The 144,179-nt window shown below is 35.9% G+C and overlaps 5 protein-coding genes across 7 annotated transcripts in view; 2 read left to right on the plus strand and 3 right to left on the minus strand.

Annotated features, from left to right (window-relative positions):
- Positions 1-29,559: 29,559 nt before the first annotated feature.
- On the plus strand, positions 29,560-32,543 carry LOC149819519 (uncharacterized). 2 transcript variants are annotated; one of them, XM_089985917.1, is made up of 3 exons: positions 29,560-29,667; positions 29,744-29,873; positions 31,955-32,543. In XM_089985917.1, exons 1-3 carry the CDS (start codon positions 29,589-29,591, stop codon positions 32,052-32,054), a joined length of 309 nt encoding a protein of 102 aa, XP_089842043.1. In that variant the 5' UTR covers positions 29,560-29,588; the 3' UTR covers positions 32,055-32,543. The 2 variants fall into 2 exon arrangements, 1 of the variants encoding a protein (XP_089842043.1); XR_016427427.1 differs by lacking the exons at positions 29,560-29,667; positions 29,744-29,873 and adding an exon at positions 30,993-31,132.
- Positions 32,544-40,176: 7,633 nt separating this feature from the next.
- LOC149819520 (putative E3 ubiquitin-protein ligase XBOS34) lies at positions 40,177-67,272 on the minus strand. The gene is made up of 10 exons (XM_089985793.1): positions 66,904-67,272; positions 50,475-51,032; positions 48,899-49,013; positions 46,334-46,414; positions 46,120-46,208; positions 42,979-43,070; positions 42,674-42,755; positions 42,406-42,508; positions 41,591-41,676; positions 40,177-41,328 (listed from the first exon to the last, which is right to left on the minus strand). Exons 2-10 carry the CDS (start codon positions 50,574-50,576, stop codon positions 40,591-40,593), a joined length of 1,488 nt encoding a protein of 495 aa, XP_089841919.1. The 5' UTR covers positions 50,577-51,032; positions 66,904-67,272; the 3' UTR covers positions 40,177-40,590.
- Positions 67,273-69,785: 2,513 nt separating this feature from the next.
- CJD1 (Chloroplast J-like domain 1) lies at positions 69,786-86,771 on the minus strand. The gene is made up of 10 exons (XM_089986470.1): positions 86,540-86,771; positions 75,999-76,095; positions 75,801-75,905; positions 75,216-75,293; positions 73,991-74,046; positions 72,357-72,414; positions 70,789-70,914; positions 70,491-70,586; positions 70,040-70,111; positions 69,786-69,947 (listed from the first exon to the last, which is right to left on the minus strand). Exons 1-10 carry the CDS (start codon positions 86,647-86,649, stop codon positions 69,885-69,887), a joined length of 861 nt encoding a protein of 286 aa, XP_089842596.1. The 5' UTR covers positions 86,650-86,771; the 3' UTR covers positions 69,786-69,884.
- Positions 86,772-89,855: 3,084 nt separating this feature from the next.
- Positions 89,856-112,733, minus strand: LOC149819522 (NAD(P)-linked oxidoreductase superfamily protein). Of its 2 annotated transcripts, XM_089985794.1 has the most exons (8): positions 112,479-112,733; positions 111,905-112,000; positions 111,467-111,550; positions 109,935-110,095; positions 109,414-109,531; positions 91,051-91,186; positions 90,457-90,638; positions 89,856-90,271 (listed from the first exon to the last, which is right to left on the minus strand). In XM_089985794.1, the coding sequence occupies exons 1-8, from the start codon at positions 112,689-112,691 to the stop codon at positions 90,035-90,037; spliced, it is 1,227 nt and encodes a 408-aa protein (XP_089841920.1). In that variant the 5' UTR covers positions 112,692-112,733; the 3' UTR covers positions 89,856-90,034. The 2 variants fall into 2 exon arrangements, with proteins under 2 accessions (XP_089841920.1, XP_089841921.1); XM_089985795.1 differs by lacking the exons at positions 111,467-111,550; positions 111,905-112,000 and having other exon boundaries at positions 112,479-112,718.
- A 30,396-nt stretch (positions 112,734-143,129) lies between these two features.
- Positions 143,130-144,179, plus strand: part of LOC149819523 (malate dehydrogenase) — a 3,978-nt gene continuing 2,928 nt past the window's right edge. The window contains exon 1 of the mRNA XM_089985335.1: positions 143,130-143,280. Within this exon, the coding sequence (XP_089841461.1) occupies positions 143,238-143,280 (43 nt within the window). The 5' untranslated portion in view covers positions 143,130-143,237. The remainder of the gene's footprint in view (positions 143,281-144,179) is intronic.

Genomic DNA, 144,179 nt, shown 5'->3' on the forward strand with positions numbered 1-144,179 from the left:
ATACGCACATTCGTGCATCACTAATAACTAAATAAATAAATATATATGTGTGATATGAGAGAGAGAGAGAGAGGTTGGCAGCGGAAACTTCCACCGGACACTGGTTATCATGCCACAAATTGTGGCTTAATCCAAAGTTGTAAATCTGCCTGAGATGTTAGTGCGTTGAGGTGTCCAAAAAAAAAAGGGCTGGTATTTTGCCATCACAAGTGTGGCATGGACTAAGACATTTGGCAGCACTTGGACCAGTTCAAGACTTCGTGGGGTCGTCGGGACAGAATCCCCTCCACTGGTTTAGAGAGAGAGAGCTGGAAATCATAGGTTCAGGTTTATATATATATATATATATATATATATATATATATATATATATATATATATATATATATATATATATATATATATATATGTCTGTCTTCAGGATGGTTTGTTTGCTAAGGATTAATCCTTGCATCATGTTATTTCTGTCAAAAAAATATAATTTTTTGAGTCATGAAATTTTAATGCAATGTGAACCCTTAATTTTTGAAGTCCTTAAAAACCTGCTTATTCAAAACTCATTTCTCACTAAACAAAACTTGTAGATCATGTCAATAAGATTATAAAAAAAAAAAATCTAAGACCTATGATTTTCATCTCAATATTTCTGTATAATTTTGCGCCTTCAATAGCACTAAATATATATATATATATATATAGATAGATAGAGAGAGAGAGAGAGCAGAAACCGAATTTCAAGATAGCCACAAAAAGGGTTAACAGAGTTGAACCCAAAAAAAACAAAAGCAAAAAAACAAAAATAAAGCAGAAACAAGCAGGAGCTAAACAAACGAAAAAATGGCTCACGCAAGAGCCGCAAACCCAATACAGTTCAGAGGGAGCGGAGCGACAACAAAAAGAAACATTAGATCGAGAAGATGAATACGCAGAATCGCGTAAACGTCCACTGGGATTTTTTGAGCAAGATGATTAATGTCGACCGGAGATTCCCGAAAGATTGCATTGTTGCGCACTATCCAAACTAACCACCAAGTGGTAAACAACCACGACCTCAAGATTAACCGCCACCGCTTACTGCGCTGAAGGCAAACCGGACCCAAGATGAGGTCTAGCGCAAAGGACTCCTCCATAACCAGGACCTCGGGTGCCTCCAAGTCCTAAAGATCTCCACAAAGGAAGGGCAAGACTAGAAAAGGTGGAACGAAGAGAGAGAGTCATGCCATTTAAGAAGACATTCGAGGCATTAATGCGAGAAGCCAAAACTGTTTCTCGAGTTTCTTTCCTTTCACCAGCATGGGTTTAAAATAACCTGCTATTTTTTGGGTGAGTTAATTAACTAGACTATGCAAATTAACGGATTGCATTTGCTTTCAAGTTTTTTTTTAAAGAAGATAAGCATTATATTAAGTAAAAGAAGGATACAAATCGCGTGCCGTGATGAGATATCCCAGCACGCGACATGCATAATAATGAAACAGAACAAGGACTTAACCAGTTAGATATCACCAATTTGACCTGTGATTCGAACCATCCCTGAAAATTAATCTTGCCGTTCCTTTCTAACCAAAACTGCCCTCCAAGTCAAAAACACCCAACATCTCCACACAAAGACCCACTTCGTTTCCTTGCACTGATTATGTTTTGCAATTACCATTTCCCTTAGAGATTGAATGCATTCAAAATCCTCCCAATGACCATCGAAGGAGCATTTTCTTTCAAGTTGCAATAACTCAGAACGATCTGGTGGGACATACTATGGTCACTATCAAATTTTTAGAGATCTTATAATTTGTATAGCAGATTGCTCTATCAATTATCATTCATGCTGTTAATTCATAGGAATCGAGCTAGAAACTTTGCACATTGAACGGTGTGGCATCCAAGTGTCAGTTAGATTAGTGAATATTTCCCATGAATCCGCCTTGCATTCCTCTACATGCATCCAAGGTTTACGGCATAAGCTACTCTCTCTCTCTCTCTCAATTTTTTAATGACAAGAAACCTTCATAGGGACACAAGTTAATGAGTCTGCCGCCCTACCAAGTGAACTCCGGGTGAGTCAACCGCTCCCCCAACCTTACCAATTGGGATCAGGTGCAATGTAATTGCACACTTATAGTGTGCTGTTATACCTGATCACCCACCATCTGCTGATAGGCTGTATTCCAGAGTTGGTGGTGATCAGGTGCAGCAGTACACTAAAAGTGTGCAATTACATTGCACCTGATCCTCCCTCCAACCTTACGGGGACCTACATGATAAAGCAACGAGAGACTCGATCTTGGGCCTTCCTTTTACTTGGACACCTTTCACAAGACCCCGTTCGCCAGGCTTCCTCAGCCCGCAGGCGCCGTCTGCTACAAGTCTAGATGCATGCATTTCTTAGCTGTCGCCAGATTTACAGAAATTGATAATGCCCCAAGTTTGATTGGCATGTTAAAGCAATTAGAGGGGCATATATTACATGAAAATTGAATTGGTAACCTAAGGTGGTCTAATCGACTTATCTTGCACTGCAACTCTGGGAAATGGACACGATCTGTTATTGTGCTAGTTGTTCCAGAATTAGTATTATAATGATTAATTCCCTTGTTGGCACATAGTAAAACTATGTACTATGGAAAACCAATAATTGTATGCATCAAATAGTTGCTTTCCTAAACCTGGATCTTCTTAGTACAAGTCTAGTCTATTCTTGAGTGACATTTACAAGGGTATAATTGCAGTTGTCTTTGTGATCATATAGGCTTGAATACGTTCCTCTTGTGGGACTGAGCTACGACTCTTGTGCCTGCTGTCTTTGCTCTAATCTGTTTGTTCTATTTTCTCTTTGATCAACAAGTTAGAAAGCAAATGAGTTTGGAACGATATAACATTCTAGATCTCGTGGAAAACAAACAAAATAAAATGAATAATGGTGGTTCTCTGTGAAGATGGCATGTCAATATTCATCTAGACGTGAAGAAGAATGAAGAAAAGAATTTTTTCATCATGCCAAGGTCATAATCCGGTGAAAACCAAATTATTTAACCATTGATTATCTTATGTTTTATTTTTTCACGAATCAATTATCAATATCATTCTTGCTTTTTCTTCATATTGAGAATTAATCTTATTCTTGATTGTTAAGAAAAGATAAGAATGGGTACCTGAGAAATGTCAATTATCCAATTCATGGCTCAAGTATAGCTTGAGGGATTACTGGAGGAATTTCCCTGTCGTGTCATAACATTCTGATTCCAGAAAATTCCAAACTATGCATTTTAAATTAACAGTGCAACAGTTCAACTACTATAGGTGGGTGGTATGCAACTACTGGAGTTCCTAGCTTGACAAGCTCATTGACGGTACTAAAGTTCAAAAATATATATAGAGAGAATCTAACTCTATTACCAGAAGTCTTGATTTAAAAGAAAAAAATGGAAAGAAACACTTTTATTACTATTTTTATATAAACTAACAATTAAGTGGGAAATACTTGAAGAAAAATCTTATCCCTAGGAGCATTTATGAAATTAATGGAAATTAGAGGAGATCGTTAAAGATGAATGATGTATAGTTAACCATGTATTGGATAGATATTGCTAAAAAGTACCCATTTATCCAATATCCATGACCTAAACAACTGTATGTGTAGCATATCATGATAAGTTGCCTATAACAGATCTGTTTGTGTTGCAGATGTCTTTTTTACATCAGTACCAAATTTGAATTCCCTAATGCTCTCTGTCTCTAACAGGCACACACACACAGAGGCCGTCGCAGACAGAAAATTAGCATAGTGGGATTCCATCACATCATTACCAAAATATTTGGAATATATAAAAAGCCAATAATTTTTTCATTTAGTTTTTTTCCTGATACAGTAGACGTCATTTAGGAAATGAATATAAATGCCAGAGGAGAAAAGGAGCAAACCTAGCTCACATGAAAAACTATTCATTGTCCTTAAAAAAAAACTTCCAATATTATTATTTCTATGCGCACCAGTCAAACGTGTCCATATGATGAAATACTGTAAGATAATGATCAACTTCCAATAGTTCTGCCATCAGAAATGATCCTTGGCTAACAAAATGATAACTAAAGCTTCCAAGAGTAGAAACCAAGTATTGGCACCTTCGATCACAGTCTCTTCTTTTTTTATGGGAATTATATAAAATTTATATAGGATCCAACCAATGATGGAAGATACAAGAATCAAGGCATGTATTTAAATTCTCACAGAAAATCTTCTGAAGAAAGAACATGTCACGAAATGAGCAGAAACCAAAAAGCAAATGTTTTATTTTCTCCATGTACAATAAAAATATGAGGTAGTTCGAAAAGAAAAACCCAGTGTTACCCAATCATGGGCATCTAAAATGATGGCATAGCGTGCACTGTCGGCCAGAAAGAATAGTGAAAAGGCTCTCGTACTCCTCATTCCACCTTTGAGATCCCTAACAACATAGTATTATGACAAATTGGACATGTTACAGTGGTGCAATATAATGCTGATGATATTCTCAACAGAACATAGATTTGCTTCATTTTTTTTTCTCTTGAAAATCTAGCTCAATGTAGACTCAGAGATATATAATTTAAAGTAGAAACTGGGTCGAGGATTGAAAAAAAAGAAGATAATTTTCATTCTAGTTCCATCCTTTTTCTCATTTTTGTCTCACGTAAATAACCTGACATTTGCTAATCTGGGTCTCAACTGGTTACCTTGGAAAATCATCACTTTGGTTTTCTGCTCAAACTTTGCACCTTCCTAGTGGTAAGGAAACGGAGCTCAATCCGAAACAGCATAAATCAGTTTCTTGTGTATTTCCAGTAAATGCAACAGCACGGATTTGAAAAGGAAAGAGACTTCAGTGATCTTCCATTGAAACTATTTCCCTCAAACACAACACTTGCACATTGTTGGTTGGACATATCACAACCAAGAAGAAGAAGGAAACCCCAAATAACTCAATGTTGTCAGGTAACACTACAAAGAAGAAAAACAAAAAATGATAGGCCCGCTAAGATGCTGGTAGTTGCAGAGACCATCCAAAATTTTGGATTAGAGCCAAGTCTTTTGTAAGAATTTTCCTTATAAGTGCCAATTTAATATCCATAACATCAATACAAGACTGTAAAATCTAAAATAACTAACAAACAGACTTGAGGGTTCAACACCAAAATATCTATTTTTCTTAAATAATGGCACCAAATAGTCTATTTGGAATTATGGCTAATCTACTTAAATTTTCTGCACCAAAAGAAAGAGCAAGAAGAAGATAGTAAATTGCTTCACAACCACAAATCTACAAACTGTCAATATTTGCATACATGAAAGGAGCACCACATTAAAACGACCACTCGATATCCTGTACCAAATAAGAGAAAGAAAAAGCCAACGGAGGAAAGAAGAAACATTCTTTTTCCCACGAGCAATCATCAGGATCATCATGACCATTTCCTTCTCCTCCAACTCCTCCTACTATTATTATAGGTACTGACACTATAACTACTACTACAACTGCGACTGCCTTTACTTACTACTGCTACTACCAACATATCATGACTGCCAACAACACTTTTATAATTGGTGCTAATCCTAACAACTCCTTATACAAGCATGAGACTAAAGTGAACAAAAAGGAAAACCTAACAGTAGTCTAGGTAGTATATAGATGATCAATTCAAAGTTAGTGAAAACGTGGTGCACCGCCATCTTGGTGCTGCTGACATCTGACGGTGCTCAAGTTGGCAGCTCTAGTGGGACTTCCGGTTTGCCCCATTAGGCCGGCCCTCTTTTCATCATGGTCATCCCGGCCATCAAACCTCCGCTGCCACTGCCGGACTCCGGTATCCCGAGCTGCCCTTCTTTGTCGGCGATCACCCCGGTTGCCTTTGCCATCTCCGGCTGCTGTGTCAGTGGTGGACGCTTTCTCTTCTTCTTCTCGTAGGCGATTCCTCGTGCCTTGGATTGCAATTCCCTCACCTCTCTAAGGTAGAGGCGTACTGCTCGGGCGCCAAACGGGTTGGCCTCCGGCTTTCCGCCGTTCTCTTCGTAGGCAGCGCGGAGACGGCCGATGAGAGCGTCTAGGCTGCCCCAGGCCTGGCGGAGCGGGCACGGGCACGGACAAGGTGGGTTGGGGTGGCCAAAGAAAGGGCAGATCTGGGTGTGCACCTTGGTCTTGCCAAACTGGTCCAGGTAGCGCAAGAACTCTAGCACATGTGCACCACTACACTTTGATAGTGAGAGTGGTGGCCTGTGATTCCTGAGGTACTGGCCAAAGGTGTTCCAGTCTCTCCTTTTTTGGGACTCATATCTGCTAGGGGTTGTTGGGCTTGTTGTTGTTGTGGTGGGGATGGTGGTGGTGATGGTGCTGCCGTTGGTGGTGGTGGTGGATGATTGAGATTCATCTGCAACATTTATGGTAGCCATGTAAACGAAATTTTGGTATTGTGTTTACCTGTTTATCTTTGCTGATGATGGCTCCCTTCTCACCTCCCTCCTCTTGCTTCTCCTTCTTCCTCCCCTTCAAGTGCTTGTTTGCAGGAATTGGATGATGGGTTTGGCCTAGGACTCTCTCTGGGATGGGTGGATAACTAAGGTTTTTTATTCAATGATTAATTGTTCATTTATATTTATGTATTTAGTCATTTATGAGCGAGATTGATGGGCTGTTTTATTCGATTTTTTTTCTTTCTTATTGATGGATGGTACACCAATGGAATCCTTTTTTTTCTTCACTTTTGGAGTAAATGAACAGTAGTTGCTGAGTGAACTGTTTATCATGAGTGCACCGAATTACCCTCTTAAAAAGCAAGGTGGTGATTTGTTGTTTAGAGTTGGTATTTGTTTGTGTTTTTTTTTCGTTGTCTCACTTTTTCATTTATGTCTTCGGTCATTTATGTCTGTAAGAGTGGGTGGGATTGTTGGATTTCAAACGTTTTATTGATGGTTGAAATGTAGTAATGCTTTCCTATTTTGGTGCAAACCAACAGTTGATGGGATGAACTCTAGGAGCCACTCAAGTTGGCTCTGCTTTTTTGTGTCACTCGGCTACTTTCCCTCACAATCTTGGTATGAGCTATTTTATCCAAGGAGCTTAACATTGATTGGATGGTTATCTTTGTTTTAGTGTGCCTGTTATTTAATTCCATACTAATATATGATGTGGTATTAGATCATTATCATGTACGCGGTTGATTGAATAGCATTCAATGTAGCGGTGATCATCCGGCCGGCCGGTGCCTTACGGGTTTTCAGGTACGACTCAGCCCGAATCGGGCCGGTCGTGTTTGGGCTGCAATTTTCCGGGCAAGGGTGAGCCCGGTCCGATTAGATTCTAGTCGGGCCAAACCTTATGTAAAATACATAGGGTCTGATAGGCCCGACCAGTTAACTGGGTTAATGGCACTAAAGGGTTCAGCCTGAGCCTGAGCCTGAGCCTGAGCCTGAGCATGACTGAATCGGGTTGGGCTCGGGCCAAGACATGAGTCGGGTCTCTCGGGCGCTTGTCGGACCTTAATCGGCCCTGGCAGCCCGGCTCAATGGCCACCCCTAATTAAATGGCTTTTCTTTGTTGACAAATTCATTAAGGGTTATAAATCATGTAAACTTACCGAGTCATTGATCACGTTTTCATTATGGTATTAACAATACCAACCAGTATCTCTTTTTTTTTTTTTCCTTTTTCCTTTTTCTTTCTCATATAATATAAACTCAAGAGATTTATTTTTAGTCAAGTCCATCCGTATTGATTACTCTCATGCATTATTGAATGTGAAATTGGTCTGCAACGTGTAGAATTGGTGAAGCTACGAGCTGAGATTTGACGGTTTTACCTCGTGGAGTTACTGAGGGGGGGGGAATATTTAATTGACGAAGTTACCCCCAAGCAAGTTGCTCGAGTACATTCTTTGGAGGGCAACATTGGTACTTGGAATTTCAACGGCATCATTAATTTCACTAAACTCTGAATGCGTATTTAGTCATGTGAGTGTACAATTTGTTTATTTATTATTGTTTTTTTCCTCTTTTGGGGGTAAATAATGAGAAGAATCTGGTGCGTGATGGGTTTTTACCACAAACTCTGTTCACCATCTTTTGTGGACGAAATTACCCTTGGACTCACCTGCCGCACTTGTTTGTAATTAGAAAGTTTCACGAGAGGGTTCTTGGTATCCAAGCAGAAGCACAGAGTTGAGTACGTGCGTACGCGCACACGTGTGGTCAATGGTCAAGCGTCGTTATTGGAATTTTATTCGCTACTCAGAGTTCGATGCACGTTGACCGATAGTACAAATAGCACTGTCTGGAGACGTGAAATGACAAAAGTAGCCTCTTCTTTGGGAATGGGCACCCTCGGGATTGACTCACAGGTCCCAAGAATGGACCGTTTGTTTTGGCATTTTAGGCTGGGATAATTCCGAGGGAATTGGTGGTTCCCAAGTTTCCCTTCCCTCATTTGTTCCTTGGGAGTTGACAATTCCTCGCTGGGAGTTTTTCCTTTCCCCTCCTGCCTGTGTTTGGACTTGGAATCCAATGAAAATGAGTTCCACGAAACACCTACATGGCACACCGCTGTTTGGACTTGGCAGTGAACGAATCCGATGGAAATCGTTTGCCATTGAGTTGGTGATACACAAGCACACAAGTAAGTACTTGTCGCGATTCCACTAATTGTTTTCCAGTAGAATTTATTTTCACCAAATCCAAACAGCTAGACAAGCCATGCCTAGTCACAAATTCTCTAGGTAAGAGCAAGTAATTATAAATTCCCTTAATTTCACCATTTTTAGTGTTTTCTAATTCGTCATTATTTCCCAGGTCATCCAATTCCATAGGATGCCCAAAAACAAAGATGGAATTGGAGAGAAATATATCTTGATGGGGGTGTAAAGCCCATGCCCTTTGGATTACCAAGGGGAGGAAGAAACAAGATTATCAAATTGTTGATGTTGACCAAGAACAGAAATAAAATTAATTATGATTTATTAGGTGGCCAATTAAGACTACATTGGCTCTTCAATTATTTGATTTTAAAGTTTAATGTGATTATTTCTTGCTAACTAAAATTGCTCAAAGTAGGTGGAAGAGAGAATATGAAGAAGCAATTTATTTATTAATTTGTACGTAATACTATTTGGTAAGTATATTTCAAGGCTGCGCGCAATTATATGGATCTCCAGATAGATTTGATCTGAATTAAGTACTTTGCTTATAAATCCAGATCATGGCCCACTTTAAATCCTGGTGAATAGTTTGCCAATCTGGATCCAGTGTAAACCTCTTCAATAGTGTTCGGAGTAGTTGGGCGCAGATTTGTAATCCAAATCACATAGTGGCTATGTTCCATATCCATCTCCATTATGATCCATTAATTTCTTGGATCCAAGATCTGATTATTTGCTTCCTGTATCTAGGATTGAGTCTAGGTTTCTACGGAGCTCAACTGAGTTCGAGTCTATTCTACCTTGAGCTTGACAAGTAGTTGAGTCGTTTAACATCTTTGCTGCTCGGATTGAGTGACGTATGATATATATAAATGGTCTGACCCAGTTGGATACCGTTGTAGTAGAAGATTGTATATGGTGCATTTATTTGTATCTAGACCTAAATGTCTTCTGCGAAATCTGATCCAAACCATGTCAACATCTGATTGAGAAGATCCGGATCTGACAAAAGATTTAGTCTAGTTCATTGAATAGGAGTTCATATCAGGTCAGAGATTACCTGATGTGTTCATCAATGCGATGAACGGTCTAGAATGCCATGAATGAACTTATCTTTTCAGCTGTTTATTTTGCAAACTGTAGATGCCGTTCATCTAAGGCATCCACGGCTCTGAAAAAAATGTGACCCATCTAAGAGATACAGAGTCCATCCCTGCCATTTTGGATGCTGACGTTCATCATCGCTTTGATGAACAGCATCAAGGTGAGGTCTGATAGCTATCCATCAGAGCCCACTCTGACCTGATACGCACTCATTGGATATTAAGACCTGAGACCACATAACACCTTTTTGTTTCCTTATTTGGACATGGAACAGTATATATTTGATTGCTAGATCCACATCCATACTATTCCTGATCTGCAACATGGGTTCAAGGCTTTAATATGCACCCCCACTTGTTTTCTATTCATCCCTCGTCAGCAGAAGTGGAAGCAAATAAATGGGGTTATACAGATGCTTCCACTTAGACCAAACGGATTCTTGCTTGCGAGATTATTTGGTCTCTTTCTTGCGAGATTATTTGGTCTCTTTCTTGCGAGATTATGCTTTGGCATTAAAAAAATGAAAATGAACATTTTTTAATTAAAAAAAAAAACAACTTTCACTGTTATTTTGTCAAGAGGGAATGAACCTAAACAGAATAATTATTGCACCTGAGCTAGTTTGATCGTGTTGGTCCCATGGAGTTGATGTTAGTCCTTATTTGATGGATCTTTTGAGTTGGTTATAGAGCTATCCTTGATTATTGATTACCCATGAAGGAGTTTCCAAAGGAAAAGGCTCTCTAGAGTTGGGACTCTTGTAAGACAGCTGCATTGACCACCTTAGTTCCTTCATGTGGGCTTCAGCAGTTCACCTTGTGGTTGCAATCAACTTGTGAGATGTCATCTCCGCAGTAGGTTTCAGACACAAAATATTTTCAGATCGAATCGGATCCAGAATTAGAAGCACCTACAAAACAGGCTCAAAGTGGCTTCTAGCAAGCTCCCATGCAAAAATCTGACCCTTGAGCAAACGCTGGATCTCATGTTTAAAATCCCTAAAATCCACGATTTTTTGGTTTCATAGGGAAGAGGGGATGGACCATAAAACTAAGGATATGAGATCATAAGATCTCGTGTCCAGAACCTCTGATCTTAGATCTCAAGCAATTCAAATACACCCTAAGCAACTGGGTGGTAGAGGCAAGAATTTGTGCATTCCAAATGACTGAATCAGATCCAAACAGATTAAAAACATATGAAATCTTCCTCTATCAAATTCTTGAAGCACGTTTCATTTAATGAGATCAACGGTTACGACCAGCTTAATTGGCAATGCCAATGCTATCTTATCTTGTTTAGTATTCAGTGTCAAAATCTTTGGTATAAATCTATATCATATTCCCTAAAAGGGAAATTCGCAGTACCAATAATATGTGTATATTTCTACAATGGAATTTCAGTAATTAATCTTAACAGCAATTATTGGTGCTGTCTTTTCAGCGTCATTTTTACCTATTCATGAACAAATCTTCGGCATTAATTAATCCATTTCAGATATGATAAATTATTTCAACATTTCCCTCAGTGGCAAAGCTGTCAAATTACCAGCGGCTCCGCGTGACTGGTTGGTAGGAGCTGTCAGTGTACGTCTCCTTGTGGTGCAACGTTGCAGGTTCAAACCCAAGTGATACGTTGAAAAATAACTGGTGGGGTTCTGCCTAACCCCAGCTTGCCTTTCCAAAAAAAAAAGCTGTCAGATTTTGCTAGTAACTTGCATTGGACGTGTCACCATATGATTCAACGCGATTGGAGGAGTCCAAACATCAAAAATTAAAAATTGTTATAATTTTTTTATTATTAAGGAGTGAGACTTGATTGACCTACAAAAGCTCTTCACATTAGGTGGGTTGGCTTAAGGCATTCAAGTTGATCATGTCACTTGGTTACTAATAGCATTCAACTTGATCGTCACATTTGATTACTAAGGGTGTGCGCCACTTGACTTTAGGCAAAACAACAAACTCGCTAGGGCAACCAATTGGAGTTTTAAATATTTGGGAGTGGGCCATACAGAAGCCCCACCACCAAAACTAGGGCTCCCCCCCCCCCCCCCCCCCCTGATAAATATCAGACAAAAAGGGATGAGACCGAATTCATAATTCTTCATTGAATGTGGAATAGTAAGTTTTTACTGTTCAAATTAAATGTATGGATTTTATAGTCTTGGCATTTTGGGTACGTTTGCTACACCCCTCTTCACAATGGATCGGACTCACATTCACATTGGAATGGGATTTATGCATGGCATGGCCCATGTGAGCAAAACATTCGCATTTGGATGAGGTTTACGCATAAACCAATGTGAATCCGGCCCGTTCCACGGAATGAGAGGTGTGAATAAGATTCACATGCTTCAAATTCACACGTAAATCCAATGCATGCGAGAAGGACCAAGCCAAACGTGCCCTTGATGTGGACAATAATTGCTTCATTTCAACGTATTTCCACATCTCCGTTATTCTCTCTTGAAGGATTCATGGTGAACTTATGGACATGGAACTTGCTTTGTTCTTTATTGGTGAATCTCTGGTTTAACTATTCCTAGCGATTATTAGAAGACTTGTTAAAAAGGTTGTGAGATGAGAGAGAGTGAGAGGAGAGGGGAGAAGTAACATTATATGCTAGGTGGTTCGGTCATTGATGGCCTACATCCACGAAGAAAGAGACCGTCTACTCTGATTTATTCCGAAAGGCACCCTTTATAACAGGTTCATGGGGATATATATATATATATATATATATATATATATAGCTGGTGGTATACACATGTAGAAGATCCGAAATAACGAGAATCCCATGAATGTAAGGCACACGAGATTGAGAGGAAATGATCAAAGGGAGATGACAATGAGGCTGGCTGCCAGCCTCATCGTTATCCTGAGTGGATGCTGCAAGGTTGAAACTGGTTGTACTTCCCGGTGGGCAGAGGGGACCTCAAGGGTTTTACCAACCGGAGGCCAGTCAATGTGCAGTCAATGATTGGAGGATCCCTTGGATTATAAAAAAAAAAAAGGCTTTTATGACCATGGAAAACCCTCACAGAGAATCGGGTCACTTAATGAGCCTACCTCTCTGCGAGGTAAAACTCTGGGTTGAGAACACAAGTATGAAAGGCATTTTTTGAATCCCCGCTTTTGTTTCTCGCTTCATGTATCGCTCAGGTCATCGAGGATCCCAATCTTTAACGCTCTCCCTCGAGTTAAAGTAAAGATGTTTATCAAGCCGAACTTGCCAAGAATCTCCTAAAGCTGATCTTTGAGAATGCCTTTGGTGGAATTATCTACCAATTGATTAGAGCTTTTGGTATATGGTGTGCATATCTCTTTTGACTAGACCTTTTCCCTTATGTAATGGCAGTCTATTTCTATGTACTTTGTCCTCTCATGAAATACATAATTTGTTGCTATATGGATGGCTACCTTATTATCGCATAACATTTTCATGGGTGTAGTAACTTGAAATCCCATTTTTATTAGTGCTTTTAATCAGACAATTTCACAATCGATATAAGTTATTCCTTTGTATTCAACCATAGTGTTGGATCAGGACATGACATTTTGTTTTTTGCTTCTCCAAGACATGAGATTACCCCTTAGGGTGCAAAAACTAGTAGTTGACTTCTAGTCCAAGGAACTTTCAACCAAATCTGAGTCATAGTATCCCACAATTTCAATGTGTTCATTTCTTTTATCCAAATTTTCTACCCTGGAGATCTTTTGATATATTTGAGGATTTTGTCTATGGCTTCCAAGTAATGTTATTGTGGTGCGTGTATGAATTGCATATGCGATGTTAGGTATGGTTAAAATGAGATATATCAATTTGCCTACAAGTCATTGATGTCTCTCGATGTCTTTGGGAGACTCCCTCTCGGTAGGGTTAGTCTTACGATTGTCTTCGATAGGGTGTCGATGGGTTTAACTCCTAGCTTTTCAATCTCTTTTAAGAGATTTAGAGGGTATTTACTTTGGGACAAGAATATCCATTTTTGTGCATGGGAGACTTCTATCCCTAAAATGTATCTTAATTTTTTGAGGGTCCTTATGTCGAAGACTTTATGTAGGTATTATTTGTCCTGGTTGTTGTTTCCTGTAATAAAAATATCATCCACATATATCAGCATCATTAGCGCGTACGCGTTTGTTCTTTATAGGAATAGAGATGTATCTACATTCAACTTCTAAAATCTATTATCAAGGAGAACTTAACTCAACTTAGTATACCACGCCTTGGGAGAATGTTTTAGGCCATAAATGTTTTTTCTCAATTTACATACTATAGTCTGATTACCTAAATTTGGATGGGTAATTACATGTACACTTCTTCTTCTAAGTTTCTTTGGTGGAAGGCATTTTTAACGTCTAGTTGTAGTTGCATGCAACAAAAAGTAATACTCTTAGTTTATTCATCTTGGCTATGGGAGCAATGTGTTTGGGTAAATCCTTTGGTGGCTAGTTGGGCCTTGTGCATTTCTATCAACGTTCTTAGATTTGGTGGGATTCATGACTCTATGTTTGGATTCTTCTCTCATAATGGTGGAACAAATGAAATTTAGAGATGGTAAGTTTCAGATCATTAAGATCTGGCTTCTGATATTTTCATGTTAGGTCTAAGACTAGCCAACATTTGTAATATCTTTTCTTGTTCTCTTTGTTTTTTTTTAAATTTTCATGGGGTTGGAAGTCTTGGGGGTGTACGAGTCAAACTCATCTCACATTTCATGAAGTATTTTCAGGTACTAACTAAAGGTGTTGTCTATCTTTTTAAGGTCTTAAATTTCTCATGAAAGATGACACATACGTGCAATGTTGTATTCCTTGTTGTGTAGTTCACTGGCCGCATTTCATATGGCCACGACAGTCAAGAGAAAAAGAAAGTTTTTGGCAATATAGGGATCCATAGACTTGAGTAACCACGACATAACCAAATGGTTATTTGACTCCCATTCTTTATAGGTGGGATTAGTGAGTTCAGTAACACATCCAAGTTTTGCCTCTGCTTCTCAAATATAACTTCATGACCTTGGACCAAGATAGATAATTAGTCCCATTTCAAGGGACAATTGTGATTTTGAGGTCGAGATTAGATTGATCATGAACCATCACCTTGGTAAGTTTGGATTTAGGTAAAGAAGATCCAAATTCGTAGGCCATATAGACCACACAGGAGGGGAGAGAGGATAATTGAAATTAGGATAGAGAGGTTGGCAGCAGTAGTAGTGGTGATCGTGATGGGCGATGATGCAATGGAAGGGAAGGCAAATCATGGGGTCACGAACAACCCTCAGGGTAGAAGAATGTAGATTCAGATGATCAATTAACTCTTTCTGCATGGAATGAGAGCGAAGGGGTTGGAGCAATATATAGGTCTGCAACAATGCAGAAGGTGACTATAGGGTTGTAGCCACACCCAAAGAGACCAGTGGGTGGGAACGATGAAACAAATCCCAAATGGTTTGTTGGTCACGAAATGAGGAACCAGTGCTATGGTTGTACATGAGTGGATAAGAGGAGTTGGACACAGGAACGTCTCAGAGGTCCCAAGCTATCACAGATCAAGTAAGAAGAGTTGAACATGAATAGTGAGCCACAACAGGGATCCAATAATCTGTCATGGTGGATCACAACAAGGTTGAGCGACCTACTCTGATACCATGTCAAAAAGGTTGTGAGATAAAGAGTGTGATAGAAAAGGGGAGAAGTAATTAACACCATATGTTACACAGTTCGATCATTGATGGCCTATATCCACGAAGAAGGAGATGGTCTGCTCTGGTTTATTTCGAAAGACACCCCTCTTAAAACAAGTTCACAAGGTATATATATATATATATAGCTGGTGATATCCTCATATATGAAAGGTATGAAAATAACAAGAATCCCATGAATAGAAGGCACAAGAGATTGAGGGGAAAGGATCTGAGGTAGATAACGCTGAGGCTGGTTGCCAACCTCGTCATTATCCTAAGTGAACGACGATGAAGCTGGCAACAAGTCATCAAGGATCCCTATCTTCAACAAGACTTTTGAGAAAACTTTTCCTATTGGACTTCCTCTACTTGTTGGATTTTAGAGATTAAGCTTGAATTTTTTTTTGCTATGTCAAGGTAAATCTACCATTAGTGATCACACATTAGCAGGCCTTTGTCAATAGCAGTGACTCATTAACGGCAACACAAAAAGTCATCGCTATTGCTAGAGTTGAATTGTCGTAATAAAAGTGACTTTGTATATTGTTGTTATAAATATATCTATAACAACAACTTTATATATCGTCATTAAAGATATGTCTCTAATGGAAATTAATAAATGTCACCATTATAGATTGTCTTTAACGGCGACATATGTGACCGTTAAAGCACTTTTGACGTCAATATTTAACGACCATTAAATATCACCGTTATTGATCAATAACGATGACATTACGACATCATCATTATAGGGTTTTACTCTATAACGACAACCGTGTACGTCACCATTATTGATGTATCATTAACGACGATATGTGTTACTGTTAAACATATATACAAGGATTAGGGTCAATAGCGGTGACACTTTAATGGTGACATTTATGCCGTTAAGTCTATAATTAGAGCTCAACAAACCCTTCTATTTTTTTTCTCTCTCTATCTCTCTCTGGCCTCCCTCCACCATGCTCGGGTGACGCCATTAGACCCCAACCTCCCTTCTACCTGCTCGACTGTCCCCCCCCCCCCCCCCTTCTCTCTTTCTTCTTCTTCTTCTCCCCTCATTGTCGCCTCTGTCAAACCCAGTCTGGGCTGAGTACGATCGACTGGGTTTGGCCTTATCGAACCCAGCCTCGACCCCCTCCTTAAAGTTCTCTCTCTCTTCTTCCTCCTCTTCTCTTTCTTTTTTTTCTTCTCTTTCTCCCCTTGTTGTCGCCTCTATTGAACCTAGCCTCAGCTGGGTTCGGCTCTGTCGAACCCATTAAGGTTTTTTTAGGGACTTTCTATGTTTATTCATGTTATTTGCTCTCCTCCATGTGAATGCTCATGATTGTGAGATATTTCATTATGGTCGACCCTAATCAATCTAAGGTTATTTAAAAATAATCAGATTTTAAGGGTTTTTTTTATAAAGTTTGTGTTTATTCATTTTTTTCTTCCTTTCACTGAAACATTTCATTGTGGTTGACTTTAGGCAACATAAGCTTTTTTAAAAATAATCATATTTTAGGGTTTTTTAGTGATTTTGTGTGCACACACCACTTAGTTATAATTATGTTTAAACTCTTTTATATGCACACACCACTTAGTGGTGGATATCTAGGGTTGTTATGGTTGCTTATATTGATTGAATCAAAAAATGTACACACACCACTTAGTTGTAGATTTCTAGGGTTTTTATGGTTGCTTATATTGATTGAATTGAAAATTATGCATACACCACTTAATTACGGATATCTAAGGTTGTTGTATACTTGACTATGAGTTTATGTGATTTGCTACGTAGGTTAAGCAAATGCAATACTTAATGCTAAGTATCCAAATAATGAGGCAAAAAGCCTAAGCGCATTACAAAAATGCAATACTAATAAAAATAGGCAAAAGGCCTTAGGTAAGTACTAAATTTTGAAAAGAGTAAGAAGATCCTTTATATATATATATATATATATTATGTAGCCAGACTGAGCCTGAGGGTGGTAGGACTGGAGAAAAGAAGTGTGTGTGATGCAGGTACCCTTAGGTCAAGTTCTTTGTTGTGATCATATATTTTTAATGTGTAGTTTATAATATAACTATTAGTTTATGCTTATACAAATGAGCAATAATAGCTAGACATAACATCATCTCAAAGGCACATAATATTTTAGTTGCAAATTGTTTCTGAGGGATTTGTGAGGTGGCATTTGAGGTATATGAATTGGGAATTGAGAATTTAGAGGAGATGACTTGGTGACTCAATTTACATGTTATTTTTGTGCTGACTGTAAATTTTCAATATGTAGTAAAATATTATTTTCAATTTTACATCTTTCTCAAATTATTAATTAGAGGCATTTTTTTTCAATAGTGCATTTGTGCCCACCCTAGTTTAGATTTCTGCCTCCGCCACTGTTAAAAGATTCTCTTGTTGAATATAGTGGGGTCACTATCTATGAATATGGATCAATCATGGATACATGTTCATGATAGAAGTTCTGAACCATATACATTTAAAATTGATCAATTTCTAGAAGCGACACATGTTCATGTTGATGAAACTTGTACAATGTGATGCCCATGTCAGGACTGCAAGAATACAAAATATAGACTTTAGATCACATTAAAATCCACTTGATTGCATGTGGTTCTACCATTGAATATATTCAGTCCCATGTGAGTGTGACCCAAACTCACATAGATGCAGTGCATGTACATGTGCATCATGATGAGAGCGAGGATACGGTAGAGGATCATGATTGGGTCGATAAATTGTTGGACAAAGTTATTATGGGACAACATTGGATGCAGATCCAGATGATGATGGTGAACACATGATGCCCAGAGCGATCTATATCCAGGTTGTACAAAGTTAATAAAACTAGCTTTCAATCTTAAGTTGTTACATATCAAAACATTTAACAATTGGAGTAAAAGATAGTTTGCCATGCTTATTAATTTGTTGAAGGAGGCGTTGCTCGAGTGAAAAAAATTGTCAAACTCTCATCGCAAGGTAAATAAATTTATGAATCACATCAGCTTTGATTACATGAAGATAGATGCATGTGTGAATGACTGTGTGTTTTTCTAAGAGGAGCATGAGAAAAATAAAACGTGCTCAAAGTGCAATGCTTCAAGATAAAAACCACACAAAGACAAAAGAATTAAAGTTTATAAAAAAGTATCATGATATTTTCCTGTAAAGCCGAGGTTGCAGTGCTTGTTCATGACAATAGAAACAATATTAGATATGACATGGTACAAAACCATATGTGCAAGCGATGAAAACATACTAAGTCATTTATCAAATTCTGCAGTGAGGAAGGTGTTTGATAGATAATATATATTGTTCACGGTAGAATCTTGCAATGTTCGTCTTAGCTTGGCAAGCGACAATTTTAATCCATTCGGAAATATGAGACTGTCATACATCACATGGCCCATACTATTATTACGGTGAAACCTCACAATGTTCGTCTCGGCTTGGCAAGTGACAGTTTCAATCCATTCAGAAATATGAGTCCATCATACAATATATGGCCCATACTATATAATTTTAACAAATAAAATATTCATGATAGAACCAACTGTCTAAAATTTGAGACAAAAAACTATCCTAGGTACCTTTGATGTTCATTATCCAGATGAACAATACTTAAATGCTATAAAAAACATCATATGTTTTGAATGAATTTTAGACATCTATTTTTCAACTGGAAATTATACTTTCATATTCAAAACATGTGACAGCTTATCGGTATGTACAGAACAACTGCATTGAATATGAGATGTATCTAATGGAACACAAACAAATAATTTACAGCTTGTGCAACAATGTTCAACAAGCTACAATATGACATGAACGTGAGTTCGCAAGTTAGTTTCTACAGAATCACGATGATGCATCTCTAGAATTATGAAGTATGTAAGAGCACCTGAGCTCAAATCACAATCCTATCAAACTTGTGATATGAAGGAATTTAGGCTTCATATACAGTCTCGAGGTCAAGACTAGTTCTCAGAACGGTGGGGTGATGGTCTCATGTGAAGGCGATGTAGGGGAGCCTGATGTAGATTATTATGATGTTTTAAAAGATATTATCGAAATGAAATATAGCACACGAAATTAGGTGTATATGTTTAGATATAATTGATTTTATAATAGGTACATGCGTAAGGACAAATACTTTCCATGCGTCAATATGTCTCACTCAACATACGTGGATGATTTCTTTATTTTAGCTTTTCAAGCTAAGCACATATTTTATATTAGAGATCCCATATTTACATAAATGCATATAGTTCAATAGATAATACCAAGAAATGCGTATAAAATTCTACCATCTTCAGTTGAATGGAATAAAGAACAAGACAATAATGCATATCAGGAGGACGATTTTAGAGGGGTTCATTCATTACTCCCCTACACCATTGATGAAGATCCCATGTCGTTACAACGAGATGATTAAGAGAATGATTGAAAAAATATTATTTATGCGTACAATTTATCATGACAATATTTATGTTATAAAAAAATCTTATTTATCATTTAGTTATGGTATGTTTTGATATTGTAGGGCATATCAGAAATTACAGTATGTCTCCATCACAAGAGGAGAAGAAAGATCTTGTGTTGTCAGATTGTCTTAATTGGTTAGTGGACTCATGACTAGACCCATAATTTGATATAAGTGCAGTTGAACATCTACCTATTGAAGTGTTCACAAAGTATTTAGGGTTACAATATAAGTACAATGTAAGTGCATACGTTATTGCTCTGTTTATATTTCATAATTGTGTGCAATATGGCCAGTACAATATCAAATTTAATGTTATTCTTTTATGATAATGAATATTATTGTATAATTAAATTTAATATATTATAGTCTGATCTAATATTGTTTGCATGAAATTAATAGATGTTGTCATCTGCACGATGAGGACGTGTGCGTTCTTCCTCCTTCAGGATCGCTTCACCACCTAACGAGAATGAACATAGATCACACTTAGGTGATACTTCATTGGAGGAAGAGGATCTCTCCCAACACCACAGTTCACTGCAACTCTAGAGTCTTCCACTGTGGTCTAAGGTAAATATTAATCCAATATTTCTTTAGTACAATTCAAATTTTATTTATGTTATTGCTATTAATATTTATAAGTAAATACAAATTATCAACTACAGGTTCTTCCCAACATAACCGTGGAAAGAACAAATGCATAGCCCAACTGAAGCAACTCAAGCAAGAAAAGACTTCAGTAACTATCAAGCATGGGTCGTGTGGAGTCATGGGCGAGGTCACCTCATAGTTCTCTAGGAGGCTTACATGCATCGTTAAGGAGAAGACCAAACTTACTCATCAATCATGGATAAAGCTCTTAGAAGCTGGAAAAATATTGTTGTGTGAGACTGTTTTTGTAAGTATATTGCCTAACTATATTTTGATAAATATATTAATCCATAAAAAAAATGTTACTAACTATTTTTTGATAATTTGGTACAAGTAGCATTTACTTTAGATAAGAATATAGTTGATCATCATGCTGTCATGGATAAGTAGCTTCAGCTAGAAACATCCTATAAGTATTACAAGATGTTTCAAAATTGCATCGAAGCATAAGGACATCCTTCTGAGGGAATCAACTATGAAGCATAAAAAGTTCTTTGCAACTTTTTCACTGGAATCTATTGGACAATAAATATTGGATATATATGTATAAGTAAATAAACATTCAAATTTTTATATTGTTGTCTACTAATTGATCTTTGATTGGTTAACAAGAGATGTTCAAGAAAAATTCGACGAACAGAGCCCAACAAATGGTCTAACATACCACTAGACCGTCTTCGTACCTCTAAAAGTTTCATACGAGTGTAAGTTTCTTATTGCCTAAGTTTATTTTTTTCATTGAATAGTATAGTATTAAATATGTTTGATGTAATAAATTCTAAATTTGTTATTTGTAGACTCTTGAAATAGATGAGAAAGAACCAACGATGAGTGAGTTATACTTAGATATGCACACCCATTCAGATCGCAAGACATTCATCTGCAGCGAAGCATCAGAGAACTATGTAACTCACATGTTGTAGTGTCACATTTATTCATTATATTTTATATATTACCATTAGTTATTGATAGCCAATTATATATCATCAACATTCATAACAAATTGAGATATATGGAGATTAAAGATGATGAAACATGTTCTTCATAAGGAGGCACGTCGATGCCATAACGAGAAGTCTTTGCGAAGGTCCTCAAAGAGTAGTCTGGATACGTAGGAGGGATGAGTGCATTTGTCATTTTATCCAAAGGAAAAACCTGAGTTTTAGAACTATCTTCTTAGTTGGAGGCAAGGTAAACCGAGCTCGAATGAGTTGAACAACAACTGGAGTGAGAGAAAAGAACAAACAAACCAATTGTGACTGGAACAATAATTAGAGCGAGCGATAGAAGAAAATAAAAAGTTCAGAGAAGACATGCTGAATATAGTGGTATCATTGAGATTAAACCCCCCATCCTAGATCTCTCCATGGTTTTGGTATGCCCCATTTTCTCATCTCTCTCTCTCTCTCTCTCTCTCTCTCTATATATATATATATATATATATATATATATATATATATATATATATATATATATATATATACAACAACAACAACAACTACGCCTTCATCCCAAAACAATTGGGGTCAGCGATATGAACCAAAAAAGAAAATCATTCTGGGTCTTCCACATGAATCCTTCTCCTCCAATCATTTCTATCCAATGCCATGTCCTCGGTGAGGTTCAAAGCATTCATAACCTTTTCTATCACCTACATCCATGTCTTCCTAGGCCTACCCCGACCTCTTTTAACTAATATATTTTCTCATTTCTCCATCCTTCTAACTGGCGCATCATTAAGCCTTCGCCGAATATGTCCAAACCACCGTAAATGATTCTCTCTCATCTTATTTTCAATGGGTGCAATGCCTACCTTCTTACGTATCTCCTCATTCTGAATCTTATCTTTTATTGTATTTCCACACATCCATCTTAGCATATGCATCTCAGCTACACTCATTTTTTGAATATGATGTCTCTTGGCAGCCCAACATTCCGTAATATATAGTAAAGCTGGCCTAATAGTCGTCCTATAAAACTTTCCCTTCAACCGCAATGGCATTCTACGATCACACAACACTCCAGTTGCACTTTTCCATTTCATTCACCCAACCTTTATCCTATGATGTACATCTCCATCAATTTCTCCATACTTTTGAATGATAGATCCCAAATATTTGAAACAATCATCCACCGGTATTTCTTGCTCACCAAGCTTCACTACACTCCCATCACTACTTCGTTGCTTACTAAACCGACATTCCATGTATTATGTCTTACTCTTACTCAATATATATATATATATATATATATATAAAGGGGGACCTTTCAAGCAAAAGAAGACCAAAAATCTGCAACTATATATAGATTAATGGGTCTGTGCTAAATGAAATATGCTTTCATATTTATATTTACCATCATGTTAAGTTGCTTGTCTTCTCGAAAAATATATGAACCCACCACCTGTTACTTTTGTCAAGAGAGATGACCCTCTTTGATGGTGGTGAGGATGACCCACATCATCTCTCTCTCTCTCTCTCTCTCTCTCTCTCTCTCTCTATATATATATATATATATATATATATATATATATATATATATATATATATATATGTATGTATGTATGTATGTATATATATATAATAATGGGTCTATGCTAAATCAAATGTGCTTTCATATTTATATTTGCCATCATGTTAAGTTGTTTGTCTTCTTAAAAAATAATTAAGTATGAAATAATGTTACCTAATTTGAGAATAAAATTGTTTTTTAAAATACTCTTATTTACTTATTTATTTTTTGTAGCATCGTTGTGCAGTTATTAAATGGGCCATATTTCTCTTAGGGCATATTCAACTTCGACTACAAGGTAAGCCTCTATCAAGTGCTTTGTTGGTATATCTTAAATTCTTATTAATGTATAGCAAGTGGATAAGATTTTGATGTGTTTTTCACATTTACTTGAGTGTTTGTGATTTTGAGCATTATGTTCTTAATGGTTATCATAGGTACTAACATGTTTTATTTTTTTTATGGCAGGAAAGCAAAGAAGTAGGATTAGTTCATTGGCACATGAAGCTGATTGGTTGATTAATTCACTATTGAGTGATTCTATTAGGCCAGTGATGAGAGAGATTCTAGCCAATCATGCCAATTGGTTGGATTTTTTTCTCATGTATTATAATATGGTCATCCTATGGTAGTGAACTTTCATATTATAAGAATCTCAAGGACTTGATTAAGCTCAATTGGTTGGATTTTTGTCTCATGTATTATATATTTTAGTTATACACATTTTTGGTTTGAGAGGATGAAATTTTTACTTTGGTCAGGATTGGTAAGTCCTGTTATAGAGGGAATAACTTTACACCCTAAGCTTAAAATTGACTAGCTTGGTAGGTCTGGGAATTACAAGGCTCAGCTCACTCGTTCAAACTCATAAAATAGGCTCAAGAATTTGAACATAAACAATAGGTGCTTGGCTCGGCTAGACTCAAATGAGCTCATTAAGTAGTAAAAATATATGCTTTAGATATATTTTACATTTAGTAAATGTATGATTGAACTATTTGTTTGCGAAAAAATAGGTTTAGTGGCAAAGTCTTACTACTTCACTACAAAAAAATAGTTGATTAGCGACGGAATTTAGCGACGGAGTTATATCGTCGCTACTTAGCGACAGATTAACGAGAGAAATGAATCCATCGCTATATTTGTAGAATTTTACGAAACTAGCGACAGATTATATTCCCTCGCAAAATCCGTCGCTACTTAGCGACGGATTGTGCGAGAGAATATTTTGTCGCAATAAATACGACAGTTAGCGACGGAATTGCGACGGCTAAAATTCCGTCGCAACATAGCGACGGCCTAGGCGACGAAATATTTTCTGTCGCCTTTTTTGTTTTTTGAATTACGATGGCTTAGCGACGGAATTAATCCGTCGCTAAGCCGTCGCTAAATGTCGCATTACCCCTAATCCCAGCCCTCTTTTTCCTTTCTCCTTTCGCTGCTCCCGCCCGCCGCCCTCTCCCTCCTGCCGCCCTCTTCCTTCGGCCGCCCTATACATCCCGTCGACCTCTCTGCCGGCCCCCACCGTTCGCCGGAAGTCGATCTCCGTCAACCTTCCGCTGCCGCCGTCGCTGCCCGAAGCAACCGCAGGTACGTATTTCACCTTAAATGGATTGGAGGTCGACCCCCTGCGTTTTCCGGCAGGGGGTCGACTCTGCCAGGCGGTCGACCCCGGTAGGTGGTCGACCCTCTGCCGTGTCCGGCCGGGGGTCGACCCCCCTGCCGTGTCCGGCCGGGGGGGGGGGGGGTCGACCCCCCGCCATGTCCGACCGGGGGTCGACCCCCCGCCGTGTCCGGCAGGGGGTCAACCCCGGCAGGGGGTCAACCCCTTTTGATGTCCGGCAGGGGGTCAACCCCCTGCCTTGTCCGGCCAGGGGTCAACCCCCTGCCTTGTCCGGCAGGGGGTCAACCCCTTTTGATGTCCGGCCGGGGGTCGACCCCCTGGTTTCTTGCTCTCTTTTTTCTTTTTTCAGAAATTAGGGTTTTTATTTTATTTTTATTGTTTAGTTTTCTTTGATTTTCATTGATTAGGATTTTTTATTTTGATTTTCATTTATTAAGCAATTGAATCAAATTTCTTAAATTAAGGCTATTTGTAGTTAATTTAATTAGGGTTTTTTATTTGATTTTGTTTTATTAGGGCTTTGAATCAAAATTTAAAAATTAGGGCATTTTATAGTTAATTTGATTAGGGTTTTCTTGGATTTGATTAGAGCTTTTATTTTTATTTTCTATGATTAGGGATTTGAATCATAATTTTTTTAATTAAGGATTTTTAGTTAATTTGGTTAGGACTTTAAATCAAAATTTTTTAATTAAGGCTTTTATAGTTAATTTGATTAGGTTTTTTTTTATTTATTTAGAGTTTTTATTTTTATTTTCTATAATTAGGGATTTAAATCACATTTTTTTAATTAATACTTTTTAGTTAATTTGATTAAGGATTTTTTTGTATTTGATTTGGGCAGGTTTTTTCCTTGTTTGATTAAGGTTTAAATTGTGGCTTTTTTATTTAATTTTATGGTTTATTTTTCTTATAGTTTATGATGTTTTGGTTTATTTATAATTTATTTTCTTGTATTTTAAGGTTTTATGATTTAATATGGTCGAATAATTTCATGGTGACTTCATTTTAAAACATCATTTTTTTTTTCAGATTTCTCAACAGAACTCGCTTGTGCCCCGCCACCCGTGGTAAGTAAGTGACAAAAACAATGCAAATCGGGTAAATACCCGTGGTGAGTAAGTGATGCAAGCGCATCACATGTTATTTAATTTATTGAATATAACACTTTATTGTTCACACACTCACTTAGTTGTTGATATCTAGGACTACTTTGTTGGAGTTCGGAGATCATGCTGAGCATGATTTTAATGTATGAATATGGAAGTGTTCTTATTTTTGGAGTACGGAGTCCATGCTATGCATGGTAGTAGTTAGTGGGATATTGAAGTGTGTTTGCTGCAGGTACATGTTTGATATTTGTTTGATATGAATTATTTCGATGTATTGCAATGTTTGATGTGATTGTATCCATGCTTACATGTAGTTACTTTCAATTTGATTATGTCTTCCATGTGAAATTGTATACTGAAAGCATGCTTCAAATGAATGTATCGTGTCATGAATAGTTTGCACATGAAAATATTAAGTTATCAATGCATGCATCATAATTCTTGTGATTGTATGACATCATATATTGCATGATAAATTTGATATTTTCTTCATCATAGTATTCTGATGGTTCTCTTTTAACTGGTTAGGATACTATTCGTAACATCATACGACAGAATGACTGCAAACCATGAATGGATGTACCGTAGGATAGTGGACAATGAGTTATCGCATGAATATATGGATGGTGTCGACAGTTTTATTGAATTTGCAACGGCAAGTGTCAGTACGGTAGATCCCACAGGTCGGATTAGGTGTCCCTGCAAGATTTGTAAGAATAATCGATTTGTAGAACCTCATGGCGTTAGACATCACCTATACAGGAAGGGTTTTGTGAGTGATTATCAGAACTGGACGTTTCATGGAGAAGAATTTAGAAACGATTTTGATGCACGGGTGAATGTGGTGCACGATAATCCATATACGAATTTGATATTTGATGCTGCAGGAACAGAACTGGGTTCTGCTATGAGTTCTAGTGATGTAAGAACTGTCGTAGATGAAGAATCACCAAACGATGCAGCTAGTAGATTTTATGATTTACTTAGAGATGCTGATGAGCCACTTTGGAACGGTTGTGAGAGTCACACTATCTTGTCTGCAGTTCTTCAACTAATGAATTTGAAGTCCGAGTATAATTTGAGTCAATCATGTTTTGACCGTTTGTGCATGATTGTGAAGAGTATGTTGCCTAAAGATGAGAAATTGCCACAAAATTTTTATCGTGCGAAAGTTATGGTCAACGCTCTAGGTATGGGTTACAAAAATATTGATGCTTGTCCAAATCACTGCATGTTGTATTTCAAGGAGCAGGAAAATGACATATCATGCCCGTCATGTGGGCATCCTCGGTTCAAGCCAAAGACAAGAGGCAATGGTAGCACGAGATCAAAGGAAGTTTCATACAAGTTGCTCCGCTACTTTCCTATCACTCCTAGATTGCAGCGATTGTATATGTCTTCAAAGACAGTTAAACACATGAGATGGCATGCAAATAAAGTTCGACACGATGAAAACAAGATCACGCATCCTGTTGACGCTGAAGCTTGGAAGCACTTTGATCGTACTCATCAGAACTTCGCAATGGAAGTGCGAAATGTTAGACTCGGTCTATGTACTGAAACCAAAGGCGAAGTACGTGCTCGGACCTGATCAAATAAAACATGTATGTCAATGGTTGAGACAACTGAGATTTCCAGATGGATATGTCTCTAACATTGCTCGGGCTGTGAAGATTGATGATGGACAGTTATATGGGTTGAAGAGCCATGATTGTCATATCTTTATGCAACGATTGATACCCCTAGCATTTCATGATATGTTAGACAAACCTATATGAGGGGTATTGTCTGAGTTGAGCGGATTTTTCAGAATATTGTGCGCATCGGAGGTCATTGTATCAGATGTAAAGAATCTCGAGGACTCTGTCATCACCACTGTTTGTCTGTTAGAAAAGATATTTACGCCAGCATTTTTCGATGTTATGGAACATTTGATCATACATTTGCCATATGAACTAAGGGTTGGTGGCCCTGTGCAATATCGATGGATGTACCCATTTGAAAGGTATATGTTTTTTTATATTTGTCTCTTTAATGACAGATATTTAAAATTTGAAATGTATATTCTTGTCAGATGCATGTTCGACCTAAAAAAAAAGGTTCGTAATAAAGCAAGAGTAGAAGGCTCTATTTGTGAGGCGTACACTTTAGAAGAGATTTCAAATTTCTCATCTATGTACTTCGAACCTCATATTTCAACACGTTACACATGCCCGCCCCGTAACGATGATGGAGAACAAGTAACTGTAGCTGACAAGCTGTCGATATTTCAACGACTTGGGCATGCATTTGGTAGTTGCCGATCAAGGCTATTGACAGATCGAGAGCAAGATGCAGCACACATCTATATTCTTTTTAATTGTTCAGCGATCGACCCATACATCGAGTAAGTATATGTATATGCAACTCAATTATAAATCCTTTTATGTTCTATATGTGGATACATGGCTCGGTAATATAAGTATTTGTGGTTTGCAGACGATTTGATCTGGAGTTGCAAAGCAAAGTTTCACATCTCACTAATGCAGAAGTACAAAAAAAACGTGAAACTAAGTTTGTGGAGTGGTTGAAACAGTTGGTAAAGAAGCTAACATAAATTTTGTACTTATAAACAACACTAAGTTACTTAATTGATCGTGATCACAATAATTGTTTATGTCTGTGCGTAGGTTCGCCATGGTGATGTTAAAGATCAAGGAATATGTGATTTAGAAAATGGTCCGACCAAAGTTGTGCAATGCTACAACGGATATATCGTAAATGGTTATCGATTCCATACAAAAGACTACAGTATAAACAAATCAACGATAAATAGTGGCGTGTGTGTCAAGGGTAGCAGCTACGGTGAAAATGAACATGATTACTACGGTGTTATAGAGGAAATAATGGAGTTGACTTACTTAGGCATGAATAACAGGGTTACGGTATTCAAGTGTCGTTGGTTTGATCCAACTGCAACAAGACTCGACAAAGCTTCAGGCATTGTGGAGGTGAATCATAAATCCAGGTTTGAAACATATGAACCATTCATATTAGCCTCGCAAGCTCAACAAGTTTATTATACTTCATATCCGAGTATAAAAAAGTCAGATAGAAATGAATGGTGGGCAGTTTGCAAGGTGAAATCCAAACTATACCCCGAGTATGATCAGTTACAAGAAGATGAGTTAGCTGAAGACAGTGATTACTATCAATCAGATGATGTCTGTGACTTCGCTTATGGTCACGATGTTGCGCATGATATGCATGTCATATCTCCATTGGCTGATGAAACATTCATAGAGGAATGTGATCCAAATGATGTACCAAGTGGATGGGCAAACAATGAAGAAGAAGAAGAAGAAGAAGAAGAAGAAGAAAGTCAAACTAGTGACGAGGAAGAATTCTCAAGCTAGTGAGCAAAATCTTATACTACAAACCTCTATTTAAATGCATTGTAATACTTGATGTGAGTTGTATTGCAATACTTGGTGTGAATGATTAAAAATTTTATTTCAATGTATTGTAATACTTGATACGAATGATTCGAATGCATTGTAATACTTGATGTGAATGATTTCAATTATCTGAATGTATTATAATTTATGTAATTAACGAATGATTTGAATTAGTGCAATACTTGATGTCAATGATTTGAATTATTTGAATGCATTGCAATGCTTGATGTGAATGACTTGAATGCATTGTAATACTTGATGTGAATTATTTGAATGTATTGTATGACATATGTTATTTGTTAGAATATGGTTCGTGGAGGTTATAGTGGTCGCTCATCCAGTAGTAGCCAGGCTCAACCTTCATCTTCACGGGCTCCTGTGATAGGTATATCATATAACTAATTAGATGCTTGATTAGTTCAAATGCACATTCTGAGAACTTGGTGTGTATTTTTTTACAGATGATGTTGCGCCTGTACACGACCCACCTACACCAGTTGATCGCACAAGTCAACAGCCAACACAGGAAACAGGGTCTTCTCAGGCTGGCACAAGAAGACTCATTCGAATAGTGTATATCGATAATCGACCGTAAGTATTTTGTTTTCAATTATTGCATATCTTTTAAATATTTTATATTGATATTTACTGTGTAACAATTCATGTGCAGCACGAGGTTTGAGCCACAAGAAGTAGTACGGGAGATTAGGAATTCACTTCTTCAACATCTACCAGGACCAGTTGCTCAATGGAAAGAGTACCCAAAGGAGGTATTAGACAGATTGTGGTCCTCATTCATGGTATACAGTTGTTCCTCATAGTTAATGTGTTTCATATTTAATTTATTTAAGCAATGTCTACTAACTTTCTGAAAATATTTGTAGGCTTCGAATCGCTTTGCAACTACGGTGGAAGAAAATGATGCAAGGAAGGTGTGGCAGAAGGTGGCTGCCAATCGATTTGCAGACATGCTGCACACTATGAAGACTGCAGCAAAAAAAGCATCTGGCGTAGTAGATGATCCATTACTGTGGAAGGGCCATGGTCCTATTACTATCAGGAGAGATTACTGGGATGAAATGTGCGATATGTGGGCGGGAGATGCATTTAAAAATCGCTCTGCGAAGGCTTCACAAAATCGATCGAAGATGCCCGAAGCCCATCTACACACAGGTGGATCTAAGATATTTGGGAGCCACCTAAAGAAAATGGTAACTCATCAATATATAATATTAATTTTATAAGTATTGTTGCAAATTTGTGTACTAAATCTTTTGTCATTTAACTTCGCAGGAAGCAGAAAAAGGAGGCAGTGTACCATATAAGGATGTGTTTGTAGAAACACATAAACGGAAGACCACGGGAGTCTTCGTATCAGAGAAGGCGAGAACGACAACGGTATGTATTAATTCTATTAATAATCATTGCAATATATATGCAAGTCATCATAATGTTATCATTAATTATTAATGAATACTTTAAACATTATTTTGTAGGAGGCATATGAGCAACAAATGGTAGAGCGATATGGCGAAGACGCTACTCAGCATCCATCATTTGATCCTACAGCATGGGTGACTGCAGTAGGTGAACCCAAAAAAGGTCGTGTGTTCGGGTTTGGGAGTAATATGAACACTTCACCAGTTATTGGTTCTTCCAGTTACGGCTCACCAACTTCTTGCGCCGACATAAGCTCCAAGCAGCCGACTATTCTTTTCGGTGATGATGTACGCGAGATCATTAATGAATCACTGAATAACTACTTCCAATACACCGTCGCCCCCTTTCTCCGAAATGAGATCAAGGCCGCTGTTCAGGATAGGGGATCTTCGATTCCAGGTCCCTCTCAGGTATAATCACATATATAGTTTTTTTGACTGTCTTAAAGCACATCTGAGCATGGTAGAATCACATATAGAGTTTTTCTAGATGCCTTAGAACACATATGAACATGCTATAATCACATATTCAATTTTTTTACTGCCTTAGCACACATATGAGCATAATAGAATCACATATATATATATTTAACTTTTTGTCTGTCTTAGAGCACATATGAGCATGATAGAATCACATATAAAGTTTTTTTGATTGCATTAAAACACATAAGCATGCTATAATCACATATTCAGTTTTTTTACTGCCTAAGAACACATATGAGCATATTATAATCACATATTCTGTTTTTTGACTGCCTTAGCACACATATGAACATGCTATAATAACATATAGAGTTTTTTAACTGCCTTAGAACACATATGAACATGTTATATATCATTTATGATAGAATCACATATAAAATTTTTGGCTTTGCCTGCCTTAGAGCACATATGAGCATGCTATATTCACATATTCAATTTTTTTACTGCCTTAGCACACATACGAGCATGATCGAATCACATATATAGTTTTTTGCCTGCCTTAAAGCACATCTGAGCATGGTAGAATCACATATAGAGTTTTTTTATATGCCTTAGAACACATATGAACATGCTATAATCACATATTCAATTTTTTGACTGCCTTAGCACACATATGAGCATCATAGAATCACATATAGAGTTTTTTTATTGCCTTAGATCACACATGAGCACATGATAGAATCACATATAGTGTGTAATTTATTTCATTATATTTTGTTTATCAATACTGACTGTTCTTTTCTTGTGTAGGCTGCTAGCGATAATCAGGGTAGTGGAGCTGAAGGGACAGATAAAGACAATGAACAAGAAGACGCACAAAATCTTGGCGATGATTAGAGGACTGTGTTGAAGAAGTTCTATTTTTTTTATTTTTCCTAATTGTAATTGTTGAATTGTAAATAATTAAACTTCTTAGTTTTAAGGTGGAACTATTAATTATTATAGATACTTGTTATATGAATTTTTTTGTGTGGTTTGTTTTTTATTTACAGGAAATATAAATTGTACAGGAAATATAAATTGTACAGTTCTCGGTAATTAATTTTTAAATAAATTTTTTTTGATTTTTTTTCGTTTTTGCGACGGATTAGCGACGGATGATTCCGTCGCTATTCATATTAATCTAGCGACGGCTTAGCGACGGAATTAAATCCGTCGCCACGCCGTGGTCGCCGTTTAGTACCGGCGGATTGGCGACGGAATATAGCGCTCGTTATTCTGTCGCAATTAGCGACGGACTTGGCGACGGAATTATTCCGTCGCCAGTTAGCGTCGAAATATTCGCGACGTAAGCATACTGTCGCCGCGTTGTCGCTAATCCGTCGCTAACATGGTTAGCGACGGAATGTGGTCGTCGTCGCTAATCTACTGCTTTGTTGTAGTGCTTGTAGCTTTGAAACAATGCATTTTTTTAAATCCTAAAACAATGTGTTTTTTATGCAAAGAAGCCAGCATGAACTCAGCTCACAGCTCATTTAACTCACTCATTATAAGCTAAAACTGTGATTGGCTCGCCACAAAAAATGAGTCAAGCTTAAACACTTCAAGCTCAGCTCATTTGGCTTGTTTACCGGCCCTATTTCTTGGTTCAGTGAAAAGGTAATAACTAAGATGGATCTAAAAAATTTCAGTTACGGACACTCAATTGCAACATTATTGGATACGAGTTCATTGTCAATAGTATCATCGAAATTGTGTCATGTATTAAATTAACTCAAAATTATTGAAGCTTTGCTTAAATATGAAAATGGGTCTGTGCCTATTTGACTGCTAGAGACCTTTAGTCAATTATGTAATCTTTGTTTTTTGTCTCTCTTTCCCTCAAGTTTCTGTGGTTTAATTTTCCAAAGGAGTGCCTGCAGAAAAACATAGAGTTGGAGTTTTGCCTCATGAGAGAATTCCATTTACAGTCCCACTGTTTGCCATATTCCAAAAGAGAGACCCATATTTTCTAAAAGTACATTTCAAGCCCCCAATTTTTTACTGAACTGCTGAATAAAGACCTCAGTTGGAGTAACTCAGGTTGACCGTGAGTTAGGCATGATAAAATTATTAAACTGACCCTATTGTATGTAAAATAGCCAAAAGAGTGCACCTTTTCAAAGCAAAGGTCAGAAATGATACCTTATACGTAGGGATGGCAGTGGACGGGGGAAAACAGCCCCGCCTCGATCACCCCATTTGGACCGGGGATGGAGGACGTGAAACGGGGATGAAGCTTTGCCCCAATCCCCCCCCCCCCCCCACTTCACCCCGTCTCGGATCATCTTTAAGAAAATTATTATTATACTATATATATATACATATATATATATATATATATTCTTAACCTTAACTTAAAACCTTTTCTCGAATCTCAACTCTCTCCTTCTAACGATCCACGGTAGCTCTCATTTCTTTTCTCTCCTTCCTCAACGGTGGAAGGATCCGAGAAACAGGGCCCTGCCTCGCTAAGTTTGGACCTAGGATGGAGAACATGAAACGGGAAATGGATCAGGGATGAAAGTTAAAATCAAAAACCTTACATAGATAAAGGGCAAAATTTTAAGATGGTGCGAGGGTGGAGACCTTGTCTCCCACCCCCACCCCGGTCCACTGCCATCCCTACTTATATGAACCATGAGACCAATTTCAGGTCTCCAGTTGACAGTTTGAGTGAAAAGCTGGGTTTTGAAATATCTTTTTAGAAAACATGAGACCTTTTTTTTTGGTGGTGGTGGTGGGGGGATATCAAACAAAAGCAGGATTATATGGAAATCTTTCTAAAAATGATTTAAATATTATTTCATTTTTAATGCTTGTTATTATATTGGAAACGGGCCACTGTTTAAATTACCAAGAACCTTTGGGATTCAAAGAACAATCTATCAAGTAAATCAGCATATAAACGACATAAATCAAGAATAAAAAAAAAATATATACTAGAAGCAAGAGAAGGAGAATCTATTGATTAGAGACTAAGGGGCGCATGAGAGGGCCCACCAAAGCACCACAGCGTGGGACTGACGCCACCATGACGCTCTAGTCACTAGCTTCCGTTCATTTTCACCTACTTTCTAGTTAAAAATGAAATTTGCATCTCTCTTCTTTGCTTTATATATTCGATTTCCGTACACATTACAAAAAATCATGTCCCCTCTTTTCATCTTTTACAAAGAGCTTGGCAGAGGTGTGATGTTAATAGCTGGAACCACGCTAGGGTTAGGGTTAGGGTTAGCTTTTGTAGAAGAATCAATCCAGATGCAAGATGGGATCAGTAAAGTGGAAGAAATGGAGACAACCCAAATGATTTTAGTAGTTGAAAATAGGGAAAAGAGATGGAACGGTGCCTCACAGCTTGATGTATTAAATTACAGGGAGATCTTCACTTCACCTAAGCATATCTTCTAGGCTTATTAATTGTGAAGGGATCTCCGATAAAGCGAGAGAAAGGAGCAGATTGGTGAGTTGAGTAAAAAGGCCTTGGAAGATTTTATTCAATATTTTTCTTTTTTTTTCTATCTGATGCATATTGAATGTAAGTTACTCGTTAATAAAGGAGAGCTTCTGAAATTGCGCCTTCTGTGAGTAGCATTATCGGGATACTACCCATTTTTCCTCTTTAAAAGGAGGATGCATGTCTATACAGATGAGGCATATTTGAATATGCATCATATTACTGAACGGTTTATGCATTGGAGAGAGAGTGGGCTCACACCTCTGTCCTCAACGCATAAAGCCATCCATGATCATTTGTGACCAACAGTTTGATTGCACGCATCTATATATCCATGTCCACGTGGGTCACTTGCTCACATATTTCATAATTATTTGAAGATAGAGCTCAACATGCTCCCCAATTTGCAGGCCAAACAGAGAGAGAGAGAGAGAGAGATACGGTCAGGATGACAATAGTGTGGTAGGACTTGGTACAGTTGTTTGAATAATAGTCAGATGTGATGATGGAATTTCAAAACTCAAACCCATAGGATATGAAAATATCAAAATCTAAATCAAATCGCATCCCTGGTCCATCGAACTTAATTAAGCCTTGTTTTTTTTTTAGCTCAGCTAAGATTGAGAGAACTTGAAGTCGGCTAGGTTCAAATTAATTTGAGCATGTTATATAGAATTATTATTTTCTAACTAGAAAAGTAAAGGTTTGGATGCTGCAGATTTGAAACCGCCAGCTCATGTATGAAAGGCCAGCTCATGTATGAAAGGCTAGCCCCTAACTATATTAGGGTTTTTTTTTTTCTTTTTCTTTTTTTTTTTTTTTTGGGGGGGGGGGGGGGGGGGTTCACTTTTGTAGATAATAACGTACAGAAGCACATTATAATGTAACTGATCCAAGCACACTACTTGAGTCCAGCTTGTTTAAGAAAATGAGCCCAAGGCTGAACACAAAATTTTCACAAAGGGCTTGACGCACGGTTTTACCTCGAAAGCACTAAATATAAATTTATATCTGGATCTACTCAGATTGGATCTAATGATCGAACATGAGGTCTCGCAACTTGAAGTTCAAGTCTCGATCCAAAACCAATAGTTGTAGAGAAGTACCATTTCTTCCATTCAAAAAAAAGAAGAAGATTGCATTCGACCTCAATTTCATCGAATGATATCTTGACCGGCTGGTGAGCGTGAAAATAAGTCACGACAGCTCCTGCCTACCATCGGTAAGAATAAAAGAGTATCTTATTGTGCATGGGGGCCTACAGTTACAAAGTGCAGGCCCCGCATTAAATGCTGTCATGTGATTGGCTAAGACACTTGGCCATGGCACATAGCCGCTTCCCTGGATCCCTGCTTAACTAGGGCCGATTTATGAATCATTAGTAATGAGGCACTCTAACGGTTAGGGCAGCCAACCTGGACCTGCACCTGGCCCAGGTGGGTCCAGACCCATGGGTCCTTAGATGGAATTGTCTAATTTTAATACATGTTTGATGTTTATGCAAAATAAGAGCTATAGAGATTTTTATCGGATGATGAAGCAAACACCTAAACTTTGTTCTTTGACACTGTTTAGGAAATAAGACTCTCTCTCTCTCTCTTTATATATATATATATATATATATATATATATATATATATATATAGAGAGAGAGAGAGAGAGAGTATTTGGTATATAGTACTCTCTTGGGTAGGAACCCCTTAGTTGGAGGGCTTATAGTCAGAGGTGGCAAAACCCATGGATGTGTTCAACACTGTCAAAATAATAGGAATTAACTCTTCAATCATATTTTTTCAATATAAAAATATGTTTTTATGTGGGTTGAAAATTTGTCATACTTATATACACTTCGAAATAGCAGGATTCATGCACTGATTTCTACTAATCAAACATGTAGATCACATCAGCAAGCTTATTATAAAAAACATCAAAAAATTATAAATATTAAAGTTTCTTGCTTGGGGTTCCTTGTCCACTAGCGTGTGTGTATATATATATATATATATATATATATATATATATATATATATATATATATAGAGAGAGAGAGAGAGAGAGAGAGAGAGAGAGATGAAAACCTACCACATAGAAAACGTACCAACCCTACTCCCTAAGATTTTTTTAGTGTTTTTTTGAAATTCTGACCTTACGGGCGTGTTCAGCATGATTGATTTACTAGAATTGACATTTGGATCATGCATTTTAGATGAAAAATTTGGTATTTGAAGCCTCAAAAATTTATGAAAATTGTAGACCATTGATTTTTTAACCTTATAAAAACCTATCTATGCATCGGAATCAAATGATCCAAGTGTCAATTTCTAGTAAATCAATCATGTTGAACACATCAGTAAGGTCAGAATTTTGAAAAAATTGTGAAAATTGAAGATCCCAAGCAATCAGGATGCAGTCGGTTAACTTCCCACTACTCTATATATTTATATATACATGAAAAAATATTTGCTACTAATGAAGGTAATAAACTAATGAGTTAGAAATCATAAGTGCAAGTTGTATCGACTCAATCTAACCATCCAGATGTATTTAACATGGTTTGTTTGCTAAGGATCAAGCCTTAGATCGTGCTTTTTTGATGTAAAAGTGTGTGATCTTTTAAGTTATAAAATTTTAGCACATAGTGGGCCGTTGATTTTTGAACTCCTTTAAAAACCTAATTATTTGTCATAATCACATGATTTTAAACAAGTTTCCTACTAAACAAACGATGTAGATCACATTGGTAATATTTGATCTGCAAAAAATTAGAAATTTTTGAACACATGCCGCTCACTAAATGAATGATAAAAATGCAACATGTAAAGTCCAATTGATGAAAAAACTCCATCATTAGAAAAGTAACACCATCGATTATCATCGGTTGTAGATTTAATACAATTTATAGGTACATTCTAGTTGGAATCTTACGATGATGCAGGTTGTTTTTATTCAATCGAACCTCGAAGTTGTGTTCAGCGTGCTCAGTTTATATAGTAAAAAAAAATCAGTGCATTTACAATCATTCATTTTGGCATCGCTAAAAATCTCAGACACATGTCGAATTCTAACAATTCAAAAGTCGGTTCCCACTATATAAAAACATGTAGATCACATTTATAGGGCATTTGGACAAAAAAAAATAAAAAAAAAATGTAATTCAACAAGTAGGAATGGGTCTGAAACTCAAATGTACCACGAATGTAGAACAGTGGGAACTCTTGGTCTAATAGTGTGGGCCATTCATCAAGTCATTTTGGATAAGAAGGAATAATCTATTTTTTTCCAAAGATTAGGATTGGGTGGACTTTTTACATAAACACCCTACATTTTCGCACTTTTCTGGAAATCAAGAGACACCATAGTATGATCAAAGACAAGAAATTTCATTTTTTTTTTGCACTTTAAATTCTGCAAGTATGCCCCCAGCCCACTTTTTTTAAGAAATCACCAGTCATCGAGACCAGCCAGAGAGAGAGAGAGAGAGAGAGAGAGAGAGAGAGAGAGATGCAGGGCTGGAAAACAAGCCGAGCGGCTCAGCTTGTGTGTTCAGATCGTAGAAGTCGTTTGAAATTAAAATAATTGGCTCTGTAAGCCAAAAATGAATGATGACTATTCAGTTAGTCTCAGCTTGTGCAAGCTTGTTAAGTAGTAAAAAATATATTTTACATTATATGGTATAGTGCAGAACAAATGATTGGAGCATTGGTTTACAACCAATTATATAGTCGAATTTCCACCTGTGAAACAATTTATTTTTTTGTAAACCTATTATTTCCAGCTCTAAGGCAATGTGTGTTTTAGCTCAGGCTCATTATGAGCTCCAACTCAGATAGCTCACCACAAGAATGAGCCAAGTTTGAACACTTTTGTTGGGATCGTTTTCCAGCCCCCTGCGCGTGCACTGGGACCCAACATGTCCGGATGATGAATAATGATATTAGCTTTATAAAGAGCCTACACATTCATTATTGAGTAGAAACCTGCGTCATGTTTGTGATGAGAATTATATGAAAGAACATTAATCAGCATGTCTATTTTTTCCAGAAGAAGCTGGACACCAACAGGCATACTCCCTACAACTTCATAAGGGAGCAATGGCACGAGGAGCACAGAATTCCACAAAACCCAAACAAGGCAATAGACAAATGTTTCATCATCTTTGCTTCAATCACTTTCCCCAACTCTCTCTCTCTCTCTCTCTCTCAATTTTCTTTGATGAGAGGCTTACCTCTTATCCACACCATGATTAACATCTCTTTTTGTGGCTGTTGTTTGGGCCGTCATCCTCAACTTCAAACCTACATGAATCAATCAGTTGGGTCACACTTAGTTGTCCATGCTCAGTTGGGTCACACTTTGTTGTCCATGCTCGGCACCTCTAAATCAATTTGTAGTTGAATGAACCATAGATTTGTTTCTTTAGGATGATTTGAAGTTAAGACTGATATATACAACCTTTTTTTATGATGAGGAACCCTCACCAAAGCGAGGAAAATCCCGGGTGGAGGCTCATGACTACCCTGCCTTACATGGCCCACTTCTGAAAGCTACAGACACCCAAACTGGTTTCATCCGATGCCATCATCTCAGCACCCTCACAACCACCCCGCTGGCCACCCATAAAAGATCAGTTATATCAATGGGATTTTAATTTTATAAGCCATAGAGTTATTATTTATCATGTCCAATTATTGTATGTGGCCATTTGAAAATGCCATACTAAAGTTCGAGTAAGTATGTTTCGATTTGGAGTCCTTGTGCCATATGGTTAATGATAGACTTACAATGGTTATGATAGACTTACAGACGTAGAAACGAGATAATTTAGCACGTTCAACATGAAAACTGAATTTACACATGATCAATTGACGAACAGCTAACTTTCTAAGTAGACTTGGTTAATACAGCTAGAAACCATCACGGAAGTAAGGGCACTTCTCATGGGAAAGTTAAAATTAAAAAAAAAACTGCATTAGTATTGTTACATTATATCGTTGGAAATAAAAGAAACAAAAACGGAGGATATGAAGATTATAACGTGTAAACGTTCATGGAAATATATTTAATAAATAGCGTACTTTCTTTCAAAAAATGAAATCGAGTGAAAATAAGAAACGCCAACTTGGGAACTAAAAACAGGTATGCTTTTAGTAGCCGTAAAATAAATGAGGCATGCATTTGAATTATCAAAACTTTTTTGGGTACGAATCTGAATCATGAAAAGTTCTTGATCACGTTATTGCAACATTAATTGCACTTCGAGTTGACTATATACCATGCTTATCTGCAACAAAATCAAGGTGAATCCGTTTGAAAAGCAAACTTCAGCACCCACATTGAACAAACCTGCTTAACTAGCCTTTGGCCAAACGTAAGACAATATAAACATCATTTTTACCACCTACAGTCTCCAATTGAAAGTTGAAACCAAGAACAAACAAAAACTAAAACAGGAGGAAAAATAAGAAAAACCAAAAGAGACATCCAACGTGCCTTTCACCAACGCACAGCCATAAGGTAAACAGGTTTACTTTCAACATTTTCTTCTCGGAAGAGGAACACTCAAACTTTTATTTTAACCAGCGTTTCAAAAAAATTTTTATTTTAACCCATAAAGTCCATTCAAAATATGTGAACGAGAAGGAAATATTTACATATGGTGGCTTGAAGAACTGGATTCTGACTCGTTCGTGCAAATCTACAAACAGCAATATGAGCAAATTGCCACCTTCAATGTCCGGTTTCTCTAAATGCAGCTCATCATCCGCAACAGTACACAAACGGGCTTTGATCACAAATCTGGCATATGTATTTCTATTGTGTACTGAAATATAGGTCCAACTCCCTTACGCACGCTGGAATTTACCTACACACAGCATAAACATGTATAACAAAGGTCTCTATGATGTACTGAAACAGATGTCCAACTCCGTTTACCTATGCTGGAATTTATCTACACAGCATAAACCCTTATAGCCTGCTCAATCTTTGCACGGCAAACAGGGCAACCCCAATTCTTTGCTTTGATCTCATTCAAACAAGCCATACAACCAGCCAAGTGACCGCAAGGGATGCATGCACCCTCTATTGGAGCATCCCAGCAGATTACGCACGTCGGTGAACCATCACCATCATCTTTGGATGGGCGCTTATGTGAACTATCCTTTACAAAAGGCACGTCCAAGTCAATAGGGCTGGAATCAATAGTAGGGTAGTGAATTGGACCTTCTTCAGGAAGAGGCGGAGCCGAAGGAGCCAAAGAACCAGCCGCTGAAGAGATCTCAACAGAGGGGATATCATGTGGCTGGTGACTTTGACAAGTCTGAGCTGGGGGGTTGCTTGGGCCAGCTTCAGATGGAACCCGTCCACTAGGTTTACAGCTAACAGGCTCAGCCAGCCAATCACCAGCATTTGCTTCTGAAGTTGATGGCGGCCTGTCACCACCAGTTTTTGAAGATGGAGGTCTGTCTGGAATTGCAGTCTGAACAATGTTGAATCCCCAGTCATTGTAGGTAAGAGTTCCACTGGGGCCTGCCCAACCATTGGTGTTAATAGCTTCAATGCTCTGGTGGGTGTTTGGTAAAGTGGGTAGACTTTCCTCCATAGCTGATTGGAGTGAAGCATTGATGGCCATGGCTATCTCAAGATCCTCTGCTGATGATGTAAGCGATGTTGCCGGAGGATTTATACGCTGCAAAGGAAGAGGGAGAATTATGTTGGGATCTCTCAAAATAGGTCCATGGAAGTGCACCATCGGCTGTAACACAAATCTAGAGCTTGGACACAAAAAGCATCAATACTGTTTTGTTTACAGCGAACAAGAAGAAACTAATTGTATGTGTGTGGAACCACACACACACACACACACACACACACACACACACACACACACACGTGTGTGTGGACGAGTCCATGAAAGATACATGTGCATGTTAAATAGCATTCATTAGTACCTGCGGAATTCCTCTACAAGCTTCATAAAGCCTCTTTAACTGCTCTTTGTTACCCTCCTTTTCAGATAAGAACTTGAACTTTGTTTCTGTAAAATGTTACAGTCAGTACAGAGGTGGTTTTAAAACGTTTTTGTTTCCAAATGCGCATTGGTCAGAATCACCAGATAAAGACTAATTCAACAATTAAGTACTACAAACAACCACATTATTGTGCTCGTTAAATTGCACAGATATTGGATTTATACACAGCTTGATCTGATCACTGGAAACAACCCAACATGTTATTCAAACCCACAACCGTTCAGTCAGAAGCATTCCTCTTTTGTTGAAGAATGGTCAATGCTAGTAATATTTATTATCTGTATTTATAAAGAAGAGGTAAAAATCATGACATATGCATTTTAAATGCACCCCATTCATGGTAAATCCCTCAGCCCAAGCCACTTTATTTTTCATTGAATCATCTAAAGAATGCAGTATAAAATTTGTCAAATTCTCATCCTTTTTCTTTAGAAACACGGTGATTATTTCTTGGGCCATGGAAATTTCCCATAGTTGTATTCATCCTTACCGATGGTACCGTCTAAATTTGCTAAGAGCCCCATTATTCTTATGGGGAGTACATTGGTTATAGTTGAGCAATTTTATGAGATATAAAGTGCATCTAGAGCCTATGAAACAGATTCCACAATAAAGCTCCCATCCCATAGATCATAATATAGCTAACAAAGTTCCATTCACAGCCCATGGCAATTTGTGGCTTTAATAAATTTCATGATTGAGCAAATTTTATCTGGAAACTAAGAGAAACTTACTGCTGTGCCTGTCAAAAATAATCAGCATGGGATCTGGCTGGTTAAATTTTGGTTCCTCAATTTCAGCCTTCAACAGCGAAATGACTGTCCGAGGCTGTGCAACCTGCAAACAGAATATCAACACAGCAAGAATAACATAATTCTAACATGAAGATAAGTAATCAGAATAAAATGACATTAACTAATAGCAAGCAAACTTGAGAAAAACCCAAGAATCTGCATGCTACTAGTCCATCAAGCTTTGATGGTTAAGCTTGAAGTTCCATACCTGCAAACCAGGATAAATAGCAAGCTGAAATTTTCTGGGACTGGTTGGATTGCGAGAATCCACTGGTATAATCACCACCCAACTGAAAACAATCCAAATACAACAATGCAAATAATCTGTTAATTTCTTAAAACCACCCTACAATTAATGATTGAAGCATAACCTGCTTTCTTTAGCCAGGCTAGAAAGCACAAATTTTGCAGGATATTATCATATTACTAGTTTTGACAAAATGTGCATCAACAGATAGACTTCTAAGTCTAACAAGCCAACAGCAAGAAAATGACTACTGAGCAAATACTAACACTTTTTTTGATACCCATTGAGGTGCTAGTGCCTCCAATATACCTGGACCAGAAAGCTCCCGAACCCAACCACAGAAAAGGCAAATATGTCCCTGGGTAGGAGATAGAAATGAACATAGCGAGTGAAAAACAAACATAAGAAAAAAATGGAATCAACAATATGTAACCAAATTATTTAAGAAAATCCTCTGCATGTATCAAAGTTCTGAAGGAACACATGCATGTGTGCACTAGGTGTCAAAAGGTCGAACCTTCACCGGACCTGGGTGAGCCTAGACCTGGATCCGACTTTAAGGTGCTGGTACCGGGTCCAGACACATGTCTGACCCGGACCTACAATAGAAAAAACTATCCAGGGTCAACACAGTCCATACCCAATAAAACAGTAGTTTTTATGCTTTTTACACTAAATTTTCAGATCTTAATCAGAACTCCATTTGGACCTGGGTTTGGTATGAAATGTTGTAAACCATACCAGGCTCTGTATACTAATCAAACGTATGAATCTAACCCAAATGCATAGGCCAACCTCCTCATTTATAACCAAACCTGAATCCCATCGGATCTATGTCACAGGGGTACGGGTACGGAGGGTGTGGTAATTCCAAAACATGTGGGTATGGGGACACGGCTATATATATATATATATATATATATATATATATATATATATATATATATATATATATATATATATATATATAGAGAGAGAGAGAGAGAGAGAGAGAGAGATGCATAGCTGCCAACGACTCTATGGGAACCCCCTTGGGTCCCTTGTTGTGTATAAATATGGGTGCTTGGCTCCATCTTCTTGTAATGCTTTTTCAAGCATTTCAATAATAGATTCCATTATTATTTTTTAAGTTCTCTCTTCTCTTTGTGTCTATGTCACAGGGATTCAGCCAGACAGGTAAAGCACCCACGTCGACGCGACGCGGGTGCGGCACCCGGTGTGGTCAACCCGACCCTGGGTCATTTTGATCTATTTTTTTTATTTTTTTATTTATTTTGCCCTATGAAATGGTATAAGGGTGATTCTTTGGACAAATCAGAGGTGCCGGAAAAGAAGTGCAAAGGGTGTTTTGGAAGGGGTGTTGTTTTAGAGTTGATACCTAGGGATTTGAAGGCAATAGGAAAAGGTTGCAGAGTCCTTGTTGCAGCAGCTCCTGCTGCAACTGCACCACCGGGGACATCGTATAAATCGCTCGACCTGCCCTCACTGTTATAAAAGGTGGGGCTGTTGTCACAACGGGAGAAGGGAGGCATCCTAAAGGGGAACGCGTCAGTGCGAGACAGCTTTTGAGGCGCCGGACTAATACCTTCCCTCTCTTCACCACCAACTCCTCTCTCCCCGTCCTCAAAACCACCACCATCAACACCAACACGAACATTTCTCTTGTCTACCATCACAAGAACACCACCACCCACCTCCATTAAAACCACCAAAAAAAGAAGAAAAATACTACTTTTTTCTTAAGGAAAATACACAAAAAAACCTTGCTTTTTCTTTTTATCAAAAGTCAGCAAACCAGACCACAAACGGAAAACAGCTCCCCTCTGAAGCCACCAACCTAAAGGGAATCATTCACGGCCATGGCTGCTGCTGCTGCGCCTGCAAAGCTCCTTGCTGTGCCTGCACTATTACTGCCCCAGTCTCTGATGCGCAACCAATCTCCCCCTTTCATCCTTCGCTGCTTCCCATGCTTCCAACATTCGGCCTTTGGGACAAATTAGTAAAGCTAACGCTGCTGCCCCTTATTACTTCAAATCACATCACACCCTACACGTTAAATTTCTATTGCAATAATAAAAAATTCAAAGCAAAAACCTCTCTCTCTAACCCTAAACACCAGTACATCTTTCACTCTCTCTCTGTATGGTTTGAGTCTTGACCTGTCTACATCCATCCATGGCAGTCGCTTTCCCTCCACCGTCGTTATCCCTAACCCTTTACATGTCTCGAGTGTTGCACCCAACGAGGGTTGGGGACTCTAACCAAAGTTCCTTCACATGATGCACTAACTAATTGCCCCCAACTAGTCCCCCCTCCACTTCCAGAAGGAAAAAGCGCAAAACACAAAATCTCCCAATATCTTATTATATGTCATAAAGAAATCTAAAAATGTAAAGGAAGAAAAGATGGCTGGAGGAGGTACGGTCACGGAAACAGAGGTCAAAACTAATAAGATATTGGCTGGTGATTTTAAAGCCCGAGTAATTACATCCTGACCAAGGAGATACAATGATATTCTACTTAAATTAAACTAATGGGTCTTGGTTTGATCTTCTTTATAATCATTACAATAAAAAAAATGAGGTGAGCACTTGACCATTGATGGTGTGGTGAAATGAGGTTTGTGGGTCAGAGGGGAAAGGGCGGGCAGCTAAGGCCTTGCCCGGCCAGTTAATTATTTTGCTAGAAAGTGACGTGAGCGTAGCTGGTGGTGGTATTGATTAGGCCTTGCCCAGGACCCGCGTTGGGGGAACCCAGACCCCTTTATATATATATATATATATATATATATATATATATATATATATATATATATATATATATATATATATATATATATATATATTTTTTTTTTTTTTTTTTTTTTTGCCGCACCCTCGCACCCAAGGTTTTTGAAAGTGCCGCACCCCCGCCCCCGCACCCATGTGACTTATCTTTGTGTATGTTTGGTGTTTGCATATTGTATCTTGTCCATTAGAGACATTGTGCTTATTGTAGTCACTTTGTGACAATGTTTTCTTTGGCACTTGTATTTCATTACAAGAAGGAGGGGGGTTTATCGGGTAAAATTTTTGAAAAAAAATGGTCTGAGACCCGACCCGACCCAACTCATGGCGTACAGGTACAGCGCCCGTGTCAACATGGGTACGCCGGCTAATCTGCCATGTCTCGGTAACATAGCATCGGATTCCAGAACAGATTAGGATTCATAATTTCATACCCAACCTACTGACAACCCTAGCATGCACAAAGAGCCACAGATGCATATGCATGCAGGTGAATGCACATATACATGGGTGCAGACACATATGCATGCAACTGTCCAGAACTCCAGATGCACGTCCACTCAGACATGCAGAAATCACTAGTAAAACCAGCCAAAATCTGAAGCTTCACAAAGATTTTACCTCAATAACACGGACAACATTGATGTGTCCCTTTGTTCTTGACACATCCAAAGGAGTTTCACAATCATCATTCATCACCACTGCATTAGCTGAAATGGGATGCAGAAGAGAACTTAAAGTTTAATTAATGAGACAAGCATGTCGCATACAGAACATAAAGCTTTTGCAGAAAAAAAATTCTCAACATAAGATACAAAAGCCATCCAGGACAAACCTCCGTGTGAAAGAAGTGACAGGACTATTCTATCAAGGCCTTTTTTGGCAGCATGATGCAAAGGAGTTCCTCCATGAGAACCTGGGTGCACAAAGCATGATTAAGCTGTCTGCAGTTTCCATGTTTCAGACCAAAAAACACAAGGTACGGATGCAAAGCTAAACCAAACAAGCCCAGCCAAATCAAAGAGCAAAATAGTTGGCATCAAGTAAATGCTCTTGACAAATTGGAACCAAGTAAACTACATGAAACTCTGAATGCGTGGAAACTACGCTCAAAACCTGTCACAAAGATACCCCATTCACCTCCTCTTAGTATCACCTTATATGCTCTTTATGGAGAAGTCAATGAGCACATATTACAACTTACTACAAGAACATTCATCAAACATAGTTCAGAATGCATGTTTTTATTGAAAAAGGTAATGGCGCTGCAGTTCAGATGCCAGAGTCCTTCGATGAGATTATAACAAGATGGAGATACTGCCCAAAAGCATACTAGGTTCATTTGTACTAAATTTGGATATTTTGACTGCAAAGCAAAAATATCATAGATGTAACTGGATATTCAGTCATGCAGACAACAGAAGAAAAAGAATATCCAAGTCTATATCCTTGTTTACATGACATCATTTATAGATAACCACACATTTTTGTTTGACTAGGGTTTTCAAATTGATACCTATAGCATGTAACTTACTCAGAGGCACCTTATTGCAGCCTAAATCAGCTAGAAAGATTACACACTATAGTCCTTAATCAAGATTCCAGTAACCCAAACATTATGTCAAGCAGGACAATGACTGACACAAGTGATCTACAGGAAACCAACAAACTCCCCTCAATATTTGAAACATATAAAAGAACTAGCCCAACTGCTATATATAATCTAATACATCATCTGAAAGTGATGACGGATGAAATAAATAACCACAAATTTAGAAAGACAATTAAAACCAACAACTCTTTTACAGCCTCTAGCAAGGTTGTTTACTCATATAAAGTGGTAAACAGCAACTGATGGAAAATAACGACGCAATCAGTCTTGTCATGCCTGGTGATTCATGAAACTGTTTCTTAGTGTTAACATTGATACAAATCATATTTTCACAATATGTAGAAGAAGCATGTTAGATGTAATCAAAGAGATGTCTGTAAGCAGATGTTCTGACTTTAGTTCTTCCATTATATGAGGATGCATCAAGAAAATGTAAAAGCCAGTGTTAGAAGAACGATCATCAACATCCCAGTAGAATTCTTGTCAACACACACACATGAATGTTTGGAATTCATATTATGCAAGGAGACATTGCTTTTGCTAAAAATAATGGAAGGGATCTCAAATCAGTCTATTTTCAGCATCATATACATAGTTAGCACATTCGGCATAGTTAGCAGCTCTGTATCAAGGTCATCATCGATATCGTCACTATCATCAATATCGAACTCATAAAAAAAAAGGTCTTTTCTTCTGCTTATAGTGACCTATTTTTCCTATCATAAATGATCCCACACACACATCGCAGTCGAATCACTCTGCTCTCCACCATGAGAGGAAGATAGCATAAAATAGGGATTGATCACAAGAGCATTGGATATAGTATACATCAAGTAATTGTGCTTAAAGGCCTGTAACTATGCATTGGGTGAGCAACAGATGCCTATAAGGTTGACTAGAATGAGAATGGCATTTCACCAGATGGCATAATGTCCACTTACTAACAAAATTATAGATACATGTGTAGATATTAAAGGTGAAGAAGAGAGAAGGATAACAGCCCTATCAACTACCTAACTTACTAACTCGTACACGTGTGTGTGCACACAAACATGAGGCACAAGCACACATGTATGGACACACACAAACCCTAACTTACTAACTCGTACACATGCGCATGTGCACACACACATGAGGCACAAGCACACATGTATGCACACACACATCACGATCAACAATATCATCTTGTGAAAATATTGGCAAGGGTTTTTGTCAAGGGAAACTCTGAGAAAAATTACTGCCATTTTTTAAAAATTAGTGATATAAATTTTAAAAATTGAAAAAAATGGAAATCATTGTATGAATCTGTTATTAATGTTCAACAAATTAACAAGTTCTTTTTTTTCCCTCCTAAAAATGGTTGAGATACCATATGTTTTACATGTTAATCATCATCATCAGAGGTAGTTCCACAAACTATAAAAAACTTAAAAGGTGACTTAGATATAAAGCATATTTTTAACATGCATTCCATGGAAATTTACTAAAATATCTTAGAGATTACAGTTAATGAGCCACCATGAAGTTGTAAAATTTCTAGAAGGCAATCAGATGAACTTGTTGGAATCCATTAAATACTGAATGAAAACCTCGAATCCACTATATATCACCCACATAGCAAAAATATCATTTTAATGACAAGAAATGTGACAAGCGTTCTTTTCCCACTCCAGCAGAGTATTTCCAGTTCAGTTGTCATTTACTTGAGCATGCTTCCAGCTAAGCAAGCTTCAAATTCCCTGGAGGATCTTACAGTAATTAGATTAGAATTAGATGTGGAAAAAATACCAGGGCGATAAGCGTTCAGGTTGGCACCAAGTTCGATAAGACATTCTACAACGTCTAAAAGTTCCCCTCTCGTGCATGCCAGAATAAGAGGAGTTCTCCCCTCTTTGTCTATCCACTGCAAGAAAGACGGCATCTTATGTTATTTATACATACATGACATTAGTCAATGACAACGAGGACCACATCCAAGAAAATATTTCAGATATTTGAAAAAGAAACAAAAGAGTAACCAGAATCGATAGTACAAGGAAATTCCCAAAATGTAACAATTTGGGACTTTCATGTTACAGGCACCAACTCATATGATAGTAATGAAAGAACAATAGTAACAACAGCAATGACCACCTCCATACAGATGCAAAAAAATGAAAAGAACAATGTAGTGAAAAAAATCTACTAAAAAAGAATTGCCAGAAATTCTAAAAGATTGGAAAAGAAACTGGAGCTTTCACAATATGAAAAGGCTAAAAAATAAAAAGTAGAATGCACTAATGACATAGTGGATCCTTTTAAGACACCAAACTAGAGTAAATTTGTAGGATCCCACATCTAGAAATAGAGCACTGCCGATGTCCAATTGAAAAGCTTAAAAATCAAGCCTCCACAGATGGCTAAACAAGCAATTGGGCCCATTGCATTGTGTCTAGCACTCATTGCAGGAAGCTGCAGGGTGTAATTCATCATCTAACAGGATACACAAAAACATTGTGACGCAAAAAACTATTCTTTACCATGCAATATACCAATGTAAATCCAAAAACAGCCAACCACGTAAATATCCCAAATTTCTCATACAAGATCAAAATTTATTAGAAAGTGTGTTCATCACCTAATAGGATACACAAAAACATTGTAATGCAAAAAGCTATTCTTTACCATGCAACACACCAATGTAAACCCCCCAAAAAAAAAACCCACCACGTAAATATCACAAATTTCTCAGAGAAGTTCAAAATTTCTTAGAATTCACTTTCTAATTAAATTCTTGCAAAAACATTGTGATGCAAAAAGCAATCCTTCACATGCAACCTATCAATGCAAACAAAAAAATATATACATATAGTCAGTAACATAAGTACCCACACATTTCTTAGTTTATAAAATTCATTGTTAAACTCAAGAGAAATAAGAGCAAAAAAAAAATCCACTTATCCAACAAGGGCAATAGCCTGCAACTATAGGACATTGATGCTAATAATAATTCTGTTAAACGATATCACAAGGAACCCGCGATTACTGCTCCACTGTATTCATATGATACCATAAAATGAAACGCAGAACTATCTGAAAATTATAGATAGCATCCATTAGCAATGACTCAACGGTAACCCGAATTACTTCTTTCCAACCAACCAATCGAAATCGCGACGACGGAAAATTTTTCATATAAATCCTTAACTTCAAAATCGGTCAGAAAGCAAGCTTCTGCCCTCCATCTTAACAACACAATGCTGGAACCCATTCCGACCACCAAGAAAAAGTCGAGAAAGGAACCAATGAAAACCCAGAAAAAAAAACCCCAATTGCCAATTTTTCACGTGAAACGAAAAAAACAAACAAATGAAAGAGAACATACCTCGAGGCCTGCGCCATCTCGACGAAGGGATCGGATGGCGCCGATGTTTCCGACCGTCACATGCTGGTACAGCAGTTCGTCCTTGGATTGCTGAGCTCCCATTTCATTCACCCAAAACGAAGACCGAAGAAGAAGAAAGTCTTATGAAATTCCCAAACACGAGAAAGCTAGGGCTCGGAAAGAAGGAAAAGGAGACCGTACGGAATCCCCGGAAGAGGAGTTAAAGCGAAAAGGGGGATTGTGGGAAGAAGAATCCTAAGAGCGGAACTGCGGAAGGTGGGAATCTCAAATTCCCGAAAATATCATAAATTTTTCGTCTTTTTTTTTCCTGTTTAGTTTAGTTCAGAAGGGGAAAAGAGATTTGGGGTGGACTTTTCCAGGAAGCTTCGTCCTGAAAATGACAGGGAATTGCTTCGTCGAGAAGCAAAGCCCAGTTTGGTTCCATGGATTCGATCGAGATCTTCGGGGTTCTGGTTAAGATTTAAAGACTCCTCGCTGTCTCGGAAAAAAATTCGTGTTGGTCGTGGTGATGGTGCACTCCGCGTGGAAACCGATGACCTTCAAAAAGCACCTGAAAATCAAGTACTCGTCGTTTTTTGTTGCCAGCTGTACAGGAACAGGGGTTGGCATTTTTTTGGATAATTTAGGGCGTGTCCGTGTTTAAAAAAACCGTTGGGGGAGTCGGGTCTACTCCCGACCCTCTCTCACCCTTGTGCAGCAGTCGAGCGGCGCGGCCACCGGTAAAATGTCAGGGACGGCACCTTGGTCTCTCTATCTCTCTGATTAGGGATTAAATAAGAGCTTTGATTAGGTTCTGAATAAGACATATTTTTTATTAGAGCTTTGAATTAAATTTTTATAATTAGAGCTTTTTATATTTAGTTTTATTAAGGTTTTTCTTTGATTAAGGCTTTGAATCAAATATCTTTAATTAGGACTTTTGATATTTAATTTGATGAAGGTTTTTCTTTGATTTGATTAGGTTTTTTACTTTAATTTTTTTTTAATTAGGGCTTTGAATCAAATTTTCTAAGCAGGGTTTTTTATTTAATTAAGAGTATTTTTTTTTAATTTTCTTTGATTAGGGTTTGAATTATGGCTTTTTATATTTGATTTCATGATTTTTTTATTTTATGATTTATTTTTTGTAGTTTAAGGTTTTAAAGTTCATTTATAATTTATTTTTTTACATTTTAAGGTTTTATTATTTATTTATGGTTTTTATATTTGTATATAAAAATATGAATTCTTGTTTTTTTTTTCAAATTACCCAAATTTTAAACATTTTTTGACACTTGGATCAATTTTGAGATCCATATTTAGGGCTAAAACCCATAATTTTTTTTGATAAAATTTTATAATTAGATCCAATATGATACCAATTAAATTATTTATATATAAAAATATCAATTCTTTTTTTTCAAATTACCTAAATATTTTTTGAAATTTAGATCCAATTTGAGATCCATATCCGGAACTAAAATCTATAATAAACATCACCATTCGATACAGGAACAGGGGTTGGCATTTTTTTTGATAATTTAGGGCGTGTCCGTGTTTAAAAAAACCGTTGGGGGAGTCGGGTCTACTCCCGACCCTCTCTCACCCTTGTGCAGCAGTCGAGCGGCGCGGCCACCGGTAAAATGTCAGGGACGGCACCTTGGTCTCTCTATCTCTCTGATTAGGGATTAAATAAGAGCTTTGATTAGGTTCTGAATAAGAAATATTTTTTATTAGAGCTTTGAATTAAATTTTTATAATTAGAGCTTTTTATATTTAGTTTTATTAAGGTTTTTCTTTGATTAAGGCTTTGAATCAAATATCTTTAATTAGGACTTTTGATATTTAATTTGATGAAGGTTTTTCTTTGATTTGATTAGGTTTTTTACTTTAATTTTTTTTAATTAGGGCTTTGAATCAAATTTTCTAAGCAGGGTTTTTTATTTAATTAAGAGTATTTTTTTTTAATTTTCTTTGATTAGGGTTTGAATTATGGCTTTTTATATTTGATTTCATGATTTTTTTATTTTATGATTTATTTTTTGTAGTTTAAGGTTTTAAAGTTCATTTATAATTTATTTTTTTACATTTTAAGGTTTTATTATTTATTTATGGTTTTTATATTTATATATAAAAATATGAATTCTTGTTTTTTTTTTTCAAATTACCCAAATTTTAAACATTTTTTGACACTTGGATCAATTTTGAGATCCATATTTAGGGCTAAAACCCATAATTTTTTTTGATAAAATTTTATAATTAGATCCAATATGATACCAATTAAATTATTTATATATAAAAATATCAATTCTTTTTTTTCAAATTACCTAAATATTTTTTGAAATTTAGATCCAATTTGCGATCCATATCCGGAACTAAAATCTATAATAAACATCACCATTCGATACAGGAACAGGGGTTGGCATTTTTTTTGATAATTTAGGGCGTGTCCGTGTTTAAAAAAACCGTTGGGGGAGTCGGGTCTACTCCCGACCCTCTCTCACCCTTGTGCAGCAGTCGAGCGGCGCGGCCACCGGTAAAATGTCAGGGACGGCACCTTGGTCTCTCTCTCTCTCTGATTAGGGATTAAATAAGAGCTTTGATTAGGTTCTGAATAAGAAATATTTTTTATTAGAGCTTTGAATTAAATTTTTATAATTAGAGCTTTTTATATTTAGTTTTATTAAGGTTTTTCTTTGATTAAGGCTTTGAATCAAATATCTTTAATTAGGACTTTTGATATTTAATTTGATGAAGGTTTTTCTTTGATTTGATTAGGTTTTTTACTTTAATTTTTTTTAATTAGGGCTTTGAATCAAATTTTCTAAGCAGGGTTTTTTATTTAATTAAGAGTATTTTTTTTTAATTTTCTTTGATTAGGGTTTGAATTATGGCTTTTTATATTTGATTTCATGATTTTTTTATTTTATGATTTATTTTTTGTAGTTTAAGGTTTTAAAGTTCATTTATAATTTATTTTTTTACATTTTAAGGTTTTGTTATTTATTTATGGTTTTTATATTTATATATAAAAATATGAATTCTTGTTTTTTTTTTTCAAATTACCCAAATTTTAAACATTTTTTGACACTTGGATCAATTTTGAGATCCATATTTAGGGCTAAAACCCATAATTTTTTTTGATAAAATTTTATAATTAGATCCAATATGATACCAATTAAATTATTTATATATAAAAATATCAATTCTTTTTTTTCAAATTACCTAAATATTTTTTGAAATTTAGATCCAATTTGAGATCCATATCCGGAACTAAAATCTATAATAAACATCACCATTCGATACAGGAACAGGGGTTGGCATTTTTTTTGATAATTTAGGGCGTGTCCGTGTTTAAAAAAACCGTTGGGGGAGTCGGGTCTACTCCCGACCCTCTCTCACCCTTGTGCAGCAGTCGAGCGGCGCGGCCACCGGTAAAATGTCAGGGACGGCACCTTGGTCTCTCTCTCTCTCTGATTAGGGATTAAATAAGAGCTTTGATTAGGTTCTGAATAAGAAATATTTTTTATTAGAGCTTTGAATTAAATTTTTATAATTAGAGCTTTTTATATTTAGTTTTATTAAGGTTTTCCTTTGATTAAGGCTTTGAATCAAATATCTTTAATTAGGACTTTTGATATTTAATTTGATGAAGGTTTTTCTTTGATTTGATTAGGTTTTTTACTTTAATTTTTTTTAATTAGGGCTTTGAATCAAATTTTCTAAGCAGGGTTTTTTATTTAATTAAGAGTATTTTTTTTTCTTTGATTAGGGTTTGAATTATGGTTTTTTATATTTGATTTCATGATTTTTTTATTTTATGATTTATTTTTTGTAGTTTAAGGTTTTAGAGTTCATTTATAATTTATTTTTTTACATTTTAAGGTTTTATTATTTATTTATGGTTTTTATATTTGTATATAAAAATATGAATTCTTGTTTTTTTTTTCAAATTACCCAAATTTTAAACATTTTTTGACACTTGGATCAATTTTGAGATCCATATTTAGGGCTAAAACCCATAATTTTTTTTGATAAAATTTTATAATTAGATCAAATATGATACCAATTAAATTATTTATATATAAAAATATCAATTCTTTTTTTTCAAATTACCTAAATATTTTTTGAAATTTAGATCCAATTTGAGATCCATATCCGGAACTAAAATCTATAATAAACATCACCATTCGATACAAGAACAGGGGTTGGCATTTTTTTTGATAATTTAGGGCGTGTCCGTGTTTAAAAAAACCGTCGGGGGAGTCGGGTCTACTCCCGACCCTCTCTCACCCTTGTGCAGCAGTCGAGCGGCGCGGCCACCGGTAAAATGTCAGGGACGGCACCTTGGTCTCTCTCTCTCTCTCTGATTAGGGATTAAATAAGAGCTTTGATTAGGTTCTGAATAAGAAATATTTTTTATTAGAGCTTTGAATTAAATTTTTATAATTAGAGCTTTTTATATTTAGTTTTATTAAGGTTTTTCTTTGATTAAGGCTTTGAATCAAATATCTTTAATTAGGACTTTTGATATTTAATTTGATGAAGGTTTTTCTTTGATTTGATTAGGTTTTTTACTTTAATTTTTTTTAATTAGGGCTTTGAATCAAATTTTCTAAGCAGGGTTTTTTATTTAATTAAGAGTATTTTTTTTTAATTTTCTTTGATTAGGGTTTGAATTATGGTTTTTTATATTTGATTTCATAATTTTTTTATTTTATGATTTATTTTTTGTAGTTTAAGGTTTTAAAGTTCATTTATAATTTATTTTTTTACATTTTAAGGTTTTATTATTTATTTATGGTTTTTATATTTGTATATAAAAATATGAATTCTTGTTTTTTTTTTTCAAATTACCCAAATTTTAAACATTTTTTGACACTTGGATCAATTTTGAGATCCATATTTAGGGCTAAAACCCATAAATTTTTTTTATAAAATTTTATAATTAGATCAAATATGATACCAATTAAATTATTTATATATAAAAATATCAATTCTTTTTTTTCAAATTACCTAAATATTTTTTGAAATTTAGATCCAATTTGAGATCCATATCCGGAACTAAAATCTATAATAAACATCACCATTCGATACAGGAACAGGGGTTGGCATTTTTTTTGATAATTTAGGGCGTGTCCGTGTTTAAAAAAACCGTTGGGGGAGTCGGGTCTACTCCCGACCCTCTCTCACCCTTGTGCAGCAGTCGAGCGGCGCGGCCACCGGTAAAATGTCAGGGACGGCACCTTGGTCTCTCTCTCTCTCTCTGATTAGGGATTAAATAAGAGCTTTGATTAGGTTCTGAATAAGAAATATTTTTTATTAGAGCTTTGAATTAAATTTTTATAATTAGAGCTTTTTATATTTAGTTTTATTAAGGTTTTTCTTTGATTAAGGCTTTGAATCAAATATCTTTAATTAGGACTTTTGATATTTAATTTGATGAAGGTTTTTCTTTGATTTGATTAGGTTTTTTACTTTAATTTTTTTTAATTAGGGCTTTGAATCAAATTTTCTAAGCAGGGTTTTTTATTTAATTAAGAGTATTTTTTTTTAATTTTCTTTGATTAGGGTTTGAATTATGGCTTTTTATATTTGATTTCATGATTTTTTTATTTTATGATTTATTTTTTGTAGTTTAAGGTTTTAAAGTTCATTTATAATTTATTTTTTTACATTTTAAGGTTTTATTATTTATTTATGGTTTTTATATTTGTATATAAAAATATGAATTCTTGTTTTTTTTTTTCAAATTACCCAAATTTTAAACATTTTTTGACACTTGGATCAATTTTGAGATCCATATTTAGGGCTAAAACCCATAATTTTTTTTTGATAAAATTTTATAATTAGATCCAATATGATACCAATTAAATTATTTATATATAAAAATATCAATTCTTTTTTTTCAAATTACCTAAATATTTTTTGAACTTTAGATCCAATTTGAGATCCATATCCGGAACTAAAATCTATAATAAACATCACCATTCGATACAGGAACAGGGGTTGGCATTTTTTTTGATAATTTAGGGCGTGTCCGTGTTTAAAAAAACCGTTGGCGGAGTCGGGTCTACTCCCGACCCTCTCTCACCCTTGTGCAGCAGTCGAGCGGCGCGGCCACCGGTAAAATGTCAGGGACGGCACCTTGGTCTCTCTCTCTCTCTCTGATTAGGGATTAAATAAGAGCTTTGATTAGGTTCTGAATAAGAAATATTTTTTATTAGAGCTTTGAATTAAATTTTTATAATTAGAGCTTTTTATATTTAGTTTTATTAAGGTTTTTCTTTGATTAAGGCTTTGAATCAAATATCTTTAATTAGGACTTTTGATATTTAATTTGATGAAGGTTTTTCTTTGATTTGATTAGGTTTTTTACTTTAATTTTTTTTAATTAGGGCTTTGAATCAAATTTTCTAAGCAGGGTTTTTTATTTAATTAAGAGTATTTTTTTTTAATTTTCTTTGATTAGGGTTTGAATTATGGTTTTTTATATTTGATTTCATAATTTTTTTATTTTATGATTTATTTTTTGTAGTTTAAGGTTTTAAAGTTCATTTATAATTTATTTTTTTACATTTTAAGGTTTTATTATTTATTTATGGTTTTTATATTTGTATATAAAAATATGAATTCTTGTTTTTTTTTTCAAATTACCCAAATTTTAAACATTTTTTGATACTTGGATCAATTTTGAGATCCATATTTAGGGCTAAAACCCATAATTTTTTTTGATAAAATTTTATAATTAGATCAAATATGATACCAATTAAATTATTTATATATAAAAATATCAATTCTTTTTTTTCAAATTACCTAAATATTTTTTGAAATTTAGATCCAATTTGAGATCCATATCCGGAACTAAAATCTATAATAAACATCACCATTCGATACAAGAACAGGGGTTGGCATTTTTTTTGATAATTTAGGGCGTGTCCGTGTTTAAAAAAACCGTCGGGGGAGTCGGGTCTACTCCCGACCCTCTCTCACCCTTGTGCAGCAGTCGAGCGGCGCGGCCACCGGTAAAATGTCAGGGACGACACCTTGGTCTCTCTCTCTCTCTCTGATTAGGGATTAAATAAGAGCTTTGATTAGGTTCTGAATAAGAAATATTTTTTATTAGAGCTTTGAATTAAATTTTTATAATTAGAGCTTTTTATATTTAGTTTTATTAAGGTTTTTCTTTGATTAAGGCTTTGAATCAAATATCTTTAATTAGGACTTTTGATATTTAATTTGATGAAGGTTTTTCTTTGATTTGATTAGGTTTTTTACTTTAATTTTTTTTAATTAGGGCTTTGAATCAAATTTTCTAAGCAGGGTTTTTTATTTAATTAAGAGTATTTTTTTTTAATTTTCTTTGATTAGGGTTTGAATTATGGTTTTTTATATTTGATTTCATAATTTTTTTATTTTATGATTTATTTTTTGTAGTTTAAGGTTTTAAAGTTCATTTATAATTTATTTTTTTACATTTTAAGGTTTTATTATTTATTTATGGTTTTTATATTTGTATATAAAAATATGAATTCTTGTTTTTTTTTTTCAAATTACCCAAATTTTAAACATTTTTTGACACTTGGATCAATTTTGAGATCCATATTTAGGGCTAAAACCCATAAATTTTTTTGATAAAATTTTATAATTAGATCAAATATGATACCAATTAAATTATTTATATATAAAAATATCAATTCTTTTTTTTCAAATTACCTAAATATTTTTTGAAATTTAGATCCAATTTGAGATCCATATCCGGAACTAAAATCTATAATAAACATCACCATTCGATACAGGAACAGAGGTTGGCATTTTTTTTGATAATTTAGGGCGTGTCCGTGTTTAAAAAAACCGTTGGGGGAGTCGGGTCTACTCCCGACCCTCTCTCACCCTTGTGCAGCAGTCGAGCGGCGCGGCCACCGGTAAAATGTCAGGGACGGCACCTTGGTCTCTCTCTCTCTCTCTGATTAGGGATTAAATAAGAGCTTTGATTAGGTTCTGAATAAGAAATATTTTTTATTAGAGCTTTGAATTAAATTTTTATAATTAGAGCTTTTTATATTTAGTTTTATTAAGGTTTTTCTTTGATTAAGGCTTTGAATCAAATATCTTTAATTAGGACTTTTGATATTTAATTTGATGAAGGTTTTTCTTTGATTTGATTAGGTTTTTTACTTTAATTTTTTTTAATTAGGGCTTTGAATCAAATTTTCTAAGCAGGGTTTTTTATTTAATTAAGAGTATTTTTTTTTAATTTTCTTTGATTAGGGTTTGAATTATGGCTTTTTATATTTGATTTCATGATTTTTTTATTTTATGATTTATTTTTTGTAGTTTAAGGTTTTAAAGTTCATTTATAATTTATTTTTTTACATTTTAAGGTTTTATTATTTATTTATGGTTTTTATATTTGTATATAAAAATATGAATTCTTGTTTTTTTTTTTCAAATTACCCAAATTTTAAACATTTTTTGACACTTGGATCAATTTTGAGATCCATATTTAGGGCTAAAACCCATAATTTTTTTTTGATAAAATTTTATAATTAGATCCAATATGATACCAATTAAATTATTTATATATAAAAATATCAACTCTTTTTTTTCAAATTACCTAAATATTTTTTGAACTTTAGATCCAATTTGAGATCCATATCCGGAACTAAAATCTATAATAAACATCACCATTCGATACAGGAACAGGGGTTGGCATTTTTTTTGATAATTTAGGGCGTGTCCGTGTTTAAAAAAACCGTTGGCGGAGTCGGGTCTACTCCCGACCCTCTCTCACCCTTGTGCAGCAGTCGAGCGGCGCGGCCACCGGTAAAATGTCAGGGACGGCACCTTGGTCTCTCTCTCTCTCTCTGATTAGGGATTAAATAAGAGCTTTGATTAGGTTCTGAATAAGAAATATTTTTTATTAGAGCTTTGAATTAAATTTTTATAATTAGAGCTTTTTATATTTAGTTTTATTAAGGTTTTTCTTTGATTAAGGCTTTGAATCAAATATCTTTAATTAGGACTTTTGATATTTAATTTGATGAAGGTTTTTCTTTGATTTGATTAGGTTTTTTACTTTAATTTTTTTTAATTAGGGCTTTGAATCAAATTTTCTAAGCAGGGTTTTTTATTTAATTAAGAGTATTTTTTTTTAATTTTCTTTGATTAGGGTTTGAATTATGGTTTTTTATATTTGATTTCATAATTTTTTTATTTTATGATTTATTTTTTGTAGTTTAAGGTTTTAAAGTTCATTTATAATTTATTTTTTTACATTTTAAGGTTTTATTATTTATTTATGGTTTTTATATTTGTATATAAAAATATGAATTCTTGTTTTTTTTTTTCAAATTACCCAAATTTTAAACATTTTTTGATACTTGGATCAATTTTGAGATCCATATTTAGGGCTAAAACCCATAATTTTTTTTGATAAAATTTTATAATTAGATCAAATATGATACCAATTAAATTATTTATATATAAAAATATCAATTCTTTTTTTTCAAATTACCTAAATATTTTTTGAAATTTAGATCCAATTTGAGATCCATATCCGGAACTAAAATCTATAATAAACATCACCATTCGATACAAGAACAGGGGTTGGCATTTTTTTTGATAATTTAGGGCGTGTCCGTGTTTAAAAAAACCGTCGGGGGAGTCGGGTCTACTCCCGACCCTCTCTCACCCTTGTGCAGCAGTCGAGCGGCGCGGCCACCGGTAAAATGTCAGGGACGGCACCTTGGTCTCTCTCTCTCTCTCTGATTAGGGATTAAATAAGAGCTTTGATTAGGTTCTGAATAAGAAATATTTTTTATTAGAGCTTTGAATTAAATTTTTATAATTAGAGCTTTTTATATTTAGTTTTATTAAGGTTTTTCTTTGATTAAGGCTTTGAATCAAATATCTTTAATTAGGACTTTTGATATTTAATTTGATGAAGGTTTTTCTTTGATTTGATTAGGTTTTTTACTTTAATTTTTTTTAATTAGGGCTTTGAATCAAATTTTCTAAGCAGGGTTTTTTATTTAATTAAGAGTATTTTTTTTTAATTTTCTTTGATTAGGGTTTGAATTATGGTTTTTTATATTTGATTTCATAATTTTTTTATTTTATGATTTATTTTTTGTAGTTTAAGGTTTTAAAGTTCATTTATAATTTATTTTTTTACATTTTAAGGTTTTATTATTTATTTATGGTTTTTATATTTGTATATAAAAATATGAATTCTTGTTTTTTTTTTTCAAATTACCCAAATTTTAAACATTTTTTGACACTTGGATCAATTTTGAGATCCATATTTAGGGCTAAAACCCATAAATTTTTTTTATAAAATTTTATAATTAGATCAAATATGATACCAATTAAATTATTTATATATAAAAATATCAATTCTTTTTTTTCAAATTACCTAAATATTTTTTGAAATTTAGATCCAATTTGAGATCCATATCCGGAACTAAAATCTATAATAAACATCACCATTCGATACAGGAACAGAGGTTGGCATTTTTTTTGATAATTTAGGGCGTGTCCGTGTTTAAAAAAACCGTTGGGGGAGTCGGGTCTACTCCCGACCCTCTCTCACCCTTGTGCAGCAGTCGAGCGGCGCGGCCACCGGTAAAATGTCAGGGACGGCACCTTGGTCTCTCTCTCTCTCTCTGATTAGGGATTAAATAAGAGCTTTGATTAGGTTCTGAATAAGAAATATTTTTTATTAGAGCTTTGAATTAAATTTTTATAATTAGAGCTTTTTATATTTAGTTTTATTAAGGTTTTTCTTTGATTAAGGCTTTGAATCAAATATCTTTAATTAGGACTTTTGATATTTAATTTGATGAAGGTTTTTCTTTGATTTGATTAGGTTTTTTACTTTAATTTTTTTTAATTAGGGCTTTGAATCAAATTTTCTAAGCAGGGTTTTTTATTTAATTAAGAGTATTTTTTTTTAATTTTCTTTGATTAGGGTTTGAATTATGGCTTTTTATATTTGATTTCATGATTTTTTTATTTTATGATTTATTTTTTGTAGTTTAAGGTTTTAAAGTTCATTTATAATTTATTTTTTTACATTTTAAGGTTTTATTATTTATTTATGGTTTTTATATTTGTATATAAAAATATGAATTCTTGTTTTTTTTTTTCAAATTACCCAAATTTTAAACATTTTTTGACACTTGGATCAATTTTGAGATCCATATTTAGGGCTAAAACCCATAATTTTTTTTTGATAAAATTTTATAATTAGATCCAATATGATACCAATTAAATTATTTATATATAAAAATATCAACTCTTTTTTTTCAAATTACCTAAATATTTTTTGAACTTTAGATCCAATTTGAGATCCATATCCGGAACTAAAATCTATAATAAACATCACCATTCGATACAGGAACAGGGGTTGGCATTTTTTTTGATAATTTAGGGCGTGTCCGTGTTTAAAAAAACCGTTGGCGGAGTCGGGTCTACTCCCGACCCTCTCTCACCCTTGTGCAGCAGTCGAGCGGCGCGGCCACCGGTAAAATGTCAGGGACGGCACCTTGGTCTCTCTCTCTCTCTCTGATTAGGGATTAAATAAGAGCTTTGATTAGGTTCTGAATAAGAAATATTTTTTATTAGAGCTTTGAATTAAATTTTTATAATTAGAGCTTTTTATATTTAGTTTTATTAAGGTTTTTCTTTGATTAAGGCTTTGAATCAAATATCTTTAATTAGGACTTTTGATATTTAATTTGATGAAGGTTTTTCTTTGATTTGATTAGGTTTTTTACTTTAATTTTTTTTAATTAGGGCTTTGAATCAAATTTTCTAAGCAGGGTTTTTTATTTAATTAAGAGTATTTTTTTTTAATTTTCTTTGATTAGGGTTTGAATTAAGGCTTTTTATATTTGATTTCATGATTTTTTTATTTTATGATTTATTTTTTGTAGTTTAAGGTTTTAAAGTTCATTTATAATTTATTTTTTTACATTTTAAGGTTTTATTATTTATTTATGGTTTTTATATTTGTATATAAAAATATGAATTCTTGTTTTTTTTTTCAAATTACCCAAATTTTAAACATTTTTTGACACTTGGATCAATTTTGAGATCCATATTTAGGGCTAAAACCCATAATTTTTTTTTGATAAAATTTTATAATTAGATCCAATATGATACCAATTAAATTATTTATATATAAAAATATCAATTCTTTTTTTTCAAATTACCTAAATATTTTTTGAAATTTAGATCCAATTTGAGATCCATATCCGGAACTAAAATCTATAATAAACATCTCAAAGCACTCGTATGGTGATGGATCTGACCGTACAATCCAAAACGAAGTTATCTGATCCATATTCATGTGTTCAAACTGTTTGCACAACATACATCAAACCACAAAAAAAATAATCTTATTCAGTTGAAACAAACATTAGATGAAGTACAGTTGTTAACATAATATGTGTTGTATCTGTTCTCTTCTACCGTTTGTATACAGATAAGCAATCATATGCAGCCTCAGTGCCCACCCATGTTTTGGGTTGTTTAGCAGACCATGTTATATAGCACTTAGTTTCGGTTTTGGATTGAAAGAATCTACACCAGATCTAGATCCAGATCCAATTAGCATTTTTCAGTTTTATTTGTGTTTTAAAAAATTGGATTTTGGATCCAACCACTACCCGGCTTTTAGCTGATGGCTGACCTACTTGGTTGACGCCCAGTGGCACCTGGGATGACAGGAAACATAGAAAAGGTTTGGCCATGGCTTAAACGTTAAAAACGTTGTCACGTATAATGGTCTCGACAAGGTAAAATATCCCGATATTATAAGTGTTTTGATAAATCTAAACATTGGAAAGATATAAAATAATACAAAGATGAAAAAACGGGATTTTTGTCTAGAAAAGACATAAAAGATTTTAAACCAAAAAGGAGAAAAGGAAAATCATGTTTAAAAAGCAACACTATATGAAAAAAAGAAGATAAAAATACCATCATCACATTGTGATATTTAATATAATGATATTTTCAAGTTTTAAAAAATTTTACGATATTTTACCAATTTACTAATAATTTTTTTGTCATGTTGCGATAACGTCACGTTCTTTTCGAACTATCATTGATACTCGTGACAATGGTTAAAGACAGGGCTGCAAATGAATCGGATGGATATTGGATCCGAAGCCGACATGTTATATCAGGATTTGGATCCTTTAAGATATGAATGTGCATTCAGATCAGTGTCAGCCCATGTTGGCCCGGTTTGGGCCTAATTTATAGGCTCAAGCCTGGCCACCTTGAGATGTGGTTATGTTGGGAGGGCTAGCTACTATCGTTTGGGAAGGAAAGCTGTTTGAAAATTAGCCCGGGTTTGGTTAAATCGAAATTCTAGCCTCGTTATATAAAAATGATATTAAGATGAGATTGCCCTTATACATATCATCTTTTCGTTTCACCCTCTCCCTGTTACAAATGTAACTGGGACGAGGGGAACAAAATCTTCTCGACGAGCGTACCTCAACTCTGAAGCGGGGTTGCCATCGGTGCTTCGTCCGCGTCGAGGGCCAAAGCCACCACCGCCTCTCCCTCGACGCCCGCTTTGACTCTGTCTCCAAGCTCGTGCTCAAGTGCGACCGTCGGGCCATCAGCATCGACGACGATGCTCTCGTCCTCGTCGTGATCCACTGCCAAAATCTCACGTGCCTGAAGCTTTGGGCATGCCGAGAATTGACGGATTTCGGCATGGAGTCCTTCGCTAAGAATTGCCCCACTCTGAAGAAGGTCTCCTGTGGATCCTGCACCTTTGGCGCCAAGGGGATCAAAGCCCTCGTCGACCACTGCCCTGCCCTCGAGGAGCTCTCCATCAAGCGCCTCCGCGACCTCACGGATGGCGCCGGCGAGGTGGTAGGTCATGGATCGGCCGCCACCAACCTCCGCAACGCCTGCCTGAAAGAGCTCTACAACGGGTAGTGCTTCGTCCTCATGATCGCCGGATCGAAGAAGCTACAGACGCTGAAGCTCTTCAGAAATTTTGTGGAGGTATCTTTTGAGTTGAAGGGCATGGTTGATTTCGTGCAGCTAATATGTTTTATTTTGTGGAGGTATCTTTTGAGTAAAGTTGATAGATATGACAGATATGGTCATTTTGGAGTTCTCCATTAGATAGAGTATATAAAGCATGGGAAGTGAAAATCAAGTAGCTGTGTTGTATACATTGGGCTAAGATTTCCAAGAACTTCAATAAAATGTTAATTGAAACCGTAGATGTCACTTGTTTATACCAATCATGAGAAATCCAGAATTGCCTCCATCAGCTTATGAGTAGTTAAGTTCTATGGAAAGTTGGAGTATGTTTGTTTTGTAGCCTTTTTGTCGTCCTAATAACTTTTTTCTTTTCAATCTCAACATGTCAACAATGGACTCCACATTTTATGTTGTAGATTTTCAAAAGTTCCTATTTGCTTTCTTTCAGCAGTGTTTATGTGAAGCTTTTCTTGTAATATCCTTTTTTTGTTTTTATCACATTTGATGAATTCTAATTGGAGCACACCTGAATTACAAACCATTCTGTTTTCCATCTGTATTCATATGGAATAACTAAATCGTTGTACTTTAAACTTATCTGATGTTTGTTCTTTTTGAAGCTAAAGTCTGAATGGGTGATCTCATTGCTTTTGTTGATGCTGTATCCAAGAAACTATTCTAATTAGTTTTTGTTGAAATATCAAGCACCTTCATTTTTTTGTCGGAGTGAGACTTTGATATATGTCGTCTGTATGATTTTTTTCAAGTGCACATGGCATCAGCTTAGTTGATGCTCTGATAAAAATCTCATGCTCAACTAAGATTATGAACATAAAATCCATAAAGGGAGTACATACCTCTTCTTTAGGAAGTTTTGTTTTATAATGGTATTGTGTGATAGAGGAATCATCTTCCAAATGAAAAAGAAAAGTGTACAGTTAGTTACGTTATTGAATCTTCTTCCTTTAGCAAATATTTGGTTTTAGGAAATATACAATGGTTCAGAGGTTACCTTTTACAAATCTTTTGGCTGCATCTCCTTTCTCTTGCTGCCTGATTCTAAGAGAACTAGGCATCTCACTCAGCTGATACACATGTTTCTGTTAGTTCTAAGAGCCATTAAGTGTTATATATGTTATGTCCTCTATCTGTCTTCAAGCTTCTTGTCACCCCATGTATCTCAAAAATTTCTTTCTTGCTGGAGGAGGAAACAACTCCATCGAGAGCAATGGCTCGAGGCAGATACATGGCCAAGCTCAAGGTATGCATCGTTTTCTTAAATGCACTATTGAATTGGAGATTCCACTTTGACAAATGATCAAAATCCATATATTGTCTAATTAATTCCACCACTTGATGTAAGAACTTTTGCTTAGTAATAGCCCATAATCACATCAGTTGTGAGAACCCGTCTCATTTAGTGTTTGGGAATACAATCTAGAATGTCAGGCCTCAAAAATTGCACTTTCTTCTTCTAGAATAGGTGAAATGTTGAACAGCCAGTTCCATTAGAGAGACTGATTGGTCTTTGTCAAAATATCATCCATCGGTGCATTAATGGACAGTATAGTTATTGCTCATTTTTTCACTTCAAGGGGGTCATTTGTATTTCGTATGAGTTCTTATCTTTTTATCTTCATTGTTTTTTTCGTAATAATTTTGTGGACCAACTTTCTGGTATGGTTTTGACCAGCAGTTTGAAGATGATGATAGAAGATGTCACTTGGAACTTGATTACTTCTTTGAGATTAAGAAACACTCCTAGAGGTCCCATACTTGTATATCTTAGCATGGTTTCCTGTACTATCTCAAAGAACACATGTTTTAGATTTCTATAAACATTGTTATGTAAAGGATCGTATGAAGGTTCTCTGCTAGCATAAATTGTTTTGCTAATCATGTTAATGCTGCAACTTTTTCTCTTTAGAATTACATTCCTCAGATTATTTTTTACCACATTGTGAATACTATGTTTCAACTTAATTTCAGCGAAAACATGTTTTAGATTTAGTTGGCTGGATCTCTTGCAACTTAATTGGGGAATAAGCATTACCATGGTGTTGGCTGCCATGGTCTGATTTTTGGAAGTTTTTGCATGAGGAATTGCTCAGCCTGCTTGAGCTTGGCTTTTTTTATTAAACAAGCAAGCTTAAGGGACGTTTTGGTGACCTGGGGCCAAGCTTCTCACAAGAAGCTCAGCTCATTGGCCACCCCTTTCAGTACACATGGGGAATTCAAACTAGAGGTCATCGGGATATGAAAATGTGACTACCTATCCAGAAAAACATATCTTATTCAACACACTTGTCAAGGTTTCTCATTCCCAGCAAACATATGTTGAAGCCTTGAAGGAAAATTGGGATGGATTAAATATTAAAATACAGTCATTGCAAATAATAAATGAACTAACCAATATTCACAATGTTCAGGCCACACACACCGAGCCTTTCCATAATCCCAGTAACACTCGGCATCTCTCAAAGGTCTACGTCTGGTTGTTCATGTAAGATCAGCATAATGAATACTGAAAAAAGCAGCAATAAAATAATAAACAGAAGGAAATAAAAAGTTACATTTGGTGACAAACTTTGATTTTGCATCTGGATGGATATCATGCCACATTTCCAGCCACAGTTCTCTCATTAAAACTGGCAGTCGCACAATATTTCGGTGATTAATTGCAAAATAAAAATTTCAAGTAATCCTTAGAACCTAATTTCAAACCACTAAGCATAAATCTGAAAAGAAAAAGACCAAAAAAATCCCAACACAGATCATACAATTTGGAAGCTCAAACTAGCACGTACCTTGCGTGATGTGATTCTAAAAATTGACATGTAGCTGAGTATAAAATATCGCTGAGCCTATTATTTCGTAATTTCCTAATTGGATCCATATTCGAGCAAAAAAATATAATAAACTTCTTAAAACATGTAAAATGATGGACGGATCGGGTCATATGATCCAAAATGAAGTAATTTGACCCATTATCCATGATTGTCCAAGTTGTCCGCACATAGTCATCAAACAACGGACATTTGGAACATAGCATATGAGTACGGCCCAAACAAACATTGGACTTGGAACAATTGTTACGGAATGAACAGAACCAATATTCTGTTCCTTCTTTTTTGTTCATTTCGTCCAACCCTGAACAAACCATCAAACATACCCTAAGGATATGTTAGATGGCACATCCCGCGAGATGAGACGAAAAACCCAAAAAGCACACATATTTTAATAAAATGGGACATGACAGACATGCAGAACGTCAGCATCTGCTGCGTCCATTATATATTGTTATTTATGTTCCATCCCCGTTACGAAAAGAACAAGGGGAACAATTAAAAAAAAAAGCATCGACGTGCTATGCCCTTCAATGTGTCTCTCTCTGTGCTATGCCCTTCAATGTGTCTCTCTCTGTTTTGTGCAATGACGACTGACAAAGGGGGAGGCAGGCGGGCGGAAGGGAGGAGGCAAGGCCATCGCTGCCACCTTCGTCTTCCTCTTCCTTCTCCTGCATCCAAAGCTCCACCACCATCGTGGCACATCCTTTCCATAATCATTCTGCATCTCTTTGTTGTTGGTCAGGGATAATCGAACTATGTGCTTTTATAGGCTGAATTGAAGACAACGGTGAAAATGGGGTCGGATTGTTGCCTCCAAGAATGGGGTTTTCTGAAAGGAAAGGTTGGTTTTCCTCCATGTATTGATCCATTTTTCAGTCTTGAATTGCTTTCTTTTTCTATGTCTTGATTAATGCACAAATCTTGATATTTGTTCTTAATTTTTTTTGTGATAAGTTGGTGTGCAAAGATATTCAGTTTTCCTTCTTTTTCCTTTTTAGTTGCTTGAGCTTTCATTTGGTCGGTTTCTTGTTTATTCAAAGCTACAATTTCAGGCATCAGGTAAAGTTTTTTCCTTTTTAGATTGTTGATTCTTGTTTGCACTATCAGCTTTTATCAGGTTCATATACAAGCCCTCATTTAATCTGTTATTTTGTTTTGTTTATTTAGTTTCTTTTCGATTTTATTTTTGGCCTTATAAAAGATGATTATGCTTCACTTGATCTTTCTGGTGAAATGAAGCCTCCGGCGGTACAGATCTCCCCAGGTGGACACCCCTACAACTCCACCGATTCTCTTTTCGCTGCCTCCTCCACCACCATACGTCCAATCCCATAGGGGCTAACTTCCCCAACCTTTTATAATCCTTTTAATGACTAACGATCCAAAATCAACAACCAGATCTGCAAAACTTCTAATATCCATGCATACAAAACATGGATAAAAATCGTGCACACAGTTATGTTGTTGTATATAAAGTCAGGTTAGACCCAAGGGGGATGGGGCCTAGGTTCAAATCCCATGGGCATTACCCCCTGATTAAGGCGAAGCTTGGCAACTCCCTGGGGTCTAGGGGTAAGCCCTCGGAGTTTTACACTGACAGGATAGCGACCGTAAATATGACAGGCTGAGCCAGCTAGGCCAGGTTTTGCACATGGAGCAGTTAAAAAAATATACATATATAGCATCAGGTTAGTACAACAAGGGCACAGAATATTCCAGCTGTACAGTCTCCTCGGCTCAGACAAAGTTTAGGACCAATTACATTCTGAAACGAAGGACCCACCTCCTTATTTTACAACCTCGAGACCTCAAACTACCTCGTAAATTTAAGTTGAAGTTCTTAAATGTGTCATCCCTAAGATAAAACAAGAGCTCATCTATTTGCACAACCTATAACGCAGCATTTCAATCTTTGTAAAATTGGATGGCCTGAGATTGTGAATGCATGCATGGACCTCGAGTATTTCTTCACAATTATATTATCAACACATTTAAAATAATGTAATTAAGACTGTAATGAAGATAAATGCAAGAAAAATATTAAGCACACTGATACAAATGCCAGCCCAAATCTGTTTTGCAACTTCAGACTAAATGGGTTACTAGAACCCAAAGAAGCTAAAGAAGACGAGAGGTGAATCTCTCTCTCTCTCTCTCTAAGAGAGGTCCTTTCTCAACGCACAGCCTCAAAATTTTCTAGGTACGGATTTATCTATCACGTCAACATCAGCGGATTGATTCCCTGCCATTCATCTCAAAGATGGAGGGATCTCAACTAAAGTGCCCTCACAGAGCAACAGAATTTGGTAACTAGGCGAATCCTTGTCATACCAAACCAAGGGGATCAAAGCAATCTGTGAGTCTGTGACCCGCTCAGTAGTTGGGCCTCAACCAGCTCACGGCGAAACCTGGTTTTGGATATTAGAAACCTTGTGCAGCACAATTTCTAAAGATTGATAATGATAATCATCAATTATCTGAACTAATATGCCATGAAATATGTGAAAAGAACTGTGATCACTACAAAACCAGTTCAATGAACTCATCTATAGTATGAAGCCATGATATAAAGCATGATTGCAGTGGATGAGGTAACCAACAACTCCTGCAAATTCACAAAAGCCTCCGAGTTAGAGTAGACAAAGTAAAAAAAAAAAGTCAAAGACACGTGCTTTCAGGAAGCCTGGAACATGTTACCTGGTTATTGTAGAGGAAAGCTGGTATGAATCGGCCTACAACCTCAATCAGATTCAAGACTCCCGTATATACCTGAAAATTGGAATGGTCAGCATCCAAGATCAGAAGAAAATTTTCAAGATAGTAACAATACAATTTAACTAGGTCGCAAACTTGAAAAGACATTTCAGAAGCCACACTTGAAAAAGAATACGAGCAACAAAATGCAAAAGCACAATGTCTTGGTGTTAGATAAAAAAGAGCAGTTACAAAACAAACTGTTTGAACATGGATGTCATATAACAAGACAGACTTAGTTTACTACTACATGTTTATGGTTGTGATTTTACAATGATGAAACTCATTCTCGTTTGTGGCTCAAGTGTCAGCCAAGCGCCCATCTAAATTGTTGTAATTGGTCAAATAAAGGAGATTATGTTTGCAGGTGGTTGTGACGAAAAAAATCACATACCAATGATGAAATGGCTATGCAACCAAAAACCAAGGCTAGAGAGCGAAGAAGTCGTTTTCCCATACGTAATGTCCTGCCTTCATCTTCACCATCCTCCTGCACCAAATATTACTGATCATATATAAATTCTACCCAATTCCAGTTTTCACTTTGCAAAATATCACAAGAAAACTGCTAAGCAGCTGTGGATGGAGCTTCAATAGCCAAAATATTGTAGCAGTTTCCACAAAGAGAAGATAAATAAGTAAAAAAGAAAAGAAAAAAAAAAAGAGCATAACAGGAAGTGCCGGATCCTCACGGTATATGTTGGAGATACAGGCATCTCAAAGGCTTTCAACTTTTCAAACATACGGTACACAAAAACAAAAGCCAAAAACTGAAGAGGTTTCCATTCAGCATTTCGTTTGATCACCACCCACAAAGTCTGCATAGACAGGTTTCAGTTTAGAGAAGGATGCGCAGCAAAAACTTGCTCAAAAAACTCTGTGGTTCATATAGCACTCTTAGTTTTGTTCTTAATGTAGTTTATCAAGAAATTGTGAGATCTTCCCAACATAACATTTTTATGAACTAAAATCAACTAATTAGTGAATCTGAAAAAATCAGGTTTATATGCTTACTGAAGATATAAGATACAGAACAAGATATCATCTCAGAAATTAACAGTGATTCAAATATTTTCATAAAATAATGCTAAATGCTGTAGCATGCTCTATAATAGAACGTGTCTATGTAAGATAATAAGTAAAGTTGATCATGAAGAGCAAGATCATGAATAGCACGTAACAAGAAATCAAGATGAAATCTGAATAGTTTTACATATCATTTATAATGATAAACTGGGGATTCAAATGGGTGGCCTTATGAAATGTTTCTCACTTGTCACTTCAGTTTCATTATGTCATACAAAAAGGAGTTTATATGAAAATGAATCATGTGAAAACAGAATATTATGTTTGTTTGTTTCACGAGAAAATGGGTAAGAAAACCAAGATTTCATCCTTCTTAATATATGTTGGTGTTTGAATGCAATCATCTCACTGACCAAGAAACATTTTCCCTGGGTTCTACCTGTAAGAAAGTGGCCAGATTTCTCACAAACAAAATCTATGCTATATCCTGATGATAACCAATTACAAACCCCATCTACGGATAATATGCTGTGTTTTATGACATTTGCATATGCACGCTGTGGACCCATGAGTATGTGAATGTGCATGTGCACATGTATGTGTATTTGTGTCAAAATGTTAGCATGGATGATGAAGAGAAGTCATTCTCACCTTTTCATATGATACTCCATTTTAAGATATCTGCAGGATCACTTGTAGCAATCCTCAACAGATATATAAAAGTTTCCAAGAAGCAGTCGGTTTCCATGCCCTTGGATGCTTATATTGGTGTAGGAACTTTTACACTTAGTGAACAGTAAATTTTCTTATTTATGTAGCATTAATATAAAAATGCCATACAAACATTTTGGCAGGCAAAAATGAGGATCATTTCGAGTTAGACATCATTACAGCAGCTGAGTAAAACAACTTTACTGCCAATAATGAAGCCACCATGTCCACATCATCCTTAGCTTAGAGATTCTATGACTCTTATCTTTCTCTTTGACAAGGCACTGTTTGTGCAAATAGTGTTACTTGACTAAATAAGTTGATCATGTAATAAAAAACTTTGTTTCATTAATTAAAAATTACTAACAGAAATCTCAACTTTCCACAAGGAACACATCACATCGTTCTCATTTTGGCAAGTTATGTCTACACTTTCAAATTTTGTAATAATGATCAGAAATTAACAAACTCAAAAAGTTCATATAGACATGCTTACATTTCAAGATTTACTAAAATAACTTACAAATACAGCAGAGATAGCCATATTGATGCGCATATCCTTTATGCTGGACTTTGTGAACCTGAAGCACATGTAACAAGACAAGTATGACATGGAAGGACATCCAGATGAATGATAACTATGGGAAAAAAAGAGCATAACACTTGCATAAAATAAAATTAAACTAGGATTTTACTTGTAAAAGGCGATTCCTGGTGACTGGCAATACTACAAAAGTATTGGATTAACAGTTCAACATCGATACCTTCAAATATCAAAATGCATCCCAAGAGTAAATGGCACAATGAACATGTCCACAACTCTCTCTCTCTCTCTCTCTCTCTCACACACACACACACACACCTATTTAAGATATTGCACAATCATACCACATGCCCATACCTCTCTACATGTGTTATTATAACCCTACAGTACTTTCTCTTTTTTATGAAGCTTTTAATATGTTTTAGTCGCTAATGCCAACTTGGTAGCATAGTGTTGTCAAATGGAAAAAAAAAACATGCCCTGTTCAATCAATCATTCACATGAACACTTTCCCACACACCAGTAAAAAATTAACCTTTACTTGCCCTTGATTTCACTGGATTTTTTCCAAGGCATATGCATAAGTATTACATTGGCTTTTATATTTTTTTTAACAATATACTAACTAAAAGAACATCTTATTCCAGCTCCCAAACAAACATCCATATTTGTAAGGTCTGATAGATCCAACTAACCTAATTAGAGCCAATGAAGATCCAAACCAGAAGTAAACCCATGAAAGAGAGAGAGAAAGATGATGAAGCCTGTATTACACACATGCCCAACCCGAGGTAATCAAGTCGAGGCCAGCTCTTACTTATACATAAGGTTGAGACAGGTATTTTAAGACATGGATGTAAGGCGAGGATTTGAATTTGCATCTGGATCAGATCCAGCTTTATGCAGTGGGATAAATGAAACAAACTGAGTCAGAGCTGGCTTGGATTTCATTTTGCATGTGCATGAATTCAAGGAACCCAAAATGGATCTAGCTCATGCAAATAACAGCTCCTATTATGAAAGCATGTTAAAAAATGAAAGCTGATGGGTCAAATTAGGTAGGATTTATCCATTTTCATCGTCCTTGTTGATGTAAGGAAATAAAAATGATTTCACCCAAATTGAAAAAATATTTCATGATGATATCATGATATACTGAAAGTCATTCATATTTTTTAACACCTTTAATATCGTCTTACAAAAAACTTACAGTAAGAATATGATTCTGTGCTTTCATCCTAATCATTTGCAAAACCTTTTTATGATTTTACTGCTTTGTTTATTCTCATTTCCCTTTTTTTTTATTTCTTAATATTTTTCCTAGTAAAAACCCAAAACTGAGAAAACTATTATCACAAGAACCTCAGCATGCTGATGGCATCTAAGTACACATGCTTAGTCAAGGAAAAATATTCATACCTAATCCAATCACAAAATTTGATCCAACAAGTCATTAGGAACTACAATGAATTGAGAAAATGTTGCACAGATGCATCATAGAATGTGCACCAAAATATGATTTTTTAATTGTATCAAGGAATCAAAACTTAAAACAACCAAATTGATTTCTCGTACAAGGTTTAGGCCATACTAAAAGGGAGGTAAAAAAGTACCTTGGGAACCATGGAACAATTGGCTGCTTATCTGCATATTTGATATCCTTTGAAACCTGCATGGCAAAAGAAATTTAAGCTGTCCCATCCAAGCACAGGCAAAAGCACTTTAAGATATCACTCTTTCAAAGAAATCAACCAAAGACACGCCACCAAAAAGGTCAGCAATTTAGCATACAAGAACATCCCTAAATACTTCACAAGCAGCAGAGAGATGATGCACATCACCATCAAGATACAGCATCAGGTCAACAAAACACTACAGATAGAGATGTGGTGTGATATACAAGAGGGAATATTCAAGTATATGTCAAATCTAGGACAATACCCTGGAATTGGTGGACATCATAATCTCAAGAGATGACACAAATGGGCATGGACAAAACTCATGGAGTAATCCTTGTGCACACATCTACCAATAACATTTAAAAGGCCAAAAAATAATCCTACTCTTGAGTCTTGACAAAGTATGCACTGTTGATAGTATAAATGGTCTTAGCTCTACCAAGCCTGGATATTACCTTGAAGCCAACTCAGAAGCCATTGCAACAAACGGAGCCAATAATAAAATGCAGATCACAGAGGCAGAAAAACAGCCTTTCTTACAGACAAAAGAAACAGAAGTCCCAGCCATAGACATTGATGATGCCAAGTCCATGGTTGCACTTGCGAGCAAGTGATCATTTTCCTGACTAAGCCATGTAAGCAACTGCGCAAACGGACTACAATTCTGGTGGCTGCAGTAATGAACTTAGAAGATGACAGCAACTCAAGTTAGCTGGCATTAATCACCCAGAGTGCATCTTAATCCAACTCAAGAGTCCACATCAAGAACAGGTAGATTGAAACAAAAATTTTCAATTTTCATCATTTTATGACCATGGATGAAACCAACCTATAGAAATGATAATCACACATCTAGCAAAAACTTAATAGCCATCCATGTATAAAGCATTCAGATTTGGTAGGATCTCATAACCTGAATAATCAAACATGTGCGAAAAGCTGAAATAATAGTTGATGTTTCTCTCAACTAGCCCAATGGCCTCATAACAATGGAAAATAATGAACTTAGATCTCATTTATGAGAGTAGGTTTAATATTCCAGAAAAACAAAAGAAAAGAAATTTCCAATTATATTGCAGCAAACAAGAGACTCCAGTCAACTATGCATAAATCTACCATCGAGAGGAAGAGGATTCAAGTAGAACAAAACCATGCCAACCTGAAATGAACCAAAAGTAAGGCCCTTTTTACGGTTTGTTAGCTGAGCCATCATGATTTTGTCATATGCTCTCTCCAGCTAAAACAAAACAAACATCAAAAGCAGTAAGATCCAAAAGGAATGACGAAACAACAAAATTACCGCTTCAAAATAAAATAAAGATTCCAACAATGAAGTAATTGAACTTTATGTATAAAATCCATCATCCTCTGTGTAAGATATCTTAGTAGAGGCTGCTCATGTTGAGTTAGTATTCTTTTATGCAACACAATATGTGCCACCTTTTCTTTTCTCCTATAAAAATTTTAATTTTTGTCTCACACGTGACAAATAAGAGCCACTGAAATTTCAAAAGACATATGGCTACAAAGACATCCTTTCAGCACAACAGCTGTATTTGGTAACTTCAGCAAAAAGTATGTGCCAGATTGATTAGTAAAGAATTATATAAAAGAACAGAAAGAACCAAAGGCCCCTAAGTTTAATGCAGAATCCATGGAGATAAATATGGGATCTATGATGCTTAAATTATTTAGATCCACCCCATACATAGTTTGTCATGGAAAATTAGTCACTGTCACCTACTTGAGTTGATAGTGCTTCATCGCCTCTTCTCTGTGCATCCTTGAGCTTTCGTGTGTAAGCTGCCTTAATCATGTCGAAACCTTCAATAGGACTTACCCCAAGAATCTAAAGCCAAAACATGAAGAGGAAATCATTTCTTTATAAGCAATAACAAATGTGTGTCATTCAGAGTCCAAAGCAGAGGTGCATCAAACTAACCTGATAGGGGTTTTCATCACTATTTGCACGTGAGCTTCCGGCAGCAGATGAAGCATTACATACAAGCCCAAATCGCACTGGTTGCAATTTAAAACACCTTAATAAAAAGAAAAAGAAAATACATTTAGTCATTACCAGAAATTCCCTAATCCAAAAAAGAAAAAAATTTGAAAGAACACAAGACTACAAAAGTACATTTGAAAGGATACAAGACCATAATTTTACAGGAGAATTACTTAACAACATGAAAACATATCTCAAGTACCTTAAGCTCATATAAAAGTATAAATACGATGCAGAGTGACCTACCATCATCAATCTTATTGATGATCAGCTCTCGGTGTAAATACCATTAGCTTCAGCTCACACACCTTGTGAGCAGCCCTTTTAATGGTAGCAACACTAAAGTATAGAGGGTTCATTGTTCACTTGTACAGAGCCTATATATAATTCTTTATAATAAAATTGCATAGCAATTTAAAAAAGTTATAACAAGAGGTGCACTTCAAACAAAGAAAATGAAAGTGATTGTAACCAGATAGACAAACAAAGAAAATGAAAGTGATTGTAACCAGATAGACAACTGATGAAGATGGGTTAAGATTAAATGTATCATTTTGTATATATACGTATATACGTATATTGATTATTTGTATATACATACTTATGTATATAGTATAGCATATACGTATACGTTCACATGTATGTGTATATATATATACATATATTTACAATATATATATATATATATATATATTGGGGACTAAGTCAAACAAGTTGACTTAGTCCCAACGGCTAGAAATTCTAGCGGTTGGGACCTAATCAAACTTGTTTGACTAGCTCTCAACGGCTAGAATTTTAGCCGTTGGGAGGCTTCTCCTTGTTGGCTATTGAGAGGACTTCCTCTCTTCCTTTCCTTTACTTTTTTTTCTCTTTCTCCTCTATAAATAAAGGGTGTGTGTGAATGTGTAAGGTTGAGAGAGTGATGGGTAGTATTAGGGTTGTGCATTATTTTTCTTTTAGTGCATTGTAATGAGGCTTGAATGTAATTTTATTTTGTATTTCTTTTAATGTCCATTATGAATAAAAATATTTATTTACATTTTGATATGTGTCTTTTAATTCTTAAGTTTGTTGTTTAAATGTATAATGTTTTGAGTCTTGGAGATCATCATGGAGTGCATTGAAATCCGCACCATTTTGTAACATGATATCAGAGCGAGGCATCGGTCTTGGAAAGGATTCATATTAATAAATGAAATGGATTCAAAGTTTTTGCATTTCGGTATGTATCTTTGGATTTTTGTTCTTTATATGTATGGTAAGTTTTAAAAAAGAGTTATGTTAAAAATAAATATTTTTGTGAAGTATGTGAAAATTGTGGTGTTTTGATATGTCTTAGATTATGGATGTGTAGTGAAAAACTATATTTTGCATATGTTTTTACACACTCGGTTCATTTGATAAAAAATATTTATTTTTGTATTGTGCCTTATTGTGTATCCTCTTGTGGAGTTTGTGATTGTGTTCTTTTAGAACACCTCTTTTTTGTTCCTTTTGTGGGTATTGTGAGTGTGTTCCTTAGAGAACACCTTTGTAGTTATCCATTCAAGTTAAATATGTAGCTTCTTATAATATTATGTGTTTTGTAAAATACTAAAATTTATATTACTTGACATATGTACGGACTATCTTTGAAATTTTTTAATATATTATGATGTGATCAAGCATAATCTTCTATCATGATCTATTTTTAATGAGGCATTTTTTAATATGTTATTTCATATATATTTGAGCAATATTGCTCTATTAAGCAAATGGCACGTTGGATTAAGATTTTCTTTTTTTATATGCCTTAATTATTGCAAGACATAAACATGACTTGTTATCGTATAAAAAATGTGTTTATCTTTTGTGATTTCTCTCTTGCGTATTGATATTCTATATCATGCTTATTAAAAAATGTTATATTATGAGAAAAAACTCTTGTTTAGTGTGATCATATATATGTGGATCTATATAACGCTTTGGGAATTTCCATTTGATTGTCTTTAATTGCTTCATAATAGACTTATGATTTAGCTTTAACTTGTTACTCATACGTGTTCTTGTCTCTTTAATGAGATTTATTGATCTTTTGTATAAGATGTGCTTAGTGCACTTGGTTCTCATTGGTGGATTTATGATCTTTTGGGGGATTCTCAAACTTCATAATTTCACCGCCTCTATTAAGAGTGCTTATATTGGGCATGACTCATTATTTGCTTATTCAAGATTATGAAAATTGTCATGAGACATCTTGTATTGCATATAATTGCATTCATTGATATATTGTTGTGCATATGATTGCACTAATTTTTATACTAAATGTTTTTACCTAACTTTTTTGGATTTGATTTGAAACTTGTCTTTTTAAATCGAATATTTGATATGAACTCACCTATTTGGAAATTGAATTATGTGGGTATCTATTGCCTTTTTTGGCATTTTGATTTGCCTATCACAAAATTTTATATGATGCATCATTTCTCTTGGCCTTGTTGTTGGGTTAGGGTTAGCCGTTGAGGTGAATTGTGTGTGCACCTCATGTCATCTTATCAATCTGCAATTATCAAAGTTTATGTATGTCGTGTTGACACCAATCTTGGATCTGATTGATAGTTGATTAGCCTCTGAATCCATATATGCTTTTGTTGATTAAGAGATGTTTGTTGGGGTGAGTTGTGTGCACCTCGTTTTATGTCAGTTTAGATTGTTAACTTATGGTTTGGCTATAATTGACAATTGTTTGATCTCTGGATCTGAGTGTGGTATTTTACTCATTTGTTATATGACCATTATTATTCTAGATGCCTATAATTTGTTTAGCTGTGATGGTTATCTATTTTTGAAACCATGTTGTTTCGAAAGATTGTTAAAAATGATATTTTTATTGATGACATTAGTATTTCCATTACAAAGCTTCTTAGCTCGGGTGTCTTCTCCTTTTTATGCCGCTTATCTAAGTGTCATTATACGTAGATAAGAGATGTTTGTTCACACCTTCTTGTGTGTTTTTAGCCCTTTGTTGGCATTGAGATTATACTCTTGATCTAGTCGTTGATATACTTGATTTTTTAATGTTATTATATGTAGACAAGAGATGTTTGTTCACACTTTCGTGTGTGTTTTTAGCCCTTTGTTGGCATTGAGATTATACTCTTGATCTAGTCACTGATACACCTGTTTTTTTAGTGCCATTATATTATAGATAAAAGATGTTTATTCAACCTTCGTGTGTAATTTTAACCCATTATTAACATTATACTCTTGATTTGGTCGCTGATACACTTGTTTTTTTAGTGTCATTATATGTAGACAAGATATGTTTATTCACACATTCGTGTGTGATTTTAGCTCTTCCTTGACATTATGCTCTTGTTCTAGTCGTTGATACACTTGTTTTTAAGTGTCATTATATGTAGACAAGAGATGTTTATACACACCTTCGTGTGTGTTTTTTGCCCTTTAGTGGCATGATGATTATGCTCTTATTCTAGTCGCTAATACACTTGACATTTGAGGTTTGAAGGCCTAGGAGGTGATTGCTTATGGTGGTTAAACCAGTGTTTTAATTTGCAAAATTCATTCATTATGATGTATGAGATTTTTTAAAATCTATTTGAAATTTGTCTAAACTCATTTTCTATTTTATAAGAAATGGTTGTTGAAATATTCTCAAGCATTTTGCATTATGCTTTAGTTGCATGAGTTATTCCATGATTAATTGTCTTGCATAATTTGTATAAGTATATGCATTTTCAAGCATATATTCATTAAAGAATATATTTTTTACTTGTTTATGTTGCCCTTCGTTGGCTCTTTGTGTTGTCCTATAGTAGACTTGAACTTTTGTTCTTATATTACGCCTTCGTGCATTATCCAATCTTGGACTTTTATGTGCTTTTGCACTTTGTTTTTGTAATTTTGCATATTTCATTACATGCTTTTCTAAGCATTTCATTAGTAAAATCTCTTATGTGTATGCCCATAGTGGCTATTGTGTGTATTTGACACTTGTATTATCTTTTGAAAAATCAATGTTTCTTTAACATTCTTTTCTTTTATGTCTTCAACTGTGTAAAATGGTCTTATGATTTTAACTCTCTTGTGAGTTCTTTCTTTAATGATCATGTCTTTTATGTGTGTATTCTCTTTAAATAATGCATGTTTTCATGTAATGATTAAAATGCTAAAAGTTTATCTTATTTGAAATTAATGTTTTATTTTCTTTAAATGATGTTAAATTAAATAGTTTTATATTGTGTGCTTGGCCATCCTCTCTCCATAAATATATAGCTAATATAATTATCATTTGAAATCTTCTTAAGATATGTTTTGTATTGTTGGATGTTTTGTTAGTTTTATTTACAGGTTTTCAAGGAGTGATGACAATTAAAGATCCCTGTGTAATAGAGCATATGATAGAGCTATGAAAAACCTCACAAATAATCAAGTTTACAAAGAACTTGACAAGAACATACATTCATCAAATGCGCTAAGGCAAATAATAACACAAAGTGCTCTAAGGCACAAATATCAAAAAGTGGACTAAGGCACAAGAATATCAAATGTTATTAGAGAGAAACCTCACTACAAAAGTTAAAATATAATGGGGGAATAGCCCCTTATTTATAGATTACATGAGAGGGCAATAGCAGTTGGGCTACTTCCCAACGGCTGGTCAATTAGTCAAAGCTTGACTATTGACCCTATGTCACTAAAGAAAAAAGACAAAAAGAAACAGTAAAAAGTAAAACTACATATTACAAAAATACATCTCATAAATATATATTTATATTATATATATATTCAAGCATATACATATATATGTGATTTTCTAACAGTCTCCCTCGAACTTATGGTGTAATCACCGAAAGATTGTCAAGTAAAAAGTTGAATCTTGGTGAGCACAGTGCCTTGGTGAAGAAATCATTAAGTTGGTATTTTGATGTCACATAGGGAAGGTCAATGTTCTTCTTTAAGTATTCTTCACGAATGAAGTGGTAGTTCATCTCTATGTGCTTAGTACTTTCATGAAACGTATGATTTCGAGCAATGCATATAGAGCTCTTGTTGTCACAACATAATCTTGTAGGATTTTGAAGATGAATTCCCATGTCTGGAATTAGTTGTTTGAGCCACACAATTTTCATAGTAGTAGTCGCCATTGCTCTATATTCAGCTTTCGTAGATGATAGTAACACCTTTTGTTGTTTCTTGCACTTTCATGAAATCAAGGATTTACCTAAAAACACACAAAAAACAGTTGTTGAGCCCCTATTATTTGGATCCCATCCCCAATCAGCATCTGAATATGCAATAAGATCTAATAAGAAAAAAGATGATAGAAAATTCTCTTATTTATTGTGCCTCTGATGTATTTGATAATTCTCATGACTGCACCCATATAAGTTGATGTTGGAGCATGTTGAAATTGACTGACTGCATGTACAACATGAGCTATGCCTGGTCTTGTAATACTTAAATACATGAGAGATCCCACGAGCTGTCTGAAGGGAGTTGGATTGTCCAACGGGACTCCATTATCAGCTCGCATCTTCATTTCGACAATCTCTAAAGTGTCAACAACTTTGTCATCTGATAATCCTAACTTGTCAATGATATGTAAATCAAATTTTGTTTGTGACAATATATACTGTTAGAATATAATACTTCTATAATAAGAAGGTATGTTAAAAACCCAAGATCAGTCATTTCAAAATAACTTTTTAAAAATTATTTTACTTTCTTGATTCCTTCTTTGTCACTTCCTGTAATCAACATATAAAAGTAAAATTATAATGCCTGTAGAATAATTCTTAATAAATAAAGTTGTGTCAGTATAACATGTTTTAAAACCATATCTTGTAATAACATTGTTGAATGTGTCAAACCAGTCTTTAGGTGCTTGTTTGAGACCATACAGTTGGATTGTCCAACGGGACTCCATTATCAGCTCGCATCTTCATTTCGACAATCTTTAAAGTGTTAACAACTTTGTCATCTGATAATCCTAACTTGTCAATGATATGTAAAGCAAATTTTGTTTGTGACAATATATACCCTCTATTAGAATATAATACTTCTATAATAAGAAGGTATGTTAGAAACCCAAGATCAGTCATTTCAAAATAATTTTTTAAAAATTATTTTACTTTCTTGATTCCTTCTTTGTCACTTCCTGTAATCAACATATAAAAGTAAAATTATAATGCCTGTAGAATAATTCTTAATAAATAAAGTTGTGCCAGTATAACATGTTTTAAAACCATATCTTGTAATAACATTGTTGAATGTGTCAAATCAGTCTTTAGGTGCTTGTTTGAGACCATACAGTGCCTTTTTAATTTAAGCATTTTTCTTGAAGGATCTATTAATCCAGATGAAACATCCATGTATACTTCTTCATTAGGATTCTCATTCAAAAAAGCATTTTTAACATCCATTTGAAATATATTCTAATTTTTAATAGCAGCAATAGCTACAAGAATTGAAACAGTGGTCATCTTGGCAACAAGGGCAAAGGTTTTTTCAAAATCTACTCCGTATTTTTGAGAATAACCTTTGGCAACTAACCTGACTTTATGTCTTTTCAAAGATCCATCACTTTTGTCTTGACTTTGAAAACTCATCTACAGCCTATAGTTTTCTTTCCGATAGGTAAATTTAGAATTTCCCAAGTGTCGGCTCCTTTAAGAGCGTCTAATTCTATATGCATGACGTTTACCAATTCGAGTAAATTTTTTGCTTTATTATAACAGGATGGTTCAAAATATGAATGAATAGCTATAAGACATGTTCTATGTTTAAGAGAAAATGAGTCATAAGAAACAAATCTATTTGGAATCCTTGAGGTTCTTTCAGATCTACGAATAGTGATTTGTTCAGAGGGAAAGAGTCATGGTTACCTTGATTTACACTTTCACTGGATATGTTTCTATTTCTTCTAGTGTATACTATTGGTTCAACTATTGTTTTATTCTCAATAGAGGGTTCTACATAAGTATCGTCATCATTAGACAATAGTTTAAATAAGGAGTAGTCAAAATTTATGTCACACGTGAAGAGAAATAATGTCTTAAGGAGACAAACAAATGCACACACAAACAAATAGCCACTAATGGGCAAGATTACAACAAACCAAAGTGGTAAATAAGCAAAGAGAGAGAGGAGCTAAAAAATATAGCATTCACTTAAGAAGAGCTTCAAAGAAGCTTAACAAATACATGGGGCTTTGCCCCTTATTTATACACATAATGGGACCCCCTTGGAGGGGTTCCCATAGAGTCGTTGGAGCCCCTCCAATGGTCATAAATATGACCGTTGGAGGGGTCCAACGACTCTATGTGGACCCCTCTCATTTGAATAAAAAAAAGAAAAGAATAAAAAGAAAATACAAAAGAAATGGAAGAAAAAGAAAAGCATATTCCTTTTGGAATATGCGAGTTTACAAGAAAAAGACTATTTTACCCCTAGTGGGAGTATGATAGATTTAACTCCAAAAAGAAGTATGATAGATTTAACTCTATAATATTAGAAAATGGTTTTTCTTCCTGTTTCACTGACACTGTCATATTTGTTAGAAAAAACAATGCAGAGATTGTCATCTGCTCTTATATGTGGATGATATGCTTATAACCGGAAGTGATTCTAAAGGGGTTAAAAGCATAAAATCAATTTTGAAGGATAGGTTTGAAATGTCTGATTTGAGATTTCTAACTAATTTTTTGGGTATTGAAGTAGCATACTCTCATAGAGGGTATTTTTTATCTTAAATTAAGCTTGCCTCTGAGATTATTGACAGATCAGGTATTACGGATGATAAGGTTTGTGAAACTCCTGCTATAGTAGGAGCCAAAATGAAGATTGATGATGGTATTCCTCTCTCCAATCTCATCCCCTACAGACAGCTTGTGGGATCTTTGATGTATCTGAGTATTACTAGACCAGATATCTCTCATGCAGTTCATACTGCAAGTCAGTTCCAACATGCACCAACATCAGTTCACATGAGTCATCTTGTAGATTGTGAGATACATAAAAGGCACACTAAACAAGGGAGTATTCTTATCATCTTCTTCTGAATTAAAATTAATTGTTTACACTGACTCTGATAGGGGAGGTAACCCAAATAACCGTCACTCCACCACTGGTTTTTGTGTGTTTTTAGGAGACTCGTTGATTTCATAGAGATGTAAGAAGCAGCAAAAAGTATCTTTATCCTCAACAGAAGCTGAATATCGTGTCATGACAACTACTACCATGAAAATTGTCTGAATTCATCAGCTATTAGAAGACATGGGGATCTCAATAGAAGGGTCCACCAAACTATGCTGTGATAACAAGAGCGCAATATACATTGTCAAAAATCATACTTTTCATGAGCGGACTAAACACATTGAAATGGACTGTCACTATGTTCGGAAAGCGTATCTGAAAGGAGTTATAGATCTTCCATATGTAACTTCAGAATATCAGTTGGCAGATTTCTTCACCAAAGTTGTGTGCTCCGCGGTTCAATTTCCTCCTTAGCAAACTTTCGGTCATCTTGCCCTAAGTTTGAGGGGGGTTTTAAATTGTAATTCATAAGACAATGTATTGTTTATATATTATATATATATATAAAGTAGGGGTATTTTAGTCATTTCTACATTTTACGCATATTCATGTTTTTTAATATGATTGTAATTCCTCTTTTTTATTTTTTCTTATTTTTGTATTTTTTCCATTTCTTTTTTTGTTCTTTTTATATAATGTTTATGTACTGACTGTGTACAGTGTACAACAGTCAGCCACTGTTGAGATTTGTGTTTTGTTCAGCCATGGTGATCTTGATCGAGAGAGGAAGCAGCAACCAACGCACAGGAAATGAGGTCAAACCTGATCACTGGTCTGATCAAGAGAAGAAGCAGCAATAGATGCACAGGAATGGAGATTAATTCTGATCGCTGGTCATCAGATCAGCTAGCAGAACAATATATCTCTGGATCTCCGATGTGCAGCAGCACAAAGTCCTCCAGTGATAACATAAATAGTGAAATGAAACAAAAAGAGGCATGACTGCCTTCTCACGTTCAGCAACCTTTAGACAATCATTGAAAGGAGTAGCGTCACAGCAACAGGCTGGTGCTCAGACCAGCAAAACAAAACGTGCAATGCAGTGCATGATGTAGCAGCGGAAGATCAAGATGAACAAAAGGATCGGCAGAAGCTTCTGGTATCTCACTCTGATACCATGTGAAGCGTGAGAGGAAGAGAAAACTTCAATGTGTTCATTGACTTGAGGAAACAATACATGAAAACTGTACAGCTCAATCATCGCCACATTTTGTGGGATGCATATCTCTAAAAAATAGAAACTACAACAAAGAAAAAAAAAAAAAACCAAGGAAACTTTACAACAATCAACACCAATCTCCTCCAGCAGTTACGATAATCTTGGGAGGGATATCGACCTGCCACCTTTAACAAGTTGCATGCCAATGCCGAATATACAGGAAATGGAACATCTGGATGAGACTAATTCGCTAAAGCATTACTACATTGCGAAAACCACATGATTGCAAAACATAACGGATTTCCTGGACCATTCAATTCTTATGTGCTTCTCCTTTATCAAATAACATGCAGTCATCCATTTCACACAAAACTCTAAGAACATCAAAAATGCCTTTTAAAACAGCACCCACAATTTAAATACAAAGCCAAGAGTTTCTCTTTAATAACCCTTCACAAACAAACTTATGTTCCTGACGCAATATGCCAACATGGATAATGTGCTTCTTCACTTCCACAAATTACTAGGCTTTGCTTTCTCAATCTTTTCTCCGTACTCTAAATCCAAACTCCTATGTTTATCATAAGTTTCCTCGATAATACTCTTCCAATGTTCAATATGCAAAACAACCAATACTACATAATTCAATAAAAAAACAAACATAAAAAAAAGAGGAACTGTGTTCAATGTTACAAGCAATTCAAACTAAATTCACAATCATTCCAAGGATAAATAAGACATGGAAATGGAGCTCGAGAGTTCAGGAAACAAGAAATCGCAAACAAACTTATACATTTCACACAAAACTCTAAGAACATAAAAAATGCCTTTTAAAACGGCACCCACAATTTAAATACAAAGCCAAGAGTTTCTCTTTAATAACCCAACATTCGCAAAAAAACTTAAGTTCCTGACGCGATATGCCAACATGGATAATGTGCTTCTTCACTTCCACAAATTACTAAGCTTTGCTTTCTCAATCCGTTCTCCGTACTCTAAATCCAAACTCCTATGTTTCTCATACGTTTCCTCGATAACACTCTTCCAATGTTCAATATGCAAAATAACCAATACGACATAATTCAATCGAAAAAGAAAAGAAAAAGAAAAAGAGGAACTGCGTTCAATGTTACAAGCAATTCAAACTAAATTCGCAATCATTCCAAGGATAAATAAGACATGGAAATGGAGCTCGAGAGTTCAGGAAATAAGAAATCGATACCTATCGAACGAGAAAACCCTAGAATCCGAAATCACGGAGCGGAAGGAGTAATTTCTCTTGGAGAACCGAACGTTAGAGCACGGAGGGATACTCGGAATCACGATCGCCATTGTCGCAAAGGAGATCTCGAGAGAGAAGGCTCACGACATGATGAAAAATGGCCGGTCCAGAATTAGCTAAGGCACGAGTACAGACACACAGAGCACACGCACACTCTCTTAGCACAGTTTCGACCACGACGAAAGCGGCATGGGTTTATATAGGGAGAAGAAAATTTACTAGTAGGCCCTTGTATTTGGAGGCAATTAACGAAACCACCATCCAATAAAGTGGGTCTGTGAACCCTATCCGATTCAACCAATTAGTCCCGACGTAAACCTATTTTTATAGACGCACAATTTGGGATGAGCAGATCCACTAAAAAACGGTTGGCTCTTTTATATGCGATTTTAAGACCCTGATTGGTTTGTTTCTGCACTTGATCCGAGCGATTTGATTGTGATTTGTAACTAATCCAACCCTGATTCGAACTCGGTTGTACCCGAAGGGCCTGTATTTGAAACTGGGGACAAAGGCAGCCCAATGGCTTTTATCTTGGACGAAAGTGTCAACCCTGGAGTGTTCCCACTCATACATCTTAAAGTTTGTGGACAAAATGGCCCAATGGGGACAGTTTCGTCCTCCCCCCCCCCCAAGTGCAACAAACATGGGACAACCTGTTGGACCGCTGTCACTGGGTGGGTTGTATCCTGCGTTTCAAGTGCGCCCTTTTGATTGCGGGAACATGACAAAGTAGAACAAGCCTATCTGGACCCTGCTGGTAGAGCGTGAAGGTGTCCTGATCGAGTTTTTATCCCAGGTTTTTTTTTTGTCTCGGGTGTTCTGGATACCGCTGCTTCAGAGGAAGGGGCGGAACACCATGAGATGCCTAAAATGTGTCCTGATGGACATGCGGGATGTTGTGTTCCACTCATCCGCCGTTTATGTCGAGCACATGCAGCGCAGACAGCCGTTTATGTCCGTGCAATCAAACGCGTTAGCTTGTACTCTAACAATCCAAACTGATAAATTAAAAGCTCGAACCCATAGAATAAATGTACAAATTGTCAGTATCGGTATTGGCCCTGAATGGTTTGGCCACCGATTCAGCTTTATCTGCCGGATACCGATACTCAAGTGAATCGTTTTATATCGGCCCAAAAATAATAAAAATTGTTACGTGTCAATCGTAACGTGACACATGTTAAAACCATTAAAATAATATTAAACCATTATTTTTTTACATTTATTAAAAAACAGCTTATTCAAGCTTACAGCATATTGATTTTCTGCTGATACGACACGTATCGGGGGATTCACACCGATATTGATAACATACTACAAATAGATCGATTTCTCAAAAACTACTACACCAGTTTAAATTAATGTTGTACGTCACTGACGTTTTGGATGTCTCGTTGACTTTTTCATGTTTTTTTCAGCAGGCTATGAAAGTTTCCATATTATTGCAAGATTTTCAAAAGCTCACCTATTTCTAATATAACATGATATTATCAGGATTTACTTCTTTATTTTGAAATTTTAATTTTAGTTTTTAATTATAAATACATCCAGAAATTTCTTGACTAAAACAGAAGGTTTGAACTTACTGAGAGAGTTTTCCCGTCTGAGAAAATTCAGAGACGAGATTTACGGGAATGGTTTAATCCCACATGAATAAGTCGTGTTCCTTTTCTATCAAACAAAAATTCTTGAAAGAAAAAAGTGCGTATGGTATTCCTGAGTTTATGAAGTTGCTTAATTAAAACATTTCATATATTTTTTTCTCAACACTAATTACCTTCTAAAGTTCCCTAATTAGTTTCGTCCCTCTTCTTAGCCTAAATTCCCAACTTGATTCGTTCTTGTACCAAACTCAGCCTAAACTATTATGGAACCTAGGCCGCACGACTGAGTGAGCCTAGATGAACATAGGCTTGGTCTGCATGAAGTGATGAAACCCTTTGCAGCATAAGTCATGAGGAAAGCCATAATGTTTGATTCTTGCTATAGAAATTCAGTACATGAAAGAAGCCTTTAAGTTGTTTGTCTGTCAACCCGAGAACAGCCAATACTGCCTTCACTAGAACCGCTCTCCAGCACCTTGGAATACTGAACTGCACTGTTCATAGCTTTGCTTGGTCTGCTCTATGAATGAGGCTTTCTTTTTCCCAAGAACAAAAAATTTAAAATATTGAAGTAATATGAAAGATTACAAGAGGCGTATGCTAAATTTTATTTTTCCATCAGTGTTTTTTTACCTCTCATGTTTTAAATCTTTCAAATTTTTGGTGATTTCAAGACCCAAAAAAAATCAATAAAAGGTGCCCAACCTTTGACCTTTTTACAAAGAACTGCTCAACCTTTCAAAAATTACAATCCACCTATTGGTTAAAAAAGATATTCTCAAACAGCCTCTGCTTTTAACTCCGACGGGTTGATCATAGACTCAAGTCAAAAGGCACGGTTAGAGAATGGACAAATACCATCTGCTCTCTCTCTCTCTCTCTGGCATTTGTTTGCTCTTAATCATGAAAAGAAAAGTACCAATCAATATCGATACAAGCAACCATATCGGCTAATGGGTCTCTCCCAAGGTTGCCAAACTAAGAAGCCGAAGCATGAAACGATACGGGAAGCGAAAGTGGGAAGCAAAGTATCAATTTAAAAGCAAAATATTAAAAAAAATGAAGCAATATGGTAATTGAATAGGAATCAAACAAGAAACAAATAAAAACTAAAATAAAATTGATCATTCTTATATTTCATGATTTTTCAGTAAAAGAGTTAATTTTTTGTTAAAATCTAACAATGATGGTTACTAATTTAAAGAAAGTACATGAAAAGTGAGTGAACGTGAGAGAAAATACATGAAAAACATGAAAAGAAAGGTGAGAAAAGCATATAGGAAGCATAGACCATGTGCATGGAAAGCATAGAAGAAGCGTGGGGGAATCAATATTCCCATGAAGTTTCCGAAGCAAGGAGTATCACACTTTCGAAGCGAGTTTCCGGGAAGCGAGCTTCCCACCTACCTAAGAAGCTTTTGGTAACTCTGGTCTCTCCCTCTCTCTGGTTATTGGATAAAGAAAATGGGAAATGCTTTGGCAAGGCGTTTTCACTGCATAATGATTGTTAAATTGTTTTTGTATTTCCTTGCAATATTAATTGGCATCAAGAACTTGGCTCATTTCAGCTGCCATAAGACGTGGGGCTTTGGGACTTCCCTTCGGAAATTGCCAAATCTCATCAGCAAGGTTATTATCAATTCTAAAAATTTCTTCTAACCATGAAATGTGCTGAATCTATTTCAGCAAATGATTAGCAAATGTAGCACAAATTCGTCAGAATCATACAGTTCCTACGATTTTGAATTCCATACAACAGATTATTATGAAATAATGCATTTGAGGCATTTCTTAAATGGATGAGACACAAGAAACGAATAAACAATGCTTACATAATTGATGGATCTTTGTATCTTTTGAATATATCTTCAACCCCTGACATTACTTCAGCAGGTAAAGGACGTGGTAGGTCATACACATTCAGGTCTTCTTTGAGCTGCTCCAAAGATGTAGCACCAATTATGGAGCTGGTGACAAACGGCCGATCACGTACAAATGCAAGTGCAAGTTGAACAGGGGTAACGCCGTGTTTGTTAGCCAATTGGACATATAGTTCAGTTGCTTCCTGAAAATAATGAATCAAGTTAACCAGATAGCAGATTATAAAAGCAACAAAATGCATGGTTCACTTAGATCCGGTATGTCCAAAAACATAACCACTTAGGATGTAAGAGTGCTGTGGCATGTAGGCTGCAGCAAGAACCAACTACAGGTAGATTGAGTACAAAAGATTGCATCAATTTATCTAACCTTTGCAAGGGAACTATTGTATCTCTCCATGTATCCTGGGAAAAGGTTTAGTCTGCTGCCTTTTCTTGCTGCTTCTGAGCTGATATCTAAGTATTTTCCGGACAGAGTTCCACCACCCAATGGAGAATATGCAAGCAAGCCGATGTTACAGTTGTTTGGATGGCATACTTCAACCAGATCAACTGCATTGATCAAACAGATTCCACATCAGTAAACTATTGGAGTACTTCCTATTAATTCTCATAATTGAAAACAGCACAAAAATTATGAGAAAAGGTAAAAAATATGCATATTTAAATAGTAACTATAAATTTAACATATCAAGTAACATGCATTATTTTTAGCACCAATCATGGTGGTTCAGAATTAATACTGATGCATAAAAGAGCAGCTTTGGGAAGCCCAAAACTAATTTAGACATTGCAAAATTCAAATGTACACAATTCAACGACTGATATTGGAAAAGGTTTAGAAAGATGGTGGAGATGAGAAGGAGAGAGAAAATTAAAATACATCCGGTGATTGAGTTGAAACCATTATATAATAAGCTATCCACAACAAACTTTAAATGCAACAAAACACAATATAGCTTACTTTCGAATTTGCATCTAGCTAACAGACTGTAACTATTTTGGATACTGATAATTTTAGGCAGCCCTTCTGTCTTTGAAGCATGAACGAATTCCATGACCCCATAAGAAGTTTCATTAGAAACTCCGATGTATCGCACCTGAGGTTTACAACATATCAAGGATAAGAAATCAAGGTACACTAGAGTTTTGAAGGCCTATCAAGATCTTAAAGATGCCTAGAAATAGTTTGCATCTACAGGAAAACAAAGAATTTTGGTTAACAAAAAATACATTCATAAAAAAGATCAAAGAATTTGAAATGATAGGAGAAAAATTCTGAATATTCTGTATCAAGTTAGGTCAAATTGTAGTTGCAGCTGTTTTGTTAATAAAACAAAACAGAAAAGTGTGAAAAATAATGTATCATAACTAGACTAGGATTTTTTACCTTTTTATTTTTTAGTTTAGTTTGTATAGGATTTTTTACCTTTTTACTTTTTTAGTTTAGTTTGTATTGGACTAGTCAAACCTTTGACTAGTCAATACAAAAGAGTCGTTGGGCTCCCAACAGCTCTATTTAGAGCCGTTGGGAGCCCAATGACTCTCTCCTCTCATCCTCTTTTTGTGTATAAATATGGGGCATTCCCCCTCTCAATTATGTGTTTTTTGTGTGGATTACAATCAATAAAATTACTATTTTTTCTCTCTTGTTCTTGAATACACATTTAGTGGGTACTTGTGTATGAACTTTTCTTGATTATTTTTAGTATTTATTTCAGTACTTTTAGTGGAACTCTTTGAGTGTCCATTGTTAGTAATCTAGTGAACATCCTTGAAGGAGCTCATAATCTTACATGATATCAGAGCTCGGTGATCAAGCTAAAATTTGTGTTTGAAACATTGGGAAGTGTGCCACTCCAAATTTGAAAGTGTTGGAGCTCTCTTATATTTTCCATTCGAAGTGTTCGTGATTGATGGCATTTGAGTGGCGGTAAAGTGCTCGTGACTTCCATCGTAACTCTTTTCTTTTATCTTCTCCTTCTCTATTCTTTTTTTTTTCTTTCTTTCTCAAGCCTTGTAAAATAGATGACAATGATAATGCCACCATAAAACTCATTAAGCTCAACGACTCTAACTATGTAATATGAGCTTCAATTATGAAGCACCTTATATGAAAAAAAAGGTTGTGGGGATTAGTGGATGAGACTGATCCGGAACCCAAACTAATCCTTACCAAAGTAGAAGGTGAGAAAGACATATCTCTTACAGAGGTTGAGAAAAATAAGGTTATAATCACTTACGAGAGAAAGTAAAAGGAATGGAGAATGGGACATGACAAGATTATGTTTTGGCTCATTAATAGCATCGACATCAAGAAGTGTTCAAGCCTTGCAAAATTTGAACATGCAAATAATGCATGGGATTATCTTAAGAGGATGTACTCTCTTAAAGATATTGCACATGTGTACAATTTACAAGATAAGGTACGAAATATGGTTCAAGGAGACAAAAACATTAGAGAATACTATGTTAAAATGTAAACTGTAATATATATATATATATATTATTTAATATTATTATATTTTCTTTTATTATTTTTTTTCTATTATTTTTTATTTTCTTTTTTAGCATCTAGTTCAATAGAAACTAGATATTTGATCCAGTCAAGTTCCTATTGGAACTTGACTGTGCAAATAGCTGTTGGACTGTAGTCCAACAGCTATAATAAATGTTGTTGGACTATAGTCCAACAGCTATAATAATAAATGTTGTTGGACTGTAGTCCAACAGCTATATTAAGAGATGTTGGAATCCAACGTCTCTTTTGGAGAGCTCTCTCTTCCACTTTTTTGTATATATAGGGGTGAACCCCTTCAATGTAAACTACCATGCTTCTTAAGCATTTTGTTCATGAATAAAGTATTATTTATTTTTCAAGTGTTCTTCCTTTTATACCCTTTCAAGGGTCATGCTTGTAGACACTTGTTTGTGAGTTATTTGTGCATTTGTTGAAGACCACCATTTCATTACATGGTATCAGAGCTACGAAATCCTTAGATCTTGAAGTACTTCTGCCTCGATTTCCGTGCCACATTTACAAAAGGTGTTTCATCACCTTGTTCTTGACTCAAGAAGATTTGTTTGAAGAAAGGCAAACTTGTGCTACAAAAAATTTTGGTTTTGTATCCTCTCTTATTCCTTTGTCTACTCTTTTTCTTTTCTTTTTATTTTTCTCTCTCTCTCCTCCTATTTATTCCTCTCTTACCCTTGTAAAAGATGGATGACAATGATAAGATCACCATCATTCCTATGAAGCTAAATGATACTAACTATGTAATGTGGGCTTCGATTATGAAGCACCACATTTGGGGAAAAGGTTTATGGGGTATAGTGGATGGTTCCGATTTGGAACCTAAACTATCTCTTACCAAGAAAGAGGGTGATAAAGAGGTTCCTCTAACGGAAGAAGAGAAGAGTAAGGCGTTAGCCACTTATGAAAAGAAATGGAAAGAATGGAGGATAGGGCATGCAAAAATTATGTCATGGCTCATCAATAGCATAGACATTAAAAAATGCTTTAGTCTAGCTAAGTTTGAGCATGCAGATAAGGCTTGGGAATACCTCAAAAACATGTATTCCCTTAAAGATATTGCACATGTATGCAATTTACAAGATAAAGTTCGGACAATGACTCAAAAAGATAAAACTATTCGAGAATATTATAATGAGTTGTCTGAACTTTGGGAAGAGTTGGCTCTTCTTGAGCCCAAATGGCATTGTGCCGAAGACATCGAGCTTCGCCAAAAGCAACTCGATATGGAACATTTCTATCAATTTGTGAATGGTCTAAAGCCGGAGTTTGAATCCACCAAATCGGCCCTTTTACATCGTGGAAAAATTCCTTCTATTGTTGATACTATAGAAGAGCTCACTATGGAGGAAAATAGACTTAGAAAAAGTACTCCAAAAGTTGATGATGACTCCGTTTTTGCTGTATCTAGACCGGGGAATCATACTCGTACTTACAAGCAGCCTCAATTTGGAAGGCAAAACGGTGACTTTGATAAAAGAAAAGTTATTTGTCATCATTGTCATGAACCGGGGCACTATAGGCCTCAATGTCCAAAGTTAAAAAGAAGAGAAGAAAAAAGAGTTGCATCTGTTGAATCTGAGTCAAAAGATCAAGACGCACCTGTGTCTATGGCTCAACTGATGGAAATCCTTCAACCTCTTCTCAAAGGGGTATCCTCCTCAACCGAAGCCTCAACTGGAGCGGCAGTTGCATCTTTCTCCGGTCCAGGTAACTTTCCTTGGCTTTTAGATTCTGGTGCTTCTTTTCATATGACCCCAAATGTTAATAGTCTATCTGAATGTCTTAAAAATAACTCAAGTGTGTCAAAGGTTTTTACAGCCGATGGCACATCTCTTGAAGTAAAAGGAATAGGAAGTTTTGAAAATCTTCAAAAATCCAAAAGATTTTTTATCCCAGAAGTTAGATATATCCCTAAACTTAATTTGAATCTCTTATCTGTCTCGCAAATATCTGATTATGGATGTAATATCTCCTTCTCTTCTCATGGTTGTTGGGTACAGGATCGCCAGTCAGGGAACCTGATTGGGGAAGGCCACAGAGAAGGAGAACTTTATTACATGGACTTTTTGGAATTACCCAAGAATGCATTTTGTTATAATATTCAGAAATTAGAATTGGATTTATGGCACAAAAGGCTTGGCCATCCTCATATGTCTAAAATTCAATATTTTCCAAGTTTGGAAAAATTTTGTAATTCTAAAAAATTTTCTTGCAAAGACTGCATTCTTGACAAAATGAAAAGGTTACCATTTCTTAGTAGAACTTTTGTTTCCTCACGACCACTTGAGTTAATACATTCGGATGTTTGGGGCCCCGCACCAGTTATTTCCAAAGGTGGTTATACATATTATGTCATTTTTGTTGATGACTTTTCTAGACATACTTGGATTTATTTTCTTAAACATAAATCTGATGTCTTTGCTAACTTCCAAATATTTCATAAAATGGTTAAAAATAAGTTTCAAAATGATATTTCTGTTTTTCGCACTGATTCAGGGAGATAATTTATGTCCAACGAATTCAAAGACTATCTCAATTTATATGGTATTACACATCAAAGATCATGTCCACACACTCCACAACAGAATGGCCTAGCCGAACGCAAACATCGGCACATTATGGAAACTACTAGGACATTGCTAATTGCAAATCAAGTTCCAAAAACTTTTTGGGCTGAAGCGGTCCTAACTGCCACCTACCTCATTAATAGGATGCCATCTTCCTCATTAAATAATACAACTCCAATAGAAAAGCTTGTTAATTTAACTCCAGATTATTCTAGATTAAGAGTCTTTGGATGCAAATGTTTTGTTTTCACCAACAGAAATGACTCTCTCCTCGTGCAATCCCATGTGCCTTTTTAGGATATGTTGATAATAAAAAAGGCTACAGGTGTTTCGATTTTCAAAATGACAAATTATATGTGTCAAGAAATGTATCTTTTTTGGAAAAAGAAAGCTTCTTTGAATTTGAAAAATCCAAGGATGTCACTGAATACTCGTTTTTAATTGATCCAACTTCAAAATCCAATGAATGTGATGTTGGATGTGACCTTGACAATGATCAAAGTCCTATTGTTGTTGAAAATGATGATAATGAAGAGCAAATCCATAGGGATGTTAGTCTACAATATTCAAGACGTAGAGAGCAAAATCTTCCATGTGCATTACAAAAATACTCTGAAGTCTCACCTAGAAGAACGTCTAGAATCTCTAAACCTCTAGAAAAATTTGTGTCTTATGAATCTTTTTCACCCACGTATAGGGCCGCAATTACATTAATACAATCATATGTTGAACCATCATCCTATTCTCAAGCAAAAAATCATATAGAATGGATAGAAGCCATGAAAATAGAATTGGATGCACTAGAAAAGACCAATACTTGGACGATACAAGATATTCCTCCGGGTAAGAAACCTATAGGTTGTAGGTGGTATAATGAAAAAGGGCGGAAGCACCAATAGAGCAAATGTCACTCTTTAAGAGTGACCACTAGAGCCAAGAACACAAACACCGAATGTGCACACACAAAAACTCTCAAATATGGAAATGACTTAAAGTCATAAGTTGAACATTAATGAAGAAAGGAAGAGAGGGGTATAAAACCCATACATGAGAAGGAGAACACCTCCTCTATTTATAGAGGAGGGAGGCACTAAGGAAGAGACTACAAGGGGGCTCCCTTGTAGTCGTTGGGAGCTCCAACGGTCAGAAATATGACCGTTGGGGCCCCAACGACTACAAGAGTGGGGCCCCTTGTGGTCATCCTAAAGAAAGAAAATAAAAAAACAAAAAAGAAAAAAGTGAAGAAGGAAAAAGGAAAAAGATAAAAATAAAAAGTAAAAAGGTACATTGGCAGAATTACAAGAATACCCCTATCGGGTATTTCAATAGAATATGTATATATATACATATATGTATACATATACTTATATATATACGGATGTATATATATAAGTATATGTATATATATATATATATATATATATATATATATATATATATATATATATATATATATATATATATATATATATATTTTAACACGCCCCCTCAAACTTTACGGGGAGAAGACCGAAAGTTTGCTAAGGAGAAACATGAATCGTGGAGTTGGGAGCGCCTTGGTGAAAAAGTCAGCTAGTTGATGCTCTGAAGTAACATATGGTAATGAGATAGTCCCTCTGAGGTATTCATCTCGAACATAATGGCAGTCCATTTCAATATGCTTGGTCCGCTCATGAAATGTGTGATTACTAGCAATGTAAATCGCACTTTTGTTGTCACAGCAGAGCTTGGTGGGAGTGGAAATGGGGACGCCCATGTCAGCAAGGAGACTTCTGAGCCATACGATTTCCATAGTTGTCATTGCCATGGCCCGATATTCAGCTTCAGTGGATGACAGTGAAACCTTCTGCTGCTTCTTGCATCTCCACGAAATTAGAGATTCACCTAAAAAAATACAAAGACCCGTTATTGAGATACGATCATTGGGATTTTCTCCCCAGTCAGCATCAGTAAAAGCAGTTAAGTCAAGAGAGAAGGAAGAGGATAAAAAGAGTCCCTTTGATATAGTATTTTTGATATATCTGACAATTCTTAATACGGCTGCCATATGAACCGAAGTAGGTGCATGCTGAAACTGGCTTACTGCATGAACCGCATGAGCTATGTCTGGACGTGTGATGGATAGATAGGTGAGAGATCCGATTAATTGACGGTAGGGAGTTGGATCCTCAAGAAGAACACCATCTTCAAGTCTCAGTTTTGCATTAATGACTTCGGGAGTCTCGACTTTCTTTTCATCAGATATTCCTGATTTGGCACAAATTTCTGCAGCTAATTTCATCTGAGATAGGATGTATCCTCGCGGAGAATAAGCCACTTCAATCCCTAAAAAATATCTCAAATAACCAAGGTCAGACATATCAAAAGTTTCTTTTAACATGGACTTTACATCATTTACTCCCTTTCTGTCATTCCCAGTAATGATCATATCATCAACATACAGCAGAAGCATAATAATGGAGTCACCTGTCCTCTTAACAAAAAGAGCAGTGTCAGTATAACAAGAAGAAAATCCTAAATTTATTAATACGTTACTAAACCTATCATACCAAGCTTTAGGTGCTTGCTTAAGACCATATAAAGCCTTTTTTAACTTCAAAATTTTTCCATTTAAATCCATACCTGGAGGAGGTTCCATATACACTTCTTCATTTAAATTACCATTCAAAAAGGCATTTTTGACATCAAGTTGAAAAATTGGCCATTTTTTAACTGCAGCTATAGCAATAAGGGCTCGAACACTCGTCATTCGAGCAACGGGGGCAAAGATTTTATCATAATCTACCCCATACTCTTGGGCATATCCCTTGGCTACCAACCTAGCCTTATATCTTTCCAATGAACCATCACTCTTAGTTTTTACTTTAAACACCCACCTACATCCAATGGGTTTCTTGCCATTGGGAGGATCAATGATTTCCCAAGTTTGAGCCTTTTTAAGAGCATTAAGTTCAAGTTGCATAGCTTCATTCTAATGAGCATATTGCTTAGCATCATTGTAATGAGATGGTTCATGAAAAGAGTGAAGAGCAAGTAGGCATGCCCGAAAGTTAGGCAAAAAAGAATCATAAGAAACAAATCTATTTGGCATTTTAGGAATCCGATTTGATCTTCTTTGAGAAGTCTCTTCGATGGACTCATTTTGGGAAAAATTTTCAAGGGTACAAGGTAGATTCCTTTCATTCCTTCTAGAGTAGACTTGAATTTGTCTTGAAACATTTTCTTCTAAGTTTTGATCATCGCTTGGATGTTCAACAAGATCTTCACTAAGGGATTCATTAAGATCAATATGATCATCTATGATGTTTTCTTTAGGCAATAAGTCAAATAAGAATTAATAATCAATATTTTCATTCGGTTGGTGCGAAAAACCACTTTCCTCTTCAAGGAATGTGACATCTTTAGAGATATAAAGCTTGTTTTTAAGTATGTCAAAACATCGATATCCTTTTTATTTTTCGCCATATCCTAAAGAAATACATTCAATAGCCCTAGGGGAAAGTTTATCATTCTTGTGAGTTAAAACAAAACATTTACATCCAAAAATTCTTAGTCTTTTATAATCGGAAGACATATTGTAAAGTTTTTCAAATGGAGAAAGATTTTTCAAGGAGGACGAAGGGGTTATATTGATAAGATATGTAGAGGTTAGAACCGCTTCGGCCCAAAAGGATTTTGGAATGTGTCTTGAGATTAACAACGTTCTTGTGGTCTCTATTATGTGCCTATGCTTTCTTTCCGCAAGTTCGTTTTGTTGCGGAGTGTTGGGGCAAGAACGTTGGTGAAAAATCCCATTTTCTTTCAAATAGTTTTGAAAATCATTGGACATATATTCGCCTCCCGAATCAGATCTAAGAATAGATAGATTTCCTAAAAATTGGTTTTTGACTATGGCATGAAATTCTTTAAAAAAGGAGAAAACTTCGGATTTGCGACTTAGGAAGTAAATCCACGTGAATCGAGTAAAATCATCAATAAATACCACATAATACGAAAAACCTCCTTTAGACAAAATAGGGGAGGGTCCCCACACATCGGAATGAATAAGTTCAAATGGCCGAGTAGTAAAGTAACTTCTTTGTGGAAATGGAATAGCTTTAGATTTCCCAAAAATGCAATCTTTACAAGTCATGTGATTGTCTTTACAAGTATTGTTCAAAAACGGAAAAAGAGACATTTTTACAAAATTTGGATGGCCAAGTCTCTCATGCCATATTCCAATACTTTTGTCTTTTACAAGATTGCACAACGGCTTAGATGGAAGAGTCAAAAAATCCATAAAGTAGAGGTCACCCCTTCTATGGCCTTGCCCAATCAGCTTCCCTGACTGGAGATCCTGCACGGTGCAATCCTTAGGTGAGAAAGAGACTTGGCATCCATGATCGGTGATTTGAGATACGGAAAAAAGATTTAAATTTATTTTAGGAACGATTCTTACTTTAGGAACAAAAAAATATTTAAAATCAACTGATCCAATACTTTCAATGCTTAGTGATGTACCATCGGCCGTTGACACACAAGAAGATATAGGTTCGGAAAAAATATTTGAAAGAGAATTTTTATGAGATGTCATATGAAAAGAAGTACCGGAGTCTAGTATCCACATACCTGGAGGTGATGAAGAGTAGGCAATGGCGGCCCCGGATGTTGAAGGAGAAGTCTTGAGAAGATGTTGAAGAACTTCGGAGATGTGATTTAGAGTTTCTTTGATATCTCCTTCTTTGGTACATTCTTCCTTCTTTGGAGATGTTTCCCCAACCGCGGCAACCTTTCCTTTGAGTTTTGGACAAACCGGTCTAATGTGACCCGGTTCATTACAATAATGGCATATTATTCTCCTTCTAGGCCCATTATTATTTTTGTTAAAATGGGGAGGTCTATACGCTTTAACATTTGATCCGGGCCTAGTAACAGCCAAAACTTCATCACTCTTGATGCTTAAGCCAAGTCGAGTTTCTTCTTGACATATCTTGGCAAGGGCATCTTCAATAAGTAAGGCTTTGCTTCTATGAAGAAGAGATGCCCTTACTTGTTCAAACTCCGGGCGAAGACCATGAAGAAATTGAAAGAAATGTTCTTTCTCAATTTGTTCCCTTCTTAATTCAATATCTTCCGGAGCCACCCACTTAGGCTCAAGAAGAGCAAGTTCATCCCAAAGGGGAGTTAAAGAGCTAAAATAGTCCCGGACACTCATGTCCATTTGTTTGGTGGAATGAATTTTTTCTTGACAAAAAAATTGTCGAGCAAGATCCTTTTGGGTATACATACCCTTAAGGAAAAACCAAGCCTCATTGGCCCTTCTAAATTTGGCTATATTAGCATAATTTTTAAGGTCAACATTGTTCATAAACCATGCCAAGATTTTGGCATGGTTAGTTTCCCAATCCTCAATTTTGGATTGATGATCATTAATAGCTTTGATGCGCTCATCACCATCTAAAGCCTTTTCAACTTCATTTTCGATCTTGGTGAGAACAAGAGAGGGTTCGGGAGTAGTTCCCATAACAAAACCCCAAAGTTTCTTACCTCTAAGATGATTTTCCATCGCGGAGGCCCACATGAGATAGTTGGACCCATTTAGCTTAAAAGAAAGCTCCACTTTAGAGTCACGTTCCATCGGCACCAACAAGTCCTTCCTTTCTTCAAAATAAATGAGTCACGCGTTCCAAAGAAAAGGCCAATCACCAACCGAGCTCTGATACCATGTAATGAAAAAGGGCGAAAGCACCAATAGAGCAAATGTCACTCTTTAAGAGTGACCACTAGAGCCAAGAACACAAACACCGAATGTGCACACACAAAAACTCTCAAATATGGAAATGACTTAAAGTCATAAGTTGAACATTAATGAAGAAAGGAAGAGAGGGGTATAAAACTCATACATGAGAAGGAGAACACCTCCTCTATTTATAGAGGAGGGAGACACTAAGGAAGAGACTACAAGGGGGCTCCCTTGTAGTCGTTGGGAGCTCCAACGGTCAGAAATCTGACCGTTGGGGCCCCTTGTGGTCATCCTAAAGAAAGAAAATAAAAAAACAAAAAAGGAAAAAGTGAAAAAGGAAAAAGGAAAAAGATAAAAATAAAAAGTAAAAAGGTACATTGATAGAATTACAAGAATACCCCTATTGGGTATTTCAATAGAATATGTATATATATACATATATGTATACATATACTTATATATATACGGATGTATATATATATAAGTATATGTATATATATATATATATATATATATATATATATATATATATATATATATATATATATTTTAACAGGTGGGTATACAAAGTCAAAACCAAAAGTGATGGGACACTGGAAAGATATAAGGCCTGTTTAGTAGCAAAATGATATGCCCAAGAGTATGGCATCGATTATGAAGAAACATTTGCTCATGTGGCCCGTATGACCACTGTTAGAACTTTAATAGCCTTGGCCTCCATTAGAACATGACCTATCTTTCAATTAGATGTCAAAAATGCTTTCCTGAATGAGAATCTCATTGAAGAAGTATACATGGAAGCCCCACCTGGTATTAGTATCCCTAAGGGTAAAGCTCTTCGTCTAGAAAAAGCTCTTTATGGTCTTAAACAGGCTCCAAAAGCCTGGTATGACCGATTTAGTCATGTTATGCTTGATATTGGTTTTCAACCTTGTTTAACTGACACTGTTTTGTTTGTTAAGAAATCTGATGCAGGCATCATTATTCTTATTCTCTATGTGGACGATATGATCATCACCGGAGGCGACAAACAGGGAGTTGCAAATATCAAATCTCTTCTTAAAACTCACTTTGAAATGACTGACTTAGGTTTATTAAGATATTTTTTAGGCATTGAAGTTGCTTATTCCCCTCGGGGGTATTTGATATCTCAATCTAAATTTGCTCTTGATATCGTTTCCAGGTCTGAAATTACAGATGATAAGAAAGTAGACACTCCAGAAGTTGTCAATGTTAAAATGAAAATTGATGATGGAGAACTTCTTGATGATCCTACTCCTTATAGACAGCTTGTTGGAGCTCTTTCTTATCTTTCCATTACTAGGCCAGATATAACTCATGTGGTTCATACAGTCAGTCAGTTTCAGCATGCTCCCACCTCTGTGCACATGGGAGCGATTTTGCGTATTATTAGATACTTAAAATCCTCTCTTTCACGAGGACTCTTCTTATCTGCTTCATCTTCATTAAATTTAATTGCATATACTGATGCTGACTGGGGAGGTGATCCCAATAATAGACACTCAACTACTGGTTTTTGTGTGTTCCTAGGTGAAACCTTAATTTCGTGGAGGTGCAAGAAGCAGCAGAAAGTCTCTCTTTCCTCCACCGAAGCTGAATACAGAGCCATGGCAACCACCACTATGGAGGTTGTTTGGCTCAGACGATTGCTAGCGGATATGGGAGCTAAAGCAACACAAGCTTCAAAGATGTGTTGTGACAACAAAAGTGCGATCTACATTGCAAGCAACCGGACATTCCATGAGCGCACTAAACACATTGAGATTGACTGTCACTATGTCAGAGAGGAATACTTACATGGAACCATTGATCTGCCATATGTTACATCAGAATATCAATTAGCAGACTTCTTCACCAAGCCTCTCGCTGCTCCCAGATTTCACTTCCTCTTAGACAAACTTTCGCTCATTGTACCGTAAGTTTGAGGGGGAGTGTTAAAATGTAAACTGTAATATATATATATATTATTTAATATTATTATATTTTCTTTTATTATTTTCTTTTTCTATTTTTCTTTATTTTCTTTTTTAGCATCTAGTTCAATAGAAACTAGATATTTGATCCAGTCAAGTGCCTGTTAGAACTTGACTGTGCAAATAGCTGTTGGTCCAACAACTATAATAAATGTTATTGGACTATAGTCCAACAGCTATAATAATAAATGTTGTTGGACTGTAGTCCAACAACTATATTAAGAGACGTTGGAATCTAACGTCTCTTTTGGAAAGCTCAAAATGAGCTCTCCTCTCTCTTCCACTTTTTTGTATATATAGGGGTGAACCCCTTCAATGTAAACTACCATGCTTCTTAAGCATTTTGTTCATTAATAAAGTATTATTTATTTTTCAAGTGTTCTTCCTTTTATACCCTTTCAAGGGTCATGCTTGTAATGTCTCCAATAGACACTTGTTTGTGAGTTATTTGTGCATTTGTTGAAGACCACCATTTCATTACATACTATAATAGTTTGTCTGAATTATGGAAAAAGTTGGATCTTCTTGAACCAAAATGGCATTGTCCGGAAGATATATAACTCTGCCAAAATTAAATAGATACTGAGTATTTTTTCCAATTTATTAATAGATTGAGATCGAAATTTGAATCCACAAAATTCGTTCTTCTTCATCGAGGGAAAGTTCTTTCGATAGAAGATACAATAGAAGAATTGAGTATGCAGGAAAATATGCTTAAAAGAAGAATCTCAAAGTGTGATGATGACTCAATCGGTCATAATCGTATCTAGACCAAAAAACTATATTCATACCTACAAACCCCCACACTATGGAAGAACAAATGATGAGAAGTAAGGAAATGAGTTTTAAAGAAAGAAAGTTATTTGTTACTATTGTCGTAAACCGAGACATGTAAAAACATATTGTCTAAAATTGAAGAATCCCTATGAAAAGAAAGTTGTCTCTGTTGGACCTCCACAAGAATCAAGTGAATCATCCATTGAAAATATCTTCTTAACGCAATTAGTGGAGGCACTTCAACTTCTACTCAAAGGAGCATCTCCATCCACTGGAGCTGCGGTCTCTTTATTCAGTGTCTTCGATCCCAGTAAATCTCTTTGGTTTCTTGACTCAGGTACCTTTTTTTTATATGACACCAAATAATGATATGTTATCCGAATGTCATAATTCAAGTGGGTCAAATGTTTTCACCATTGATGGAATATCTCTTGAGATAAAAAGAATAGGAAATTTTGAAAATATCTCTCAAAACTCAAAAAGATTTTGTATTCCACAAATTAGATATATTCCTAAACTTAATTTAAATCTTTTATCTGTTTCTCAATTATCTAACCATGGATGTAATGTTTCCTTCTTCTCTCATGGTTGTCGAGTGCAGGATCGTCAGTCAGGGAAGCCAATTGGGGAAGGTCACAGAGAATGAGGCTTATACTACATGAATTTTTTGGAAATACCCAAGAATAAATTGTGTTGTAATGATCAGAAAGTGGATTTTGATCTATGACATAAGAAACTTGGTCATCCTAGTATATCCAAGATTCAGTTTTTTTTCAAAGATGGAAAATTTTTATAATTTTAAAAATTTTACATGTGAATTGTATTTTTGGTAAAATGAAGAGATTACCTTTTCAAGAAAGAACCTTTGTTTCTTCTCGACCACTTGAGTTAATACATTTGGATGTGTGGGGACCTGCACCTGTTATACCAAAAGGTAGCTTTATGTATTATGTAATTTTTTTGGATGATTTTATAAGACACACTTGGATTTATTTTCTTAAATATAAGTCTGAAGTTTTCTCACACTTTCAGATATTTCATAATCTAGTCAAAAATCAATTTAAGAATGATATTGTCATCTTTCGCATTGATTCAAGGGGAGAGTTTTTATCAAAAGAATTTAAAGCTTACTTAAATTTATATGGTATCACACATTAAAGATCATGTCCCTATACCCCTCAACAAAATGGTTTACCTGAAAGGAAGCATAGGCATATTATAGAAACAATAAGGACTTTACTTATTACAAATCAAGTACCTAAAGTTTTTTGGGTTGAACCCACTTTAACTATAGTTTATCTTATTAACAGAATGTCATCCTCTTCCTTAAAAAATGTATCTCCTATTGAAAAGCTTTTCAAGCAACTCCCAAATTACTCTAGGTTAAGGGTTTTTTGACGCAAGTGTTTCATTTTTTGTGACAAAAATGACAAAATCTCTCCTCGTGTTATTCCTTGTGTTTTTCTAAGATATACCAATTATCAAAAAGGTTACAGATGTTTTGACTTTAACACTAAAAAGTTATGTGTCAAGAAATGTATCATTTTCTAAAAAGGAAAGCTTTTTTAAAAGTGAGAAAACTAAGGAAATAAATAAGTATTTTTTTTTGTTGGATTTAGTTCCAAAGATTGATGAGTGTGATATTGATGAAAAACAAGAAGTTAAAAAAGATATGATAAGTGAAGATTCATCCCATAATGATCAAGATTGTATTCAATACTCTAGGCGTGGTAATTTAGAACATCCATGTGCTCTCGAAAAATATACCAGTAATGAAAAATAGGAATAGATACAAACAAGAAGGTCATCTAAAGTGTCAACAATCCCTGAAAATTGTGTGTCCTATAAGTCTTTTTCACCTAAGTATCAAGTCTATATTGCATTAATACATTCCTACATAGAACATTCCAACTATGTTGCAACAAAGGAATATCCTGAGTGGGTAGAAGTGATGACAATGGAATTAAATGCCTTAAAAAAGGTGAATACTTGAACTATTCAAGATATTCCACTAAGCAAAAAGCCTATAGGTTGTCGATGGTGTATAAAGTTAAAACCAAGAGTGACAAAACTCTTGAAAGGTATGAGGTCAGATTAGTTACCAAGAAATATTCTCAAGAGTATGTAATAGACTATGAGGAGACCTTTTGCTCCAGTTGCTAGAATGACCACAATTAGGACCTTAGTAGCTCTTGCCTCTGTAAAGAAATGACCTATATATCAAATGGATGTCAAACATGTGTTTATCAATGAAAGCTTGGCTGAAGAAGTTATATGGAACTGCCACCTGACATTATTATTCTAAAAGGAAAAACTCTTTGTTTAGATAAGATTTTGTATGGCCTTAAACAAGCACCAAAGGCTTGATATGACAAGTTTAGTCAAGTTATGCTTGATTTTGGTTTTCAACCTTTTCTGACTGACACAATTTTGTTTGTTAAGATTTTTGATACAGGTATTATTATTCTTCTCCTCTACGTAGACGACATGATCATCACTGGAAGTGATAGACAGGGAGTTAAAAACATTAAAAGGTTTCTCAAAACACATTTTAAAATGAGTGATTTGGGTTTTTTAAAAAAAAATCTTGGTATAAAAGTTGTTTATTCTTCTAGAGGCTATTTGCTGACTCAATCTAAGTTTGCTCTAAATATTGTTAACAGGTCTGGTATCTTAGATGAGAAGAAGGTTGATACTCCCGAAGTTGTAAATGTCTAAATGAAGATCGATGATGGAGAATCATTTGAAAATCCAACACCTTACAGACAACTTGTCGGGACACTATCATATCTCTCAATTACGAGACCTGACATTGTGCATGCAGTCCACATAGCAATCCAGTTTCAGCATGCTCCTACCACTGTTCATATGAGAGTTGTTTTACGCATTATTAGATATATTAAAACTTTTATTTTTTGAGAACTTTTCTTTTCTACTTCTTCCTCCTTAGATTTAATTGCTTACACTGATGCGGACTGTGAAGGAGATTCAAATAACCGACACTTAACTATTGGTTTCTGTGTATTTTTAGGTGAATCGTTGATTTCTTGGAGGTGCAAGAAGCAACAGAAAGTCTCTCTCTCATCAACTGAAGCAGAGTACAGAGTCATGACTATAACCACTATGGAAGTGGTCTGGCAAAGAAGATTGTTGAATGACATGGGTGTTCAGAGTAAAAGAGCATCACGACTATGCTGTGACAACAAAAGTTCTATTTACATTGTCAGTAATCAGACATTCCACGAACGAACCAAACACATTGAGATGGATTGTCACTATGTACGAGAGGAATTCCTAGACGGCACTATTGATATTCCCTATGTTTCTTCATAATATCAATTGTCAGACTTTTTTACCAAACCACTTGCAACTCCTAGATTTCACTTTCTCTTGGACAAGCTTTCGGTTATTCAATCGTAAGTTTGAGGGAGGGTGTTAAAAATAATGTATCATGACTAGACTAGGTTTTTTTACCTTTTTATTTTTTAGTTTAGTTTGTATAGGATTTTTTACCTTTTTACTTTTTTAATTTAGTTTGTATTGGACTAGTCAGTACAAAAGAGACGTTGGACTCCCAACAGCTCTAATTAGAGTTGTTGGGAGCCCAACGTCTCTCTCCTATCATCCTCTTTTTGTGTATAAATATGGGGTGTTCCCCCCTCTCATTTATGTGTTTTTGTATGGATTACAATCAATAAAATTACTATTTTTTCTCTCTTGTTCTTGAATACCCATTTAGTGGGTATTTGTGTATGAACCTATGTCACAGGGACTCTCCAACTAGGTGCCGCACCCGCACCCGATGCGGTCAACCTGACCCTGGTTGCAATCATCGCACTCAAGGTCATTTATGTCCAACTTTTGGACTATATACAACAACAACAACAACTACGCCTTCATCCCAAAACAATTGGGGTCGGCGATATGAACCAAAAAAAAATCATTCTGGGTCTTCCACATGAATCCTTCTCCTCCAATCATTTCTATCCAATGCCATGTCCTCGGTGAGGTTCAAAGCATTCATATCCTTTCCTATCACCTCCATCCATGTCTTCCTAGGCCTACCCCGACCTCTTTTAACTAATATATTTTCACATTTCTCCATCCTTCTAACTGGAGCATCATTAGGCCTTCGCCGAATATGTCCAAACCACCATAAACGATTCTCTCTCTTCTTATTTTCAATGGGTGCAACGCCTACCTTCTTACGTATCTCCTCGTTCTGAATCTTATCTTTTATTGTATTTTCACACATCCATCTCAGCTACACTCATTTTTTGAATATGATGTCTCTTGGCAGCCCAACATTCCGTACCATATAGTAATGCGGGCCTAATAATCGTCCTATAAAACTTTCCCTTCAACCGCAATGGCATTCTACGATCGCACAACACTCCAGTTGCACTTTTCCATTTCATCCACCCAACCTTTATCCTATGATTTACATCTTCATCAATTTCTCCATACTTTTGAATGATAGATCCCAAATATTTGAAACAATCATCCACCGGTATTTCTTGCTCACCAAGCTTCACTACACTCCCATCACTACTTCGTTGCTTACTAAACCAACATTCCATGTATTCTGTCTTACTCTTACTCAACTTAAAACCTCTTGCTTCCAATGTCTGTCTCCATAATTCTAACTTAGCATTAACCCCAGCTCTAGACTCATCAATCAAAACAATATCATCAGCAAACAACATACACCACGACACATTTTCTTGAATTGATCTTGTAAGCTCATCCATCACTATAGCAAATAGGAAAGGGCTTAAAGCAGATCCTTGATGTAACCCAACCGTTATAGGAAAATTGGTTGTCACCCCTCCACAAGTGCAGACATTGGTTACTACTCCTTCATACATATCCTTAATTATACTAATGTACTTGAGAGAAGCACCTTTCTTCATCATTGTCCACCAGAGAACGTCCTTAGGTACTCTATTGTATGCATTCTCCAAATCAATAAAAACCATATGCAAATCTTTGTTCCTCTCTCTATTTCTCTCAATAAGTTGTCTAAGAAGATGTATAGCTTCCATAGTTGATCTACCAGGCATAAAACCAATTTGATTCTCCGATATCATGACAACCTTCCTCAACCTAGACTCAATCACCCTCTCAAAAAGTTTCATAGTATGACTCATGAGTTTTATACCACGATAGTTTGTGCAATCTTGTATATCACCTTTATTCTTATATAGAGGCACCAAAGGACATGGCATTTGATAGAAATGAATGGAGGAGTAGGATTCATGTGGAAGACCCATAATGATTCTCTTTGTTGGTTCATATCGCCGACCCCAATTGTTTTGGGATGAAGGCGTAGTTGTTGTTGTTGTTGTTGTTTGTAGAGGCACCAAAGTACTCTTCCTCCACTCATTTGGACTATATATATATATATATGATTTTTTTATATTTTTGCCGCACCCCCGAACCCAAGTTTTTTGAAAGTGCCACACCCCCGCACTCGCACCCATGTGACATAGGTATGAACCTTTCGTGATTCTTTTGAGTATTCATTTCGGTACTTTTAGTGGAACTCTTTGAGTGTCCGTTGTCGGTGATCTAGTGAACATCCTTGAAGGAGCTCATAGCCTTACAAAAAGAAGACACCAAATGTATGAATTTCCAATTTTTTCCTTCTTGCTAATTACTTTCCACAAATGTTTTGATAGCTCAGAAGGGAACTTGACATAGATATGCTCATACAGAATAGAACAACTACCTTGCCTGACTTGATGAGTTTTTGAAATGCTTTCAGTTGCTCAAGAATTGGCACACTAGGCCTCCATTTTGAGGAGTCATAAAAAAATTCACCAAACAAAGAGACATAACGGTCTGGCCTGTAACAAAACAAATAATATAGGATCAATGCAGTAAAATTAGTGAATATCAATTGCAAGATCTATAAAAATAATAGTGGCACAAAACATCAAGCAATACTTCAACGTTTTAACTTGTTCATTATGGAGAACAGTTCTACAATAAAAATATAATTGAAGGCAAAATGTGATAGCGTGCAAATGAAGCCACAACAGTCATCATGGTATACTCTCAGATATTGAAGAGAATGTGTTAATATTTGAAACCATGGGAGTGCTAATGCAGCCATAATAGTGCACATGGTGAACGGTGGAAAACGTACAAAGCTTAGAATAATTTTGCTTCACTAAACAACAATGGCATGAATATGGAGATGTCCAGAAAGCAGCCATGCAATGCCCATGTTAATGACAGAGGGCCAACCAGTGTATCTGTAGTAAATCAATATAGTCTGTGCCAAGGCGCTTAAGGCTTTTTTCTACACTTTCATTGATGTTAGCTGCATCAACTCGCAGGATCTTTGCATTTTCACGGATGTAGCTTGATCGCTCAGAATAACCACAAACTTTTGTAGCCAAAATCACCTAATACATGGAAAATCAAATAATACTAAGATCTTCAAATGCATAAGAAAATGAACCATTACAATATCCAAACACGCATGAAAAGTTCGTCCAAGGAGACAAACATTCCCGTGAGAAATTTCTCATATAAAATGAATTCACATGAAAATGTTTTCTCATAACAAGTATTTAACTGCTTGTTGTGCAGGTGAAAAAAACAGGCATCCATGTAAAATGTTACGAGCGACCCATACAAAAATGTATAACATAAAAAAACTAAAACACAAAAATATACAAAAAGTAAAAACAATATAAAACTTGAGAAAAAGATCAGAGTTTTCCATGCATGGGCCCCACCAAAGCAAGAAAACAGTGAAAAACAAAAGTCACAAGCGAGAACCATGCAGAAACTTTTTCTCACCAAAGTAACAGTCAATAAGAAAAGTTGCCTCGTTGACCAAGAGTGGCTTTTTCCTCATGCTTGTTTCACAAACGAAAAAGATCATTTCTATAGTAACGGTGGTTTCATTAAAGAAACAATCTCATTGACTATGAGTAGCAATTTCCTCATGTTTGTTTCATAAACGAAAAAGAACACCATTTCTACAGCAACAATGGTCATTCATGAAACAAGTGAGCTTCTAACAATTGTTGGGTTCATGTCTCCCCTTAAGATCACCAAGCCACAAGTAGCAACCCTTGCTGCAAGGTCGAAGTGGGGCATACCCTCCGGTGCGCAAGGGGGACCTCAAGTGTTTTACCAACCGCAGGCCAGCCAATATGCGATCGGTGATGGGGTTTTTCCCTTGGATTATGATATCCCCCAAAAAAATAATGTATAAGAAAAATTTAAAAATAAATTGTACCATCGATAAATTTGGTAACACCATTAGTGGAACCAAAGTATGTAACAAATCCCATTCTCATCAGGTGACAGGCCTTAGAAAGGCAAATACCCCAAACAAAAGAGAAATGCATTGTCCTTTTTCTTTTAGTCCCCGTAAGATTTGTAAGAAAAAGATGGTTAGAGCTCTAAACCCGGATCTAACCCATATTTATAAATATGGGTAACCCTTCTCCATATTTGGATAGGTTTGCACATGTGGGACGAAAACAGGTCCAACCGACCCAGACGCCTTTCCAATGAAAAATAAAAAAGCTTAATCAATTTTACTGGATCTACACACAAACTCCAAGTTGTTTTCAGGCTCGGGCTTTTGTCAAAAGAATCCATTCAGATCCGGTACTGGGTCAGAACTAAGTTTACAAAAAATTGGATATAGTGCCAAATCCAGCATGATCCAACACATACGCACTTGTTACATGATCCAAGACATATACATTTGTTACTCTCTCTCTCTCTCTCTCTCTCTCTCTCTAGAGAGAAGATACCTTATCACGGGGCATGGATTTCAACCAGCTACCAATGAAAAGATCCGTCCTTCCCTGAGTTTCCTTCTTCATTGGAATTGGATACTGCCAACGTATGAGATGCATCAATGGGTGAAAGTGGAACAACAAAAACTTGAGGCTCTTCTCTGTTTGGGAGGCGGTGTTGAACTGGAGATGAAAATGGACGATGGGAGTGGAGATAAAAAAAAAGGGTCATGGGAATGGAGTAGTCAACATCGAGGAGGATGTAATTGAAATGGAGAGATGAAAAAGGCCATTTCTACTCCTATCTCCCAAATCCAGGCTCCTAAACAACAATGGGAGTAGGAGATTCAGTGAATCCCCAATCCCCTCTCCCAAACAGAGATTCACATTACATTTATAGTAATGCAAACGTAGAGGAAACTCGGAATCGATCACATAAATGGGAGTGCTTACTGCTTCAGCTGTATCAAAGATGTTAATACCACGCTCATAAGCAAAGCTAAGCAACTCGTGGGCCTCGTCCTCTGTGTTCTGCTCCCCAAATGTCATCTGCCAGAATGGTGAAAAACCGCGAAGCTAGTCATTTGAGAAAGAAAAATTATGTGTAGTTTTGAATTTCTATATAAAAGATGAAGTGGGGTTTTAGGGAGGAAGATTGACGTTCACAACAAGTGGGCAGCAAACCAGTCACCCGAGCCGTGAGGCCCAAGCGAATCGGTGTGAACTCCAGGTGTTTGTTAAGTATGCACGGTGGATGGCGTTGTGAAGGATCGGGAAACTTGATATCAGGACCCTGAGACTTTCCGTTCCATGTCCAGACTGGTTCTCCGATTTGTTTCAACCGAGTCTTTTCGAAAAGACGAGAACACCCTCAAAGATTCACCTCGAACCAAACCGCTCAAACGCTCCACTCAGATGACGATGACAGCCCCTCGCTTGGCTCAATTCTTTATAACCAGAAAAAAAAGAGGAGCGAGAAGAAGAAGAAGAAGAGGAAGAGGAAGAGGAAGAGGAAGAAGGCGTGTACCGTGCCAAGCGTGACCTCGCTGATCTGAAGGTCGGAGTCGCCGAGCCTCCTGTACTGCAGCGGTGCCGTCTGGCCCAGCTTGGCCTTCACGGGCACCGCCATCATGGACCCTCTCCTGGTTCCGATGGACGAGAATGACTTCCGCCGTTTCAGAGGGGCAATTCCGTCATTTTTGGAGAAGAGTGCAGGAGACGCTGCCGCAGCGCAAGCCATTACCTCTCTCCACTCTCCACTCTCCACTCCCTTGTTTGTGTGGCCTCCGCTTGGCTCCCTTTCTATACCGGAAGATAGGAAAGATAATGTCTAAATTGCCCCTGCCCCACCCCCCGGTCTTTTTTTTTCTTTTTATATTTACAGAATTACAGGGAGAAGAAACCACCCCAAAATCAGAGACCTAATCTCCGGCCTTCTGTTAAAACATTGAAATCTTTATTTGTATAATTTACCTTACTACTTTATTTTGTATCGTTTACCAGAAAGAAAACAGCAAAAGAGAAGGAAGAAGAAAAACATGAAAAGCGGAAGAAATCCAAATCATGCAGAATTATTTGTCCCGTGTAAACGAAACAACAAAATATTTATTTAAAACAGAGAAGAAACGTATGAGTCACCGGATACTATACACACAACAGTGGTCCGTCGCAGTGTGTCACTAGCAAAACAGGCTGAAAAGCAAAACCCTCAAACTATACAATGCAGAAAGGAAAGGGATCAAAACAAAAGCCCACAAAATCGTCCATAGAAAACCATGCTAGCATGCTGATTTCACCCTAGCCATTGTTGCTCTGAAAACTAGCTTGAGACTGCTCAAACTTTTCAGCCTCTTCAACGGCCGTAGAAAGAGGCAGGTTGCCCGTCGACCGGCGAGCTCCATCAACAGGTTCCCCTTCAGCCTTCGTGGCCTGTGATTCTTCTTCATATTTGGAAAGAACAATCTGGAGCTCATCATGCAAATTCAGGGCATCAAAGAGTAAGCCCTCGTCTCGATCATCCTCTGCAGTGATGCCTGTGACTGCCGGCATTTCTCCACTACGCTCTCCACTGGATTATCCTACAAATCCACATTTAGCACCACTGAAATTAGAAGCAAAGAACATGATAAAAATCCATATAAGAGAACAAGGAACAAGATGTCATTATTGATGAGAAAGCCAGAAGATCTAGAACCAAAAGACTCATTATCCAACCCACTGGTGACTGAGTGAAACACATGTTCAGGGTAGGAAAGAAAAGATGTATACTCTTAACATCTTCCTTCGACTGACTAAAGTGAAGCCGTAATCTCTAAAGCAAAAGCCTCATAAAAAGAATCAACACCACCCACAAACTTACCCACAAACTTATGTTGCATAAGCGTCATAAGAGAATGAATGCCAAAGACTCAAGGGTAAAAATGAACACATCTAGAATGAGAAACTCAGCTACCATGATCATGCAAACGAGAGATTGTGGAATACGGACCTCAAAAATTAACTGATAATTTCTTAACTAGTTCCTGATGTTCTTAACCAATTTAGATAATTACATGCTGAATCCTGTCTGGCGCAGATATTAAAATATTGACAATGTATTAGCAGGTCATGAAGATGCTCAAACGAGTTGCTTCATGCCCATGGTATATGATAAGCAAAAAGTAGAAACCAAGAATAGATTACCAAGTTGGCATTCTCTTATAACAATTTTAAGTAAAGCTGCTACCCGATAAAGCCTGCAGACAGATTCACACAGGTACATTTTTTTTACTGGAATTCCCGAAGGCTATCTGCCTCCCGAGTGTGGTTTTTGTAACATGAGCATAAGAGCATTGTATATTTGCAACATTTTAATGTAATATGATCTTAAAATGAATAAATATTTTCCTTTTCTCTCGAAAAGATTCACACAGGTACATTTCAATCTAAAAAAAAATGGCCTTACGTTGGGTCTCATGGCCATGCAGTTTGACCCAGTACTTTCTAACTGAAAAAACCATACTTTCCAAACATAACAGACCACATCCAAATTGATTTGAGTTGCTTAATGACTAATAGCTGGTTGAATGGTTAAGAACTGAATTTTCTAAATAAAATGAACATCAGCATTTCAAAAGTTTCTTGCATCGTGAATCACATCAAACAAACACAAACAGAATTCCTCACTTCCCACATTCGCAGGGCAAAAAATTAAGACCACCAATATAACGGGCAAGAGAGTATCTCTCCTTTCAAGGCAATATGAAACTGAAATGGTTCATTATAATGCACCACCTCTCTGACTCAAATTTGTTAAGATATATATTGTTAGATTATAATTCATAAGACATTGTATTTTCTATATATATATATATTTTATATATATAAAGGAAGATACATATACATATATATTTCATATATATGTATATGTATCTACCTACTTATATATATAAAATATATATTTCTTTTTTGTATCAGCCGTAGGAGTATTTTAGTCATTCCTTCATTTTATGCATATTCATATTTTTTAATATGATTGTAATTCTTTCTTTTATTTTTATTTTTCTTTTTTCCTGTTTGAATATTGTGTACCTTGGGAGGCCTACAATCTAGTCGTTGGGCCCCTCCAATGGTCACATTTGTGACCGCAAGGGGCTCCAACGACTAAAAGTGGAGTCCCTCCGAGGCCCACTTCAAGTTATATATAAAGGGGCTTCCCCCTTGTATTAAATCAAGGTTTTGAGACAAAGCCATTCATTTTTGTTTAATAAAGGTTTTTCATATTCTTTTATGCCCTTGTGCATTTATGAGCCATTGTAGGTGGTGCCTTTGTGCATAAGTGTTCTAAGTGTTTTTATTGTGCCTTTGTGCACCATTCATTCATCAAGAACTTAGTATCTTAATCTTAGTGTCTCTTTTGAAGACACTTTTACATGGTATTAGAGCAAGGTTAATATTGAAGGAGATCACTTCCCACCTCATTCCATCATGTGCCTCGAAAGTTGTGCACATATTTTTTTTTTGTGAAGACTCCTTGCGATAGTCGGGGGTTCGGGGGCAACGCCCCCAAAAAAATTTTTTTTAGATAAAATAAAAAATGGCTACAATTATTAATAAAAATCTATTTCATATGGACAAATCAAACTATTTGCTGCAGTCAGGGCTGGGCTAGGACTGGGATGGGCTACAAAAATGGATAAAAATCTATTTCATATGGAATCAGGGTTGGGCTAGGACTGGGCTTTAAAAAAAAAAATAACTGTTTCGGAAGGCAGGTCTGAGCTACAACCCAGTTTTGCCCCCCTAGCTATGCCCCTAGAGAAAAGGACTCTCACTTCTCTCTTGGGTTTAAACTCAATAGCTCAAATTATCATGTTTGGGCCAGGAATATGGAAGTCTATATCAAGGGTAAGAGTTTGGGGATATGTCCAAGGCTCAATACCGGAACCGGAACCGAAACCAAAGATTACTTTGATGGAAAAGGGAGAGATAAAGATTTTTTAAGAAGAAGAAAGAATCAAAACCCTTGAAGATTATAGTAAAAAACATGAGGAATGGGAGATGAGGAATTTTAAAATCCTATCATAGATTTTCTGAGACTCGGATCAATACCAACATTATTAAATTAAAAAAAGCCTCTCAAGGATGTACACTTCAAGAGACTTATCCCACAAATACTATCTTCAAAAAGGGCTTCGACCCTACAACAAAGCGAAATGACCATTAGAGAGTATTTCGTGGAGTTGTCATCTATTTGGGATGAGTTTGCTATGCTTGAGCCCAAATGGAGTGGAGAAGCCATTGAGCTTAGGCATAAACAACTAGAGGAGGATCGCTTTTTTTATTTTCTAAATGGGCTTAGACACGAATTCGAACAAATTCGATCATCTCTTCTATCCTCCTTTACTTATCCTTCTCTTGAAGATGTAATTACAAAACTAAGTGGGGAAGAGACACGTATGGGTATAAACAAAAACCACCCAAGTGATCTTGCAACACCTTCCAACCAAGAAGAAAGTGAAGGTGTTAATGTTGTTTCAAGACTGAAAAATAATTTGAGAACCTACAAACCTCCCCACTTCAAAAATCAAAACTAAGGAGTAAGTGGACAAGGCAGAAAAATAGACTATAGCAAAATTGTGTGTCACTTTTGTAAGAAACCAGGACACATCAAACCGGTTTGCCCAAAATGAAAGAAGTTTTTAGCTATTGCCACCATGTCTCAACTTCAAAAGGAAGAATGTTCATGTTCTTCAAATGGAGTTCTCTCCTTACATCAAATTGTGGAAGCACTTCAACCTTTTCTCAAAGAGGCAATTTCTGGAGCTGCAATGTCAACCTCTTTTCCTTCTAGTCAGACTTCTTGGCTCTTAGATTCTGGTGCCTCTTTTCATATGTCCTCAAGTATTTATTCTCTTTTCGAATATTAAAAAAACTCTTCTTCATCCTTTGTGGCAACCGCGGATGGAACTTCTCTTAAAATTAAAGGAATTAAAATTTTTGAAAAACATGGTTTTTTATTCCAAAAATTAGATTTATACCAAAACTAAACTTAAACTTGTTTTTCGTCTATCAACTCTCGGACCATGGATGTGATATAAAATTCTCATCTAATAAATGTTGGATACATGATCGCCGGTCCAGGAGGTTGATTGAGGAAGGCTCCAGGAAGGGAGATTTATACTAATGTCAACTCCTTTCAAATTTCAAAAAACTTTTTTTATAATGTTGTCCAACATAAAGATATTAATTATAGCACAAAAGGCTTGGACATCCCATTATTGTAAAGATTTCTTATTTACCTTTTGTTAAATATCTATATAAAAGTGATTTCACTTGTAACGATTGTACTCCAGAAAAAATGAAAAGGTTATACTTTTTTATCACAGGGATTTTGGCATAAAATTATACGGTTTTATGAACTTTTGTTCATACTTGACACTGATTCATAAGGTTTAGAACCAGTTTGAACCCTTGGATAACCGATTCGGGGCTGTTTCAGAACTGTTCAGAGTGCTTTCAGACCAGTTCAAGCTTGAGAACCCAGGGTTTTACCCATTTAAGCTTGGCTTTTATTATTGTTCATGCATTTATTTGAAATTATGCATGCATAAATGATTGTTTAATATTGACATTAAGGATAGTTAGATGACAGTGTATTCACGTCACCAAAGTGACTGAATACACGTATGTCGTCAAAGAATTTCAACACTATCATATAGTTTAAGCTGATATTAACATTGTACTTAGATTCATAAAACAATAAAAAACCCAAAGATAGTTTTATCGTGTTTGGAATTTAAGTAGGATGAAATAAGGTAAATATGTCGAGATACATCACACATGTGTATCCAAAGGTACCTTGTATCGATGGTCTAACTTCGCAAGAACTTTAGTTTTACTAAATATGATCGGTAGGCGAAGTGGTTTCGCATGTCAGAACTCTTACCAAAGTAGGACTCCGATGACCCCCTTAAGTCGCCTGGAAATAAGTATATTAAGGGCTTTTATTCTTTTGCTTTTTTTATTAAAGTTTTAGTCTCGTACGAATGCTTCTTGATACATGTCTTTTATCGTGCAGTTTCTAGTTCTGTGATTTTAGATGTCTCTAGCTGTATACTTTTTCTCGATGGATTGAATTTTAGTGATTGGAAAAAAATTATACTTTTTACATTAGGGTATATGGATCTGGATCTGGCCCTAAAGGATAGATGAACCTGCTGCTCTAACTGATCAAAACACTATTGATCAAAAGACTGCTTTTGAGAAGTGGGAGCGCTCAAATAGACTTAGCCTGTTGCTTTTGCAATCTAAGGTGGCTAACAATATTCGTAGTGCCATACCACAATGTAGGACAGTTAGAGAATTTTTAAGTGCTATTAAAGCACAATTTGTGAGTTCAAACAAGGTCAGAGCCAGTACCCTGATGTCTAAACTCATATCTATGAAATATACTAGAGGGAGAAACATTTACCAATATATTTTGGAGATGAGAAACATAACGTCTCAGCTGAATGACATGGAGTTGACCATATCTGATTCTTTCCTAGTGCATTTAGTTCTAGCGTCCTTACCCTTGGAGTACAGATCTTTCAAAATCTCTTACAACACACATAATGATAAATACATGTTCAATGAACTTATGTCCAAGTATGTTGAAGAAGAAGAGATGTTGAAAGGGGAGAAGGTGCAGAGTGCACATATGGCTTCTCATGCACCCAAGATAGGACCGAAAAAGAATGTATTTAAGAGAAATGTTAGGAAGAAGCCAGCATAAAATAAGACATCCCAAGGCAAGCAATCTAACTCTACTCCCATAAAGTGCTTCTTTTGCAAAAAGAAGGGACACAGAAAGGCAGATTACATAAAGCACAAAAAGTGGTTGGAAAAGAGAGGTAATTTGTCATTTGTTTCTCATGAATGTAATTTATTATAAATTCTTGAAAATAGCTAATGAATTGATTCTGGTGCTACTGTTCATATTTTCAACTGTCTACAACTGTTTCTAAGCAGAAGGAAACCAACAATGCATGAGAATATCATCTATTCGGGAAACAAAATGTGTTCACATATGAAGGGTATTGAAACCTGCAGGATTACTCTAGATAAAGGCATAGTTTTGGATCTTTATGATGTCTTTTATATTTCATCATATAGTAGAAACTTAATTTCAATTTCGAAATTGGATAAATTTGGATATTGTTTTAAGTTTGAAAATTTCAAATTGTTCATTTATAGAAATTCAATTAAAATTGGTTCTGCATCAGTTTATGATGGTTTGTATAGATTGAACGTAAAGATCCAAACTCAGAAGTCTCTGACTTCTGAATACGCATTGGTTGTAAATAAATGTAGCTTGATAAATGATAAATCTTACATGCGTTGGCATCGAAGGTTGGGTTATATCTCTAAAAAGAGAATAAAGAGACTCGTAAATGAAGGGATCTTGAAATCTCTAGATTTTACTGATAATAACCCATGTGTTGATTACATAAAGGCTAAGCATACAAACACATATAAAGAGGGTGTCAAACGCAATAGTGAGATATTAGAGATAGTCCACACATATGTATATGGACCTTTTTTCCCCTGTTACACAGGTGAAAAATATTTTGTCACATTTATTGATGACTATTCTCGGTATATGTATCTCTACTTGATCTTTGAAAAATCTGATATTTTTCAGATGTTTAAGAAATTTAAAAAAGAAGTAGAAAAACAAACTGATAAAGTTATCAAAATAGTCAGGTCTGATAGAGGTGACAAATATTATGGTAGGTTTACTAAGATGGGGCAAAGGAAAGAACCATTAGTGTGATTTCTCAAAGAGGAATTCATTGTGCCTCAATATACCATGCCTAGTAGTGTCTATCAGAATGGTGTAGCTGAAAGGAGAAATCGTATGCTTAAAGAAATGGTCAGAGCTATGTTGAATTATTCAACATTTCTCATTAAGTTGTGGGGTGAAGCCTTAAGGACAACTGTGCATATTTTAAATAAGGTACTTACAAAATCTGTGCCTAAAACTCCCTACGAGTTGTGGATAGGTAGGAAACCATCTTTGTCTTATATGCACATATGGGGATGTCCTGCAGAGGCTAAGTTGTATAACCCTCACATTAAAGCCTTTGATCAAAGAACAACCAGTAGATATTTCATTGGTTATCTAGAAAGATCAAAAGGGTACAAGTTTTATTTTTTATCTCACTCACCATAGATTGTTGAAACAGGTAAGAAAAAATTCTTTGAAGCATTATTATTCCTAATGATGACGTGGTTGATCATTCGATTGTTGATGCACAAATCCAAAGTGAACCTATTGTGGACAATGCGGAAGAGCACGAACAGGATGATCAGGTTCAATCTGAACCCAAAGAATGACCTGTTTGGAAATACACAAGGATTAGGAGATCTGCCATACATCCTGATTATGTGGTGTACCTTTAGGAGCCTGGTGATTTCATAGATATGGATGATGATCCATTGACTTTTATAGAAGCTGTAGAAAGAAAACAATCTAAACACTGGATAGATGCCATGAAAGAAGAGTTAGACTCTATGACTAAAAATCAAGTGTGAGATCTTGTCAAGTTACCTAAGGGAGTATAGCTCGTAGGGTGTAAATAGGTCTTTAAGACCAAGAAGGATTCCAAAGGTAACATAGAGAGACATAAAGCAAGATTGGTTGATAAAGGATTCACCCGGATAAAGGACATTGACTATAATGAGACATTTTCTTCTATCTCAACTAAAGAGTCAATGAGGGTAATTTTGGCCCTTGTAGCTCATTATGACTTGAAACTGTACCAGATGGATGTGAAAACAACATTTCTCAAAGGGGATCTTAATGAACATGTATATATGGATCAACTTCTTGGTTTCTCTGAAAATGGTTGTTTGGTTTGCAAGCTCAATAAATCAATATATGGACTTAAACAGCCCCCCTGACAGTGGTATATTAAATTTTCCCAAGTCATTATGACTTTCGGGTTTACAAAAAACATTATTGATCAATGTATATACCTTAAGGAAAGTGGGAGTAAGTTCATTATATTGATGTTTCATGTGGATGATATTTTACTTGCAACTAACGATATAAAGTTGCTTTCAGAGACAAAATAGTTTCTTGCATCACATTTTGATATGAAAGATATGGGTGAGGTTGCTTATGTTCTTGGCATTGAGATCCGTTGAGACAGAGCAAAAGGTTTTTTAGGCCTCTCCTAGAGATTCTATATAGATAAGATGTTAAAGCGATATGGGATGGAGAATTATTCTCCTAGTTCAACACTCATATCAAAAGGTGACAAGCTGAGCCTAAATGATTGTCCACGGGACGATATTGACAAAGCACATATGAGTGTTTATCCATATGCATCAGTTGTTGGCAGCTTGCAGTATGCACAGACATGTTCTCAACCAAATATTTCTTTTGCAGTAGGGGTGCTTGGCAGATTTCAGTCTAACCCAGGTTTACCCTATTGGAAGGTTGCCAAGAAAGTCTTACGGTACTTGCAAGGGACAAAAGATTATATGTTGACGTATCATAAAGTTGATCACCTCGAGGTCATTGGCTACTCAGATGCGGACTTGGGAGAATGCCTTGATAGTAGAAAATTTACTATTGGGTACATCTTCTTACTTGCTGGGGCGCGATCTCTTGGAAGAGTGGGAAACAGACGACCAATGCTACCCACACCATGAAGGCAGAATTCATAGCATTGTATGAGACTACGTCGCAGGCTATATGGTTAAAGAACTTCATATCACAGTTAAAGGTGGTTGATTCTATTGAGAAGCCACTGAAGGTCTACTGTGATAATGAAGTTGCAGTATCTTTTTCGAACAACAATAAAAATACTACGTCATGTAAGCATATGGAATTGAAGTATTTTGTTGTTAAAGAAAAGGCGGAGAATCATTTAGTGCATATTGTTAATATTGGTACCAAAGAGATGATCGTTGATCCTCTTACTAAAGGGCTAGCACCGAGATTATATTCCGAACATATAATGAGGATGAGCTTGTTAAACTCTTTTTGACATATGCATATAAATAAAGTGATCACTTTCAGTTCATGATTCTCATTATTTTTTTTGTTAATCTCATAAGGATTAGAGATTCAACTAAGGACCTATTGAATAGAATAAAAAGGTCATTTTATTCATCAAGTTAAACTCAAGCCAATTACTAGATCTATGCACCCATATTAGACTCATAAGTTGGATATGGGGACATATGGTTAAACCCATGAACCATAATGGTTTGAACTTTGAAGTTGATTGTAAATAGGTTTGTGTTGACAGATTATTAAGCCAAACCTGCCTGAATTTATCATCATAGTATACAATATAAAGCAAATAAGTATAAACATAAAAGTAGTAGCTGTCTCACTCACTATCTTTAACTTTGGTTGAACCCAGTTTAACTTGAGGTGGCCATTGTTTTCTGGATCTATGATTATAAGGGGGGGTGGGTCCTCCTGGAGTTTGTCCTAACTGACATTATGGAGTAAACCCAAGTTTTTTTGACACTTTTCATATGATTGCACAACATGCTGGCTTGGCCCGTTTCGCAGTCAACGATCAAGCCTAACCCATTAACAGGATGCAACTCGATCAAACTCACCCTGTCAAAAACTCAATCTGGAAAGGTCCAATAGCCAAAAACCTAGATCAGGCCTACATGGATGAGCTGCATTATAAGGCCCAATTCAGTGGTTGGGTGATGGATGAGTCGGCTATGTCTAAAATTTGGATAGACTTGACCGGCCCGCCAGTTGCCAATATGGGCTGGTCAAGCATGCCCAAATTTATATGTGGTCAACAAGGCCTTTCAACTTGGTTGGTTTAATAAGAATGGGCTCTTGGATCGTATTTTTCAATGGAAAAATATGAATTTTAAAATCACACATTTTTGAGTTTAGTCAACAGTTGATTTTTGAATTATCAAAAAATTAATTCTGCATGGAAGGCTAATTTTTGACGATTTAAATGTCCATCACATCTATTGACCAACAACTTGCATCAATCAAATCCCAAAAGGGATAAGAAGATAGGAATGACTTACAACGAGATGGGCAGAACTTTTTTTTTTTTAAATTACATTTCATGAGATCTAGGGATAGGGATGGCAGTGGACCGGCTCGAGGCGGGGGACAAGGTCTCCACTCTCACCCATCTCAAAATCCTGCCCTCCATCCCCGCACAAGTTTGTGTTATTCCAACCTTGTGAAAAATGGATTACGGAAAAGAGATTTCAAGCCTAGAGGCACGTTCTTAAGATCGTTATCTTTAGAACTTCAATCGCCCCACTCCAGAAATTCTGAAGATGCGAAAAAGGGTTTTGTTACGACTGAGTTCCCAGGATACAACTAGGCTTGAACCTCAAGAGAGTCACTGCTTCGCAAGAACATATGACCTCTCCCACACATGAACTCTGCAAGCCAAACCAAGAAGAAAGAAAGGAGAAAACTGGAGAGTCAGAAATTTTGATGATCTTCAAAAGACGAAAATAGAAGATATTTATAGACTTTTAGAGAGGCCAAAACATTTTACGATAAATGAAATTAATGGCCATAAATCTGACAGTTTGAAAATAGGACGAAAAGGTACCTGAATGGTCACCCACCTTTGACTGTCAATCAAAGGCCTACAAAACCGTCCAACAGTCACAAAGAACCTTAAACTCAATATAAATGCTATTAAAACCTTTCAAACGGCCAGATATCTCAAAACCAAAAAATCAAAACGGATATTTGCGCCTCATATGCACCTCGCACCGCTGCGAGCGTGCGAAGTGCAAAGTGTGCCATCAAAACGCCACATTGCGCCTCAAGCGCCCTTGCGCACACACGCACGTGCGCGCGTGCGCACGAACGGCACATCCGTTGCTGCACGATGCGCAACAATGTCCACAAGCCACCCAAAGACACAAGGCTTACCAAAGTAAAGAATAGAGAACAAAGTCTGTATTTAAAACACTAGAAAAACCGATTTCTCTTAGATATGGGACTAAACCTTTTAAAACACTTTTGGTGGAAAGAAATCACCAATTTTAAAACTTTCCTAACTATCCCCCACTAGTTTTAAAATATATTTGGCTTGCATAGAAACTTATGCATCAGTGAGAGTGTCTGCATGACTTGAACCCCCACTATTTGAAAGAACACCTAAATTAACAAAGGTGCTAATTGGACTTACATTGAACTTAGCTCCTGATATTGTTAACGGAGTTTTCAATCATACATAGGTTTCCAAAAGTTCAATTGTGTGGATTTCATGTTGGCACATTTAGAGCCTTGTGCTTTCCTGAATTCATGAGTGCTCTAGAGAATTGCCAATTCTCATAAGAAACGGCTTACACTTTTACACTCATATAAGTGAGTTTGTCTAGGTGTACTGTAACATGCACCCTAGCCTTAAGGCCTACAAACTCATTAAGAGCTATTAGCTCAACACTCATATTAGTTACAACTCTTGAGCATACATCAGTAATGGGCTTACATAAATATGCTCAATATTTGTCATTCACCAATTCGTTTCCCATTGAACCTATGCATGTGTGATCTCCAGCGCTCTAGGTTGGGTATCCTTAGGTGATGACTTAATTGGCTTAATTCCCATTCCCCTCGATGTTTTATTGATGACATCTCTCAAAAGGCCTTTCGTAAATGGGTCTGCCAAATTTTGACATGACTTCACATATTTCAATGAAATAATATTGTCATCAATCATTTGTCTTATAAAACTGTGTCTTAGACTAATATGTCTAGACTTTCCATTGTATTTCATATTACCTGCTTTACATATAGCTGATTGGCTATCACAAAACATTGAAATAACAGGTATAGGCTTCTCACCTAGTGGAATATCCACTAGCATATTCTTAAGCCATTCAGCTTCTCTACAAGCAGATGCCAAAGCAATAAACTCGTATTCCATTGTAGAATAAGTTATACAAGTCTGTTTCTTAGACCCCCATGCAACTGCTCCTCCACCAAGGGTAAAAACCCAACCACTCGTAGACTTGGAATCTTCAAAGTCAGTATTCGAACTTGCATCACTATACCCTTCAATAATAGCAGGAAACTCAGTATAGTGAATTCCATAGTCTAAAGTATGCTTTAGATATCTAAGAATCATGTTCACTGCATTCCAATGTTGATGACCAGGATTATTAGTGTATCTGCACACTTTACTCATTGCATAGGCAATATCAGGCCTTGTGCAGTTCATTGCATACATAAGGCTACCTACAAGACTCACATATTTTAATTGTTGAACACTTGCACCAACATTAGGAGTCAATTTCATATTTGGATCATATGGGGTGCATGCTGGTGAACTATTAATATATCCATACTTTGTAAGAATTTTCTCAATATAATGTGATTGACATAATACAATGCCATTTTTATTTCTTATAATTTTGATTCCTAAAATAACATCAGCAACACCCAAGTCTTTCATACAAAACAAGGAAGATAAAAATATTTTTGTTTGATTTATGCATTCACTATTGTTACCCAAAATAAGCATATCATCAACATATAAACAAATAATAATAATTGAACTACTATCTACTTTACTGTAGACACATTTGTCAGCATCATGAATTTTAAAACCATTATGTACCAGAGAACTATCAAATTTTTCATGCCATTGCTTAGGGGCTTGCTTTAATCCATATAAGGATTTCTCAAGTTTGCAAACTTTGCGCTCTTGCCCTAGCATTATATATATATCTCTTCATCTAATTCTTTATTCAAAAAGGCCGTTTTCACGTCCATTTGATGGATTTGAACCTTATATATGGGAGCCATGTCAATCAGAATTCTAATAGTAGATATTCTGGTTACAGGAGCAAAAGTATCAAAATAATCAATACCTTCTTTTTGTTTAAAGCCTTTTGCAACCAAACGCGCTTTAAATTTATTGATTGTACCATCAGCTTTTAATTTCTTTTTGAAAATCCATTTGTAGCCAATAGTTTTGCAACCAACAGGTAAATCCACTAATTTCCAAACATTATTAGACATAATTGATTCTATTTCATCATTAATGGCTTCTCTCCAAAAGGCAGCATCTTGAGAATACATAGCCTCTTGAAAAGACACATGATCATTCTCAATTAGAAATGTATAAAAGTCAGAACCAAAATTAGTTGGTTTTCTAATGTGTTTACTGTGTCTAATTTCAGTTACTGGTTCATCAGTACAATCATTAGAATATTCAATCATGTCATTAACAGGATGTTCATCTACTGTAATGCGATTGCCATCAAGAAGAGAATCAAATGCATTTTTATGTTCTATGAAAGATGCATCTCTAGATTCTATAATAACATCATTAACAATGTCCAGAAATCTATATGCTTTACTATGTTCAGCATACCCAACAAATGCACATTTAAATGCTTTAGGTCCAACCTTCTTCCTTTTATTTTCTAGAATTTTAGCATATGTTAAACAACCCCAAACATGAAAATAACTAAGATTAGGTTTCTTACCAAAACACAATTCATAAGATGATTTTTCAGATTTGGAATAAGGAACTCGGTTAAGAATATAGCAAACAGAAAGTATAGCCTCTTCCCATAAGTTGGAATGCAAACCTGTATTAAGAAGCATAGCATTCATCATTTCTACAAGTGTTTTGTTTTTCCTTTCTGCTACTCCATTTTGTTCAAAAGTTCTAGGTGTTGAAGTTTGATGGATAATGCCATTATCTCCACAGAATTTATCAAATTCTCATCCTAAGTATTCACATCCTCTATCTGTTCTTAAATGTATAATATTTGTTTTAAACCTATTTTGTACTTCAGCAAGATAAAGAAGAAATTTGGAAAATGTTTCAGATTTATGTTTCATCAAATAAACATAATAGAATTTCGAGTAATCATCTATAAAGGTAATGAAATACCTATTGCCACCACGACTTAAAACATTATCCATCGTACACACATCAGAATGCACTAATTCAAGCAATTTATAATTCTTTTCTACACTAGGAAACGGGAGTCTAGTTAGCTTAGTTTGAATGCATGTCTCACACTTATGTTTATGTTCTATTCTAACATGACAAGGAAGAAGACCAAAGTTATTCATATTATGAATGCAACGAGAATTTATATGTCCTAATCTTGAATGCCAAAGAAAATATGAGTCAACCATATAAACAGAAGTAGTAGCTTCATTTATGCTTATCTTGAACATACCACTAGTGGCAAACCCTTTTTCTACAAAGATTTTTCCTTTGGTCACAGTTACAATCACAGATTCAATAACAATCTTAAAGTCATTTCGTGACAGTAGATTTGCAGAGATTAAATTTTTTCGAACTTCTAGAGCATAGTGGACATTCTCAAGTGTTAGGACTTTCCCGGAGGTGAACTTAATTTTCACACTCTCTTTTCCTAGCACTTTAGTTGAGGAAGAGTTTCCCATAAAGAGATTGCATCCCTCCCCCACTACTTCATACGACTTGAACAAGTTCCTGTCGTTTGCCACATGAACAGTGCTTTCAGTATCCAGGTACTAGTCCTTATTTGCAGCCACTATAAAGGTTTCAGAGATTACAACAACAAGCCTCTCTTCTGACTCATTTGGCTTAGGATCAGTCCTCTTCCGTTCTCTGCATTCTCTAGCAAAATGGCCAAACTTGCCAATAGCAACTAATTTTCTTTTTATCAGTTGGCTTTTTCCCTTTCACGAAATTCTTTTTGATTTTCTGGGTTTTCATGATTTTGCCACCCTTGTTAGTAAAAAAATTCACTTTAGAATAACCTTCTTTAGGACTCGAATTCTTTTTGTCACGAAGACGAGTCTCCTCCTCAATTCGGATGTCCTTAAGAAGACCATCTAAAGTGATTTTCTCATTTTTATGTTTTAGGTGATTCCTATATTTTTTTCAGGAATCCGGCAGTTTCCCAATGATGACAACAACTTGGAAGTCATCATCAAGATACATACCTTCTTCTTTGATCTTATAGGCCAAAATTTGCATCTCATGAATTTGAGCAAGTATCGGCTTATCATCAACAATAAAAAATTAACATACTGATCTACGATAAACCTTTTGTTACCAGCATCTTCTGCATTGTACTTGATCTCGAGAGCATTCCACAACTCTCCAGCCGACTCCAATGGTGAATAAAGGTCAAAGAGAGAATCGGCTAAAGTGTTCAGGATATGCCCTTTGCATCGGTAGTTGTCAGTATGCCACTTCTCTCGCTCTTTTTTCTGTTCTTCTGTCTCAACTTCTCCAGCAACAATAGTGAGACAAGGCTTTTTAAGGACATAGTCGATATGCAACTCGAACAACAAGAAAGAGACCTTTGATTGCCACCGCTTGAAGTTTGACCCATCAAATCGATCAAGTTTTTTAAGGTCACGACTAAGCAGATTGATGGAGTTGGATGTCGAACCAGAGACCATAATTGAAGTTCTAAAATTGTTATTCAACCTTGTGAAAAATGGATTACAGAAAAGAGATTTCAAGCCTAAAGGTACGTTCTTAAGATCACTATCTTTAGAACTTCAATCGCCCCACTCCGAAAATTCTGAAGATGCGAAAAAGGGTTTTGTTACAACTGAAGAGTCACTGCTTCGCAAGAACAAATGACCTCTCCTACACATGAACTCTGCAAGCCAAACCGAGAAGAAAGAAAGGAGAAAACTGGAGAGTCAGAAATTTTGATGATATTCAAAAGACGAAAATAGAAGATATTTATAGACTTTTAGAGAGGCCAAAATGTTTTGCGATAAATGAGATTAATGGCCATAAATCTGACAGTTTGAAAATAAGACGAAAAGGTACCTGAACGGTCACCCACCTTTGACTGTCAATCAAAGGCCTACAAAACCATCCAACACTCACAAAGCACCTTAAACTCAATATAAATGCTATTAAAACCTTTCAAACGGCCAGATATCTCAAAACCGAAAAATCAAAACGGACATTTGCGCCTCATAGTGCAAAGTGCAAAGTGCGCCATTAAAACGCCACATTGCGCCTCAAGCTCCCTTGCGCACACACGCGCGTGCACACGAACGGGGTGTCCGTTGCTGCACGATGCACAACAACGTCCGCAAGCCACCCAAAGACACAAGGCTTACCAAAGTAAAGAATAGAGAACAAAGTCTGTATTTAAAACACTAGAAAAACTGATTTCTCTTAGATATGAGACTAAACCTTTTAAAACACTTTTGGTGGAAAGAAATCACCAATTTTAAAACTTTCCTAACAGTTTGGACTTTAACCTCCATCCCTGCCTCCACTGGCGGAGCCAGGGGTGGGCGGTCGCCCACCCCAGAATTTTTTTTTCTTCTGACGATGTTAAAGAAAGAATATGTGTTCATGTGTGTTTTCTTTTGACGATGGTAGTACTAATCTTTTCCCTTAATTTTTTTCACCTTATTGAATTGTGTAAAAACCGCATAAGAGACCGGTTATTAGTTCGTGGGAGTTGGAGTTTTCTTTTGTGAATATTCAACGAAGATCTGTGTGTTTTTCGCCCAGCTTCCTCTTTTGTCATTTGTTCTTTGTGAAACCGTGTAACCTACGTTTATGGGGAACCCGACTCCACTCATCCCTGTATCATCCTTTGTGGTCATAACTCCCTCTGGGATCTCATTGGTACTAAGTTGTTTTAATCAATTTGGCCCTATCGATGGGTTCAACATGGTTGATTTAATAGAAATCAATCTTTTGATAGTGTTCTTTAACAAAAAAAAGCATCATTTTCAATTTATTTTGACAGTGTTCTTTAACAAAAAAAACTTGTTTTTATTAATGGTTATTGATTTTTTAATCAGCAAAAAGTCCTCCACATAAGTCGAATTTTGTCTATTCAAATGCCAATCTCCACTAAATGGATGATGTAGATCACATACACAGGGTCCAATTTGATGAAAACAACTTGCATCGGTAAGGTCCTAATGACAGGAATGACGATATGGATGACTGGAACCTAAATGTGGTTATGGGTGCCATGCAAAACACTATGCTTGCTTCACTAAATGGAGGAAAAGAGGGATTGAAAGTGTGTTGTTATAGCCTAGCCACAATGCCATGAAGGCCCTGAGAATGATGAAACCAGATGGTACCATCAACTTGATGGCCATCGCCTTCTCCGGCCAGGGAGGCCGCTTCTAGAAGAACATGTCAGATCTACCATGCACAACCAAAATTTCTTTTGATGATGGGTGGGCAAAAAATTTCTGGTACCGCCACTGGTCTGAATAAATGGATCATCCTTCAAGACCATAGCATTGTCCCTGAGACCCAAAGTCTGCCCACCCAACGAAAAACTTTTGGCTGAGATTGGGATGGGAATGGGGTGAGGCGGGAAAAAACGTAAGTTCATTCCCGCACGGGTTTTGATTTAACCTTCATCCCAGCCTTTATCCCGATTTCATGTCCTCCATCCCTGGTCCAATCGGGGCGAGGCAGGGCAGGGCCCGTTTCCCCCGTCCACTGCCATCCCTAATGAGATCCTTGCTCCATGGAAACTGGTTGCATCCCATGGTATGGTTGCTAATTCGATTCCGAATCTCATAACAGGTCTCTTAATCAGAATGGCGGCGAGCTCAGTCTACATGGATCCAGTACTGGTAGATATCCAATTAGGTTGCGTTCAGTCATACCCAGTTCCCAGCCAATCCATCACGTTTACAACTGTTATTATTATTACTCGTACACCCTTGAAAGCAAGGAAAGGAAGATGGTGAAGGGTGCACGTTATTTCAGAGTGTTGTGGACGAGTAAAGATATCCTTTGCCATCAAAAGGAGCTTTCCACGGTTACTGGGAAAAGTAAGAACCTCTGAAAACTCATTTGGATTTATTCCTTGTTTCCCAAAGACGACGACGGAATTCTTAGGGAGAAAATTATACAGTACCATCGAACAGAAACTGCATATTATAGCCGAATTTAAGAAGAGAGGAAGCAAAGAAGAGATGGCAGAGCTGGAGGGTTCGGCCTCTGTTTCTCCATGGGACTCCATTCTCACGCGCCTCGTTCGATTGCTGATGGAGCTGGAATCGTTGAGACAACAGATCACCACCCTCAATTCGAGTCTCGACGAGCTGGTGGAACGCTTCGACGTCTTGGACAGGTTGAGCTCTGATTCTTCCACTCAGGAATGGAGCGGGGCAGAAGCAACGGAGGAAGCAGCGATCGATACGTACAATGAAGGTGAAAGGAAGATGTTGCGTGAGCGTGAGGTGGCGAGACGACTGGAGGAGATGGACACGGTGCGTGTGGTAGGGTCGGCGTGCAGAGAGGAGCACTGGGTGTGTGCGGTTTGCATGGAGGGATTGGAGACGGGGTGTGAGGCTAAACGCTTGACCTGCTCTCACATGTACCACTGTGAGTGCATTGGGGGGTGGATGCTTTACAATAACCTGTGTCCTCTGTGTCGTGCCATTGTCTAATACTCTCTCCTGAAACTTCATTGTATAGTAGTCTCTCTCTCTCTCTCTCTTCATGTATATTTAGACTTACTGCTGATGACAATTATTTGTAAGTTTTACAAGGATATATATACCCTGAGGAGGGATCGTCCAACCAAAGGAAAGTTCAAAATCTACAACCAATGGTGTTTCTTCTTTAGCAATTGATTTTTTCAGTCATCTTACTTTACATATTGGATTTTTCTCATGCATTTAATTAGTGATCGACATTCTTTTATTATGAATTTTTGATGTTTAAATATGCTTTTGAATGCACTAAAAATCAAGGTTCCACAATACTTTATATTATAAAGTTTTAAATGCAATGTGAGTTGTTGATTTTTTATGTTTCAAAAAATATGCTTATATGTCGTAAAGTCTTCGTATAAAGCGTATTTCTTACTAAATAAATTATAAAAAATAAATACATAAGGTTTGATTGATGAAATGCTCAAGCATTGGAGAAGGAAAGTCGCTCAAACATTATTGGTTGTTGATTTTGAGTTTTCCTTTAGTTGGACGTCTCCTTCCCTATATATATATATATATATATATATATATATATATATATATATATAAAAAGAGAGAGAGAGAGAGTCATGGATCCATGCTAAACCACATTGGTGCTAAATCTCATTCATCATGCACGCTTTGATGGGTGATCAGTACACAAAAAAAATGCAAAAATCATATTAAAAGCATAATTTTTAGGCAAAAAGACTTTTAGTGACACACTAAAAGTGCAAGTAAAGGTCCCGCTAAAGGTTTGAGACCTTTATTGGCTTTTTTAGTAATGCGCTACTAAAAGCCGAGTGCATTTTTTTAAAAGGTCTTTAGTAGCACACTAAAAGGACATTTACTAGCACTTTTAGATAGTCAGTAAAGGGTTTTTTATGCTATTTTTTTTCATGCTAACCATCCATCAATGTGCGTGATGGATGGTCAGTTTCAGCTTTATTAAAATGACTAAAATACTTTTAAAACAATGATATTTTTTAAAAACATTTTTTTTTGTACACTTGAAAAGAAATTAAAAGTCAAACATCTTTTTCAAAAAAATATATAATTTTCTGCATCTATCAAATTAACTTTTCAAAAAAGAATGTGGATTGTGCTGTCCCCTTTTTTTTATTTTATTAGGTCACCTTTAAGACTTTCTAAATTAAGTTTTACTGACTATGTATATTCAAATTAAGTTCCTTGTTTAAAGCCATACGGCATGAATGTCATATTAAATATGAATTCCTAAGGTACCATGTAGATTGCATCCAAAACTCAGTTTTAAAGTGGGTTTTGTGCTAAAAAACGAAGTTTTATTGAACCAGGTTAACTAATCCCAACCCAAACTCTTTTTTCTCTCTCCCCTCCCTACACGTGTGAATCTAAACATTTTCCAGCTGGTCGCTAGTCAGAAAATGACCTGCCTAGTACGCCCTGGCATCGGCTGGTGATCCACTAGAAAATGTTTTTTTTTTCAAGTTCGCCATTGGTGGTGGTTGGCCAGCCACCAATAGGGAAATGGCTGGCCAGCCATTCCTTTTTATTTTTTAGCTTTTTATGTGGTTAATGGCTGGCCGGGAGAAATGGCAGGCCTTAATTTTTTTCTTTTTTCTTTTTAAACTTTTTTGTGACCAAAACCCTGGTTTTGGTCACCCAAACAGCCCATGTTTTTTTTTTTGGCAAACCAGGTTTGCGAAAAACCTGGTTTGAGATGAAACCTGGTTTGTCAAAACCAGGTTTTGTCCCCTTATCATCCAATCATGGCTTAAAAGAATTCCAGAACGTCATGATTATAAGCAATGTCATAAATCTGTTTTTGGAAATAATCATGGACAGGGAAAATCTAGTTTTTACAAGAAAAATACTCACGTGACAATCTAAAAATATTGCAAAAATTGTGTCTATATATTTCATCATTGATGTGATGAAAATGCACAATTTTTTCAAAGTGACATTTTAGAAAATTTTGTACATTTTTGGTATTATATTGGCCTTTGTGAATATTGCAATAAAATCGCAATAATTTCAAAATACTGGTGATATTTATTACAAATACTAAATAACACATAGTGTAGAATCATGCCCATCATATCTTTGACCAATTTTATGAAGTATTGTGGTGTATGGTGTCGTACTCTGTATTATGTCGATATAGGACATACGCACTGCGTGAGGTGTTCGTATGGACAAAAAAAATCTGAAATAATAAATAAAAGATCTCGTTATTATTATTATTATTATTATTAACATATATCATCTGTCATATTAATTTTTTTTATTTTTACTTAGAGAAACCGCCCCAGGCACAAAGACCTAGCTGCGTCGGGGCGGTTTCTACATTGCAAAGCAAGTGAGTTTGCAGTACCAATCAGCTAGACTGACACTTAATAGAGGTCAATACAAACGAGGCTGTAGCTGCATTTGTTTTATAGGCAAGCTGGGGTTAGGCAGACCCTTACCAGTTATACAACGATACCATTGGGATTCGAACTTGCAACACCCCCAACAGAAGGTGATGCTCCTTCCTACCAGACAAGTGGAGCCCCCGTTGGCGCAGCAAGTTATTAAGTGAGACGGTATGCTATGATATTTTGATATTGACATGTTTTTCAATATCATTTAAAAAAAACAGTGCACCAAAATTCTGCCATACAATTTTCTTTTTGTTGAAATAACTTGATCTAAAGCACGTTGCACTGTTAAAAAGAAAACAAAAAACAACACAAAGAAAGAACCTATTAAGTAGATAAATACAATAACAAGCATTGTTAGTTGTAGATCTTAGATCTTGGATTGGACGATTTATCTACAAAGATCAAATATATAAAAGCTGATCCATGGAGCACTCAAATAGTCAACGATTGGAAGAAAGATGTGTAATCATCCTTTGTTAAATCATTTCTATAAAAGTTAGCAGAATTCAACTTATTGAAATCATTAAAACACCCATAAAAGTAATAGTAATGACATCTTTGAAAATATAAGGCTAATTTTAATTTAAAAATAGTCTTTTATTTCAGACTAAAATAACAAAATTGGTAACATGTACTTTAATAAAAAAAAAATGACAAAATGAAGTGGGTTATTTAGCCCCCAAAAGTGAAAATGGTTTTGAAAAACAATATTCATTTTAAGAGTGTACGTGTCATTTCAAACGGTTGATGCTAAAGTTGATACAAAAGGCAGAAAAACATATATATATATATATATATATATATATATATATATATATATATATATATATATATATATATTTCAAAGAATTGAAGCTAACTCTATAAATGTGATTTACAAGTTTTGCTTAGTGAGAGTCAGCTTTTGAATTGTTCAATCCCTAGCATTTTGTCCATGTGAATACATCACTGAGGTCTAATTGAGTCAAACAGTCTGCAAATTTTAGCAATTCGGTTCCCCTATATCAACCCCCATCTTCGTACCCCTCTGAAATTTATTGATCCAAGTTGTTTTGATCAAATCTGACATCATAGATGAATTTAGCACAGTTGATTTAATAAGAATCACACTTTTTTATGGAAAAATATGTTTTTGAATTGCTGGAAAATCTTACCCTTTGATTTTTGAATTGCTGAAAAATCTTGCAAACAAGTTAGATTTCGGTGAATCAAGTGTTGATTTTCACTACATGGATGACGTAGATTACATCTGTGGAGTCCGATTTGAATAAAACGGTAAGACCCACAAAATTTCAGGAACTTTAATGAAAATTTCAGAAATTTTAATGAAAATTTCTTGGTCAATGAGAGAATTTTGATTTTTGGCTTTATTTACCTACGTGAGTAATTAGTGATTCATTTTCATTTTTCTGGCTTGTTTTAGTACGGGTGACAATTGTAAGTAAACTGATAGGTAAATTATGATTAATTTATTTAATTATTAAATAAACTAAATTATTATTTGTCTGGTTGAATTAAATTGGTTAAGTAATATAACCAAACGAGAAAAAAATATACACAGAAAATTTTATGGATCAATTATTTTAAACCTTACTGGGTTGGATTTGAACCTAATTGAATTTGGATCCAGTCAGGGATCCAATGAGGAAGGATGACCAAGGACTTGGAGATTTAATATATATACATATATAAAGAAACAAAAATTAATAATAAAAGATAATACACATTAAATGGGCAGGAGCTTGGATTTGGAGTTGGGTTGGGATTGGATCCAACCCAATCCCAATGTGGGGTGGACTTTTTCATGTGGAACCCTTTCCTATGCCATGTGCACATGGGGAAGGGAGGCATCTTGAAAAATGCATGAAAAGATCTTCCTTTCATGCATATTCCAAGGTGATTCTAAGAATGGATCCCAAATTGGATAATGCCTTTTTAAAAAACATAAAGCATAATTATCATTTTTGCGAAATTTGAAAAGTTGCCTTTTAACTTGGAAAAAGGCATTTTTGAGAGAAGGGCATGACCTCATCTCAACCCTCCATTTTCTCCTTTCAATTCTAGCCACACATCACCATCTAACCCTAAGCTAATACTATATAATGTTGCCAAAAAGGTGAGAGAGGTCATAATGACCTTCATTTTCGAAAATTCATTTATCTCCCCTTGCTCTCTCTTCTCTCTACCAATTTTTTCTCTTGAAGATTTTTCTTCCCTCCATCAATTTTTTCTCTTGAAGTTTTTTTTTAAGCTTGGGTTGGTTCTCTGTCTCTTACCTCTAGTGTGTAGTGTGAGGTACCTATAGGGACTTCACTCTACATGATTTTTATGAAGAAGTTTCGTGGTTCTTTCACTTGTTCTAGTATTTTTTGTGGGGTTTGATCTTAAAAAAAAAGTAAGTAAATCTATAACTATGTAATTGTATATGCTATTGCTTTCATCCACCATGAATACATGTCTTTATTTTGTAATATATGTCGGTATGAGTATGAATATGCAAAAAACATCCTTATACTCATTTCTAAAAACTTTTATTAGTTTTTTTTAAACTAAATACATTTTTTACGGTTGATTTTCATTTTTAATACCTGTCTAATGGTTAGTTTACATGAAGATGCATTTTTAATGGTTGATTTTCATTTTTAATATATGTCTTATGGTTAGTTTACATGTAGATGCATGTTTAACAGTTGATATTTGTTTTTAATACATATGCTTAATTTACATGTATATGCATATTTTTAATAGTTGAAATTCATTTTTAATACATGTCTTATAGTTAGTTTACATGTTGATGCATTTTTAATGGTTGAAATTCGTTTTTAATACATGTCTTATGGTTAGTTTATGTGTAAATGCATTTTCAACGGTTGATATTCATTTTTAATACATGTCTTATAGTTAGTTTACATGTAGATGCATTTGTAATAGTTGATCGTCGTTTTTAATACATGTCTTATGGTTATTTTACACATAGATGCATTTTTAAAGATAAATCTTTAATTTTAATGCAAGTTTCATGGTTAGTTTACAAGTAGATGCATTTTTAATGGTTGATTTTTGTTTTTAATACATATCTTATGGTTAGTTTACATGTAGATGCATTTTTATTGATAAATCTTTATTTTTAATACAAGTTTCATGCTTAATTTACATGTAGATGCATTTTTAATGGATGTTTTAAGGCCCAATTTCATTTTAAAGGAATTTTAATGATTAAGTTTGTTTATATAGATATTAACGGTTATTATTTATTTAGATTTATGCATAGATGATCACTTTTCTATGTAGGTACATGTTAATATGTGTTAATCTTCATGTACACAAATATGAGAACTTATATATATATATATATATTATAAAAAAATATATGGTATATGTGTATATGCAATAAACATATGCGTCAGATTCAAGGATGAACCAAGTGCGGGTTTCAAATTTGGAACCGCATGTGAGTTCTAGGATCCTTTTTCATAAGGGGTGGTATTGGTTTAAAAGAAATGTTTTTATGTTGCTGGCCGGTTTGGACCAGGTCTGAACCAAGTCGGTTCAGATCAGATTTGAACCTAAGCCGGTTCAGACCAGACCTGAGCATAGGACCGGTTCTGACTAGGTCTAAACCCCGAACAATTTAGACCAGATTTGAACCCAGGCGGATCTAGATCTGATCTAGTTAGCACAGTAGAGAGCATGCTTTTAATATATATATATATATATATATATATATATATATATATAGTTTGGAAACTATATGTACACGTAGTTTAAAAAAATGATATTCTATGTAGAATATGACTTATATATACATGTGTCTAAGTATACAAATATATATGTATACATAATGTGAAGTCTATGTATACCTTGTTAGAGGTAAGTACGTAATATATATATATATATATATAGTTCAAACTCACACAATTTTGAATGCGGTTGAGTAGCTTCGCTATATGCATATATTCATAGTTGAAATTTTTTAAAATAATACTCATCTATACAATCTTTAAGAGTATGTGCATGTGCATGCATCAGTCATGGATGATACATGCATATGTATGATGTAAATGCATGACTAAGTATGCAATGAAATATTGTATGACCGAAATGCATAAATGAATTAGCCAATGAGATGATGCATGACCTACACGTGAAGCATGATATGTATGAGGTTCTATGTATGTTTGATCCATGATTGCACTATTATTGTCTATATTGAGCGTATAGTTCAAGGAACCTTTGCAGTGTCATTGGATACACTTGTGTGGATTTTTTTTATTATTGCATTTAACAGTGTTATGCATGTGAGCCATGTCATTTATTTGATAGCTCATGTACGAGCTTGGGTCTGTTAAGAACCCACGAGGTGCGTAAGTATGTACCATACTACATGCATATATGAACACCTTGACTTGCACTCGCCTTCATCGGCAAATTGCTTATATAGGCTAAAGGTGTTAGAGCAACGTGAATGACTTTGGGTACATAACATCATCTTGTTATAGCTATTACCGTAAAAAGGTACTTGGGATACTTGGCCTTGTTTACCTCATAGATCGAGGTAGATAAAATTGTTAAACACATTAATTAAGAAAAAGACTGTAATTCATTCACATTAATAGCCTACCTTGGAGAAAGTAGATGGTATAACATCAAGTGACACTATTACATGTAGATTCGCCTACATGTCTTATTGAATGTTTATGGGAATAATCATGTCCCTTTAGTCTCCAGTCACTCAAAGTTAAGGAAGTCATGGGTTGTCTATGTATCCTAGGTGACATACCTCAACTACTGCAGATAGTTCTGGATTACAATCTTTAATGAACATATAACTTTTGCGGGAAAACTCTGAGGCATGAGTCATCCGCTTTGGATATTCGGTATGTTAGACACTTCGAGAACAAATAATTCATGTAGCATAATAAACACCTATCATGGCCTCATCATATATGATGATTACACCTGAGTACCCAGGGATGTTAATTAAGAGAAACAAGATATGCATTACTCAAAAAATATTATTTATGCTTTAGTGTTGAGATATATATTTGATATATGCATTAATGTTGATATACATACGTGTTGCTTTGCTGAGATACATGTTTACTTGTTGTTCCGGTTACAACATGATATGTTAAATTGTGATACTACGACTATGATGATTTTTATAGCATGTGCAATATTATTGTTTGTGATATAAACTTACATGCACGAAAGAGTTTATCCCTGTTTCATGGAGATACAAGTGATGGATGAACAACAATGCGATGACACGATGTTGTTGCTTGGCAAGAGATGATGTTCTATCTTTTTGTCGATCTTAGGATTTTTTGTATCGCAATTAGATTGAGATATTTTTGTGACTCATGTGTATGGACATGGTCCAATGATTTTTGATATATTTTAATCTATATTGGAATGATATTATATATTATTTTAATTTATATGGTGTCAGATTCTCGATGAAATCTCTTAGTATGCAGATATAGATCTAAGTCCAAATCAAAGTTAGACCCAGTCCCATTGAAAGTTATTAGTTTTTGTAACCCACCCGTGGTTGTCCGATTCGAAAATAAAAAAACTATTTTTGCTATGTATAGATAGATCCTCTCATTCGAGTTGGATTGTATTTCAACAAAAAAATTTGATTGCAAAATTTCACTTATTTAAAATTGAAAATTTTAAAGTGTTACGAAAAGCAATTTGCATCAATGAAATCCCAACGAGGAGCATGAAGATAGCAACGAGGGGATCAAGACTCCATTTTTGGAAGACACATGATGTCAACTCATATGAGAGAGAGAGAGAGAGAGAGAGAGAGAGAGAGAGAGAGAGGGGGGGGGGGTTCCGAGCAAGCGTGGAAAAGATAAGATGGGGATATTCTTACTTCAGTTGGTTGAGTTCGTTGGGTCAAGAGATTTGAGACTCCAATTTAACCATACCCAGAGTCTTGGAATCCGGTCCTGCATCTCTACCGCTCTGGGGCGAGAGGAACCAAGATACTCACCAACGATAAGATCACAAGAAGTATGGGAGGAGTAACATCTCAAGATTTTTTCTTAAATTTTAAGCAACAAAAGAATCTTAAAATTCAAAAGATGGACGCAAAGATGCTGGCTTTCCCACCACCTCCCACTTGATTTTATATTGCAAGCCGTCCACTCCTTTTTCCCATCTCCCTTTCCAAGCTATGAAACAACACCAAAAAATAAAACTACAAAACGGCCTCCTTCCGCTTATCCACTATGCCGACGGGTATCAAGCATCTATGTGCTTTCACATTACAAGGGTATTTTAATAAATTTCGTGCTAAAATTGAAACGTTCAAAACTTGCAAATCTCAACTGGCATAGGCAGGCGAAAAAGGCTTTGAGAACGAAAAGTTTGATTTTAATGATGAAAATACCCTTCAAAAGTATGATAGACTTCGTCCCTATCACACTATTGGCTCAAGAATTTGGTTTCAAGCCAAGTAGTCAACTAAGGGGCTGTTTTGACCAAGTCTAACTTGATCAAGTTTTGTACAACGGCCGCCCAATTCAATCCGACTTAAACCAAAACCGGACAGTTCTTTAGGGTATCGACTCTCCCAATTACACTAGTCAAGAGGGGCCTAGGTCAAGTTCAATCGTAGAGGTACCTACTTGACTAGGAAAGATCGCCCTCGTGTTATAAATGGTCCATTCGGTGGCTCGTGCCAAACACGAGCCCACACCAAGTTGGTCTGGCCAATCTGGACAGATTCACTGCCATGTCCCCTCGTAAATATTTGGAAAATTCAATGGTAAAATCGTCCACTGAAAAAGATAAAAACAAATAAATTAAAAAAAAAAAATGAAAGAGCCTAAAGGTAGGCCCTCCATCCCCACCATAAGAGGAGCCAGCGCTTGGTCTCCGCCATCAGGGACGGTCTCGATGGCCTCGCACGTGCCAAGCACGAGCGCAAGACCACCTCCACCCTCCGGCTCGTGTGTTCCCTTCCGGCGAGGAACAAGGAGGAGATCGGGTCGTGGAGCCCCTCCTGCATGGCTTGCCGGATGTTCGAGCCCGTTCGCACCGCGACCGGGAAACAGCAGAGGCGGTTCGAGTTTGAGCCAGTGTACATGGACGAACTGGTCGGCCGGCCCGGGCACGCGGGCCCGGAGGGGATGGCTCGTGGTCGAACCCTGCTGAGCACAGGGTCGGGCCAAGCAAGGCGGTCCGAAAGAAGGCCGGTCAGACAGGTGGGCCCCGTAATGACGTGGGAGGTGGACGAGAGGGCCGAGGAGTTCATGGAGAGGTTCCGGGAGCAGATGAGGCTGCAGAAGCAGCAGTCCATCGAGGACTTCAAGGACATGCTCGCGCGTGGCGCAAGATAGCTCACGCGTGCCAATCTCTCGTCTCATTGGCTCCTTATTTATTTATTTTCTCTCTTCTATTTTTGGTTTGGTGTTGTACGTGTGTTTCTGCATGGTTGTTCCTTCTTTCCTTTTTCTTATTTTTCAGGTTTTTTGTGTCGATTAATTAATTGCGCGTCAGTATTCCACCAATTAATTGGTTGTTGATATGTAAATTATTTTATAATTTAATATGGAAAAAGTTTCGATAATTCTTGACAGATATATAATTTCTGTTGCTCAATGGTCACTAATTAATACCAAGAACTCTTAACTCCACGTTAAATTATAGTAAACTTTTTATGCAACGGTTAGTGAATTCTGAGAAATCATTTTAGAAAAAAAAAATGAAAACAAGAAGAGATTCTAAAGATTTTGATTTAGCTAGACTTGATGCAGTCCTTCATGCGTTCGCCGTGAGTCCAACATTTTTAAAGTTAACAAGGATTTTTGCAAAGCCATCCTTTTTTGGATCCGAATGATGCACTAATCAGAATGATGCGGAGACTAGGACTTTCATTTGAAGATCTCAAACATAGTCACACAAATTGACATTATCTCAAATTTTTGTGAATTTGTTGCCGTATTAAAAAAAAAATCAAATCATGATGGGTTTAGAATGTTGCGATTTTATTGTGAGATCAACATGTGTATCGTTATAATTAATTAATTTGCAGAATTTTTTTTCGTTTGAAACGGTTGAAAAAGTTGTCATTTTTTCTTTTTTACTTGCATTTTTATCGCCTGTGCCTTTTTGTTGACTGCTCCCCTGTGATTGTCTGCGCCTCAACTCCTCCTTCCCCAAGGTACAACAGGTGTATCGGCTACACAGTTAACCCTTCGATCCAGTCTCTAAGAATACAAGATGATCTCGGGCTATCACTTTCTGCCTTTGACAGAAGCAGTATGGTTGGTCTTGAACCCGTTTAAGAAACTGAACTTAATTAGAATTAAGCTCAAGCAAATACCAAACGTGAAACCAAACCGTTGCACGAACTGGAGATGTGGTTTTTGTAACGCCCCTTGCTAATGGTGATTTCTTTTTTGGATTCAGATTCAGATTCAGATTCAGTTCAAAATGATCTATTGGAACTATTTCTTATCTGGTCCAGTATTCCACATACAAAATTCAAAACCTGTTTCAGTCCTACCACATTGGATTTATTTTGGCTATGGGCTTGTATCCAAATCCGATGCCTAAAATTCAGATAATTAAGACGTTCGATTGAAGAACTCAAAAGTGTATAATGGAGCAGCTCACTAGGATTGACCAAGATCTCAGAGAGGTGATTCAACATACCCAAGTTGGTCCAGGCTAACTCGCTCAAACAACACCAAGTCAACCAAAGTGATTCAATCAAATTTTGGTCGGAGTTGCGAGTTAGATTCGACTCCCTAACTAGGTCAACCCCCATGCCAATTCATGAACCAACTTCATAATTACATAGTTCGCCAGCCAGTCAGTTGGTTACTTGGGACCAATGGGTTACCATGGAAAATCCGGGAAGCAGATCAGGTCATGCTGAAAATGAGCGTTTTTGCTCATGCTGACATCGTGGCCATCCGATTTGCATTTTAAAAAGCTCAAAAGTCAACAAAACCACGTGGCATTCATCCAAAATGCAAACAGACGGCCACGATGTCCGCATGAGCAAAAACGCTCATTTTCAGCATGACCTGATCTGCTTCCGAAAATCCGGCCACCAGGACGGCGAGACCCATCTAAAGATGGGTTCGAACCAGGAGCCGAACCAAGTTTCAAACGACTCGGTCAGTGGTATGATAGTGATTTCCTGGCCAAATAAGGTCTTTTGTTCGTCAATCCTTGAAATAAAGTAATAGTTTTTTCTTACAGAAAAAGAAGGAAATAAATCAATAATTGCTACCCGGAAAAAAGGAGGAAACGAACAATTATTAAACAAAAAGAAATAAAAAATAGAGACGATATCCGATTCCGATATATAAAAGGCAGCAAGACGAAGGCGCCATCCCCCAAACCCTCGCACCATTTCTCTTCTTCAGTCTCTGTCGAAGTTTCTGAAGTCTCTCCTCGATCCTGCTTAAAAATGGCGAAGGAGCCCGTTCGCGTACTTGTCACTGGGGCAGCCGGTGAGCGATCTCTTCGTTTGATCTATCTTCATCATCGATCGGATTCTGGCAGCTCCGCTGAGAATTTCTCGCTTTTTGCCCTTTTTTCCCGATTTTCTATATTTGTTCGGTAGAAGATTCGGAAAATCAGGGTTTAATGCGGGTTTTAGTTCGTAAATACTCGGAGATGGTCGATATAACAGTTCCGATTTTTTTGGTGAATGTTGCTCTGTGTAGATCGCCTGGAAAATGAAATCTGGTTTTGCGTATTTCTATGATTTTCTTCATATCTGTGAGTAATTTAGGGTTTTGAGAGGCTCTTTTCGTTGCGTCGCTCACGTGTGTGAGAAGAATTGATCCATCGGTTATCATGTGGGATGATTCTGGTTTAAAACATGCGATGTAGGTTAGATAGTTCTGGAATGTCAAGGATTCGGTTTTTGTTCTTCATGTCGATGCTTGATTTGTGTTGCAGTTATAAATCGGATTGAGATTTACTTTTTCTCGGTGATTTGCTTCTGATAGATTGTGGTAAACGTAGGAAACTAGTGTTTAGAGTGATGCTGTTGATGTAAATGCTTGTTGTAGTGACATAAAGCTCGGAAGACGGAATGATGGCGTAATTTTTTAGTCACTTTCTTGAATATCAAATTAGAGCATATGTTTCCCTAGGAGAATTTAAATCTCAAAGCGTTCATGTTTCCTTCTTTTTTGTTTGTGGAATGTTAAATTTCAGAGTTGTTCTGTGCCTGCATAGGAATAATACCTAGCCATCTTGAGCAGATTCAGGGCTTTAACTGTGAAGGGTGGATGCTTATGATCTGTGGAGGTTATGATATTGGTAGGCTCTGCTTTAAGTTCGTTGCCGTGTACCTCACCCAGTAAAAAAAAGTTTACTTTCCAGAGATTTCAAAAAGATT

This window comes from Nuphar pumila, chromosome 13, assembly GCF_984573655.1.
Source record: "Nuphar pumila chromosome 13, dmNupPumi1.hap1.1, whole genome shotgun sequence".
NCBI classification, from domain to species: Eukaryota; Viridiplantae; Streptophyta; class Magnoliopsida; order Nymphaeales; family Nymphaeaceae; genus Nuphar; species Nuphar pumila.

Excerpts from the sequence above, each read along its gene's own strand:
- LOC149819519 (XM_089985917.1), top strand. The coding sequence starts at position 29,589 with ATGGTTCGTGGAGGTTATAGTGGTCGCTCATCCAGTAGTAGCCAGGCT. Across the intron at positions 29,668-29,743 it reads TTCACGGGCTCCTGTGATAG|ATGATGTTGCGCCTGTACAC; the intron begins GTATATCATATA and ends ATTTTTTTACAG. Across the intron at positions 29,874-31,954 it reads GTGTATATCGATAATCGACC|GCTGCTAGCGATAATCAGGG; the intron begins GTAAGTATTTTG and ends TTTCTTGTGTAG.
- LOC149819520 (XM_089985793.1), bottom strand. The coding sequence starts at position 50,576 with ATGGGAGCTCAGCAATCCAAGGACGAACTGCTGTACCAGCATGTGACG. Across the intron at positions 49,014-50,474 it reads GAGATGGCGCAGGCCTCGAG|TGGATAGACAAAGAGGGGAG; the intron begins GTATGTTCTCTT and ends TCTTTCTTGCAG. Across the intron at positions 41,677-42,405 it reads TATTTTTGACAGGCACAGCA|AAACAAAGTTCAAGTTCTTA; the intron begins GTAAGTTTCTCT and ends AACATTTTACAG.
- CJD1 (XM_089986470.1), bottom strand. The coding sequence starts at position 86,649 with ATGGCGATCGTGATTCCGAGTATCCCTCCGTGCTCTAACGTTCGGTTC. Across the intron at positions 74,047-75,215 it reads TTACTTTTGGTTCATTTCAG|GTTTCAAAGGATATCAAATA; the intron begins GTTGGCATGGTT and ends TTTGCCATGCAG. Across the intron at positions 72,415-73,990 it reads ATTGTTCCATGGTTCCCAAG|GTTCACAAAGTCCAGCATAA; the intron begins GTACTTTTTTAC and ends CATGTGCTTCAG.
- LOC149819522 (XM_089985794.1), bottom strand. The coding sequence starts at position 112,691 with ATGGCTTGCGCTGCGGCAGCGTCTCCTGCACTCTTCTCCAAAAATGAC. Across the intron at positions 91,187-109,413 it reads AACTCATCAAGTCAGGCAAG|GTGCGATACATCGGAGTTTC; the intron begins GTAGTTGTTCTA and ends TGTAAACCTCAG. Across the intron at positions 90,272-90,456 it reads ACAATAGTTCCCTTGCAAAG|GAAGCAACTGAACTATATGT; the intron begins GTTAGATAAATT and ends CATTATTTTCAG.